General features: G+C 39.0%; 4 protein-coding genes and 1 long non-coding RNA gene across 14 annotated transcripts; 2 read left to right on the top strand and 3 right to left on the bottom strand.

Moving 5' to 3' along the window:
• Window positions 1-48170: 48170 nt before the first annotated feature.
• LIPI (lipase I) lies at window positions 48171-69862 on the bottom strand. Its single transcript, XM_068690883.1, has 10 exons — window positions 69629-69862; window positions 66219-66595; window positions 64925-65033; window positions 61126-61227; window positions 59601-59690; window positions 58380-58547; window positions 56626-56718; window positions 53702-53813; window positions 53157-53330; window positions 48171-49078 (listed from the first exon to the last, which is right to left on the bottom strand). Exons 1-10 carry the CDS (start codon window positions 69705-69707, stop codon window positions 48991-48993), a joined length of 1392 nt encoding a protein of 463 aa, XP_068546984.1. The 5' UTR covers window positions 69708-69862; the 3' UTR covers window positions 48171-48990.
• Window positions 69863-74400: 4538 nt separating this feature from the next.
• On the top strand, window positions 74401-83235 carry RBM11 (RNA binding motif protein 11). Its single transcript, XM_068690891.1, has 5 exons — window positions 74401-74569; window positions 78222-78384; window positions 79236-79314; window positions 80006-80099; window positions 82012-83235. The coding sequence occupies exons 1-5, from the start codon at window positions 74450-74452 to the stop codon at window positions 82342-82344; spliced, it is 789 nt and encodes a 262-aa protein (XP_068546992.1). The 5' UTR covers window positions 74401-74449; the 3' UTR covers window positions 82345-83235.
• A 1539-nt stretch (window positions 83236-84774) lies between these two features.
• On the bottom strand, window positions 84775-86098 carry LOC137860553 (uncharacterized). The gene is made up of 2 exons (XR_011098993.1): window positions 85844-86098; window positions 84775-85418 (listed from the first exon to the last, which is right to left on the bottom strand). It is a non-coding gene; the product is annotated as an uncharacterized lncRNA (long non-coding RNA).
• A 12352-nt stretch (window positions 86099-98450) lies between these two features.
• Window positions 98451-131449, top strand: LOC137860497 (multidrug resistance-associated protein 1-like). 8 transcript variants are annotated; one of them, XM_068690797.1, is made up of 29 exons: window positions 98452-98569; window positions 99851-99912; window positions 101439-101725; window positions 102512-102653; window positions 103033-103196; window positions 104233-104410; window positions 106128-106382; window positions 107870-107935; window positions 108548-108685; window positions 110042-110188; window positions 111341-111425; window positions 111539-111605; window positions 112753-112879; window positions 113472-113648; window positions 113955-114122; window positions 115173-115359; window positions 117621-117690; window positions 118610-118670; window positions 119970-120189; window positions 120659-120813; window positions 121931-122086; window positions 123049-123248; window positions 124083-124209; window positions 125634-125735; window positions 126862-127005; window positions 128102-128260; window positions 129289-129455; window positions 130365-130559; window positions 131060-131449. In XM_068690797.1, exons 3-29 carry the CDS (start codon window positions 101628-101630, stop codon window positions 131169-131171), a joined length of 3867 nt encoding a protein of 1288 aa, XP_068546898.1. In that variant the 5' UTR covers window positions 98452-98569; window positions 99851-99912; window positions 101439-101627; the 3' UTR covers window positions 131172-131449. The 8 variants fall into 8 exon arrangements, with proteins under 8 accessions (XP_068546906.1, XP_068546912.1, XP_068546898.1 ...); XM_068690803.1 differs by lacking the exon at window positions 98452-98569 and adding an exon at window positions 99238-99383; XM_068690788.1 differs by lacking the exon at window positions 101439-101725.
• Window positions 131450-133955: 2506 nt separating this feature from the next.
• On the bottom strand, window positions 133956-141604 carry HSPA13 (heat shock protein family A (Hsp70) member 13). 3 transcript variants are annotated; one of them, XM_068690857.1, is made up of 5 exons: window positions 141449-141604; window positions 140934-141274; window positions 139865-140078; window positions 139164-139331; window positions 133956-137438 (listed from the first exon to the last, which is right to left on the bottom strand). In XM_068690857.1, the coding sequence occupies exons 1-5, from the start codon at window positions 141471-141473 to the stop codon at window positions 136771-136773; spliced, it is 1416 nt and encodes a 471-aa protein (XP_068546958.1). In that variant the 5' UTR covers window positions 141474-141604; the 3' UTR covers window positions 133956-136770. The 3 variants fall into 3 exon arrangements, with proteins under 3 accessions (XP_068546958.1, XP_068546967.1, XP_068546976.1); XM_068690866.1 differs by having other exon boundaries at window positions 139865-140011; window positions 140951-141274; XM_068690875.1 differs by lacking the exon at window positions 141449-141604 and having other exon boundaries at window positions 140951-141268.
• Window positions 141605-144179: the final 2575 nt, after the last annotated feature.

Below are 144179 nucleotides of genomic sequence, written 5' to 3'. Positions count from 1 at the left end.
CCAGTGCTTTCTCTCAGGCATGGCAGGGAGTGACTCCACCAGTAAAAATAAAGATGTTCATGGACTGTTGTGGGGTGCAGCTCAAACCCATAACCTCAGCCCACAGTGAGGGGCACAACTACTAAGCTACAGGTGGCCTCTCCTCAATTATCTCCCTCATCCCACACGGGAGGGGAGTGAGGGTGAGTGAACAGCTGTGCGGTGCTAAGCTGCTGTGTGGGTTAAACCACTACACTAAGTAACTATTGATTCCTCTATACTCTCTGATTAAAATTTAAAGTGAAAAATGTCAGTATTTTTTAAATCTGTTTGTTTGTTTTTCCATCAGATTAATGCTATGAAGAAAACAATACATGTATAGTGCTAAGAGAAATAAAAATGGCCAACAGGCATACTGTAACTATGAATTAATGATACCTGAATGAAGGCCAATATGTTATAAGGTATTTAGCCTTAAGAAATCAAATTTAGCTTCAAATATTTTGTGTATGGGAAATTCTCAGTTTCATTTTTGTGACACACTGGATTCTCATGGCAACTACATTAAGATTGAAAAGTTTGGGATTTGTTTTTCTTCATCCTAAACAATAAAAAAAAAAAAAAAGCAATAAAAAGTTTAATTCTTGGATGGCTTTAGCTTTTAAGATTTTTCTTGATGTTGTTCAAATTATAGTAACTGATAGAGGATTTTATTGTATCACCATAGAGAGAAGCTAGTTGTTGGAACTATAAGAAGAGGTTCTGTTGCCACCAACCATTCAAAAAAATTATTTCACAAATGACCAAATAAAAATCTTTGTTGTTGCTGTTTATCTTCTGGTGTTGCTGCCTCCAGGGTTCATATTTTCAAGCCTTTCTGAAAACTGCAGCAAAATTCAGTCTAAGACGCCAAGAATGGCAGGGCAATGTATTTAAAGTTTGGGGAAAAAAATCAAAGAAACAAAACGAGAAGCCTCTTAGATCAGATATGTACTTTCTTGAAAGAAAATAAAATGCTGCATGGTAAAGTGTGAACATCTGGCTTACCTCTTTTTTTTTTTTTTTTCCAAGATCAAAAACCTTTCAAGCATAAATGTATAATGTTACACAATATCAACAGGATTTGGTTAAGTTTGAAATAGTCAGCTCTACTAAACTTGCAGAAGTCTTGCTTGCAAGCCTATTTATAAACCTTAATTTTCACATTCAAAACATCCCTGCATACAGTCTCCTACAGGTTATGGTTAGAATATATCACATGAATAGCTTTGGCACAGGAGAGAAGGCCTCTAAAGTCATTTAGTCCTCTACATTCTGCCCTGGACTGTATCCAGCCCTGCTTTCCCCCTGCTGAAATAGGAACATAGCTATCATTACCTATTACCAGTCAGTAGCATCTACCACCAGAAAACACCATTTATCAGCATGTCCTTGCCATGCTATAAGTTTACACATGAGCATACATACTTTGTGTGGCTGTATAGATATTTTTCACCAACTGTAAGATGTTTACCACCACCACACAAAGTCTGACCCAGTGTATTCCAAGCGACGTAAGCTTTGCTGAACAAGGACAGTGCATCAGCTTTGTATCAATCCTAAAAGAAGAATATCCACTTTCAGTTATCACTGTTATTTTGGTCTTTAAGTGTTTCTGATTCATGAAAGAGAACAAAAGAAAGGAGTAAATAAAACCGTGACCAATAAGCATAAGTTGCCTAATTACAATCATTCATGCAATCTACTTTTTCATTAACATAACAAAATCAATATAATTGACTTTTGTTGCCTAAAACCATTTGTTTTGTTTTTCTTTGCAGTCTCATACACTAAGAAATTAACTTACAATGCATTAAGAAATTCCAGATAACTGGCTCTGTCAATACAGAATGAAGGATGAGGAAAAACTGAGTAGAAGAGTAATATATTTTTCACAAAATATTGGATCCCATGAACAAGTTAATGATGTTTGCAAGGGAAAAAATGTTAGAACCAAAAGTTTTCAAGTTGCTGAGTGATAATAATGGTGCCATCTATTGTGCATCCATCACACTGAAGTACTTGACACATATTTTGGACTGTTTTCATGCATTTTCTTTATGATGACTAATAGTGGCATTGCACCATCTGAAATAGCAGCCCATCACACAGAGAAAGGTATATTAAATTAAATTTACCTGATAACAACTTTGATCTCAGAAGCACATGGAGAAAATACCCAAGGGTTGGAACTAAATATTGTGAGAAATAGCCATTTCTAAGATGAAGGTCCATAACAAACAGAGAACAAGAAGTAAGGACAAAATGCACTGCCTGAACACAAGTGCCCCTCTTGAGGAACCATTATTCTGATATCTTTGTCCCTTATCATAGAAAGAAAGCAAAATCAGCATAGAGACACTTCACTAGTGGCTTTTTATTTGGTGAGACTGAAAGTTAGACTTCCAAGACTCTCAAGGTGACTCAAGCAATGCAAAGATGTTTCAGAACAAGTATGTGTACGTGGACAAATTTTACTTTGCTGCTTAGGAGGATGTACGATTACTGTGGCTCAGATAATAAGCTCTAATTTCATCTCTTTGGAGGTGGAATTTTACCAGGGAAATCAAGAATTTTGGGGGTACACTTTCATCTCGCTCAGCCAGAGCACATAAGGAAAAAAATCCCTACCCCCATCAGATCAATGGGCATAGTGACGATGTACACGAGTGCCATAAAGTCTATTTAATGACTAGAAACAACTCTCAGATATTGGGATATATGTCATGCACAAATAGAAATGGTAAATTGTTGCTAGAACTTGCTTGGGAAACCTTGCAGCCCTGCTCATTCCTGGGAGCACAGAAACAGAGCCACACTACAGCTTCCCAACATGGGAACAGGGCTGCAGAAATGAATTGTTCGGTCTCCTGCAGCAGTCAGACTTGCAGGTTGTAATAGAGTGTACCTAAGGAATTGGAGATGGCAATCTGATTTGTGGATCAGCTCAGCTACATAAAAGTCGTGTGGTAAAGTCTGACAAGGTTCATCAAAGTCTGCCACCTTTCACAACAGCAAAAATATGAATAATTAAGCCTCAGTTGTACTGTTTGATATGTTGTTATTACCAAATCTGCCTGAGAGCAAGTTTAGTCCCTACTGGTTTTTCCTTCTCCTTTTTTTTTTTTTTTTTCTTACAGTTATAAATGGACATAATAATGTTGCACAACTGTTTAGAAAAATTGTAAGCTGAACTGCTGAATACATTCCAGTGAAGAGATTTGATCATGACTTAATAACTTACTATATGTTTTTTACATTATTATCAATTAATGTTGGCATAATAACACTTGTCTATCCCCCTGCCTAAAATCATCTTGACAGACTTGAAAAAAATTCCAGGACAGAGTAAAATTGAAGAATGGGAATAGTCAAAAATTCATGTAATTTTTTGAATGGAAGCACGAACAGAGATAGGAACAATTGGTTAGTTTTTTCCTGTTACATTTGTATGTAAAATCCAAGTAGCTCTAAACCCCAGCGGAATAAGATAGTTAATGTTCCACCCATACCAGTAATATCATACCTTCATGTATTCACAAAGTGCATAATTTACCAAAAAGTGTTTTGAGAGCAGTTCAGCAGTTTTCAATATTTCTTGGAATTTCACATCTTTCTAAAGGATAAAACTCCAAAGTTTAGCTGTCTGGGCTTGTTAAGGGTAAAAAGCATGGTGGCTAATAAATTTTAAAACCCTCTAGAAATTCTTTGAATGACTTTCCCATGCATAAAAATGTTAAAACTAATGATTTAAAAGACTTGAAACTTCAGAACTAAGAACATCTATCTCTAAGGCCAGAAGCTTTTTTTTTTTTTTTTTTTTTTTCCCTGAACAGGATTCCATAGAATTTGGCATATTAGATCTATCTCTCATCCAGTATTTTATAATTTTATATATCTAATTCTAGTCTCTAGCTATTGTATTTCTGTGACAGAAACATCTTGTTTATGGAGTGGACAGGGAAGGAAATGTTTCTGCAGCCATTGTTTTAGATCTGTTTCTGGGGGACATTTGCCTTATGTTTAAAATAAAAACTTAAGCATTCTTGGAGGCCTAGGGTTTTAGAAGCTGTCCACATCATTGTTTAAATTGGTAAGAATGGGAGAAAACATTACACTGAAAATCAACGTAATCTACTTTGAATTTAATACCACGGTTTCCCCATAGCATCCTAAATTCTAGAGGCCCAGCCATGATCTGAATCAAACCCCATGAAACTGTGAGGTGCCAGGTAGAGCTGATTAAGAAATTCAGCTGATTGAGAGAAGGACAGCAGACAAAAGAGGAAAAAATGAAATGAAAAAAAAAAAAAAAGAAATCAATGCTTGAGCATCAGTACAGTGTAATAAAAGCAATAGCTCATTTTGACACCTTCACTGAATTTATTTTGGGCTAATATCAGCATTATTTTTCCCCATGCACCTAAATTTAACCACCTAGTGTTCAGTTGCACTTTTCCATGTTGTCCAGTATAGGTGACTTCCGCCTTGGCTCCAGTTACAGACACATTTCTTGTCTCTCTTTCACAAAGACTGCTACTCTTCTTTGTAAAGTACTTTTCTCTAAAGGTAAAGTAAGTTAAATACGCAAATATGCATTAGTAGGATATTAGAGATTAATTAAATACTGCAACTATGATATTCAGATAAGTAGGTGCGCAGGCTCCAGTTATTTCCAAAGGTGCAGACCTTTCTCCTCACAAAATATTTCATCAGTAGAGGCTTCATAAGTGGTCATTTGTTGTTCTTCATAATTTCTAGCTGACCCTGGAACAGGGTTTAGACCCTCCAACTACTCCAGCTACACAATTAAATGACTAAGCCCCTGATCTGTAGGTATTCCTAAGCATTTTCAATGAGCTAAACCATTAATCTATTTCCCACATTCATTAAGATCAGTTCTTCCACAGAAAAACCCAAATATTCCAAGGGGATTGATGTCAGATAAACCTTTTCTCCACTACTCAACTAGACAAAGGAGAACACCAGCTCAAAACATTCTTTAAACAGATGACTTGGCTTCCAGTTTTATAGGTACATTAGGCAATTTCAATTGTTGCTTGAAAAAGAGCCTGATGACCTCTCAGTCCTGAAACTGTGTTGATTTTAGCATATATAAGAAGTAGTCAATGAAGGACAAAAGAAAGTAATAGCACCCACCTAGTACTTGAACTTGCAAAAATATTTATATCAGAAACGTAAACTTAATCCTAGTCTAGTTTAGTAAAACCTTATCAAGAAATAGAGTAATCCATCAATTTATTTCTTTTCCTTATGATTTCTACATGTGATTAGATAAAGGATTGTTGTTGTTGTTGTTGTTGCTGCTGTCGTTTTCCACAATTATTCTGAAATTTCTTTATAACCTGTTTAATTTAGGAATTATAGAATAAAGGAATCATCAGTATAGACATTTTTCTCTGTGTTAATTTGGAGAGTTCTACTGACTTCAGTGCAGATACATCTCATTCACTCTGAAGTCAAAGAAAGTTGTGCAACTGAAATTCATCAATTCTCAGAGAACAGTACACTAAATAGTATGGCAGGAGTTTGAGCAACATGTAGATCAGGTGGCAGTCCTCTACAAACATGTAAAGGTTATTTAAGAGAAGAAAAACACACATGTACATCTAATTTCTGCATGTTAATTAAAAAGAAACCTGTAAGCCTGTTGTTTTGTGCTTTCTTTAATAGTAAGAGACTTCAGCTGCACATAGGTTTTTAATGCTAAGGAAGACATTCAACATACATTGTAACTGTTAGTTATATCGATGTCCTTATGAAAATACTGTGTCTCTATGAATCATTCTTATTTCTCTGATATGTTTTATATGGAGTCTTGGATGGGCAAACACCTTCTACTTGCATTGAGCTTGATCTGCAGTAGAGTACGCCTACTTCTCACTGCCCAGAATGAGACATGAGACAAGTGAATCAATCCCTTTCATAAATTTGTCTTTGTACTTCTGGGTTATACTGTGTGTAGTGACCAAAAGCAACCACCTGTACACTTGCTATCTCCAGCTGCATCAAAATGCCTGAGAAAAAGAGTGTAACACATACCAGTCATACACGAGTGCCTGGAATGTAATATGTGACATGTAGCTCAACAATTAACTTCCATTAATCTCCATAAAGTTAGGAATAAAATACAGTTGATTTTTACACGAGTATTTTAATTCATTAACTATACGTATTGTAGGTCAAATCTGAAATAAATGACCCAGTATCAACAACTTTAAGTAATGAGCCATATCTTTGTCTTGCAGGATAGTTATTTCCCTGGATTTACAGCTGGTACCCTGGCTATTCTTGACCCAAGATTTTACCATTAAATTAAGAGATTATTTCTGCAATCCTAAAGGCCTACGTAAGTTTCCATCTTAAGTATTAATGTTCCTTCTTGACCATAAATTCTTTAACTATAAAGGTATGTTTGCAATGGATACCTTTCCTCTTATCCATAGGAAGCATTATCCAAAGTTATGGAGACTGAAAACGAAAGGTTCCTGCCATGTTGTTTGCAGAGAGCCTGAATTTACAAGGTTAGGTTTTCTGTGGTGAAACATGCCTATGCTGAAGTACCATCAAGGTCATTTGCATTTGTATTACTTTCCCCAAAGCTAATTACAACTATTTTTATTGCCTAACTTTTTCTTACTATTAACATCAACATAATTGAATATACCATACTAGTCCCAGACTAATAAAGGAAGTCAGCAATTTCCAATTTACATACTGCACTCTAATACCTTTTATGAGCTAATCTGTTTTGTATATTGTAATCCGTAATTTAAAATAAAAGGCGTTTTTACGCACTAAACCGTCCTTAAAACGAGACGAACGACCAAAACTCCTACTGCCCCTCTTCAGACGAGCACTTGACCAATTCCTCCCCGAGCTTTACCACGAAGGGAAGCGCAGAGCAGCCCAACGGGATGCACAAGGCGCCAGATGCCACCCCCCCTGTCCCGGCAGCTGTTTCACCCTCATCGCTCCCCGCCCTGCCCTGTCTCTTCCGCGGGAAATGAGCCTCCTGAGCTACTTTCCTGGCAGCACCTTCCCCCTCTTCCTCCTCCTCCTGCCGCCCCTTCCCCTCCTCGCGCCGTGGGGCAGCCCCGGCTCTTACCTGGGCATCCCCGCAGGCAGCCGGGAGCCCACCAGCCCCAAAACGCGGTGCCGGGGGGCGCCGGCCCAAGTTTATCCGGGAAGGGCGGCGGGCAGGTCCTGCCAAAATTAAAGCACCCGCCCCAAGCCCACGGGGTCCGCGGTGGGCAGCTGCCGCCGCGCAGGCAGAGCAAGCCCGCTCGCTCTGTCGAAACGGGAGAAAGGAGAAGGAGGGGGGCGGCGAGAGGATGGCTTGTGGCGGTGCAGCCCTTGCATCCGAAGGGAGGAGTTAGCGGCACGGCCGGCCGTGCTCCCGGGGAAGGGGATCCTGCCCTCCCGCAGGAGTCACCGCGGGCGGCGGCTGCAGCACCACGGAGAGCGGCCGAGGAGTCCCCCGAGACCCCGGGACTCCTCCCGGGCATCCCTCCCGGGAACCGGCCGGGGGGCTCCCGACAGACACCCCCGGCTGCCCGAAGAGCTGGCCAGAGCCCAACAAGAGCGGCGCTCACCAATTGTATCTCGTTGCGCAGAGGTCGAATGCACCAGCGCCGGCTGGTAAATTTCATTAAGCTGATCCTGCGGCTGAAGACACTGAGATAGGGAGGTTATGAAATGGTTGATGTCACGTACATACAACCAGATCCATAGCAAACCCCACATCGGGGTACACCTGACCCATGGGATCACCTTCCGTCTCATTTCTTTCCCCCCTCCTTGTTCCGAGAGTGAAAGTGCAGTGCCTCAGTGGCACCTTATTTAGCTTGGTTGACAACTCTGGAAGCTTTCATGGGCCTCATCCAAACAGTGAAGTATGATTTGAGGTCCTCTAGATTTAGAAAATTGCTATAGTGAATGTAATACCTCAAAACAGAGAAGTATGGTTTAGTGAGAAGCAGTCAATACGGACTGTGAGTGTAGAACTAGTCCTTTTGTATAAGCAGAGATGAGTGTTAAATAAATGGGATAGCCATTGACATCTTCGGATCTCCAGGTGGAAGGGAGAGACTACACCTTTTGTAAATCTCAGAGGAAAAAAAAAAAAAAATCCAGAAATGAAATACTTATTATTGCCTCCGGTGTTCATACAATATTAAACAAGCATTTCAGGTGTTGTGGAATATGTGTTACTACAGGAGCAGAGCTAAGTTATTCTGGAAAATAAAAATTGATATATGAAATTGGGAAAGGAAATTTCCATTACTAATTATTCATACAAACAGTAAACAAACAGAAACCACATCTTGCTGCTTTAGAGATTGGAAAAAAAATTAAAGGAAGGCTTGGGGAAAGATCATCAATGATCAAGACAGACAGGAGGAAGGTAAGGTGAATCTTAAAAACAGTACTGCATGACTTCAGTTCATCAAAATGTATATGATCTATTTATGTTCGTGCTTTCTCTAAATGTGTGTACGACATGAGAATACAAACTACAGCTGTGGAAATGGAAAGGAGTATGAAAGGTTGATTGGATGGAAAACCTGTGAAAAAATACTCAAATTTCTAAAAAATTACTAAATTCTTTGTGACAGCTCATACATTTTCTACCTAAAGTAAAGGGGCTGTGAGAACTGAAAGGCTGAGCTGATTTTTTTAATTATTATTATAATTATTAGCATAAAATAGATTAAAGGAATCATTTAATATATACCAATATCTACACACAAATAGTTAAAAATTTGCTCAAAAACATTTTTAGCCCAGCTTAGCAAGAAATAAAATACAAAATGGAAAATATCCCAGAATGGAATAGTCCCTCAGCCTTCCCAAGATTTTTACTGCTTAAAGTATATTCTGAAATTCCCTCTTGTTCCACTGAGCTTTCTATTCAGTAGATAATATATATATATATACACATATATATACATATATTTGTATACATACATGTCAAAACCAGTAAGCCAGTAATTTATGACACTTTGTAAAATGGAGCAAAAGTAAAGGAAAGATCAATCTTGAAAACACAGGATTCGAGATGTAGACAGTAATATAAGGTTATAAAAAGGTTTACAGAGCAGTAACACACTTAAAATCTCCTCATGCAAGCTTTCCCAACAACAGCCTGAAAGCAGGTGTGCCAATTAGTCTGGTCACAGATTGTGCAGTGAAGACAGAGGCCTCTTTAGTGAAAGTGTCTTGGAGCATATCCAGTACCAGTACATGACAGTGGATATGACACTGTCAAAATCAAGGCTGCTATGGCTTCAGATTCATAAGTCACCTTGCTATGCAGATGGTCTGAGAGATGAAGCATGGTGGAAGAACACTAAAATGCTAGTGGCAGAAGTCATGAACTGATTGTGGCCAACTGCACGAAGCAACATATGACATAGCCTGCTGTGGCAGAGAAGAGTTCCTTTGCATCCCTGTGCTTACCACAAATTCCCAGTCAGACGGCTTGTTTAGGGCAGTGAACTGTTTGGTATGCTTAGTTTTCAGGATAATCAAATCCTTATGGTTAACATTTGACAGTGCAGGTAAGATTGTTCTAATGTGGACTGAGCTCTTGGCATTTGTGGTCTCAATGCAGTTTGTATGGGAAAAAAATTTTGCTCAGGCAGTACAGATTAAAGTTAAGTAATGGTCAAACAGTTATACACAGAAATTATTAGAGACTGAGTAATGATCATCTTAGGTCAGAATTAAAATTACTACATGAGCTACACATTATCTTCAGACTTCATGCAAGGGACCTTCCTTGGTTCTCTGCACTTGTACTATAGAACAGGCAGGTGTCTATTACGTTAGACAAGAGATAAATATGGAACAGCAACAACAAAAGGTTTCCTTCACTGAAGAGTTTATAGTCTAGTAAGGTAAAAAACTTGATAAGAATAATGCGCTCACTGTGTGGGCAGCATAAGTTTTATGTGTTCTTAATTATTTATTTCTTTGCTTCCAAGTGCTTTGGTTTATAAATGATATGATGTGTACATGCAGTGTTGATAGTCAGATAACGTAATTGTTTCGGTAGTATAAAAAGGCATATGATGTAATGTCAATAGACTGCACCTTGTGTGCATTACAGAGCTTTTCCATGTTGATGCTTATCCTCTAGCGACAAAGCTAATGATTCCTAATATGTATACAGGATAAGAGAGAGACTGCTGTGATAGACACTTAATAAATGGTTAAACAGATTGGTGGGAGAGCCAAGAATAAAACCCAAAATCAAATCTTGGCTTTGAACTGTTTTTGGAATGATATAAACAGATGCAAAAGGTTTGAATGCAAATAAAACAAGAACAGAAAAAAGCCTGAGGGCAAAATTACCAAAGTAATGCAGCTATTTGCCCATATATACAAACTTAGCTTCCTTTCTTCACACAGACCATCCTAAAAATATGCTCCAAACAATGCCAAATTTAGGGGATGTTTCCAGTAGTAATCCAGGCTCAAAAATATTAGTTAATTAGTAAGGCATGATGAATTTCCTTTTGTAGGTGTTTCAGTAACATAGTATGTAGCTAATTAAAAAATAAACATCCAAGTGGGTATTCACACCTTCTAGCTAATGTCATCTGAATTATGCCCTAGGAAAAGCTTCTTTCCACTGACTCACAGAAAATCTACATTTCTGATCATTTCACCTGAACGGTTTAAAGTAGATGGTTTGCATCCTCTACTATCATCCATTTGTGCTGAAGCAAAATAGAACAGGAAATACATGAAACAGAAAAGAGAAGAGAAGAGAAGAGAAGAGAAGAGAAGAGAAGAGAAGAGAAGAGAAGAGAAGAGAAGAGAAGAGAAGAGAAGAGAAGAGAAGAGAAGAGAAGAGAAGAGAAGAGAAGAGAAGAGAAGAGAAGAGAAGAGAAGAGAAGAGAAGAGAAGAGAAGAGAAGAGAAGAGAAGAGAAGAGAAGAGAAGAGAAGAGAAGAGAAGAGAAGAGAAGAGAAGAGAAGAGAAGAGAAGAGAAGAGAAGAGAAGAGAAGAGAAGAGAAGAGAAGAGAAGAGAAGAGAAGAGAAGAGAAGAGAGGAAGAAAAAAGAGAGGAAGAAAAAAGAGAGAAGAAAAGAAAAGAAAAGAAAAGAAAAGAAAAGAAAAGAAAAGAAAAGAAAAGAAAAGAAAAGAAAAGAAAAGAAAAGAAAAGAAAAGAAAAGAAAAGAAAAGAAAAGAAAAGAAAAGAAAAGAAAAGAAAAGAAAAGAAAAAAAGAAAGAAAGAGAAAGAGAGAGAAAAAGAAAGAAAGAGAAAGAGAGAAAGAGAGAGAGAGAGAGAGAGAGAGAGAGAGAGAGAGAGAGAGAGAGAGAGAAAGAAAGAAAGAAAGAAAGAAAGAAAGAAAGAAAGAAAGAAAGAAAGAAAGAAAGAAAGAAAGAAACTTGGACAGCTATTCTAATTGTGGTCCAGCCACCCAGGATTGGGAGCGTTAATAGCTCGGGTGCTCATAGAAGATTACTGTTAGGTAGCAAGAGGAGCAGGAAATTACCTCCTGTAGTCAAAACAGGAAAAGTGGCTAGACCAACTGTCTTTCCTCTCAATAAGATGATACATATCTATCTGCATAAATCTCAAAAAGCCTGAGCTTCATGTACGAACATTTGGCATGCTGAAATGAATTTGGATTTTGGCAGTGATTTTAGCAGGATCAGAATTTTATTAAACAGTTTTTAGTAGACATGACATAGGAATCTGTCAACAGAATGGGAAGAAGATGTAGAATAGGTTGTATATGTAACAAAGTCTCTAATTAAGCCTCTAAAGAAAGAAATCTACGCAAGTCACTACCATCGTTGCTGTGATTCACATTTTCTTTTTAGTTGCATGTCTACTAACCCCTTCCTTTCCCTCCAGTTAGCCAGATTTATGTTTGCAAGCCCAAAGTAGGGCATCTGACACTTGTGATAGTAAACTGATGGGGTGAATAAGAACAAAACCATTATTTGTGATATCACAGACACATCAGTATAAAATAAAGTATTTGATTACCAGGAGGAACTAAGAGGTCATTTACCTTTTTTTCCAATTACTTAGCTTAACAATTGAGACTTTGAATGATAATTTGATTTGAGTTGTGTCAAAAGCAGTTACACTACTAATAATAGTACTGCCTAATTACCAATATCATCATGCTTTTGGGTGAAAATTAACCTCATAAAACCCTTATGGTGTAGAAGGTTAAGTACTTAGATTACTTTGTACCTTGAATCTGACCCAGAATCTCAGTTTCATAATGCCAAACCAATTTGTAATTGATTTTATATCACCATTGATTATTACAACAATGTAAGACTTCATCCAATTGAGTTATAGAGGGGAAAAAAATCTATCACAAAGATACAGAAGCATCCATCAAAGATACATTTAGAGCAAATGGACAATACACTTTTTTTAAAAGTTGTAATTGTATTCAAGGGAATGACATTTAGCAGCCATTGACTGTAGGTTATTGAAATATTCTCTGACCTTGGCTCCACTTTCAAATGGAAAGCAAAACCACAAATAAAACTGCAGGGAATAAAGAAATTGAATTTTGGTCTCAATTACTTGTTTTGCAAATGTTCAATAGTAAGATAATGATCTTAATTACTCTCACAACTACCAATTTTGGAATCAGTGCTTAACCAAAAACCACATGCTGAATAACCCTATAATCCGTAAGTGGACAGAGTTCATTGCAGATGGAACCTATCTACATATACACAAGTGCTTACTAGAGCACACCATTTATTTTGGTAAGAGCATGGTTTTCTTGCCAAAACAAATAGACCAGTATACTCCTTGGAGTGGATAAGCCTAAGGAGTGTACATGCAACATATTATAGTTTATTTCATCGTAACTACATAAGATGATAAAACTAATAATTATTTAAAATTATTATGTATATATTTAAAATTATTATGTATATATTTAAAATTATAAACTATGATGATAAAGTTGCAGCCACATTGGGTAGGCATTTTCCACCCTACTACATCCTGGTACTTAAAGCCATAAGCTTTTTATTCAAGTTACTACTTCCTTTAATGCAAAATCAGAATGCAAAATAAAATATTTTTTTCTTTCATTTCAGAAAGGACAGAAAAGTGTAGAAGTTGAAAGTCAGGCCCCAAAGTTCTAGTTTATTGAAGAGTTATTTATTTACAGCGTGTAATGTCTGTACAATGAATTTAGCTGTTAAGTAAAAGAGTAGGAAGAGGAGAGAGAGAGAACAGAAGCTCTTTGCCTGACAGCAGTTGTTAAAGCAGCACTCGTGATTATCGTAATGGGTTCACTTGTCAAATGCCTTTCATACCAAAAAGCTGTTAAATGTGAAGTTGAGGCTGTGGATTTTTTTTCCAAAGAACCAGCACTCCTTTTCCCCACCCCCACCTCCCCTAATGAACATTAAAAACATTTTAGTGCTTGAAGGAATCTTATTTCCAGGGGGATATCACAGCATCTACCTGTCTTCTGTTGGTTCTGAACACTTTGTTCATAACTTCAAACAATGAGTCAGCATGTAAGATTTCTTTTAGGATTTACTAGTAACAAAGATATAATTTTATCTCTTTTGACCAGTAGCATTCATAAATAAGCTCTATTTCTCACTTCGCATTCCCTAAAGAGAATGAACATTCTACCAACTGAATTGATAGCCTTTGCTCATCTTTTCAGCTTTTTAGTGGCAAAGTTTCTTTAAAAAATCAAAGATTAGTACTGTTCCCGTATCAGTCAGTAACCTGACCCTAAGACTACACAGTGACTACACAAATGTATGGACTCACCCCCACTGTAAATAAATAAATAACCCTTCCTCTACTGCCTCAGAGGCAAAAGCTTTGAAGAGCAGAAAAGAAAATAAGCCTTTGGTCCCTTACAAAGGACACTTCTCCTATGCCTTCTGCAGGGTATGGCTGTCACAAGCATGGCTGCTGCAGGTTGAATAGCAGAGCACATTACTGTAGCAAATGCAAGTAGCTACTGCACAAGCGAAGGAATCTCGGGGCTTCCCCCTGTCTTCTGGTGCTGTAAATATATACATAAATAAATAAATAAATAAATAAACAAACAAACAACACTAGAAACAGATGGGCAAACAGTGAAAATTATAACAACTGAAAAGACTGATGATTGCTCTTAATAAACGAGTTGTTTAGGCAACTACTCCACCCTTACAGTGGTGGAAGTGGAACAGTTTTAGCCATTTAGCCATCAAAGTAGAGCTGAAATTATGAAGATGCATCAAGAGGAGAAAGGAAGGAAGATATGTTACTTCTGATGTTTTCCAGTAAGCTCAGTGAAGTTATTCACTGGGTATGCAGTAGCCCAATTGTCAGTGGATCAGGAAACATATCATTCCAAAACATGATTGGGAGCATGATTGCATCTGTTTTTCCTCACCTCTTTTTTTTTTTTTTTTTTTAAGGGGTATTTTGAAACCACAACAATGTTGCTAGGACAAGATTTAGACACATAAAATCTATAAACAAGATTCAAAGGAGGGTTGAAATTGCCTTTTTTTTAAAAAAAAGTAATATTATTTAAGACTCCTACTAGATGCACCGCTTACACTTCCAGATATGCTAAAATAAATTCTAGAAGATGGAGGGTTGTTTGCTTTTGGTGTTAGGTTGGGGAAGCTGACTTATTTCCTTTGCCCTTTGGTGTAGGCAAGTCATTTCACACATGTATATGATAGCTATCTTGTTTAAGGACAGGAAAGAATAATGTTTGTGTGCCTCATAGATTTGAAATAAATGTATTTTGCTTTTCTGTGTATAAAGAGAACAAACTTCCAATTACATTTTGGAGCAGAGATGAGTATAGGGTTCTGTATCTCAGCATTGCTTGAGCTTTATTGGAAAATACTCATGGAATCATAGAATGGTTTGAGTTGGAGGGGACCTTAAAGGTCAGCCCGTTCCAACCCCTGTGCCATGGGCATGAACACTTTCCACAAGACCAGGTTGCTCAAAGCCCCATCTAATGTTGTTGTAAAAACCTCCAGGGATGGGGCATCCACAGCTTCTCTGGGCAACCTATTCCAGTGCCTCACCACCCTCACAGTAAAGAATTTCTTCCATGTCTAAATCTACCCCCTTTTAGTTTAAAACCATTACCCCGTGTACTATCACTACACTCCCTGACAAAGAGTCCTTCCCCATCTTTCCTGTAGACCCCTTTTAGGTATTGGAAGCCTATAAGGTCTTCCCAGAGCCTTCTCTTCTGCAAGCTGAACAAACTCATCTTCACAGGAGAGGTGCTCTAGCCCTTTGATCATCCTTGTAGTCCCCCTCTGGGCTTGCTCTAATAGATCTGTGTCCTTCTTGTGCTGGGGACCCCAGAGCTGAACACAGTACTGCCGTGCAGTCTCGTGAGAGCACAATAGAGAGGGAGAATCGCCTCCCTCGCCCTGCTGGCCACACTCCTTTTGAAGCAGCCCAGGATATGGTTGACTTTCTGGGCTGCAAGCACACATTGCCAGTTCTTGTTGAGCTTCTCATCAACCAACACCCCCAGCTCCTTCTCATCAGAGCTGTTTCTCAATCTGTTCTCCACCCAGCCTGCGTTTTTTCTTGGGATTGCCCCAGTCCAGATGTAGGACCTTGTGCATGAGGTTTGCAAAAGCCCACCACCTCCTGAGTTTGTCCAGGTCCCTCTGGATGACATCCCTTCCCTTCAGCACATCAACTTCACCCCACAGATTGGTGTTATTCGCAAACTTGCTGAAAGTGCATTCAATCCCACTGCCCATGTTGCTGACAAAGATGTTAAACAGTGCTGGTCACAATACTGACCCCTGAGGAACACCACTGATCACTGATCTCCACTTGGACACTGAGACATTGACTGCAATTCTTTGAGTGTGACCATCCAGCCAATTCCCTATCCACTGGGTGGTCCATCCATCAAATTCATGTCTGTCCAATTTAGAGACAAGGATATCATGGGGAACAGTGTCAAATGCTATAATAATTATAATTATTGTTCCCAGCTTAGCTAAGTTAATAAAGATCAAATTTATGAGGTATTTCTGAGATATTTCTTTTGGCTTTTAAACCATCAAAGCACCTGCAACTCACTTGAATCCTTAGAGACATGCAATTGTCTGCTAGCACACTATAGACAAATTCTAATTGGGGTATTCCATTACAGATACTGCAGTCTACCAGCCTGCTTTCAGAATTAAAAAGGACAATAAATAAACAATTTAAAGGATAATGAAGAGGAGGAAGAGAATATAATGGGGAAAAAAATCCCCTCAAAAATGAAGCTAGATTTTCAATGATTTTTATAAACCATTTTCAGGTCAAGGGAACAAAAAGAATGAGCTAGTATATTTGGAAAGAAAAAAAACAAACAAACAAAAAACCAACCTCAGTTCTTTGCTACTGTTCCCCAAGAGATGTACTCAAATATAATTAATATCTTTCTGATAGACAGTGAGTTGGAAATATGGCATCACAGTTATTGGTTATGTCCTTTATTAGAAAGACAAGTGATTACTCCAGGTTTCCTATTATACATATTGAAGAAAGAAAAGTTGCAAAAGGATTAATTCTGCAAAATAGCACAAAAAAGTAGGGAAAAATCAATAGCATCAGGAATCTGGGGAATAGAATTTAAAAAAAAAAAATCACAAGTGCTGGAATAGTTACTTGTGAATGACAGATGAAAAGCATAAATCGATAAAAAGCTTTGAAGAAGGTACCATAGGAATAGATGAATATACACTCCAAAAAGATTAGTGTTTTGTGTAGTGCAGACAAAACCAATGGAACACAGTCATCACAAAATGGAAAATAATATTGCAGCCCATAATACTTGGTAACGATCTCGATAGGAAGAAGCCAACTGCAAATAAATTCCATCTCACTTAATTAGGTAGGATTTTGTTCAGCTTTGGAAGTATTTTCTTGATCCTGTATATTAAATATAGCTCATTACCTATAAACTGCTCAGAACTTAAAAACATGCCTTCTTTTGAACCAAACGGAAGCAGTAGTTAATATTTTTTGTATTTGTTAACTGTTTTTACCAATTGAAATGCATCATCGAGAAAAAAAAAAAAAAAAAGCATTAAGAAAGAACTAGTTAGAAAGTTACCCACACACACTTTCTAACGTGAAAATGGTGATTCAAAATGGTTCCTCTTATGCATCTTCCTGGAAATTTTTATGGATAAAACTTTTTAAAACTTTTTCAAATTCTGAAGAAAATTTCTACTACTAAGCATGAATATAGCAGTGAGGGTAAAGGAGATTAGAAAAAGGAGAGGACCAATTCATTTGCTCTGCTTAGATTTGACCAAGCAATGTACCTTCCATTCTGTATGTCAGGAGAAAGATCCCTAAGAACAAGTGGTCATTACTTTATGAAAAGTTTTCCTATCATTTTATTCCTGTTCTTGATTGCAGTTGTTTTGTAGGACTGTCATTTCCCAAACTAATACAGAACAGGCAGTACCATGTGTCTGTTGGTAATGAAGTTTTAAATAGATATAAATTCCAGGTAATGGATTCAGCCAATGAAATTCCATGAAATAGCTTCTTTTTTTTTTTTTGGTAACTGACATCTGTGTAGTGTGTACTTCACATCCTGTTATATATACTTGTACTCATAATGTTAAAAGCCGACAAGCACATATGTAACAGCTCTTTCTTTCTGACAGTATCTTCTGATGCACATCAAAGGACATTAAAATATATGTAGAAAATACATAAATGACTGATTTCTGTGCTGTGGTGTCTTGAGCCTTGCCTTGATATTAACAGAAACACAGGCAGCGTGCTATTCTCATATTGAACTAGCCCAGCTGGGACAGGTGTCACTAGATTAACAGGCAGGCTACCTGAACAAAATGTCCTGAGAAGGATTTTGTTCCATAGCTCCTATGCTCTGTTTCTGTCTTGGGACAGATGAGTTGGACAGCCATGAATATAAACAAGCAGATGAAGGAAACAGAACTGGGAGTTCACATTTTGCTCTCAGCAAAGGATAGAGCATAACTGAGCATATCTTGGAGATTGAACCAGAAAACAAGTGTTCATCCTTTATTGTACCTCTTTGGTACTTAAATACATACATATATATATATATATATATATATATATATATATAAAGGTTATTACATCTTCAGCCCTACTCAGCAGACACTTAGCTTTGGATGATCTGGTACCTCACAATCTACCTATTGTATTTTTGAGAAATTTGACTTTATTCCATTCCCTTTTCTTAGCTAAGCAAAAACAAAAAACAAGGATATTTAGACTTCACTCTTTCTTCTTGTGAGCATATACCTATAAAAGTTTAAAGTTGGAATAATCTTTATGGAAACTTTGTGAAAATAGCCACAGATTTCCAGACTGAACAGGGAAAATGTGAATATTATTTCCCCATTTTTCTAATCCACAAGAAGCTATTCTCACAGCTGGTTTTCATCTTCTAACTTTGGTTTATACCTATACTAATAGCACTATCTATAGCTGTTCTTCAGCTATGTTGTAAAAGTCTACTTCCCTTGTGTCAAAAATAATTCTATGCTGCCTCAGGCATTTTTTCTACACTTTCCTTTCACAGAGCAGTGTTTAAGAAGTCATTTAACTCCCCTTTTCCTGATAAGTTCTCAGTTGTACTTTTGATATATTTTACTCAGGGTTTTTCTCTGACCAAAGGATGGACACCTCTCTCTTCCAATTAGTTGATGGTTTTCTACTTTCTGCTGCTGTAGTTTCCCTCTCACTCGTCATCCTCCTTGACCTCAGAGCAGCTGGAACTCCACAATTAGATTAGACAGGCTCATGCAACTCAGCTACAGAGAAGCTGCTGTAGTTCTTCTGCTATTTGTATCCAAAAACATGCCTGGATTCTTATTTTGTTGTATAAATTGTAGTAATGACAGGTTTTTATGGATGGACATGACCATTTCCAGTACATATGAAAGTATGAAAGTAATGCAAAGCAGAACAAGTGGGAGACAGGCACACTTGTTTTTGTAGCACAAACACAGAGACTACATATTAGCCCTCCTAAAGGCTGTATTCAAAACAATGTTCATTACCCTAGGAACAGTGCCACAAAAGGAGAGCTAACACAGACAGAATGGTAATATAGTCCAGTGATTAGGAGCAGCTTATTATTAAGGATTCTGTAATTGAGATTATGTCTGGTAAGGAACTAATCCTTCCATTTCAAATATGCTATAATTTTAATGCAAGGGCAAGGCTACTAGTAATGCTAGTATGCTAGTGTGGGAAAAAAAGGCTTTTACACAGATTGACAGACCTCTATTTTACCTTCTGTCTTCAGTGAAGCAATATTAAATGAGATTGACCCAAATATGCTCTCTTATCCTCACTGCTTATATTTTACAAATATTTTAAAGAGATGCGAGTTTTGGCAGCAACTACTCATAAAGAATCATTTTCTCCATTTCATTAGCCCAGTGTTGAAAAAGTAGAGTGAAGGCCATGTACTGAAAAAGTCTCCTGAAATGATAGGTAGTAAAAGAAACAGAACTTAAAAGCATCAGCTGAAAATGCAACTGAATGAGATGATACAAATGAACTGCTATTCAGCAAGTACCCATCACCTACATGAGGGTATGCCAATGTCTATACGGCTTAAAAATAAATAAATACATGCATACATACATAAATACAGCAGTAGTAGAGGACGTAATTGTTACTTCTATTATATGCATCTATCTTCTTAATACATGATGAGAAAGGAAAACCTATCACTATTTTTTATAGAAGACATATTATGTTATGTTAGTTTTTTTTCTTTTTCTTAAAGAGTTGTGGAGTTAAGTCTTGCACTCTTAGCATGGTTCATCTTCCACCTCAGTGACCCTCTGCTATTAAAATAAGGGCAAGATCACTGAGATGTTTGTGCTCTAGCACTTTTTATTCAAGTTTCAGCTCCTGTGACTGTGACATTGCAGTTTCATATACATGAAGGTCAAATATAGGCTGCTTGAGCTCTTTCCAAACATTCAGGAACCCATGCACCATCCATACCTCCTCTTAATCTCTTGCATTTATTCAAACAATGAAGAATCCACATCTTAAATCTGCAAACTGAACTCTGAAGAGTTGATGTGGATGAATATAGAAAAATATTTAGGTCAGATTTTTCAACTCAGAAGGTCTAACTGATGTACTCTGAATACCAATGCATAATGAAGCTTTCATTTCTATGATGTCATTACTTTCATTATTATACTAATGTAAAATAATTTCCATGATTTTGCTGATATAACACAATGCTTTGTGAATGTTAAGGATTTCAGCTCTGACAGATATGTGTCATTAAGCAAGAAAGTGAAACAGAGTCACTAAGTTACACTGAAAGGTAACAATAAATAAATAAATAATAGCCAAAGCTGTCAGGGAACACAGAACTTCTCACAGATAATCTGTCATTTAAAAACACCAACTAATCTGAACAAAAATGAAGAAAATAAAGAAGGATATTCTCCAGTTGTCAGCCATACTGTCAATGATATTCACTCAAAAGACCAAATTCTCGAATTCTGTAGGTGAGTTTGATAAAAAACTCACCACAGACGCCCATCTTTTTTTTTTCCCTTCCCTTCCCTTCCCTTCCCTTCCCTTCCCTTCCCTTCCCTTCCCTTCCCTTCCCTTCCCTTCCCTTCCCTTCCCTTCCCTTCCCTTCCCTTCCCTTCCCTTCCCTTCCCTTCCCTTCCCTTCCCTTCCCTTCCCTTCCCTTCCCTTCCCTTCCCTTCCCTTCCCTTCCCTTCCCTTCCCATTAAATTACTGGAGGAATTATTCAGATATTTGGAGAAAGAATAGGATCATTGCAGATATTCCAGACAAGATTGTCTGTAACCACTTATTGGCACAAATATCTTCCAAAAGGTCATTGATTATTACCAACCGTGTCTATTAAAATTCAATTTTGTATGACATTTTAAGAAGTATATTGGACAATAAATTGCTAGATTTAAAGTGTTTTTCCAAAGAAGAGAAGGTAGCCACAAGGGCGGATATGCATTGCAGACCAGTAAGATTGCAATAAACTAGAGTACACTATCAATCTGGTGAATTGTTGCAGGGGTTTTCATCCATTGCATTTGCTGTAATAGAGACTGCAGTTGTCACAGGAAAAGTATAGCATTACCAGACTTAATAACTATCAGAGTGATAGATACTAATGGATAAGACAATTCTTGAGATGCACACAGCAGAGTTGATATCTAATTTATTGCAGCTGGGCCTGAAAAGTATCTTCCTTTTGACCTTTTCTCCAATGGACCCTGTCATTAATGACCACTGACATAAACATGGGCCTGAAGAAGGGATTTAGGGAAGTCTCTTATGATTCTTTCCTCACCACCCTGTCCTGCAACAGACCCCAGCAGTGGGGAAGCCTAATGCTTGTGCTTATTATGAAAACAGGGAGAATCATTTTGCAAGAATGGGTTATCTAAACAGTCCTTCTATGATTCTCAGTGATCAACAGCTTCTCTGATATGCTTGTGTTTTCCCCAGATACACCAAAACCAAAACGAAACAAACAAACAAAAAACAGTAGTAACTCATCAGAGAAGCTATTTTTTATTTATTTATTTTTTTAACCAATCTGTTGATTTACAAGTAGCTCCAGGAACAACAAAGACTGTGAAAGCAAGTATCATATAATGTTCCATATTTGAACTCTCTGGTGTGTAACAACATCTGAACTCTGGAATAACCCTTCCTGTGAATGCATCAGTAATATCTTTGTCCCTTGTGAGTTCTCTGGTACTTAATAAGGATTGAGCTCACCCCACATCCTTTCTTTCCTTTGAGGTGAGCTAGTACTATCTGTCTCTCCTGCAGCATCTATTGCCACAAAATGCATAAGCTACTATCTCTGAGGATGTAGTGTCTCTGTACCAGAAGAGTTAAATATCAAACCGAATGGTCAGAAAGAGAAATAGCCCAACATCATAACCTCCACCCTTATAGAAAACAAGGTTGCTTACCACCTATAGGAAGGTAGCCCTCAAAATAACAAAAGGATATATGGGTAAGTTTTACATCTTTGCTATTTAATTGTAAGAATGTTACTAATATACATTTTACTGGTGTAGAAACTTCAGCAATGATGGAGTAAAAAAGCAAACATTTCCTGAACATCACTTCTCACTAATGGCAGCATAAATCTGCAGTTACTCAGTTGACTTCAATGAATCTACTTTACATTTACACTACTGTAGCCAAGCATGAAATTTGTCCCAGTGATTTATTCCACAGATGAGATAGATCTAGGCTGGACTCAGTTCTGCACTTAGAAAATGTTCCATAATTGAAAAATTCCTAGTAATTGGAGATAAAATTCATGCTTAAGGAGTGTTTCCAGAGCTAAAATTTTCAAATATTTCAGGGATTGCATTATTATGAAGAGCCAGAGATATGCAGCCACCTAAGACTTAGTCTGTGTGTTGCAGATATGAAAGGGCTTTTAGGTCTTGACTGTAGAGTATTTCTATAAAGCTGATTGCTCCTCACATTTCAGCAAAGGATTCACCTTCATGTTGCATAATTCCTATATCTGTAATACAACTTCATACAGCAAAACAAAAGTTATAACCTAAGGGACAGAGTTGGTGAAGAAAATTAAATAAATCCAGAACAGAAATCAATTAATCACTGTACTCTAATCTTGAGATACAAATACTTAAACCACTTGCATCATAATTACATAGACATTATGGATATAAAGAAAACAGTGACTCTTCACAGTCATATCCATGGCATGACAAGAGGCAATGGGCAGCAGAAATTGAAATTCAGAATATTCCACCTAAATATAAATAGAATCCTCTAACTGAGGACAGTTTAAGATTTCTGTTATATTACTGCAAATTACTCAGTTATATGAAGCAGCATTTGAACTTATACAGAAATCACATCATATACCAAAATCTATCTACATCATAGTTCATCAGGTTTTTATGTGTGTGTGTCATTGTTGTTGTTTTATTATGATTTATCTGTCTTTAGAAAATTAACTCTTGCTCCATAGCTCTTATCCTTCCTCTACAGAGAAAGCAGATGAACTATCATTGGCTGCTAATGATGGCAATTGATATCACAGGATCAAGGTCATTTGTATGGAACCCTTTGCCTCTGCCCCAAGAACTGCATTTTAATTTATTGAATGTGGTTTATTATTTAAAGAAAATTGAACTGGGAAGAGGGAAAAAGTCTTGAACATCATCTCCTCTCACTAAAGTCAAAGGAGATTTTCTGCGTTGTCCAGCATTGGACTGATCTGAAACTTATTATTATTATTTAAGTGTTTGACTGCAATCACAGCTTTGGATAAGGCTCCCATGTTCAAAACCATGAAAAAAAAAAACAGGAAAACAAAAAACAAAAACAAACACACACACAAGATAAATTAGATGTTTTCCCCCTCAACTGACTACAGTCTCCACCCTTTTCAGTAGTTGTGCAATAGATGCTCTGTAACAAAGTTCAGAATAAATTTACATATCCATCTGGGTAAAATATAAAATTCATTAACACCTTACCTTGTAGATGAAAATTGCAAATTTAAAACCTTTCTTCTTGTGAAAAACTGGAGACTTTTTTTTTTCTCAGTAGTGTGAATTGATGTTTCCCATCTTTTACTTCAAGTGTTTGGTGGGAAATGTACAATTTGCACTTCAAAGACTCACTCCAGCTTAGTTGTGTGCTTTGCTGCTGCAAGAAAGTCTTATAATTGTATCATTAAAGTCGATAGATTTCCATATATTTAAAGCGACAGGCTTCCATTTGTTTAATTCTGTAGGAAGCATTAGATTGCATATTGTTCAGTGTGGCATTTCAACATATTTCAATCTCTGATCTAGTTATTTAGTCACAGAAATGATGAACTGAGTATCTGTTACAGTACGAAGTCTCATGTGTGTGTGAAATAATTTAACAAAAAATCTTAAAACAGGACACAAAAATAAGCCACGGTCAATGGTCCAAAACAATCCACTCAAAATAGTTCCTCCTGCTTCAAGCCATTACCCAATTATACAGTTTAGCTTTTAAATCCATGTGGTACCAGACCAAACCCTGACAACTTTACTCATCCAATATTCCTGATGGAGAATATCCTATCATGAAGATTTCAGATGAGAAGCTGTCAGACCAGCCATCAAGTCCCTGTTGCCATCAAAGATGAGTTCTGCTCTGTTTACAATGAAACTCTGCAATAGTGCAGAGGCCCTGAAACCCTCTTTCTTCTGATTCATATCATATGTAGAGAACATACCTTCACGAAAGGATTTGGAAAGCTAATGTGCTTTCACTTTAGCTTAAGCTAAAGTACTATTGCAGCAAGTAGCTTACATGGCCTTGCTCTCAGCTGCTAAATCTCTGCCAGAGCTCAAAGCCAGATCATTCACACTGTGCTGTGTGCCATTCCCAACACTGCTGCACTGATGTATGTGGCAGGAACTAAACACCACCTGTATGGCTCCAGGTGCCTGGGCAGAGAACTCTTCACCATTTTGGTAGCGGCCATCTTCCCTCCACATGGAAATACATGTATATGTTAAATAAATGAATAAACATGACACACTGCTACCTAGGAAGAAGGGGCAAGCTGATTATATCCATCTGAAATTATCAAACCCTTGGGGGCATTATTTGCAAGAAACTCTGTGCCATTATGGTTCAAGGGCACAATGAGTATCGCACTATGCCAGGTACCATGAGGCTGAGCACAGCTGGGGCCCATGGGCCCTCCTTCCCCAGCCAGCCTGTCCCAAAACCCCATTGAGGTCAGCAGGGACAGTAATGGTGCCTGGGGTGGGCCACAGCCTGGCCATCCCCAGGTACTGACACAGACCCCGGGGCCTGGGTGGCAAGGAGCAGCCTCAGGGTGGTGCCCAGATCAGTGGGGCCCAGGGCCAGGCCCAAAACAAGGCCAGGACTGGTGGCAGCCCCAAAGGAGGCCTCTCCCTGCCTGCCCACCATCCCCAAAGCTGTTCCTGCTGCCACAGCGCGGCCTCTCCTGGGCATTGGGACGCTGATCTGTCACCCAAGTGGAACGAGCCGATGTACAATTAGGCTTTTTTTTAGCTTTGATTCTGTGTTGTCCGTGACTGCTTAATGCTACTGTCCTCCCCAACACAGCATTTAGTTAACCGTAGTAGTGAGGAATTAGAGCTCTCCCAGTTCAGTATTGCTAATTTAAATGCATTCACTCCCTTTTCTGAGGTGGGAAAGGCCACAATATCCTATTGTGCCCATGAATTTCCTTCTAATAAAAACTGCAAACAAAGAAGTTACACAAGCAGAAGAGGACCAACCCCATGTTTTTATTTCCATTGCTTGATAATCCCAGTATAACAAAAAGTGAACTACCTGCTTCAGCGATTCCAGGTTACCAAGCACTTCATCTATGGGGAGAGCAGTCAGGGCCGAGAGGTCAGACCCCAAGGCCCAGGTGTGGCGGCACCCCTCAGGTGAGAGGCAGGATGTTCTGACTCATCCTCTGCTAGGGCTGGTGAGGCTGTGGCATGTGAACATAGAGTACCAGGTCCTGACTCTTACTGATTCTGCACTGGGCATCTCTAGGCAGACCCAGATTGCTCAAAAAGAGGTTGTGCGTTCCCCTCAAATTATCCACAGGGCCTCTGCTCTTTATCTGAAAAAATCAAGTGTTTTGATTCCAGCAGTGTCCTTGATCAACAGATGGTCCATGAAAATATTTCCCCTGGGTGATATGAATGATAAAGTAACAAGAAAGCTGGAAAGCGTGTGGGAGGAAGAGGAAGACAAGCTCTCTTCACAGGCCTTGTTTTGGGATAAGTGATGTATGTTAATACCATGTCTAGACACATTATAAGTTTGAAAAGTATAGAAAGTAGCAAATGCAGAGGTCTTGTGCAAGGTAAAGGTTTTAATTTGACATCAAGTCTAGCACAGCTTGGCCTGACCTGGAAATCTTGCTAGTACTTCTAATTATAAAACAAACAAACAAAATAAACACAAACAGAAATCTCTGAGAAATCTAGTACTTAACCACTGTTAGCTAATCTGATTGTTAAGGGTAAAATAAATGTTGTGGAGAATAATTTAAAGGCAAAAAAAGCTTTTTTCTTTTTCTTTTTCTTTTTTTTTTTTTTTTTTTTCCCCACTAAGAACTCTATCTTCTATACTTTTGCATTCCAAATCTCTAAATAGCACGTGCTTTACAAGTTTTAATACTTTTATAGCATTTCTGAGAGACAGAGGAATGCCATTGTTTTCCATTTTACAGATGAAGAATGGAGACAGAGGATGTGGAACGCTTTATTGATGGCCATGAGTTGGAATTGTCATTTCTGGGTTGTTAGGCCACTGCACTGTATCAGACAATACTTTCTACTAGATTTTTTTCCCCTGATTATGGATAATTCTAGATAGAAACATCAATAACATTTAATCAAAAAAAAGTAGGGTGCCCTTCTCCCCTTCCTTGGGAGTCCAATAGTGAGATCCCCCCTTATTCTTTAAAAAGGCTAGGATATAAAGCAGAAGTAATCATAGACATCTGAACTGCTTTCAGGAGATTCTGCTTCTTATCAACCTTAGCCCAGGGGGAAAAAAAAAAAAAAAAAAAAAAAAAAAAGCTGTTCTGAGAATTTTGGTCTCTGATGGGCCTCCTAAGCCAAAAAATATCAGCAATTATATAGAGCAATATGTCTTGCTCTATATCTCCAACATGGTTTTAATCTAGTCTCTTCACTCAGCTAGGCAGAGAAACTTTTGGACATGGGGATACAGGACCCATGGGACTGGTAGAGTGAAAATCCTTTCCCAGTGCTGAGCAAACAGGATGATGTCCCAGGTATAAGTACTACTAAAATCAGATTAAAGATTACCAACACCTTGCTATAGCTTAGGTTAGCAGAGGCTTATGCTTTAAGATAGATTAATCACTCACACTCTCCCATGTGCCATATCATTTATTTTTTTTCCTCAGTAACTGCAGCTCTGCAGACCCTTTTGCTGATATATAGGATTTCTAGGTATATTCCTAGCTGGTTGAAATAAAGCTATGTTTGATATGAAAATTAGTGAAACTAGTATGAGGGCCTGAAACAAATGATGATCTTCATATGGCCTGTTATGCACTAGTGTAGAAGCCATCAGGAGACAGCATGTAGGTAGCCAGGTACTAATGTTGTACAAAATAATAGCCCCTTTGCAAGAGAGACAGAAAACATCCATCAAAATTGTACATTCTTCCTTGAAGACACAACACCTGGCCTGTTTTTTGACTCAGTCAAATCAGAGAGCAGATATATTCATTCACAAAAGAAGGCAAACAGCTTACAGCTTATAACATTTAGGTATTCACTTATACAGTATATGCTCATTCATAAACACTGTTAGTATCCTTGCCTCTATTGACTGCCCCTGCAGTCATCCTGATCCCATAAGAAAAACAACTCTTGTAAAAAGAATCTCAGCAGCTCTAAATCACATGGTGTTTTGGCTGCCAACAAGGGTCACAATGAGGAAGGACAAAATCAGTGGAGGTTCCTTCTGTAGGTTTTTTTACCACAGAACTGTCTTGGGGAACAGCCTGAAGAAGGTGCTATAAACCCTTTGTTACTTACGATTTCCATGGCCCAACTGTTTCAAGCCATCACTAGCAAAGGAAATGTAGTGCTATCAGCAGCTGTGGAGAGAATCAGAATATCTCCCCAGAATGCTGCAGGTTTTTCTCCCAGCCTTCTATAAATGAGCCTGAGTCTTTCCCTCCCTCCAAACACTTGCTTCTTTCCAGAATATAACAGATTTTATTTTTTCTATAGAATAAAACAATATAAGATTATACAAATGAAACATTGCTGACTTTTCCACTGCCTTTTGCTGCAGCATTTTCTGTTGAATGGTATTCTCCACAAACACATATACCTGCATATTTATAGCTTATCTGCATAGATCATGTTTCTCCTGTGCACCTAAATTCTGAACTTTTCTCCTACTCTACTGAAGTCTTTATAATCTTTTCTCCCCCTCTGTAGGTTAAAATACATTTGTTTGTTTGTTTTTTAAAGTTTGTCTTTCTACTAGATAAAACAAAACCATATAAATTTAAGGCATCAGTTGCATTATTTCTGACTTGAACTTATGAGGTTAAACTCTTTGTGTTCATAAACCTGTACTGCTTATGAATTCTTGATATATGTGGATGTAATCAGAGTTAGTCATTGCTTACATTGATAATTTTAGCACTTCAACTTCAAAAAATAAATTTATAATGATCAGTCTCTTGGAATTTGTTTTATACTTTCCAATCCTTTTGTTTTTACACGCTGTATGGCTCTAATAAGATAAAAGGAATGCATAATGCAAAAATGTTTTCTGCTTCCATCCTCTTTCAGGAATTAAAACGCCTCCAATGTATTATAGATAATTGAAAATTTAAAATTATGGGCTCATTTTTAACCTAAAAAAGAAAACTCTTGCAGTGCAATTCAATCTGGGAAGTCTGAAAGATAAGAAGAGCTGTTATGCACCATTCAGATAAGGTCCTTTGCAGTGCTTTGCAATCAGGCCAGATTCCTATTCATTTTAATACAAATTTGTGGAAGGGTACAGGGCTTTGATATTGAAAACTTTCATATATGGAAAGCATGGAAATAGGAAAGGAGGTTTTTTATTAAACAAGCAAAATATAAAATAAAGAATCTGACTGGAAAGAATGAAATACAGGGAGAAGTAGATCTACTGTCATCTCCACTGGCTGCATTGCCCTGCATTTGGAAAACTATATAAAACAATAATTTATACAATTAAACAAGATTACTGCAATGGATAATGGACAAATGATAGAAATCTGCGCAATGAAGTACATTGAACTGGAAAATTCCAAGATCACTGTTGAATATTCTTATTTATGTACACATAGCTATATCATGACTTTTTTTTGATAAAAACCTTCTTAAACATCCATACATAAATCATACATATAATATATAAATAAATGTAAGTATATTTATATTGGCTTCAATAAGAATTCTTATAGTTTTGAAATTAGAATTTGCTCTTGATAACTTTTTTAATTTGTCCCAGCTGAAATATCATGACAGACTGAAATTCAAATCTTTTGTTTTGTTTTGTCTGGTTTCTTTTCCCATTATTAAATGACATCTGAGTAGCAATTACTCCTACTGATATGTAATAATTACTGAAATATTCTGTTATTCATATTTTCTTCCTAAAATCAACATGAACAACTGAATGGTATCTTGATATGGAAAATATAATAATCTGTTGAAAAAAAAAAATCAGCATAGGAACCTCAGAAGACAAGAAAATCTATTATAATCTTTGGAAATATGCCTCCTGTGTCTGCTGTAATGAAAACACTGTGAGAGGCACATATCCAGGCATCTTTGTATTGATTCACAAAACTCCTACTGTTTACCATCTAGTTGTAATGATTTCAAAGAAAACCTGAAATATGGACTAAACGTGTGCTTTCAGAGATGTTTCTTTCTTGCAGTAAAACTAGACCATTCCCATCCTCTGCTTCATTTCATCTTCCCTGAGCTATCCCATACAACTGTTTGGAAATCAGTGTGATATGATTGATTTCTTCAATTTTCTGAGCTAAAAATGTTTCAGAAATGTATTTTATCTTACTTATACCACAAAGGGGTTTGTTTGTTTGCTTGTTTTTCCATTGATCTCATTTTTTTCCTCTTTAATGGTATGCTAGTAGAAATGAGAGAGCAATAAATTATGATGAAGGAAGGGGAGATGGGATGTTTCAGGTCAGCTTGTCAGTTTAGGAAAAAGCAGCCAGATTAGAAAGTTTAAGGGCTGAAGAGACGGATCTGCAGAAAGCTGACATAACTGGTAAGACTGCAAACTGCTCCGGTCACAACAGAGATTCCCTAACTCAAGTCAGGCTTACAGTCTATTCAACAGCTGTGGTAGCATGACCTTGTACTAGTAGCTATATTTGGGACAGTTAACTGTAGCCACAGCAGCTAGGGGGTCCACTAAACTAGAATGACTGTGAGCATCTTCTATGAACTACATCTGGAAATAAACACAGATCTGAAAAAGCTCTTTCCTTTTTTGCTTTAGTTGCTATTAATTTCAAGCTGGTCTATTTCCTGACCTAGTTCATCCATATTGTGGATAAGATTTCCAGCTCCCTTCATTTTTAATTACTCAAAAATCACAAACTATTTATTGAGAAAAATAAAAAATAAAAATAAAAAGTGACTGTACATACTTCTAAATAAGCACACATCCACAAATCTTCAAAATGCCCAGGTTGGAATACTTCACAACATAAGGATACCATACCAAGTAGATAATTACTGGCTTTCTTACTCTTCTTGCCATTCTGCAATTTGCATTTCATTTTGCCAAACTGCTAAGCAAGAAAATATGGAAAAAGAGTGACAAAGAAAGCAAACTTGAAGTGCCACCCTGAAGTTAAAAGACAGTAAAGATAGTTTTAATGATATTCTCTGGAATGACTGCAGTGTCAAAGCATATTGAAAAAAAATATGAAGTGCTTCAGAACAGGCACATAATAGACATTTAAAGCCCTAAACTTTGCAATATGCAAGCATATAATTAGGAGAGTGCTATATAATAAACACCAATTAAGCCAGAACAATCACAAGGGGAATAAAAAAATGAACACTAAAGCAGGAATACTAAAACCATCTGCACACTGAAAAATACCATGAATTCAAAACAGTCTATGCATAACTGAATACCTGAAAACATATTTATTACCAAACTGGGCAGAGAGGGAAAAGGATGCCATAACAAAAAAAAAATTATTCTCACATAACTCTCCAACTGAGAATAAATTAATATATCTGCAATACATAAGAATTTGCTTCACAAGAGACACTGCAAAAGAAAAAAAGTGAGAGTAAGAGAACCTACAATCAACTGGTTACAATGAGAAGTTTAGGTCTGCTCACTGTCAGATTGAGCTTTCCACATTAGCAAGAACAATATGGTTTTACTTGTCTATGGAGATTTATTCAGGATCTTCGTTTAGTGGCTCACCTCATCATAGGCACACAAAACATATAAAGCAACAACCTGTACCTGTAACAGTTATATTACCCTCTTTCTAACTAGTATTAATCCATCTCCGTCACATTCCTTTTTGATAACGTATTGTATTCCTAATTATCACATCTAAAACACAGAGGTGTCTTTCATTTTCTCTTATATGGACTTCTTGCTTCCTTTGTCTATTAAATAAAGATTTAATTCTCACAATGACATAAATCTAACTTTATGAGGAACTACATCAGTGGTAAAATTCACATCAACTGGTATCTGCACTGAAGAAGTACCCATAAAAGCCATACTATAACCCATATAAACCATATATACCCATATAACCCACTAGCTGTCACAGGAAACAAAACCCTAACCATGAAGGAAAAAATGTGTGAATAAACTGATGGCTTTTCACAGATGAGGTATTTGAGGAACAGTATTTCTGTTTCATCTGGCATCAGAATTGCAACTTGACATACAACCTTTGGGTGCCTGTGGATGCAGGCAAAAAACAAGCGAATTCCCTCCCAGAGCTCTGCAAAGTGATGGCATCAACAATAATGACAAGAAGGAAGAAAATACAGAAAAGGTAAGAAGGACAAGATGCAAAGGATGTATTTTAATTAGGATGCGGTTTCACTAAATCTGGGAATCTTTCTCAGCCATGAACTCCTCCTCCTTTGATCACTCCATCCTGTTTGGGAGGGTGCTCATCAGCCCCCTGACATGGTGGCAACACAGTAATGGTTTCTTGGCTACAAATGAAAGAAGAGCTGATGACTGTTATTTGTTACCTCCCAGTCTCAAGGAGAATTGGTACTCTGATGCCCTTCTCCTGTTCTTGCCAACCCATTTCCAGCCTGGTTTTTCAGATAACCAAACCCTTGTAATTCCCATTTCATTGCAGATACAGCTGGAGAAAAAAAGCAAAGCAAAGCAAAACAAATTAACTTACTTCACCTGCCCATACGTGCATGAAGGGAAAATTTCACTCTTGCTCCCTTTCAGTCTGCCCCAAAGTACAACAGTCAGTGCAGATCTTGAAACACAATCTCCTTCTGATCCAACAGGTGGAGAGACAGGACTGAAACCAGCATTTGGCACTGAATGAATGTCAGGGCCAAAAGGAAAGGGGTGTAGTTATAATTTTGTCCTCGCCATGCATATGATGCAACTTTCTCCAGTTCCTGAGTAATATTCTCAGCTGATGATCCTCACTTTCCAGGTACAACAACAGATTCAGGATTGATCTCTGCAGAAACACCCAGACTTTTCAAAACCTCAATTTTTGTGCTATAGTATTAAAAGACATCTACGTGAGATGCTGGACATAGTATGGGAAATAGGAGATCTTGCCTCGAAAGCAAATTGGTTTTAATTCTTTACATTCATGTCCCTTCTGGAACCTTCTAATTTTTTGCCTCTGTGTTGGTTAACACTAAATGATAAATTAAATATTATAGTTCTGTATTTTTGACAATACATTGTTTCTATAAAATTAAAAGCCATCAGAGAAAATAAAATATTATACTCAACAATATTGATCAGTGTAAATTATGCATGACTCATTTTGAATTACTTCTATAACCCAATATTCTCCTCTTGCTAGTGGGAATAAATTAATTATAACATTAGGAGCCATCATACAAAGGTTAAAAACAGGCATGCATGCATTCAATCTACAGAAAACTAAAAAGTTTAGGTTAATGAAATGTCTAAGGAAAAGAGTCTCATTAATTAGCAGGTTCACAGCATTCTTCACAGCTATATTTTAGAGATGCCAAACTGTAATATATTAATGCTGTAGGCAAAAGCTGCATCTCCATCTAGAGAATCATTTCAAGCTTATTTTATTCAATCTTGGATTTTTTTTTCAACTGATTTGTATGCTATAAAGCACCGACTCTTCTTCGAAGTATTTCATGAGACAAAAATGAAGTGGAATGTTTATGGCCCTGTACATAATGAGATAAAGCTACTAAAGAACCCTAGTTATATTTATTTTTTTTAATGAATATAATATTCAAAGTTTCATTAACACGGTACCTGAAGTATGTAAGTGCTTGTCAATTTTTTCCCTTTATTTGCTTTAGATTTGATTTGATGTCAGTATCTCTCTCTCTCTCTTTTTTTTTTTTGGTGAGGAGGAGGAAGGAAGAGGAGGAGGAGGAGGAGGGTTCATCCAAACCCACTGGATCAGCAGGGTTATTTCCATTGATTCTGGTGAATACTTCAAGACCTATTTAGCAGAAAAAAGTACAGTACTTTGCAACCTAAAAGACTTGGAGCCTTCAGTATAATATGCAGACAAGGCACAGATTGAGAAGTATTGGAGCTAGCTTATGACAACGTCCAACCTTCAGTTGTGACCTGAAAGCCATTTGTGAATAGATTTTGTAATGATTCATTTTTTTCTCCCTTCAGTCTGCCTTTTGGAGAATGTCGATAGTGTTACTGTTCATTGGGACTGTTTTTGTGAGATGGGCACTTGTATTTTTTAAGCAGGAAATTTATTCTGTCACTGTGCACCACCCCTAAGAACCAAGCAGTTAAGTAGCATATGCGGTCCTGTGAGTTGTTTTTGTAAGGAAGAAAAATTGCTCCTGGAGGGAGGAGTAGGAATGGGTGAGCTGCCAGGCTCACAACCAGTTCCAGGGATGGGGACTTCTTGTTCTGTGCTTGAGTGGGCAGGAGGAGGAGCTGGCCACTAAGCCAAGTTTTGGGTGGCATGGCTCCCAGTAAAGAGTGTACCACGGTAGAAAGCAGAGCTTACTGGAGGCAGCATTTCTTCAACTGACAGACAGTTCAGAATCAAGCTCTAACTTTAAAACCCAATCATCTGAACTGGAGCTGAGCCCATCTGGCTCATGGCTCATCTCATCACTGGATGCAGCTATGTCTATGAACAAAGCCCCACCTTGGTGCTTTCTTAACAATTCAAAGTTCTTCTAGATAACACTGCCCCCTAAAATCTCTCCCATTGTTACTCAGCTTGTTCCATAACTTTTTTTTTTTTTTTTTGTCATTATTCTAGCTTTCTCTCCTTCTGAATTTTTATTTTATTTTAATTGTCACTTCACATTGCTGATCAGGCTGAATATTTACATTCCTTTTTTCTGGCTCCATTCTTTGAGACTGTTCACCACTCTTGCTGAATATTACACTGCCCTCAAATCTACAGGCTTCCTAACCTATCCCATTAAAGATGACACACACAGTTTAGCTGGAGCAATTTAAACAGTATGTCTTCACTAAGAAAGTACACTGAGGTAGACTGGGTAGCAGTTATATTTTTAGGAAAGGCAAAAGGCTGAAGAGTTACCAGCAGATATCTGCCATCTTTCTCAGTGACTGTATGTGCATTGTCCACATTTTTCTCCATTTCGTCTATCAGTCCTCAGGGAAATACTTCAGTAGGTCCGCTTCTCTTCAAGTCTTAACACCTACTTGAGCAGATTGGGTAAAGCCTTTGTTATTTCCAGTAAAGAGGTTTAGCTCCCACTGAACTCTCCAAGAATAGCCACCACTCACAAAAATAAAAAAGAAAACCGACAACCCACAATTGTTTTGTGTGGACTGCTAAAGAGCTGGTGGAAATACTTGATCAGCAGTAACTTGGGCTTCATTTCATCCAGTGATACTCCTTTTCTTTCCTCAGTTCATAACACAGATAGTAAGAACAAGGAAAAAATAAGTTAGATTCAGAATATATATATATATATATATAATCTACTCTGATGGCAGAAGACAGGGCAGATGGACGAGATACTGCATAAGTCAGCACAAGCGCTTCACTTGATAGAGCTAAACACTATACCATCTGACAACCTGACCTGTTATTACGTTTGTTTAAAAATTGGTTCTAGTTTAGTCACATGCCGAGGCGATCAGCTCCTGGGCAGACGCGTTCTGCAGCGGAGCAGGGGATTGGGCAGGCAGGGATGATTTTTCCAGCACCGAGCCCACTCGAGGGAGCCGCCAGGACCCGGCAGCCATCGCGAGGGAGGTGAACGAGGCGAGAACGAGGCGTAGCGGAGCCAGCAGCGCCCCCTCCCCAGCCGTCAAAAGCTGCCCCTAGGGAGCGCGGCGACCAGGACGGGCACACAGCGCGTGGCGCCTCAGGAGGGAGAGGCGCGGCAGTTGGCGCGGGCAGGGCAGAGCGTTCCCCCCGCCCATACCAACACCTCCTCTAACGGCGGCCTGCCCTAGCTAGGCTGCTATGGTGTACACCAGGCACAGTGCTCTCCTGGAAGTCTGTACGCACCCAGACCGACTGCCCGCTCAAAACTGTGCCTGTTGCTACCTCCTGCGGGGGGCAGAGACTGTGTGCGTGAGGTGCAAGCAGGTGGACGACCGGGTCCGCCTGGTGGCAGAACTCAAGGAGGAGGTGGAGAGGTTGAGGGATATCAGGGAGTGTGAGCAGGAGATAGACTTCTGGAGCTACTCCCTGTGCGACCTGAAGGTGCCAGGGAGAGACCCCCCAAATGGGGGTGGAGCCCCTGCCCTGTTGCTGTCAGGCAGAGGGAGGGGACCTAGGAGTTGAGGAGGAATGGAGACAGGTCCCTGCTCGACATCGCAGGTGATGCCCCTCCCCACTGGCCCCACCTTCCCAGGTGCCCTTACGCAACAGGTTTGAGGCCTTGGAGCTTGAGGAAGAGGTAGAAAGTCTGCCCAGGAGGATGCCTAGGGTGAGGAAGTCAACTCCACGCCTCAGGAATGCCTCCACCAGGACAGAAAGAAGGGTGATGGTTGTGGGCGACTCCCTTCTCAGGGGAACAGAGGGACCTGTTTGCCAGCCTGACCCTACCCGTAGGGAAGTCTGCTGCCTCCCTGGGGCCAGGGTCAGGGACATTGCCAAGAAGCTTCCCAACCTGGTTCGCCCCTCTGACTATTATCCTCTTTTAATAGTCCAGGCTGGCAGTGATGATGTTGAAGAGAGAAGCCTGAAGACCATCAAACGGGACTTTAGGGGACTGGGAGGGTTAGTGGATGGAGCGGGAGTACAGGTGGTGTTTTCATCCATCCCTACGGTGGCACGGAGGGGTGCAGAGAGGACACGGAAAGCCCACCTGATAAACACGTGGCTCAGAGGCTGGTGCCAACACAGAAATTTTGTTTTTTTTTGACCATGAGGCGCTTTACTTGGCACCCAGCCTGATGGCCGCAGACAGATCCCTATCTCTAAGGGGAAAATGGATCCTGGGCCAGGAGCAGGCAGGGCTCATTGAGAGGGCTTTAAACTTGGTGAGAAGGGGGACAGGGCTGAAACAAGGCTTGTTAGAGCTGTGCTTTGGGAACAATGGCAAGGCTGGGAGAGAAGGCAATGGCCCAGCTGGAGTGCATCTACACTAATGCACGCAGCATGGTCAACAAACAGGAGGAGCTGGAAGCCATCATGCGGCAGGCAGGCTACGACTTGGTTGCCATCATGGAAACGTGGTGGGACCGGTCTCATGACTGGAGTGCTGCAATGTCTGGCTATAGGCTCTTCAGGAGGGAGTGGCAGCATGGAAGGGGTGGTGGTGTGTCTCTCTATATCAGAGAGGGTTTTGATGTCGCGGATCTTGAGGCTGGGAATGATAAGGTAGAGTCCCTTATCATTAGGTTAGGATCAGCGGGAAGGCCAACAAGGCAAGCATCCTGGTGGGGGTCTGTTATAGACCGCCGAGCCAGGATGAGAAGGCTGATGAGGAGTTCTACAGGCAGCTGACAGAAGTTGCGAAATCGTCAGCGCTTGTTCTCATGGGGGCCTGCAACTTCCCAGGTATATCCTGGAAGCACAACACAGCCCAGAGAAGCAGGCCAGGAGGTTTCTGGAGAGCGCGGAAGATAGCTTCCTGACACAGCTGGTTAGTGAGCCTACCAGGGGAGGTGCCCCGCCAGACCTTCTCTTTACGAACAGAGAAGGACTGGTGGGAGATGTGGTGGTTGGAAACTGTCTTGGGCAGAGTGACCATGAAATAGTGGAGTTCTCCGTTCTCGGAGAAGCCAGGAAGGGGACCAGTAAAACTGCTGTATTGGACTTCTGGAGGGCCGACTTTGAACTGTTCAGGACACTGGTTGGTAGAGTCCCTTGGGAGGCGGTTCTGAAGGGCAGAGGAGTCCAGGAAGGCTGTGTGCTCTTCAAGAGGGAAATCTTAATGGCGCAGGAATGGTCTGTCCCCATGTGCCCAAAGACGAGCTGGCGTGGAAGAAGACCAGCCTGGCTAAACAGAAAATTGTGGCTTGAGCTTAGGAGGAAAAAGAGAGTTTACAATCTTTGGAAAAGAGGGCAGGCCACTGAGGAGGACTATAAGGATGTTGCGAGGCTGTGCAGGGACAAAATTAGAAAGGCCAAAGCTCATCTGGAGCTCAATCTGGCTACTGCAGTCAAAGACAACAAAAAACGTTTTTACAAATACATCAATGCAAAACGGAGGACTAAGGAGAATCTCCAACCATTACTAGATGCAGGGGGGGAACTTAGTTACAAAAGATGAGGAAAAGGTGGAGGTGCTTAATGCCTTCTTTGCCTCAGTCTTTGGTGGCAATACCGGTTGTTCTCTGGATACCCAGTACCCTGAACTGGTAGAAGGGGATGGGGAGCAGAATGTGGCCCTCACTATCCATGAAGAAATGGTTGGCGACCTGCTAAGGCACTTGGATGTGCGCAAGTTGATGGGGCCAGATGGGATCCACCCGAGGATACTGAGAGAACTGGCAGAGGAGCTGGCCAAGCTGCTTTCCATCATTTATCAGCAGTCCTGGCTATCGGGGGAGGTCCCGGTCGACTGGCGGCTAGCAAACGTGACGCCCATCTACAAGAAGGGCTGGAGGTTAGACCTGGGGAACTATAGGCCTGTCAGTTTGACCTCAGTGCCAGGGAAACTCATGGAGCAGATTATCTTGAGAGTCATCACGCAGCATTTGCAGGACACGCAGGCGATCAGGCCCAGTCAGCATGGGTTTATGAAAGGCAGGTCCTGCTTGACGAACCTGATCTCCTTCTATGACAAAGTGACGTGCTTGGTGGATGAGGGAAAGGCTGTGGATGTGGTCTACCTTGACTTCAGCAAGGCATTTGACACCGTCTCCCACAGCATTCTCCTCAAGAAGCTGTCTGCTCGTGGCTTGGACTGGCGCACGCTTTGTTGGGTTAGAAACTGGCTGGATAGCCGGGCCCAAAGAGTCGTGGTGAATGGAGTCAAATCCAGTTGGAGGCCGGTCACTAGTGGCGTTCCCCAGGGCTAGGTACTGGGACCAGTCCTCCTTAATATCTTAATATCAGTGATCTGGATAAGGACATCGAGTGCACCCTCAGTAAGTTCGCAGATGACACCAAGTTAGGTGCGTGTGTCAATCTGCTCGAGGGTAGGAAGGCTCTGCAGGAGGATCTGGATAGGCTGGACCAATGGGCTGAGGCCAACTGTATGAAGTTCAAGGCCAAGTGCCGGGTCCTGCACCTGGGGCGCAAGAACCCCAAGCAGAGCTACAGGCTGGGAGATGAGTGGTTGGAAAGCTGCCAGGCGGAGAAGGAAAGGACCTGGGAGTATTGGTGAATAGTCAGCTGAATATGAGCCAGCAGTGAGCTCAGGTGGCCAAGAAGGCCAACAGCATCCTGGCTTGTATCAGAAACAGTGTGACCAGCAGGGCTAGGGAGGTGATCGTCCCCCTGTACTCGGCTCTGGTGAGGCCACACCTCGAGTACTGTGTTCAGTTTTGGGCCCCACGCCTCAAGAAGGACATGGAGGTGCTTGAAAGAGTTCAGAGAAGGGTGTCGAAGCTGGTGAGGGGTCTGGAGAACAAGTCCTACGAGGAGCGGCTGAGGTTGCTGGGGTTGTTCAACCTGTAGAAAAGGAGGCTCATGGGTGACCTTATTGCTCTTTATAAGTACATTAAAGGAGGCTGTAGTGAGGTGGGGGTTGGTCTATTCTCCCACGTGTCTGGTAATAGGAGGAGGGGGAATGGGCTTAAGTTGCGCCAGGGATGTTTTCAATTGGATATTAAGAAAAACTTCTTTACTGAAAGGGTTGTAAGGCATTTGGATGGGCTGCCCAGGGAAGTGGTGGAGTCACCCTCCCTGGAGATCTTTAAAAGACATTTAGATGTAGAGCTTAGTGATATGGTTTAGTGGAGGACTTGTTAGTGTTAGGTCAGAGGTTGGACACAATGATCTTGAGGTCTCTTCCAACCTAGACAATTCTGTGATTCTGTGATTAAGACATTTTGTAGAAGTATTTTTTTCCTCACTACTTCCTCAAAGTAAATCTGACAATTTTGCTGACCAGAACAGTTTTTCTCCTTTTTATTTCAGGAAAAATGGAACAACAACAAAATAGAGAAAATGGGAAAAAATATGTGGGTTTATATTAGATCTTTATTAGATCAAGGTATCAAGTATCGTGACTGTTCTAGGGATCCTATGGGTAAGTTAACAATAACCTATATAAAGGTTGAAGATTTTATTGCATATGTATATGTAAAGTACACAAGTCTAATACCTCTAATTAAACCAGACTCAGGAGGAGACAGATCTTGACAGACAAGTAGAGTCATACCATTTCTGGAAAATTTCCAGTTTATATGTGTCTCTTCAATAATGTGGACCTACCAGGATTCCATGTGTTTTGCTAGTCAAAACATTGGGGAATATCCAAAATTTAGCTATCTTAAAATACCATAATATGCATCATATATACCACAACACCTTCAAAACCATAAGCACAGAGCCTGACGCGTTTCATACAGCCCTCTGTTCCTTTAAGGAAAATCAACTGAAAATGAAATGCTTTAAATTGAAAGTATTTCTATGAATAAGAACTCAAAAGCCAAAGCCCCATCTGCTCTGCATCCACAGTGAAGGCATCTTGCTATATCTTATAGGGATAGGGGTGTGTCTTGGCATTCAATACATGACAATGCATGCACCTCATGTTGAGCAGTATGCCATGCTATGCTTAACTCCCTGCCTTCCCCTGAGGTTTTCCTGAAGGGTGGAAACTACAGATTAATAACATCCACAAGCATGGAGTAGATGGTTGAGACAGAGAAGACTGGTAAAGCCTTTAGACACCCTTTGCTTCTTCCTTCTGTTGTGTTTTTCTTAATGGTAACAAAAGCATATCTTTGCATAGTATGCAGAAAGTAAATCTTTTATGATACTTTTGAGCCCTACAGAAATCTTTGGTCTTTGAGCAAAAAGTACTTAGTTGCTTAGGGTCCTTTTTATGTGCTTGCTTAATTCTCATCTTAACCAGTCACTCAAATCACCTGGAGTTTAAGTGTTTTACTGACCCAAGCTCTAAAAATATCTTCAACTAAAGTTGAGTACTCACTCAGCCAAGTACCTAGCCTCAGATTTCCAATATTAGCAATGATCTTCTTAAAAGCTTCCCTGGGGAGTTCAAAAGTTTCTGTTCCATTGCCCTGAACTTCTTGAAGCTAAATTAGTCACAAAGACACAGCTACAAGGCTACTCTTTTCAATCAGGAATCAGAAGTTAAAACAAACACATCTTCATAATATTTTGCATCAGATCACAAATTATGTTCATTGAAATTTTAGGGTTTCTCTTTTTCCCCTGCAGTGATATATTCACTGGAATAGTTATGGACTAGTTATAGCTGGAGTTTACTGACTGCCACAAGATTTGTATAAAATCAGCTTAGTCTGCCAATTGTTTATGATATAAATTTCACTATGTGAAAGTCTTCTTGACTAAATATTGTATTTGCATAAATACTCAGACAGATTGATATGCTTAAGAACACATTAATAAATTGCAATCCATTTAATTTACTTGTGCTTTTTTGTTTCTTAATCTAAATAATGAGTTTCCTCTCTGCAACAATATTTAGAGCAAGTGCACTTTGCCCTTAATACCCGAAGTATTCAAAGGCAAAGTTTGGTTGCCTTTTACCAAAATAAATAAATAAATCAGATTTCCCTTTGCTGACTCATCTTAAAAACATTTCAAACTCCATTGTCTGAACATAACAGAAAAACAAAACAAAACAAAATAAAAAAATCCGCTACCACTACAAAGCTAACCCTCTGTCCTTTGAAGATTAGGTAGCACAAAAGAGAAGCATTCTTGAAGTGATCAAGTTCTGTGCACGTTGCAGTTTCCTCAACAAGGTTACCCCCACATTGGCATGCTTAGCTATAGTGAAAGGAATAATTTGTTTTCTGTATTGTTGCTAGCTTACAGTTTATGTGAAAAGGCTGCCCTCTTCTGACAACATTTTTGTTTCTTCTAAAATCTTCGTATCCTTTTCTCATCTCCAGTTATACTTTATCATTTGTTTACCTGTACAATGTATTGGTGGGATGATTATCCCATTCCTTACAATTGTATTCAGAAAAATGTAAGAAATGTAGAAACAAGAAGAGTAAATATACTATGCAATTAACGTGTAAACAGTATGCAATTGATAAACATGATAAAAATCACTGCCCCCTCCCTCCACCCCCCATTACTCAAGCAGGTGGGCAGGAAGCATGTGAATGTCTGGTGTTCCAAGGCATGGAAGAAATACTAACAGATGTCACACTTTCACTTTTTAAACGTGTCATCTTCTCATTTTTAGATGCATACACAGTATGGATACAGTGTTTGGTCACTATCTGCCTATGCCTTTGAGTTTGAACAAGGACTGTGCTTTTGACACAACCTTCCCTACTTACCACAGTCTCATTTGCATCACAGAGCCATATCTCAGTACAGAGTGAGTTGCTTTCAAAAGAAACTGAACTGAAAGATGCCTTCCAGGAGTACACCTAAAGCACTCTGATTAGTACTGGCAAGTCAGTGAGTGGAACCAGAAGAGAGTTTGAGGACTAGCTTGAGCATACAGCAAAGGTACGGTGAGCAATCAAGTCTCACATCAGCTGCTACCCATCCCCTCCTTATTGACCATGGTAGTTAATGGCCACAGTCACTCTCTCCAGCTGCACTGAGGTTGCAGCAAGTGAGGGACCTGAAGGGTGAGCATATTTAAAAGCTACCATTACTTTTTTTAGGGCATAAAGCTCTTTATTAATGTTTCTCTCCTGCAGTACACAGAAGGATGTAGAGGTTGAAATTAAAAAGAGAATTTGATGTCACAGTACAGAGCCTCTTTGGCAGTGGCAGTGAATCCAGAGCTCTGTAGCAGTAGATATATAGACTTCTTTCTTGTGAGAAAGGACAAACAATTCATTTGGAATTCAGAACAACTAAACACAGACTTCTAACTGTAAGTCTGCTTACCCCATCAATAAGTTAATGTAAAAAAAATAGGTATTAACAGCCCCTAAAATAAGGACAGACCCAAGAGTCCTTCTTCCACTGAATACATGTACTCCCCTTGATGGGCGTACTTTGCTTTTCTCTAGCCCAGTTAATCATGGTCCCTACCTGTATACCAATGAAACATCAAGAGGAGAGGGTAAGTGCTCCCAGCCCAGGACAGCTTACAGCATGAGGGCAAAAGCACTCCCCTAGGAATCCAGAGATGTAGGCCTAAATCTCCTGAATGCCATGGTTAACTAACTTGTAGTCCAAATGTTCTTTTAACCCTGAACTGTACATGCTAGGGAGCAGCAGCATATCATTTTCCTTTTTAAACAGAAGGCAGAGTCTGTCTCAAATTTTGTGTGGACTTCATTTCAAAGCATTAGATGTGCACCAGGTATGCCCACCAGACCAAAGGGAGAGGTGTATGAATGTCTGGACTTCAGATATTGATTAGCTAGGAGGCAGTGTCAAGCTGTTCAGCACTAAGACTGATGCACAAATCTGGATATGCTCAGAATAAATATTGCAAATGTCAACGTGAAAAAAGATAGGAATCCTGATAGCCGACAAATGCAGAGGGTAACTCTGGATTTAGCATAAATCCTGATTAAGTACCTCTTTAGGTCCCTATGTCTGATTCCTTCTTTTCTCACTCACATCGTTTGCCATCCAGACAGTAATGGCTTGTGTGATTGTTAATTACCCTGAAATGCGCCTTTAGAAGTAACTCGTAACTCTAGTTACAACATTCACATAAAAAGAACAGATGTTTTTACAGACCTTTCTTCTTCCTAAATAGTTACCTGCACTCCCTTCAGCCTCTCCTTACTAAATTGCTTTCCACTTTGCTGTATATAAACCTAGCCTGTAATTCCACCAACATACATCTGCACTTTACCTTGTACAAATAAGGAATCTCAATGTGAAATCTGCCTTAAGTTACCAGAAGCAGAGACCATAAAAAAACAGCCTTAACTGTGTATAGCATCACTGAAATCAATACAAGCTTTCCAAATTGAACTGGCAAATGGTCTTGTTCTACATATCTTGAATCTAGACCATTTCAACCTATTGTGAATTACATAAGCGATGTAGTAAACATCTGCATTATATGTTGTTTTTCCTCTAAGTAAGCTACTGCTTACTCCAGTGCCTACCAGTACTTAATGAATTTCTTGATATATCCTTACTGTCATGACACTCAGAATAGCATGGTTAAAAGAAAGGATGGTTTTATCAAATACAAATCAAGTTTTAGACAAACACAGGAAAAAATATGCTTATATTAGCTTTATAAACCTGTCACTCAACAATTTTATCTTCCTGTGAATTAGCATTAAATAAAAATACTACATTAAAAGTTCCAAACTTGTTGCATTTGAATGAAATAATTTACAATTTATTACTCCAAGTATATACTAGTGAGATCCCTTTGATATTACTACAATGATCTTGTTAATTACAGAACCTATGTTTACTCATGGGATACATCATTCTTCATGTGTATAGAGACTGTTCTTTATGGTTAAAAACACTAGTTACAAATAGACTACTAAGATAAAGTTAACAATTTATCTTATGAATTGGAAAGTTTTGTTGTTGTTGTTTGTTTGTTTGTAATGGAAATAAACATCCCCCAAGGGTCAATACAGCATCCAGTATTGTTTAACTTATTCATTAATGGCTTGGACAAAGGGATAGAAAGCCTTCTCAGCAAGTTTGCTGATGATACAAAACTGGGAGAGAAGTTCGATACCCCAGAGTACTGTGCTGCCATTCAGAAGGATCTTGACAGGTAGAGAGATGGGCAGAGAGGAACCTCTTGAAATTCAACAAAGGCAAGTGCAGGGCCCTGCACTTGGAGAGGAATAACCTCAAGCACCAGCACAGGCTGGGGGCTGACCTGCCTGAGAATAGCTGTATGGAGAAGGACCTGGGAGTCCTGGCAGACAAAGGCTTGACCATGAGCCAGCAGTGTGCCCCTGTGGCCAAGAAGTCCATTGGTGTCCTGCAGTGCATTCAGAAGAGTGTTGCCAGCAGGTCAAGGGAGGTGATCCTCCCCCTCTACTCAGCCCTGGTGAGGCCTCACCTGGTGTACTTTGTACAGTTCTGGGCTCCCGGTACAAGAGGGACATGGAGCTACTGGAGCAAGTCCAATGCAGGGCTCCTAAGATGATTAAGGGGCTGGAGCATCTCTCATATGAGGAGAGGCTGAGGGAGCTTGGACTGTTCAGCCTGGAGAAGAGAAGGATGGGAGGGGATCTTGTCAATGTGCGTCGGTATCTGAAGGGAGGGTGTCAATAAAATGGGGCCAAGCTTTTCTTTGTGGTGCCCAGCAATAGCACAAAAGGCAATGGGCACAAACTGCAACACAGAAAATTCCACCTGAACTTGAGGAAAATCTTCTTTACTGTGGGGGTGACAGAGCACTGGAACAGATCGCCCAGAAACGTTGTGGAGTCCCCTTCTCTGGAGATATTTGAAAACTGTCTGGACACAATCCTGGGTGATATGCTCTAGGGGACCCTGCCTGAGCAGAGAATTTGGACTAGATAATCTCCAGAGCTCCCTTCCAACCTCAATCGTTCCATTATTCTGTGAAAACATATGTCCACTTTTTTTTTCTTTTTTTCTTTTTTCATATTAACGTGGAAAGTGTTGGTAGGTGTTTTGTGATCTGACAGAGAATTCAAACAGTACTGTAATCAATCCAACTGCTCTTTTGCTCTGATGCGGAACTGTTATCATTACCACTTGCTTCAGAACAGGAAACCTCGGAAGATTTTCATTTTCTGCCTGACTGTGACATCCTCTGCTGAGCTTAAGAGAGCTGACAGAATTAGTACAAAGTAGCATGTGGCAGTGGGCCATAAACAGCAATGCATTTCCGAACAATTACAGCACATTTTTGCTGGTGCTGGGAGACACAAGGATGGAGTCCAAGTGCTTAGCCACTTGAGAAGGGCAATTATGCACTGGAAATGCTCTGCCTGGAACAAAATGGAAATTAAAAACTAAACTGGAAAGATAAAAGAAAAAACAAAAGTGTTTCTTTGTTTTATGTGGATTACTGGAACCTCCTGATCAACCCCACTGCTCCTTTCCCCTTCACCCAAAGCTTGTCCCAAACAAGGCAGCAAATCACTGTTTCTTTCTTACCAAAACTTACATGGGTATGTATCCTCACTATACCTTATATAGGTATGTTTAAAATGTGTGAAAATTGCCTTTATAATGTATCACTCTTTAACACCAGTAGTCATACTTGTATGTCTCCTTGCATCTTTAGCAGCACCTTTATTCCATATATTCCATATATTCATAATGGGAAAATTCTAGAAAAGTATCTCAGTCTTCAATTCTTCATATTTTCCTGCTCATGTCTTATGCGCTACCTCACAATTCAATATATCATGACTGCTTGTGTAGGCACCATTTTGCCAGTATGTTTATATGATGGATAAAGGATGCATGGGGCTAGTAGCCCTGCTCTATATATGAGTTATGACTACTGACTAAAAGCAACTTCTCCTTTCCAAGGGCTGCAACACCAGAGTTCCACCCTACTTTGGGGAGCAAGTTAAAAGCAAAGGATATGATTTATAGTGAAAATGCCAACCCCAGCAAATACTGAAAAGGCAGATCTTTATGTATCTTTGTCTTATAGAGTAAGCTGTTGAAAATTAAGCTCATGTGGTTAAACAATGTAAAAAATAGAGTGGAAAAATCCTCAACTATTTGACAACTATGTCAATAATAGCTGTAGTAGTAAACAAGTACTCAGTGTCATTACTGGAAAGGGCAGTACATCTACCCTTCATGCTACCAATAGAGACAATACAATTTCATTAATTTTTCCAGGTAGTAACTTGCAAATGACTATCTCAAGCAAAATAGAGGTTTATAGTCAAAATTATATTCATACTCAGTACTTCAGTTCTTATCAGCAGGACATAAAACCAAAGCAAAAAATAATAATTAAAAAAAAAAAAGGCAAGAATATAAAATGCTACATAAATAGTTGAAATGCCTTATGTCAGAGTAACTGTAGAAAAGCAACGTTAAAAGGAAACTTAAGAGACCATCTGATACATTTCTCTGCCAGAACATCTATGTTACCTATTGAAAGATTATTTTCTGAGACATTTGAAATTTACTCTCAGGTCTCTATGCTTCCTTTTAAGTGACATAAGGAACAGGTATTTGAAGGTAAGGCAATAAAGGAAGCTCAGAGACTTGTAAAGGGAAACCTAGGGGTGGTGAGAGCACTGCTTGGCAAAAGCCTACAGAATGAAAACAAGCAGAATAGACAGTCTGCTTGTTTAAAAAAAAAAAAAAAGGAGAATGAGATGAGATGATGAAATACAGAAAAACACACACACACAAACCCCACACTTCCCTCCATACACATGTACATAAGCATACTAATGTGGAATATACAATATATATGTTTTATCTTTTTTTTTTTTTAAAAAAAAAAAGTCCCTAAGCATGTCTGTCCACAGCTAAACTCAGTTGTTTCTTCTGTTCAACTTCCGAACTACTCTGGCTTGTGAGCATCCCATATTTTCTTTGGTTAACCCATTATTATTAAAAACAACAACAACAACAACAACAAAAAAAAACTAAAACACTTGAATAACAGACCATCTTCTTTATTTGGCTGAAAAAGTCCAAAATTATTTAAAAAATAATAAAAAGCAAAAATTTGATGGTAGCTCTACAGAGCATTTTTTTTTCCATCATTTTCTCTTGTATATAAATATCCTATGATCTAAATACAGTGTTTGGCTTACAACAATAGTAAAACAGTAACAACAAGAACCTACCCAACCAAAAAACAAAACAAAACAAAACAAAACCAAATTGCTATCACTATTTCTAATTTTAAATCTAAACAAAATGCCATGATGATATATCATGTAAGAACAGAAAAATAAAAATAAAATAAAAAAATACAGAACAACAACTTAGAATATCCTAACACAGCTTCAATTCCAGACAGCCAAAACAAATGGTTTGCTTATCTGTTTAGGTTCATATTTTGTGTGAATCACTATGGTATCTGAATGATGTTTTTAACCCATCAGCCATTTCCTTCACAGTAATAGACCTGATGAAGCAAGATGCTTTCATTAAAAGGGGTCCGTTCATAGACTCAAGGCATTTAAAGTGCTGGATAGTTCAGAATTCAAATGTGTTCTGTGTGATTGTATGTACATGTAAAGTGAAAATGTGGTTACTACTGAAATCTGAAATTAAAAGATTTAGATGTCCTTTATGTATCATGGCTCAAATACCATAAAACTTAATTTGAATACCCCTGCAATGAAAAAAAAAAAAAAAAAAAAAAAAAAGTTGTTTTCCCTTCCTTCTGTGAATGAATGTTGGGCAGATTGATCCAGTTTGGTTTTACATGCATGAACCCACAGTCCTTCATGAAGTCAGGGGGAGTGTGTGCAAAGACAGATACATCTGGCTGCACTGTCTCCCATATTCCTTCTAACCCAGCTGTTGACTTTCAATACAACTTAGAGTTCATAGGTTTTGGACATCCCACACCATTGACATTCACATGAAGTTTGCCACTAGGTTCAACCACCTGTTGCTATCAAGAGGAAGGACAGTGTAGGCATGGGAAAGGAAGGACAAGGATAATGTGCATAGGACTCATTCACACAAGAAAACAGTTAAATACATAGTAAAAGAATTAGAAAGAAAAAAGCTTAAAGAAAAATAAAGCACATATCTTTTCTTCAATCAGTACCATCAGGAAGGCAATCTGGCATTGGAAAACTTTTCTGAACTGGTGGAAGAAATTTTCATGTAGGATTTATTCCTGTTCACATTCCACTAAGTGAAAAGCTGTCATCAAGTACAACATGAGCAGCAGTTCCAATTGCAAGAGGCCCAAACTGAAACACAATATAAATGCATATATTTCATCTTCAAATTATTCTCTTCAGAACAGTCTTTAGAATTACTTCATATCTGAAACATCACTGCCCTGTCCATAGCTTTAACTGAAAAAATTTGAGTGGGTGCAATAGTATTCATCTCAGATGAGACTACAGATAATTTAAACAGCAGTTACATACATGTTCACAAAACTTATTGTTCCAGTTCTTAGAGACTGAGACACTGCATAATGAGAAAACATTAATTCATTTATCCAATGAACATAGCACAGCAAAACTGCTATATATTAGAACTGTAGATCACATGTACAGTATATTAAATTCACTTGGTAGACAGGTAATTATATTTCAATGTAAAAACCATTATAAATAATAAATAATTAAATATATGTATGACTTGATTAATAATGTGCTGAGATTACGCAGATAATTCATCTTTAATTCAGTAGTTGCCTCACTGTTAACAAATAATAACTAATAGATCATTGTACGTTCTCTATGATGCATTGATTTTATTCAAATTTCCTAAATACATACGTACCAGAACTTTTCTATGAATTTCACCCTAAGGCACTCAGAGGAAGTAATGGATATTACCATACACACTCTTGAAAATAAATCTAGGTTATCTCATTTCCCTTCTCATTGCAGTCTTTATCCTGAGGAAGAATCAAATGTCACTGCCATAAGAGAAATTAAGTTAGCAGAAGCTCTCTCTTCATGTACTGTTCTCTGGACAGGGGATGGGTTTGAAGGTCAGTTCAGTGTTCTCCATCAGTACAAAATCATATCTGCACAGCTGTACCCTATGAAAGTAGAAACAAAATAAAAATATATACATATATGTGCAAAACAGAAAATGTAAAATCAATAGAAAAATGTTTTAGTATCTGAATTATTAAACCTTCAGTATTTACTACCTCTCAGAGACAGTACTCAGGACAACAACAGATGTCTTCTCGTCTGTTTACACCCTACTTTATGCATCACTAGAGTAGTTTTGCCAGACTGCAAACAACCAGGTCATCAGATGGATGGCATACAGTGACATGAGAAAGAAGAGTACCACATTAGTCTGAACTATGAAGATGCTATAATGCAGCCACTAAAGCTGAATCTGCATTAAAATTAGTTCTTTAGAATAATGTTCCAAGCACAGCCCAATTCCTGTTAACAATTTATTTTTAAATTCCTAGGTAGGAAAGTTCCTCTTCTTTCATTCCAAAGACAAGCAAAATACTGCATCTTAATAATTTCTCTCTATTTATTTATTCTGCAACAAGAGCATGTATAAGTTCCATGCAGGAGTGTAATTTATCATCTAAATGGCTTGAAAACTCAGAACAGCACAGTATCACAGGAATGTATACAGATGTCACAAAAGGAGCCTCTCACACACAAAATTTTACTTTTTGACATCAACAAATAAACTAGCTGTGTGCTTTTAGTGCCGAGACAGGTCACAGCTCTGCCCTTTATGTGCTATAGAAGATGGTGAGAGCTGGATGGGACAAACAAGTGACTGACACAGCCTTTCCTCCGATGGCACTTCTAAGGGCATACAAACTATGTTACTTATCTTCTACATTGCTCTGAACTGTCTAAACAACACAATTCACCTGAGACTGGGAATTAGGTACAGTGAAACACCTAAGGGAAAATAAAGGGCTGAGAAGGAACATCCCACAAGGCACCTTTGTTGTCATAAGTGCGAGATTTCCAAACAGTTACGAATCCACCTACCTATATGTGAAAGAACTGACAGATTCCTATATAAGAATTTGAGGTTCTTCAAAGGCCCCACAAAAGCTAAAACAGTAGATTTTACCACTAGGATCAGGAGAAATTCTGTATATTTTGTATAATGAAAAATGTAGAATTTAACACAGTCCTTCATCCACAATTTGTTTTGATTTGAATGTAATGGTTTACTCTTCCATTATTTTTGTAGAGGGAGAGAAAACCATGGAAACTGACAACATTGTAAAAATCCTCACAAAAGACTGAAAGAATTCACAGGACAAATTTGCAAAAAGAACAATATAAGATTATTATATGTATATATTTGTTGAATTTACTTTCAGTTTACAGTGCTGTATTTCTGCACATTTGCAAAAGTAATCGCAATGCAACAGCAGCGTATGTTAGCACACCCTGTTCTCCAACAGAAGAAATCACCTGGGAAGGATTCTGTCTAATCACAGGGGATAGAACAGTTAGACATGATGATAAATACTAGAAATAAAAACACTTTTTCAAACATTTGTCTCTCATTTGAAGTGAAATCCATCTAAGTTTGTGATTATTAAGAACCAGGCATGTCTCCTGGGAGTGTAGACCTGAGAGAGGAGAGGGTTCTCCAGTTCACTGGGAAGTAGCAAAAGGCAAATGATTTTTTTTTTGTGAAGTGAGGCAATCATAAACTTTCATCCCATGTGGCTTCTCTTCCATCTACTAAAAACCAAGGGCATGCCATGCTTTCTTGTTCAACAGAGATATTAATAAGGTCTTCTTTTTTTTACTCTTACTGTTCTTGCTTTGGTTAAAAATAAATAAAATAAGTTGGCTGGACTAAGTATCTCTGAAACATTTACCTTCCTCATCAATTGAGTCTGAGCTGAGTGACAGATTCAAAAGCTTTCTGGGAGAAGTGGCACCTGGATGAACACAAGTTATGAAAGCTTTCTGTTTTTATGCATGAGCCGGAGTGATTTATCTTAGAGATCAGAAGAGTCTGAAAATTATATGTACCCTTTAGTACTCCTACACTCCCACACCAGCTGTGTGAATAATGGGTCAGTAAACAACTTTCAGTGATATTCCCCAGACTCCCACCGTCCACTATTAACCCAAATCTGGGGAGAGTGAGACTCTCTTTTATCTCTGCACCTGTCTCCTGTTTTTTACCTATTATTTTGTTATATGAATAATTTAAATATTTAAAAGTAGTTTCTAGTTAATTATCCTGTATTCAAGTAATTGGTGTAATTACATGTAACTAAATAAGGTAAATATAGGTAGTCATAATTACAATGAGCAATTATGTAATTATAACAACCAATGGTGCTGTAACATCTGCATTTAAATTACCTTCACATGCTGATTCAACACACTTTTTTACATCACTATCTTAAAGTAGCTAATGTGCCTGTATGACTACCATCTGATGAGATTCCGTAACAAGGACTTTAGGGGATCCTATATTAAAACAAATCAAGTGCATCTTACTTTAAAACTAACAACCATCAGAGTAACAGGCATGAAAACTCAAAAACAATAAAGATTGTTCACTGAAAGCAGCCACCATTTGCTGGATTATTAATCTGAAAAAGTTCTGAATAACGATAGGCTTGCATGAAATGCATCTTTTGATTTATCACCATTGAGTTGGGAAAAAAATTGCAACATGATTTAGAGCTTTGACTATCTCTCATCACCAAATGCTTTTAAATAAAATCATTCCAGTTCACCTGAGAGCTAGAAATTTATGGCCTTCAACAAGTTAACAAAGTTTAATGCATACATATTTGGAGGTATTATTTTGATTGCCACAATTCTGTTTCTTTCTAAGTCTCTCCCACCTGTCTTCTCCTCTTTCTCAGTAAATGTGAAATAACAGATTAATTTAACAAGATTTCTTAATTGTTACAAATTATCATACCTGATTCCTTCTGGACTATTATCATATACCAAATGTTGCATTTTAAGTTAACAAAATATACAGACTTAAGACTTACTCATGTTGTATCATTATTCCCTCTCATCGGTTATTTGATTACCATTATAAGAAATAGAATAGAATAGAATAGAACAGAACAGAACAGAACAGAACAGAACAGAACAGTTGGAAGGGACCCACAAAGATAATCAAGTTAAACTGCCTGACCACTTCAGGGCTAACCAGAAGTTAAAGCATGTAAATTAGGGCAGTGTCCAAATGTCTCTCAAACACTGACAGACAAGGGGCATAAACAGCCTTGCTAGGAAGCCTGTCCCAGTACTTAACCACCTGCATGGTAAAGATTTTTTTCCTAATATCCAGTATGAACCTTCCCCGGTGCAGACTTTATTTTAAAATCCTGCTTTGTTGAATCTGCTATGAATGTGAAGCAAATATATGTAATAACTCTAAAATAAAGTATTGTTGCTACTCCAGGGTATTTCTTAATTTTTCTATGTAAAATGTTATTTTCACAAGATGAAAACATATAATTTAATTGCTAATGCTATAGTAGAGGTAACTTTGGAGATGTAAAAAATGAACTTATGGCAGCACTGCTGAAGTATTTCAATAAATAAATAAATAAATAAATAATAAATAATGATGTGTAATAACAGCACTTGGTATAATAAATGTAGATTATTTCATTTTAAGTGTAGGAAAGCACAGACTGCACGTTTTGCTCTTGGAGGGTCTTCACCATCAGCAACAAGACTAATAGCCTATTTCAGTCATAGAAGTACTCCATTCCATGTCTAAGAAAAGCTGTGTACAGACACATAATTAAAAGCAGAAAAGTACTTCATAATATTCATCTTCAGGAAGAGAACTTCTCCCTGCAATCACTGCAGGTGTAAGTCAGGCTGACCTACATAAGTGGTCCTTGAGAGCTCCTTCAGAGCAGACCGTAGCAGCAGCCTGCTGTAATAAGGAGCGTGTATGACTTTTACATGCACAAGAGTACATTTCAGGGTGCTGTGCACTAAGTGTTAATGTACAAAACAGCTCTTCCACAAGATGAATTTTATCCTAGATAGGATTAGAAGAATATTCCTGCATTTATGAATATGTGATAAAAAAGTAATAGAGGCAAGTACAAATTTCTGAGGAAACATCCTGAGCAGTTTAGTTGACACACAACTTGACACACAACAAACACTTACCTTTCTGGGTTATTAAGAGATTTCAGCCTCATCTGAAGAATCCTAAGCTTGTACTTTGGACCTATTAAAGTCTTCGTAGAAAAGGTCAAGGAAATTTTCGATATTTTGTCAAAATCCCGGTAAAATCCAGTCAATATTTTGACTCTCTTATATTGCTGAAATGTTGAAACTTCACTAGAGAAAAATATGATTTATAGTCAGGGTTTTTTATCTGAGAAATATTCATGATTTCAAAGAGTTATTACTGAGAACAGAAATCTTGCAAGATGGATCAGCTGAGAACGTTCAGAACAAGGACACTGAGAACTGAATTCAAGCGAGTGCCAGACAAAATCATGGGCTAGTTTGGAAAGGAAGGGAAAATCATTTCAGGTTGAGAAGCATTGTCTCTGACACAGAGCCATATCAAATCCAGGAAAAGGAGCTGTGGCCAAGACTTAACAACCTCTCGACTTAGTTGACAAGTCTGAATCAAGGCTTAGGAAACTCAGGAAATTAGTTCTACACAGAGATAAAAAAAGATTTACAGACAAAGCATGACCTACCTATTCACCTCTGATTCTATTGTGTTTCCAGCATAATCAGTTATCTTAACTTTAATGAAACCTCTCCTAATGCTTTTATTCCAGGTAGTAATATACAGTAAGTAGTTATACACTGCAAAAACAAATAGGAAATAGTAAGATTTAAGGAATTAACCTCAACAGGATACAGTTATTATCAGCACCCTTTTAAAAGTATTCACTTGGTGATGGTAATAATAGCAACCCTTTACTTCTGAGTAACCAGCTAAAGCCAGAACAAAATGGCTATTGTCAAAAAGTAGCTTTCACAAAATGGCTGTTTGGAGGTCTCTGTACTTAACGTATAATTTTTTCCGGTTCTTACATGGAAACAATTTGCATCAGAAAACTGCCATCAGAGTTAATATGAGGAGTTTGACCCTACTAAGGAAACAATGCAAAATTAACTCCTAACTGGCACCTTCAGTTCTTGGCAAGCTCTGCAAAGTGGGGATATTTGAGCTACTATTGTGGTGAAACAAACTATCACGCTATCCACAAAAGTAACGCATCCAGAAATAGGTGCAGTACGTTGGCAGGAAGAGGGAGGAACAGCATTCATGCAAGTTTTCTGGATAGGCAAGCCAGGCAGTTAGCTAGGTGAGCAGATGAGTCGGGAGCTAACAGCTGAAGAGAGACATTATTCTGGTTCTTGATTGCCCAGCCTGTGTAATCGCAGCAGTACATGTCCACAGAGCACCCTTCTCTCAGAGGAAGCCAACATGCCCAAACATGGTTTTAAGGGGATAGGCCACATGGGTACTAGAAAAACTGTGTGGGGGTGACTGAGGAGAGGAGGCTGACTGCTTTTCCATGCTCCAGTCTCTTCTGACCTTCCCTGGGAGGGCTCACTGCCTCAGTAAAACACGCTACTGCTGGGGACTAGTGCCCTCAGAGCACCAGCCCGCTTGTGGAGGGAGGACAGCATGCAGTGGGCCTAATCTGCCATGCCCTGTGAAGCACTGACCTGGCCTTCCGCTGCACTTCTGCAACCACCACACATACTGTGACTGTGCCATGGCTTTCCAGAGGAAATACAGCATTACTACTCTGAAAATTGGGAAGCCAATTCAAACCCATTTGTCTTTTTTTCTGGCATGTTATTCTTTAACAGTCTCTCCTAAAAGGCAAACCCTCACCTTGAATTAAAAACTGGTCCTACTCAGGTTTATAGTTTTATTTAGTTCAAGGCTTTTTTTTTTTTTTTTTTTTCCTCTATTTCCTCATGTTTTCAAACATCTGTGAATTAAAATAAGGCTTAGTTAATAAATACCCTCTTTTTCAGACTGCTTTATTAGACTTATTTTTCTTCTTGACTTTGCGTATTTTCCATCCTGTCATTACAGATCTTCTTACTCCTTTCCATGTATCTCCTCCTATGTTTGGTAATAATCCCTCTGTTTTCTCTCTTCTACCACCCCTGTCCCAGACTACTCTATATAATCTTTTATTCTTCTACATACTTCTTCCACCAGGAAAGAATAAGGATTCTGCCTGAAAAAATCAGCATTTTTGATAGACTTTAATATGTGTGAGAGTGAAAGCAAAGCCATATTTTTCTCCAAGAGGAATGAAATGAGGAAACCTAGTAGCCTGTGCAGCCTTGAAAGCATGAAAGAGCAAAGTCCAAGCAGACCTGACAGGGAGAGGAGCAGCAGTAGTAGGTGTTGAGTGGAAATAACACCAGGAAGAGACGAATCTATTTTTTTTCTCTGGGTCAGGAAGGATGAGGGGAAGAAGATTTGACTTGGCAGTTAGAGAAAAAGGGTTGGGAAAACTCTGGAGTGTGTAAAGGGCACTCAGATAGGCACTGTAACATTAAAATCAATATACTTGAAATGCAGTTAGCTACCCATATGCTCATTCTCCTTCATCTGCCACTATGGAATACATATATGTAAGCAAATTTAAATTTGTGCCTTAGGCTTTGCTCCACAAGTCTTTTTCTCTGCACACCAAGACCACTTCATTTTGTTAGTCAGCTGCACCGATAAGCTTAGCACTAGGTTATATAAAATCTGTAACACCTTTGTTAACCTCTTCTGGGCCCTTTGGAAGAAACAGTGATTTAAGCAAGAACAATTACCACAGTAACAAAAAATAACTCAGTCCCTGGTCACAAAGCTTGCTGAGAAAATGGAAAACGCCAATGGGAAAACTTGATTTCACTTGAATTCCATATAAGCCTATCCCTATACCCCAAACCAAAGATTTTGTAACATCACTAATTAGAAGAGTCTCTTGATAAAAACAGACAAAATCAGAAATAGGATAAGAATCTAAGCTAGACCTCCAAATGGAGAGGTAAGTTGTTGTAGCTAAAGTCCACACCAAAAGAGTTCATCCCTATATAGCATAACCCCAATAAAGTCAGTTTTTCCTTCTCTGTTTTCCTCGTGGATCTTTAAAAGCTGGAATAGCTTTAGTTCAATGTAGGTCACTAACCACCCTGGGGGTACAACATGCAAGTGTTTCCTTTCCTTCCTCCACCCAAGGAACTCTTGCCAATTTTTACTCTCTGAAAATGGCAAGAACAATCCCATCTAAGCAGATTCTCTCAGCATTTTCCCTGTCACTTGATTCTCATTTTTTGTCTTTCTTATTACTCTGGCACTCAGTCCACAGAATCACAGAATTTCTAGGTTGGAAGAGATTTCATTACTTTTAAAGTCATATTTCTTTATCAGTTAACATATTGCTTACTCTTTTGCCATATTAACTCTTCTCCTTCCACCCAGTCTGCAAACTGGCACTTCACTCATGGTTTGTTCGTTTTCTATTGCAGCTGACAATAACTTTCTACTTTTAACACGTGTTCCTTTCAAGTCAGCAAAAAATTAAGAACCGTAACATTTCATAAAGGGTCTGTTATGTATATGTGTGTGTGTGTGTGTTCATTCACTTACTGCAGAATGGGTCGTTGTCTGAAGTATCAAAATAAGCTTTCGTTGGTGAAGTCTTCATTATTAAATGTTTTTTCCAGCCATCAGCATAATAACCTGAAATTCAAAGATTAAACATTTTATTTCAGTCATATAGCAGTATCACAATACACATACAGTTACCCAAAAGCAAGTTACTCAAAGTGACAGACTTGAGTTTAATTTTCTTAAACATTCACTTAGAAAGTAAGTGACTTGGAAAATGCAGGAATACCATAAACAGAACAGAAGAGCATAACATATGTATGTATTCCATTTTTCTAATGTATTACTGTCAAACAATTGACACAATTAATATAAAAAATAATTGATATAAAGAATGTGTTTAGTGCCAACAAAATCCTGCAGAGGTAATAAAAACAAAACCAAAAAAGTAGCTAACATATTTGCAGAGAACAATTGCGGAACAGCTTCACATTTAGTAAAGTGTCTTCCTTTCTTGCTTGAGTCATTACAGTAAGCATTTTTAAATCCTGTATTCTATAATTGTGGATATGATTCAATAAAACATTTGATGCTCTTTAAATCTCCCAAGTTCTTGGGTGCAATGTATTATTATTATTATTATTAATGTAATTATGCTTTTTGTCTTTGGGTCTTGATAAAAGTCTTTGTTTCTAAAGTGGCTGATGCTATTCAGTCCCTCTTGACTTCTTTATCTAGAATAGACAGTGAGGGCTAGTTCCAGGCTGCAGAGCTGGCACTGCAAGACAGCAGGTGGGAAAGCTTGCAGCAGAAGGATGCTGTTTCTCCTCCAAGTTCCCAGTTTCAGCTGCCTCCCATTTCTTTATACGTATTAAAAATAAAATTAAAAAACCCTTTCCTTGTGGGTATTAAAATAAAAATTAACAATGAGGGCAGCTGATTGATCATATATTTCTCCACATCTAGCTCAGGCATTCTGCTTAAGTGCATCAGGCATGACTAATAACCATTCTAGTCCCTGAGTCTTCCTGCCCTATACTAAGGTCCTGTTATAGTTGGTTCTTATTATAAAATAATATACAGACACACCTATCTATGTTTTTTCTTCAATCTAGACCTAACTAATATAACTGTTCAAGGACATACGTCAGAAGACAAGGTATGAATTGAAAGTTAACTTCTATTTAAATATTCTAAATATTTCCTTTTTATGAAAACCCTGCTTTGCCAACTGGGAAATGCTCACGTTATTTAAGCTGCTTTCAGACTGTCCCTAGATCTTCTCTAAAAGTAATAAAGGCCCAAACAACTAACAATCTCTACAAATATGAGCTTGATTCCAAAAGAAGTGACAGAGACTCCATGAAGTTGCTATAAACATTATTACTCTTAATCAAAAACCACAGGTACTCCAGGAATTATAACACACTACGAAAGCCTAAAGAGATGTATCCCAACACACGTACAATTACATAAAAGCAAGTTACCCAAAGTGGCAGACTTGACAGACACACTTAAGCAGAAGCAATTTCTCTATATAGAGGAAATGCATTCAGAATCTGTTTCAGACTAGAAAGCCTAATAATCAAATATTGGGAACATTCAGCACCCTATCTTAGAGAGCTAACTATAAAGCAGACAAAGCCTTAAGCTTTGAACTGTTTAAAACAGTGTGCAGCTCTACCCTCAGTCTATCTAATCAGATCCCTTAGCAAGATCCCTGGAGCAGGCCCAGAAGGAGCAAGTCTGAATTTCTGAAAAACCCATCCCAGACCAGATATGGTAACTCTTACCCATTACTGGACATGACATTGGTTGGAAAGCTTCACAATCAACACATTTTCCTCTCTTATAATCTGAGTAAGAGTCACAAGGATATGCTATTATGTTGCACTTCCTTTTCAAAGATGATAAGAAGAGGAAGACAGATCTCTGATGGTCACATTTAAAATACTGCAATCCTTCAGGAAAGAAAAAATGAAATATACAAAGAATATGTCATAATTTTTCTTCAGGAAAGAAAAGATGTTACTCAAATAATCTCATTTAACTAAATCATTCTTTGTTAACCATGTCTTTATGCCCTGTTTAGATGATCACTGAATGTGGACCACCTGTTTAGTTGACCACTAAAATCGATGCACACACAAGAAGAAGAAAATAAAGACTGTTTTGAGTATTACAGGTATAGAGAAAAACATTCAGGTTTTTATACGCAAGAAATAGTCTGTCTACTATGTCCTATCAAATTTAGACAATTTTTGTTATCAGGCATGAGCCTGTATTGCAATTGGCTTTGTTGCCACAAATGACACAATTGATCATGTGTAATATTTAAGTAGAAACACTATTGTGAGCACTACTTCATATATACATATATATATATAATCCATATGTATATATAATGTATAAAGAATAATACAATATACCAAAAAACATATATTAAAAATTATTTAAAAAACAAACAAACAATCAAACAATGGGTAGCAACTTTGCCTAAAATTTATGGAGGCTGAAATAATCAAAATTCTGCAGCAAAAGATCATGCAATAAAACTGTTTTCTTTCTGAAGAAAACAGGTCTAAAAGACCTGTTCAAACCCTAGTACATCACTGCCAATCAGGTAGAAACCTAAGATATATAGTGGAGACTTGAAACCCTTGCCTTGTCATTTGCTAGTGGTGATGTCCAAATCACTTACATCTTCCCCTACAACATCTTTTCCCATACCTGACCATATATAAACACAGGAAAATAATGATCACTACATGCATGTTATATAGACAGTAATAATGGTACAATGGACTATGTATGCATATGGGAAGATTTTTATTAAAATCAAAATGCCCAGTGTCTTTGGTTTTCCTTTTTGGTGAATGAGAAGGGAAAAGAAAGAATACAGTGCCCTCAGACCCAATAGTACTGTGAATGGGAAGTGCCCACTGAATTCAGGTTAGTCATTTTTGATTTGATCTCAGACTCTTTTCTCATTAACTGAACACATTTTTATTTACCACTGAATACTGTTTGTGGGCAACCAGGCTGATCCATTCCTCCATTTGGATAGAAATCAATGGTTCCTAAAGGTTTCTTGAAACCTAGTACTAAAGACATCACAAATTAAAAAACAATAACAACAAAGACATAAGCAGAATTATCCAGTGAATAATTTATCATTAGATTGCACTACAAAATAACATGGATCTTTAAAAAAAAATATTTGCAAATATATTGTTCTTTTGTTCTTTAAGTGGAATTCATGTTGAGTTAAAATTCACATTTTTTTTCTTTCTAAGAAAAGTTGTTAAAATGTAAATTGCAATCTACAAATGTGTGCATGACTCTTATTTCTACAAAAGAAAAAGGATAGGACAGAAGCAACTCTTTAGTACTGCAGCTGCAACATTATTTGCATGAAGAAATTTATGAAATTCATGTTTTCTCTATGAATGACAATTATTTGCCAATGTTTAACTAGAGTAAGATTTTCCTTTTTTTTTTTTTTTTTTTTGCATATGACATTGGATTCTGAACTACACTAAAAAAATAAATCTTTTTTTCTCATGTTCCATAAAAGAAACATGACTGATTTCACTAAGATTTAACTCAATCTGACCTACTTTCCTTTCTACCTTCCTTACCTTTATTCACATAATGGGAATGTTGCAAACATTGGTATTTTACAACTTCACATGTAAAATTGTATAATAAAATAATAAGTTTTAATACCATTAAAGGAACTGATATGAAACTACACAAATAATGGGCCACGTGTGGTAGATTTAAAAGGTTTTCTTATATTTTGAGAAGAAAATTAAACCAGATTATAGTATGAAGAAATCAGACTACAATGTCCTTCAACCTTACAGTAATGTGTTTCCATACATAATTTTAGGCAGTGGATCTGAACAGCGTACTAATGTGTTACAGCCGAGACTGGTTATCTGAGAACAGGCTTTAATTCAGTGATATTCACATGCTTACAACCTCTGTGTTCATACACACTAGCACAGTAAAAGAATGTTTACGTGATACTATTTTGCAAAGAATAGTATCAGAAATAAATGCAATAGACACGTTTTATCCAATGTGCAGAATTCTTGGTTTGTATTCAGAAAGAATATACGATAACAAACAAAGCATAAATTATTACATTTGCATGGCATTAAGTGGACTCATCTTTATGTTTATCTACATATGCCTTCAGTTAGCTGTTGGATATGAAAGTTGCTTCAGTATTTTCAGGTTCAGTTATGAAGCTAACTCATTCAATAACAGGACTACTCATGTCAGAACAGAAAAAAACAGGTCATCATTGCTGAAATCATCATCAAAGTTGAGTTTCAATTTATTGATGAACAAGCTTACATAAAACATGCTTTCAAAAGTATGCACACTATTAGGAAGCAACAGCACAGCAATCCACCCATTAAAACTACTGCAACACCACATGCATGTTCCTGAAACAGCTTATCCCATCTCTTTCCCTTTTCTGCCTTTCCTTTAGCTGAAATAGGGAAGTTAGAGCTATGTCATTACCATCAGTATCTGTATGAATTACGTCAACGAATTTTGCATCAGTACGATCCAATCTGCCCTCTGGCGGTTCTCTAGTGAATGAAGGGCCTGCTGGATCAAGACCTGAACGAAAAAGACATTAGCATTACAAATCCTGGGGTCTGTATCTACAGTTATATACAAGATTGACACGTGAGCATTATTCATCAATGACTTACCCCTTTTCGTGAGGTAATAAGAATAAAAACAAAACAATTATTCACAAGTTTCTATTCTTCAACTTGCTAAGTAAAGCAAGGTTTCCTAGTACAAGACCAAGCCACATGTTTGAATTTCTCTCTCTCCTATTAAGTTTATCTCTCTCCTGTTAAGTTGTGCTCATCTCCACATTCTCCAGAACAACTATAAGCCAACTATATTAGGAATAAAATCAAGTTAATTCATTTTCTTTTTTTCCCCCAGAAAATATGATTCCTATTATTTACTTCATAAAAATAAAATATGAAATGTAGCTGCTCTCAACACCAGAACCCAGGATAGGGTCATCTTGGATGGGAGATGATTTCAAACAAGCCTTGATCATTTTACCAGTTGGTGTTGGAATTAATTATAGAAAAAAGTTTTTAAAGGAAAATAAATGACATCTTTTTACATAATTTCACTGGAAGCAGGTCTGGAAGTATTATACTCAAATCGCAACTGAGCTATGACAAAAGAATTTTCAGCTGACATCCACAAAAAGCACTTGATACCTAAGAGGAGAGAATTTGGGTGGTAAAGTATTTGAAGCATAAGCATTTCTTATTCTCCTTCCTTTTAGCAATAGAGAATTATTGTTGTGCAACCACGAAGCTTAACAGTTTTCAAGATAGTAATTACTGTCCTTCGCAGGAAAGAAAAGTCGTTAGTTGAGGTTTGCTCTGTTCCTAGTTTCTTGACAACAAAAGCAGAGACAAAGGGAAGAGGGTGGCAAAAAAGCAGCAAGGATGGAAAATATAACTAATTGTCAAGACAAAACGTATCTTTGCACTTGACTCCTAATTTCATTCTCACTAATTGTGAGATGGGTCTAGCATATGACCTTAGTTTATTGAAGACCCAACAGATTTGTATTATGATTTAACTGGCAGATGTGCTTTAAGAACTGGTCTAGAAAGGTTTTCTCACGATCAAGATAACCAACATCCAAACTACCACAGAGGCTCATGGAATGCCAAGATTAAACATTCATAGTATGCCAGGTGACAAAGTTTATTGTTTCCATCCATTAATCAGTTTTATGTTCCAAAAGCCTCGATTTATTTATTTATTTATTTTTAATCTAGTTTTTCCAACACCAGTTTGGGCCACTTTCTTATAGTTTTACACCCAACTTGTTGGAAAGAAACAGCATCAAAACAGTCAAGTGATTATGAGCCTTGTGAGTTTGTACTATCTAGTCTTTGCCTTCATCTGTATTTGAAATGACAGGAAGGTGATTGGAATGTTTCATACGATTCCATTTACCCTTAAGCATCTGAATTCAGAAATGACATAGATCTACTAGCTCACAGTTAATAATAAGAAGTCAGAAAAGCGGCAGACTTGTTGGCCTGGTATTGCCATCAAGATTGTCCCCAACCTATGAAGCAAAAAAAAAAAACCCTAAGGAATTGTGTAAAGTGGAAATGAATACTTCTAACCAAGGGAATATAGCTTATCAAACTTTTAGAAAAGGCCATGGCTTTCAGATTACTGTAGTAAAAGGGGAGGAGTATCTAATTCCCTTTCATAAAACTGGCTACTGGCTTCTGTTACATTTGGAAAAACAAAACAAAACAACAAATCACTTTAGTACCCCAAAGAGATGGTTAGGAGCTCTGCTTCCTCAAGGTGCTTCCTTTCAGCCTGAAAATAGCTGCTCACTTAAATCTTAGAAAGTAACAGGGCCTTCTTACAATCTTTTCTAGTAGTTAGTTAAATCAGCTTCCTCCTCAGTATGCCAGCTGCAGTGAATTTAGCTCTTGCACAAGAATTATCAGGAGCCTGTGTGCCCAAATTAGCACTGTGGATTCTGCCCTAGGAACTAGCATTGAAAAGTGATTCTTAAAACTCATGTGCCTGAAGGATGTACCCAAATGCAGGTATTCAAATTTTCACTGTATACACCACTCCTATGGATGACGATGATTTGCAACAGATATTAGGTAAAATCTGCAGTATCCATACACAGGCTTCACACCTGATTTAAGCTTCCTGTAGCAGGTTGCCCAATATAGTAAAGCCCGCACCATGCTCAGATAATTCAAAGTGAAATTAAATGCTTGTGCCTAATTCCTGTGTTCTGACCAAAAGCTTCTGAACTTCCCTTAAGAGGGACCTCATTTTCTTCACCACCAGACTGAAACTGAGATAGTACATCACCTAACTCAAGTGGCATCTGGATGCAGCATTTAGTTTTCATTTGAGAGACTAGAGGTAAGCAGTGGAAAAATAGGAAATTTCACCAGTAACTTAAGTCATAGAATCATAGAATCATAGAATATCCTGAGTTGGAAGGGACCCTTAAGGATCATCAAGTCCAACTCTTGACACCGCACAGGTCTACCCAAGTTCAGACCATGTGACTAAGTGCACAGTCCAATCTCTTCTTAAATTCAGTCAGGCTCGGTGCAGTGACCACTTCCCTGGGGAGCCTGTTCCAGTGTGCAACCACCCTCTCTGTGAAGAACCCCCTCCTGATGTCAAGCCTAAACTTCCCCTGCCTCAGCTTAACTCCGTTCCCGCGGGTCCTGTCGCTGGTGTTAATGGAGAAAAGGTCTCCTGCCTCTCGACACCCCCTTACGAGGAAGTTGTAGACTGCGATGAGGTCTCCCCTCAGCCTCCTCTTCTCCAGGCTGAACAGGCCCAGTGACCTCAGCCGTTCCTCGTACGTCTTCCCCTCCAGGCCTTTTACCATCTTCGTAGCCCTCCTCTGGACACTCTCCAACAGTTTCATGTCCTTTTTATACTGTGGTGCCCAGAACTGCACACAGTACTCGAGGTGAGGCCGCACCAGCGCAGAGTAGAGCGGGACAATCACCTCCCTCGACCTACTAGCAATGCCGTGCTTGATGCACCCCAGGACACGGTTGGCCCTCCTGGCTGCCAGGGCACACTGCCGGCTCATATTCAACTTGCTGTCTACCACAACCCCCAGATCCCTCTCTTCTAGGCTGCTCTCCAGCGTCTCATCGCCCAGTCTGTACGTGCAGCCAGGGTTTCCCCGTCCCAGGTGCAGGACCCGGCACTTGCTCTTATTGAACTTCATGCGGTTGGCGATCGCCCAGCTCTCCAACCTATCCAGATCCCTCTGCAAGGCCTTTCCACCTTCATTCGAGTCCACAACTCCTCCAAGTTTGGTGTCATCAGCAAACTTGCTCAAAATACCTTCTATTCCCACATCCAGATCGTTTATAAAAATATTGAAAAGTACCGGCCCTAAAATGGAGCCTTGAGGGACCCCACTGGTGACCGCCCGCCAGCCTGACGCAGCGCCATTCACCATAACCCTTTGGGCCCTGCCCGTTAGCCAATTGCTCACCCATCGTATGATGTTTTTATTTAGCTGTATGGTGGACATTTTGTCCAGTAGGATCCTATGGGAAACTGTCCCATAAGTCCTCAAAGAATAATTTTGCAATTTTCTAAACTTATATCAATGATTAATTTTGCCTCTTGTATGCTTCTAAATAATCAGTTCTTATTTGTTGATATTTCAATACCAGCATCTATGTGATCTGTAGCATTATCAACAAAGCAGGGTACACTAGAATACAAGTATCAGGATTAAAAGCCTTACCTGTAATTCTGCCAAGTTTGCCATCATACTTATGGCCAACAAAACCAGCAATATGAGCCCCAAGACTGACTCCAATCATGTGCATAGAGTCAAGAGAAGCTCCATCTGCCTATCAGAAAAAATACAAAACAAAACACACAGAGTTAACTAAGCAGACATCAGCAGATTGTTTAGTTGTAGGTTAATACTCCAGGCTATATATTGTAATTCTGTAACTTTAAAAACAAATGGAAATTCTAAACTTATTTTCAGTTTGACTTTCTGTAATAGTTATCTGTTGTAGTAATTATGAAATTATTTGACTATAAAAATGTAAAAAGGAAACCTGAGTCACACTTCTTCCAAAATATCACACCAGTTTATTTGAAAAAGGAGAGTATAGAGGTGGAAGAGGAAGACATTTACCAGATACAAAAAAGACAAAACAAAACTATGAACAAGGAGGGCAGGGGAAATCTCTTCATGCCTTATTTTTCCAGTATAGTAAATTAAAACCATAATACCATTAACAAACCACAGAATAATGAATAATAGTGAATAATGGTGCCAGATGCAGACCTGCAGGAAAGTCTTAACAGGCCTATTCTACAAGGCTAATAGTATTTAAAAAAAAAAAAAAAAAAAGCTCAAAATCCACAAAAACATTTTATTACTACAAAGCATTAGGAATGCTGGGAACATGAGAAAATCTGGAAAAAGAAATAGTGAGCAGAAAAGAAAACTCAGGTGATAAAAACTCAGGTAATAATGAGAAAAAAAAAAAAAAAAAAGATACAATTACATTTTTTGTTGATTTGATTAAGGATATAAATCTACAGTCCAGTGAAGAATACTGGCATCAGCAACTCTTTTAGCAGCTACCTGTAGAATCAGGAAATTTATATAAATTTGTGACAAATATTTATGTATGTCGGTGATTTCTTTTTTATTCAAGATCCGTAACTATAGTAATTTAATATTGGAAAGAGTAGTGTGATATTTTAATTTATTGCTGAATACTATTTGAATAACTCTTACTTCTCTTCCCCACTGGTGCATTCACTCTTTCCAGAAGACTTAAAATTTCCATCTGGCTAAAGAAATGAGATGCAGTCTTATACATATTTCAGTGAAAGGGAAATGAGAATTCAGGTGAGGTTTACTGCATGCAAAATTAGGAAATACTTTGTTAAAGAAATATCACTTGATATTCTCATGGGGCTCCTCTTTAGACATAACTATATTTTAAATATTCATTCCTACCCGAACTATGCTATTTAAGCTTGTTCAGAACAGATACAACTCTCTGCCTTACCAGCATCTGGTCAACATAGTTCTTCAGTTTGTCTGCAACTTTTCTGCAGTTTTCAACAGCAGTTGTATAAATCACAGTTGTTGCACCACGATTCCAGTCAACTATAATGAGATTAATATCCCCAGAAGACAGTAAGAGCTCCTTTATATCACCTAGCCATGCTGGTGGAGACCCTGTTGGTCTGAAGCCATGAATAACAAAGACGGTTTTCTTGGAGGTATTAAGGTACTCAGATGCAGTAACATTATGTTCATTGAGTTTCTCAGAACAATTTGGATTTTCCCTTGTGTATAGCAGTAGCTGGACTTCAAGTTCTGTTCCAGATAAAGCATTGCCTATATTAAGGTCTGTAAATTCAGGACATTTTTTCTCCTCATCTGAAAAAGATGGAAATGTTATTAGACAGTAATTTGATGAGTCAGACCAAACAAAATATCACCTCTTCACTTTTCTTTCCACATTTATCCATGGAAAGTGAAGAACCTGACTTTTATTTACTCCAGACCTTTGGAATGAGGTGCCAGAAGGTGTGCTGACTGAGTAGGAGCCACAGTTAAATTAATGACTTTGTAGATATTATTGTGATCCCTTGAATAATTCAAATATGAAACTAACCTTTCTAATTATTTCTGAACCATATATTTTCTCCATAATAAATAAAAATTAGCAACCAATGCTGATAAAATCTTTCGCTTAACCATCGAACTTAGGTTCTCAGAATTTTTTCACAACCAGTGTGTGTTGTATAAACAGGAAGACCATTGTGGTTGGTTCTTCCTCTTTTCAGCCAGGGTGTCAAAGTTGCTAATCCTTATGTCTTATTGTTCGATCTAGCAATAAGAAACAGTTATCTGACACTAGGGGATGATCCAGAATCCATACCCAATTTTGGATCACCATAAGGACAGCATTATCAAGAAACAAAGAAACAAGGAAAAAAAGGATACTGTCCTGAGTTTCAAAAACTTAGCTGTATATAGAGGACACAAGAAAACCTGCAATATTTAGCATTTCTGTAGTTGGACTAAACAAAGTTAAGCTTTAGATCACTCAGGATAAATAGGAGGATGGCAATTTCCAAGAGTCTACAAAGACTTAGTTTTTTCCCAAACATCAAAAGGTAAGTAATTAAAAAGTAACCTTTGGCTACTGACATCATAATGTGTAGAATGTGGTTTCAGGATTCTAGGCATAACTCTTTTGCCTGTCATAGTTTTTCTGTATGACCTGTTCACCTTCTCTATTGGTCAGAGGTTAAACTTGATGATCTTGAGGTCTCTTCCAACCTAGACAGTTCTGTGATTCTATGGTGTAGGTGTTTCATGAGCAAAGATATTTGGGCCAATCTGTTGACTTCTAGTGGTTCTAGTGGGCTACTTTACATGAATCTTTTTTTTTAATTTTATTTTTTTTTTTTTTTAGTATTTGATAGCACTTGTGTCAACTTTCCTGCCATTACAATAACAATTTTGTAAAACAAAAGTCAATCAACTTCTAGAAAGCAAAATTAGGAAGAGGAATAATGCCTACTCAGTTCCCTTTTTTTTTTTTTTTTTTTAAAAAAAAAAAAAAAGTGACCTGAAATTTCTCAGTACTTTTGAGTTATAGAAGAGGCAGTTCTAGCTCTTTTCCTTTTCCCAGCATCTGGTTAGCAAGCAGAACCAAATTCACCACATTTGCAAATCTGAGGAAGACGAAGAACCCTCTACAGTTTGTAAAAGCTTGCATAGCAAGCATGGGGTTAAAAGGTATCTGAAAAATGTGTTTGATATCATAGCAGAGGTCTAAATGAAGCCAAACAAAGTGAACTGCAAAATTTAAGATGCAATAAAGATGAAGTAAAAACACTAATTAGCTTAGGGAACTAGACCAATAATCTCTTGGTCAAACCATGTATCTACAATGATTAGAGCAGTCAGCACTGGACTGGATATCAGGAAAAATAATGGATATTTGCAACCCAGAGTAAAGTTGAAGTTACAGCATGTTAGAAATTGTCTAAAACTTCCTGTCAACTGAAAAAAAGAAAAAAAATTCATGCCTATCATTACCTTATCATAAATTACAATAACTTCAAGTATTGTGTCTGGGAAAAGTTAAAATTACTTGTATTTCAAAATAAATATCACAGTTCTCATAATTTAGATATTGAACAATTTAAGTAACTTTTATTGTGATTACTGGATAGGTTATTAACTAATGACTGATACAGGAAGGCAACTCAGTTTCATTGCTGAGACTTATAGAAGAAGTTCAGAAATCAAGAATTTTTCAGCTGCAGTTTTCTTGAATTTAGTGGAAACAGCCACTTGATTAGTTTTGCTGTTCAGATTCTATATTCAGAGCTATAACATAGCTCTTTTATTTTTGCCTAAAAGTGTTCTTATGTTTTGATTCCTTACCATATCATTTGACTGGGAGAAATAACAATTCATTTTTGTAAAGGAATGACACTGACATAAAACAGAGTCTGATCCACTGAAGGGAGAAAACTATCACAAGGAATATATTTTAACTGATGAAGCCTATTTACTTGCTACAAAACATCAAACAGAAAAAATAATTTATTAAAGGCTATGAAAATAATTTACTAAAGGCTATGAAATTAGAGCGGAATTGTTCTCTGAAAAGTAAATAGAAAAAAAAGTCTTTGTCAAATTAGATCAGTCCTAGAAATAAATATGTAGATTTAATAGTTTAAGTTGTTGAACAATGAATCATTAAGGAGAATTTCTTCATACTCCTCTTTCTCTTTGACACCTGGAAGGAAGGAATGTCCAGGTGCCCTTTGTGCGCACTTGTGAGAGTACTCAAGTACACTGTTCCATACAGTCAGAAAATACAAACAGGGGTTGGGCAGTTATATATGCAGTTTAATTCAGTTAATATACAATCTCAACTTTCCTGTGTATGTCTCTAAGCATCATAAGTGTCTTCTGTGGTCAAAAAGAGGAAAATCTTAAGTGTACACTGCCTTTTCATAACTAAATTATACTACTTAAAATATAACACATAACTTGAAATGCTGTCAAACTATCAAATCAGCAAGATATAATTACAAACTTATAAAATTAAGTGCTTAATACACTAAAACTATCTTATAATTTCCTCTTTACTTTGTACAAAGTGCACATACCTGAGTGTGTCTCTGTCCAAAGTACAGCAAAAGATAAAGTATCAGGCTTTGTTCTATTTACTTTAAAATGGGAACCTTTGGCTCAGTTTCAAAGCAATCAAATTCTCTTTACTAACCGTCTGCTTCATTATGCACAGTTCTCACAAGATTTAATCTTTTGGCCAAATTACATAAAGAAATATTTGTTTTTGTTTTTTTTTATATATACTTTAATAAAGCCATGAGACTATATCACATAAGGAACAAAAAAAAAAAAAAAAAAAATAGTTCTTACCTGTTTTCACCCCATATACCAAACAGATGAAGAAACACAATTTCAACATACAGAGAAGGAGAAAAGTAATACGAAACATCCACACACGAGTAGCAAATTAAGTGCTTCCTTATAGCATACCAGAATTCTAAGTTAACTGAATGCCCCTGATGAAGTAGGTGACATGTAGAGTAGGAAGCAGAAAGCAAAACTCTATTCAAGCTTCTGCAATTCATGACTCCTCCTATTGAATGACTTCAGTAGGTAGGGTGATTTCTGGGTCTTCAGGGTTGGGACTGTTTTTTAATCTATTTCCCTCTCTCTTCGGTTATCACCAAGTTTACACGTAAGCAGTTGACATTATGTTTTACAGAGAACTCCATTAGGAAGCAAAGTAGCTAGGTGTACATCATATTCAGAGATCCACCCTGTCTGTGGTTGTGTGTTTTTTTTTTTAAAGTGTGTCATTTAATTGTAATTAGAGGCACTGAAATGGGCAAAAGAAACTTGCAACAAAAAGTCACTTGGGTGACAGAAGTTGTTTTATGTAAGAACTTGAAAATAATCATAGCATCATAGAACAGTACACATACTGAGTTGCAAGAGACCCACAGGGATCATTGAGTCCAACTCCTGGCTCCACACAGAACCACCCAAAATCAGACCATGTGTCTGAGAGCGTAGTCCAAACACTTCTTGAAATCTGGTGGGCTTGGTGCCATGACCAAGGGGAACTTGTTCCAGTGCACAACCACCCTTTCAGAGAAGTGTCTTTCCCTAAACCCCAGCCTGACCCTCCCCTGTCCCAGCTCCATGCCATTCCCTCGGGTCCTGTCGCTGTCCCCAGAGAGCAGAGCTCAGCGCTTGCCCCTCCGCTCACCTTGTGAGGGAGCTGCAGGCTGCCAGGGCATGCTGCTGACTCACATTCAGGTTGGTGTTTACCAAAACACCCAGATCCCTTTCTGTGGGGCTGCTCTCCAGCTTCTCTTCCCCACATCTGTATGTACGTCCAAGGTTGCCCTTTCCCAGGTGCATAATCCAGCAGGATCCAGTTGGGTGGTGCGGTTGGGGTGCCCGTTGTGAGGGTGGCCCTGGGCCACCATGTCACTGCCAGGGAGCCCCTCATGGGTGGTGGAAAGGGTTCTGGGCACACCCTGGCAGGTGACCCATGAGGAAAAGGTGAACAAATGGGGAGAGCTGCCCATCCAGCCACTGGCTGTGGGGCAGCTGCTCCCTCAGCCTGTCTTAATTGGGGTTAATTCTTCATCATGTCCCAGAGCTGCCTTTTCCAGAGTCCCTTGGGTCATAACCTTCATTATATATACACACATTCTGATATATATATACATATATATAAATTTCAAGTACTAAATATATATACATGTATATAATTAATATACATACAGAATCACAGAATTATTAGGTTTGGAAAAGACCTCCAAGATCATCTGGTCCAACCGTCCCCCTACCACCAATGTCACCCACTAAACCATGACACTAAGCACCACGTCCAACCTTGCCTTGAACACCCCCAGGGATGGTGACTCCACCACCTCTATGGGTGTTCCAATGCCTGACTACTCTTTCTGAGAAGAAATGGCTCTCCCTTGTCATCTTGGAGGTCTCTTCCAACCTAGATGATTCTGTGATTCTGTGTTGAACTTCATGCAGTCAATGACTCATCTTTTTTTTTTTTTCTCTAATTCAGCATTTCTATAGGAGAGAGATGGAGCATACAGCCCCGGGCTTAGGAATCTCACACAGACAATGAGTTGCTGTGTATTTGGGGTATGTCACTGAACATCATTCTCTCTGTGTCCCCTGCTCTAAAACAAATGAAGGAACATCTACCACTGTGAAGCTCATTTATTTACAAACCATTTCACTGGGTAGGTGTAAGAAGACAAACTTTACTTTCTTGGACTTCACAGTAAGGCAAAGAGGCAGATAGACTCTGAATTACTGGAATGAGAAGTCTGGATGCTCAGTTTGTCTATATGTAGCTCCCAATTATTTCCACTGTAGGAAATAGAAAGATGTCAGAACCACCCAAATATGAGTGAGACATGTCCCAGAAATGTTTGCTGTGTAGTATATCTTTCACAGTGCTTCTAAACATATGTTCTAGGTATAATTATTTTTCTTCAAGAACAGTTAGCAGGGGGAATTCAGTATTAGCTTTCAAGCAGTAAGTCTCTTCAGGTGGTTTTACAACCATGAACAGCTCTACAAAGCTGTGCTACAAAAGCTAACAGCTTCTTTCTGCAGCTGATAGCCTTTAAGAAGACTCTTCAAAGTCTTTACCCCTTTGAATTCAGCTACAAGGAGAAGACAATGCAGTACATCTGCTCATTTGAAATTCAACCCAGCTTAAGCAGTGTCTTTTGATTATTTTTGTTCCCGTTTCTCAATTTTGTCAGTCTATTTTGAGCAATGTTCAATAAGGTAACTCGTTATTTCTTTGCCTTCCTCTTCATCGCAAATTTTTAACACTTTGTCCAACTATTATTATAAAAGCACAGACCTACTGGTATTAAATATTATTTATAAGAAGTAATGCTGTAGTGTAAATTTGGTTCCTTTCCCCGACTTTTTAATACAGATCAATGTTACAACAAAAACTTCATGATTATTCATATACAAGTTAAAGCACAGAGAGCTCAACACCACTGAAAATGCCTAGTACTGGAACCAGTAATGAACTCTAGTAAAACATCTCTTGTATTTATCTAAGAACCTGTCACTTATCTTAGAAGAAAATCTTACATATGCACCTATACATATACCTAATACCACTAGCTGTAAACAAATTGCTCACACTTGCTATTTTACATATGACCAACGAAAAGAAAGGAAATTTTTAGTTCCTTCTAAAGTGAAAACTAATAATCCCAACTAACGCGTAAGTACTGTGCCCATGTTGATATAGTCTATGATATATCACCTGTGTTGATATAATAACATGTGTAAAAAAAAATGAAAGAAAAAAAAAATTTAAGCCCTCTGAAATCAGGATTAGAAAAGGTTTCCAGCATCAACTGAACACCCAGAAAATTTTGTGATATTAATCAGCTTGTTGAACGAGTGCTCATGGGACTCACCACTGTCACATAAGGGAATTATTCACAAACAGTGTCATGCCACTTAGAAATTCATAAATCTTAACTACAGTTCCTGTTTACAGTGTAGTTTCCACTGACATCTCAGTGTCAGGTAAATCCATCACAGGGATTGTGACTTTCAGATACATGCTCACAAACAGATGTGAGAGCCTCAAACTTCAGGTATTACCTGTCCCTCTTCTCTGCATATTATGTCCCATGGTTTTCTCAGAAGGATACACTTTTCTTGCATTGAAATTCAGTTACCTGCTGCTGAAGTGGCTTGTGCAACCACTGGAGGATCACTGCAGTACCTCTCAAGTACCCTGTGACTTGCAGTGCTCAGAAATGTAAGGGTAGCACCTCTTGAACGAACCACAATGCATTTGGGAGAGCCCTCAGTCTGTCAGCTGTTATAAAAACCCAAAAGACTGGCCAAGTGTTCAAGTTAAAAAATATATAAAACCTTAATTTTATTGCAGTGCAAGATTATTATGATTTCCAGATATCAGAACGGCAGTCTTACACTTCATTTTATGCCCAAAAGTTTCTGGTAGAATAACAGTTAAAAATGCTACAGAACCCTTGCATGCTTTTCAAAATTAAGATCAAGTTCTTATGCAAGTCTTGATATCCTGATCTGTGGTCACACGTATTTCCCCTTCTAATCTTCTCTCTACCCCAAAGATTTCTTAATCTTGGAAAATCCCATTCTTATAAGAATTCTCATTTCTCTTTTGAATCAAGCCACTTCTCCAGAACAATTACTGATTCCCCTCTAGCTGCTAGCTTTTGAACTCTACTTCCCTCCAGGCAAGACAAAATCAAATCTCTGTTCTGCAATGCACTGTGTTTAAGTATGGAAAAAAAAAAATAAATAAAAAAATAAAAAATCTGAAGATTACAAAGTGAAACACCCTGACTGTGTCTGGAAAACTATTACATTTCGTTGTTAGTTGTACATTGACACTTGTAATTCCTGTAAACTGATTTTTAAATAGGTGCAAGAAAAACAGAAAGTTATTTACTCATTTGTAGCAGAGACTTGACAGGTCTGCAACTAAGCCTCCATGAGAAAATAATGGGCAGAGGGAAAACACATTATCTATGCTTGGGGGAAAAAAAATAAAAAAAAAAAAAATTGAAAAGATTCCTTACATTTCTGTCATTGACTTCTAGAAATGTGCCTCTTTGTAAAATAACACTTTAAAACATATACACTCAATGTTACGCGTATGTATGTGCTTGAAACCTGAACATAGTAAGCACGTAACAGTGGACTGGCATGCAGGTGTAACTACAGCTTTAAAGACAACAGTCATTTTCCACTTCTTTTCACTTCTTGAGAAAAGTACAACCTTTGACTCTTCACATGTAAATTTTATTAGTAACCATTACAATACTTGAGGGTTTTAAAGGGGAGGGTGTCAAGAGGACGGAGTCAGTCACTTTTCGGGTGCCTAGCGGCAGGAGGAGAGGCAAGGGGCACACTGGAGCAGAGGAGGTTCTGGCTCAATGTGAGGGGCACTTCTGCACTGAGGGTGACAGTGCTGGGACAGGCTGCCCAGGCAGGTCGCGGAACCTCCTTCCCTGGAGATACCCAAAACCCGGCTGGTGCCACCCTGCGCAGTGCGCTGTGCCTGGCGGGGGGGTTGGACCAGAGGCGCCTCCTCCCGCAGCCGCCGCGTTGCCGGGGCACCGGGCCCGCCCCGACGCCGCCGTGTCCGCGGCCGGGGCCGCCATGTCGGGGCCGGGGCCGTGTGCGGGGCCGGGGCGGGCCGGGGAGGCGGACAGGACGCTGTTCGTGGGCAACCTGGAGAGCCGAGTGCGGGAGGAGATCCTCTACGAGCTCTTCCTGCAGGTGGCGGCGGGCCCCGGGCGGTGGGGAGCGGGGGGGCGGCGGCCCCGCGGGTGGCTCCGTGTCTGCTGCTGGCGGGCGGGGGGCGCCGGGGGCTGCGGCCGGGCCGAGCTGCGCCCCGCTCCCTGCCCCCTTTTCCAGCTTTTCTCCAGGGTTTTCCTCGCCTCTGCCCTGCTTGTGCAAGCTTTCGCTCCGGAAAGGGGCCCCGAGATAGTGAGGAAGTTAAACAGGTTAAAAAAAAAAATAAAATAATCTTTTATAGTTTTTCTATATCGATTAAGATTTTTTTTTATTTTTTGTTTTTTGATCAAGAATTTTATTAAGAAAAATCAGTGCAAAAGCTGACAATGTGTCCAGCACGGCTGCAGCAGTTAACGTGGTGGGACAGGCAGTAGGAGCGGTGGGTTGTGGGTCTCCCACCTACATAACCTTTATAACCTTTATAACGCAATGTTTCGTGTTTTAAGGCTCGAGGAGATGCTGATTCTGTCAGTGGGGTCACCACCCCCTGCCTCCATTTCTTGCCATTTTCCCCAGGACGTGGAGGGCTTGCTGAAAGACAGCAAATGTGGCTGAGCCAGGCTTATTAACCTGACAGGAGTAAGGAAAAGGCAGGGAGCATCATATCAGTAATGCAAGCATCTAATTGCAAGGTGGATTGACAGCAGTCGGTGACAATGGGGCATTTCTCCGGGCCTGATACAATCAGCATGTGTGAAGCTCAGCCTGGACAGTTCAGCCACTAGCACCGTGATATATGTGCGTCTGCCAGTCTACTGATTACACCTGGTCTCGGAAGGAACCTTGCTTCCTTCAGGGGTTTTCGCACAACAGTACAAAAATAGAGGTGGGCAGAATAATCTGTTCTTCTGCTATGCCATTTGCTAATTAGAACTACTTCTGCTCACTGTTTTTATTCCACTGATTAATCTGATATTCATCTTGTTCATCTAAGCAAGGTATCAGCACACTACTCTGTGTGCATTGAAAGGCATTTTTGTTTGGTTTGTTCTAGCTTTGTGGTAGTTTAGGTGATTCCAATTCTTCCTACCTTCTCGCTAAAATTATCTAAGAAACAGTTGTTTCTTTATTTCTTATTTTCTACACAGTATTCCTACCTGTTTCCAATAGCATTCTGTTGTGTAACTTTAAAAGTTAAGTTACGAGGCTTGTCTTACCAGAGGGTATGAGTAACGCCACACAATTCCCAGCATAAAAGTGATGAAAAAAAGTGGTTGTTCTCAGAATACAGTTTTGTATGAATCTTCTGCATAATCTGCTTCAGTCATGCAACTGCTGACTTCTGTCTGGGTTTTCACATCATCTGAATTAATACCTGCTTAACTTTTTCCTTCTGTTCATCGTATTCTCATTCAAGTTTCTCTCTTTGCTGCAACAGCACATGCTTCCTGTTGCAGTATTATCCTTTCTTAGGCAGCATATAGTTCAACCTGCCTGCAGTGGTACAGCCCTAAAAATGCACTCCTGAGCTGCAGCTTTTCCCCATCAAATTACGAGAAAATATCTATAATTATTTCTAAACTATTAATATTTTTTTATTTATGAACAGGAAAACTACAGAATTAAGACTGATCTGCAAAGCATTTGAGCATGTTACTTCTAGTTCTTGAAGAACCAGATTCTCCTCATTAGGCAAACAATCAGAAGACTGGATATATGCTGTTTTTAGAAAAACTGCAGTGTAGTGCAGACAGCAACAAAAAAATGCCTTAAAAAGCCAACTCAAGCAAAAATGAGCATGTTCAGAATCTCACTGAAATCCCCTTTAAACAAAAAATAATTAAATAAAGCCACCATACTTGAAGATACTTGGAAAGACAAAATCAACATATTGAAGATTGCCTGCGCAGGACAATCTAGGTAGTATCCATTGCTGTATAGCCCGATCATCATTCTGCACCAATAATAAAAACTGGTACATTATTTTTGATCCTTAATATTTATTGTCTGTATGATTCTTCTGCTTTCACGAGGGCTGGGGAGGGAAGAGGGAGAATAATACTCATGTTTCATCAAGAGCATCTTACTTAAGCGAGTAGTTTATAGACAGCTTGCAAAAGCATACAGCAATCAGACATTATTATCACAGATGACAGTCCTTAATATTCTCAGTCTGACATAAGAAAGGGTATAATAAGGAAGATGGCTCCAAATCATCACTCTGAATGCTCACAGCAGACAAATTGCAGATTTGTTGTTTGACAATAATCATTGAAAGTGCAGAATAATAAAGTAGATCACTTTCTATGGCTTATTTTCTTCATCTGAGCATATGCCGTGTGTTTATTATGAATGTTGAACTGTTTATGCACACTTAATTGCTGTGAAGCTGTTATAACGAATTAACTTGTGCTTGCCTAAAGCTGCAGATGACTTCTGAGTGACTTTTACTGGAAAGTACGCATCATATCACTAGTAGGAGTGTAAGCCAGTTCTGCTGTTTTTATTCAGAACAATATAAATTATCCATCTACTACAGTAACATAGACAATGTTTGGTAATTTTTGTAACTGTATCTGATGGGATTTTTTTTGTCACTTAAAGTGACACCTCATTTCATACCTGGATAGTATATCCTCTTAAAGATAAGTTGTTGCCATCCTTAACATTCCAGATCTGTGGCAGAAGACTTGTTGGCCATTTGTTTCCACTCTGCTAAATCAGCCTTACAGTTTGTTTTAATAAAAATTGATAATTCCGTGACTGATATGCTCATTCAGCCTTGCATAGGGAAGATTTAATATCTACTATGAAAATGACAGTTTCTTTGCAAGTGGAACCAGTCTTCATGCAACATCACTGCCATAGTTTGGTTCCTCTAGAAGGACTATGCAAGGATTACAGTGTAGGCAGAGATGTAACTTCTTTTCAGTGAAGATACAGAATATCCTGAGTTGGAAGGGACCCAGTAGGATCATCCAAGTTCAACTCCTAACAGGAGGCACCTAAGGGTGTGGTTTGGGGTTTGTTTCTTTTTTGGTCAGGAACAGTATGCTATCTCCGATGAGATGGTAGAGTCTCTTGATTCCTTGCCATGCATTTGTGATGAAAGTTACACAGTACAGAAAACTGTGTTTCGTGGTGGTTCCAGAAACACTAGTCTCTATTAAGGTGTGCTTTCCTACAGTTTTGGTGCTGCCTGTTTTAGGAATTTAAGGAAAATAGAAATATATTACCGGATTTCATAGCTGTTATGTAACTGATATTATCAATTTGTTCAGTTGTGTTAGTTGTGCAAAAAAAGCTCTGTAATAATTGTACTAGGAGCTGTACGTGCATAAGGTAACCTTTGCTATGAATACAGTAACTTAGTAGTTACTAAGTTCCTTGCGTCTGTCATTGCTGCTTTTTAAAAATAATTTTTAAAATGGATTATTAAAGACTAAACATCATCAATGGAGTGATGGTTTGTTCTCCTTCTAATATTTTTAGAGATGATTTTTTGTTTTATAGGGAAAGCTTAGAGTTTGAGCATGGGGAATGCGGAGAGATTTTTAAAATTAAGTAGAGAATCTTATACTGAGAAACTTGCACTGTTTCTGACTATGACAAAATGTACATTATTATGACATAAGTATTAAACAAACAAACAAACAAACAAGTTCTGTGAGAACATAATGTAAATTTCTTTCAGGCTGGACCGTTAACCAAAGTGACAATTTGTAAAGACAAAGAAGGAAAGCCGAAGTCTTTTGGATTTGTCTGCTTTAAGCACAAAGAATCTGTGCCTTACGCGATTGCTTTGCTGAATGGAATCCGTTTATATGGAAGACCAATTAAAGTACGGTATCGTTTTGGTAGGTTTACTGGTCATGATGATTACATAAGTCTTTGTAAAAATTGAATTGTTTTCCTAAATGACTTTTTTAATCCTACAGTTTTTCAGAAAGATGACAATTTATAGTTGAATCTATTGCAGTCTTTTCTGTATTTTTAAGGAACAAAATCTTTTTGTGGTTTTTGCATGGCAAAGTGTTCACCATTTTTTGTTTACTAAGAAAAGACAATGGGTTGGTTCACAACAACACAACTTGCAAGCCAGCAAAGACCACACTGTATGGAATACAGAAACAACTCTGGTGTGGCCACAGTTGTCATGACACATTACATTTAGTAAGAGCAGCAACACTCAAGCTGTTTGACTTCTATACACAGAGTTGTTAGTTTTAAGTGGAAGAGATTGTAGGTAGAAAAACACAGTCAAATCAAAGTCTTAGTCTTCATTTTATGTTTATGAAAGTAAAGCTTCTAGAATGTTAATGATTAGGCAGTATTTGCAACCCAGACATTAAGGACTTGCGTTCACTATGCACTGTGTTGCTCTTAGAAGGCTGTACAGAGTAGTTTCTGGTTGTATGTAAAGTGACTGAGGTTCCTAAAATCAGAAGCAATGGGAACAATTTTATTTGTGATTACTTCAACAATCCTGATTGACTTCTGTAAGTGACTGAGTATTAAATGATAAACAAATATTTTCAAGCAGTAAATTGATGCTGTACGTTGTCAGCCATAAATTGACACCTCACCATTATATGCTAACTTTGATATACTGGTGCACTACAGATAACACAGAACACTTTCTGTGTCTTTAATTTGTAAATCAAATAGTCATAACTGAATAGTCATTACAGTATTGTCTTGTTTACAGGGAGTTCGCACTCATCAGAACTAAACAGCCCGACACATGGTTTCGAGAACTATGTTGACTTATATTCACCTTCATATAGGTAACAAAGATCTATACATTAATTGTATGATTATGATTAAAAGAAATCCTGTTAAGAAAGTGACTTGATGTGGTAGAACAATCAGCAGTTACACACTTAATTGCATCCTTACTCACAGTGGGTTTTAGTTAATGTTTGGTTGTTCAGCTTGCCAGACATTCAGTTAGTTGAATTTCCAATCCTGTTTGGTTTTGCAAGATACAGGCACATGAAAAAAATTATTTAAGTATGGTGTTTGTACTAGCAGTGTTTGCAGTTCTTAGGGAAAAAAAAATCTGGTAATGGAAATAATCCTTTCAAACCCCATTGAGTTTATATCTGTAGTTTTCTGTGTGCGTGTATATTTAAGCAACTGTCACACACATGACTGCACAGGTAGAAATCTGTTATAATGGAACTCTGGACACCCAAGTTTCAATGTCTTTAACATTTAAAATTCATCATTTTTCAACAAGTGTGACAGAATTCCCATGGTAAAATCCAGGACTCTGTCTACACTTCAGTATGTCAGGATTACTTGTTGATTACTTTTGTTTTCCTTGTTTTACTAGTCTTTCATGTAAGCCCAGATGTTAATATCTGCATTCTCCTCTTGGATATACTCATTATAGCCTAAGAATTACATCTCAGCAGTCTACTAGGCAGTATTTGGTGGAAGTCTGGTCTCTGTGTGTTTGCTTGTTTTTCCTAGGTATCAAGAACCTTATGGAAATGCTCCATTTCCTGTTACTCCCTTTCCAATGAACAGTAGTTTACCTCAGGAATACTCAGTCTTTCAAAAGATGGTGAGTTTGTGTTAAAAGTTATAAATATGTTAACTTTTTTTGAACTTGAAGGTTTACTGCATTCTGTCAAACAAGTGTGCTTATTTAATGACTCAAAATTTGGCTTAGGCTGCTAACTTTGACTATTAGGTCTGTGTATCACTTAAGGGATCTACTTAACCAAACTGTTTTCTTACTGCAGGAATGTCTTAAAGGTATAGCTTAGGGAGGCTAAGAAGTCAGTCTATAGAAGGAGCTCATTGCTGTACTGCGTTTCAAATCAAATCCCCTTGGTGAGACAAGATAAAAATGTAAATGTAAAAATATGTATATGTAAAAATACAAACATGAAAGCAATAGGTTCTTCATATATGGCTAATTCAGTCAGTGATCACTTAACTCTTCTACTTACTTCAGATATGCCCAGCAGAAGTTTGAAATGTAGTTCTGTTCTAAAATTGAACTAAAACTCCTCCCACAACCACCACTGCCATTATGAGAAATGTTTAAGTTAAGGCAACAGCAATTTAAGGGTTTCTGGCCTGAACCTTCTCATACCTCTACAGTTCTCACATTGAATTCTCCTTTATTGCAGTAGACAGTGAGAATCATATTCCTTTTCTCTTTGTCAAACTCAGGTGCACTGGTCTAGTGTCCTAATCTCTGAGATATTCTCTGAATCAAGTGAACTGGTATCTTCAAATGGTAACCTATGGGCCATGCCCTACTTACTCATTAAGCACATCATGGAAATTCTGAATCTGATGAGTTGGTAGGACTGAAGAAACCCAGCATTTAACTTGAGGTGCAGACTGTGGACAGTCCAAGTGTCACCCAGTCTGACCCGGGAATGGCCCTGCCTGTTGTAACCATAGAAGGGGTGAACTCTGGATAAATTCTACCTGATAGCTGCAATCTAAGCAGGAAGGTGGAGAGGGTCTGTTCGCTGTCACACAGATCTTTCTGGTGGTGGCCTGCCTCCCCACTTCCCAGGCTCAGTCCTCAGAAGATCTGATGCCTGCACAAACTTTTCCATCCTCTCTGTTGTGGTTGGATGCTTTGGAGGGTACCATTGCCCCCACTGTGCTCACTGTCAAGCCCATTTCTCAGTAACAATGCAGTACACAAAGATTGAAAGAGCAAACGCTCAGCAGACCTGCACACACCAACAACTTAATTCCATTTTCTACTTGCTAGAAGAGATAGACAGTATCACAGCATGTCTCCAGTGATTGCAGCTTCAACAGAATGTATGCCTTAATGCATCTACCTCACCTTTATATGGGTGTGTCAGACTTACTTGGAAGTCTCTTTTGCACACAAGGAGATACTCAGACATGCTTCCCATACTTTTTCAGGTTACTGACAGTCAGTAGAAAGATGCTTGCTCCTCTGACCTTTGTAATTCTATTTCTGTATTTGGACTGTGTATTTTTTATGAGAGATACTCTTGGGATACTTCAGAGAATGTATCAAGAAGCTGTGCACTTACTGTGGTGTTCTGAGTGCTTTAATCTATGGGTTCACTATACCTAACTTCAAAATTATTTGAATCAAACCAGATTAAAAGAAAAAAAAAACAGATCTGTATGTCTTTATATTTACAAGTGGTATTGTAGTTACAAATATTTATAAAATGCATAGGTGAAGAAAAGAACAGAATGTTATGTTTGATCACCTTACAAAAAGACTTAATGGGCAGTTTAATCTTAAATCAGATTGTGTGTTCCACCTCAACCATGAAAGATTGTATGTTTTCCAACTACACTAGTTGATCTAATAAAATAAATGTTTTGCCTTTAAATTTCATGTTTATTTACTATATATAATTTGCTGTCAATATTTTCATTGTAGAAACTGTAATGTATGTGAAATTAAGCTCTTCAGAACTTCCCCTTAACAGTATTAACAATTCAGGTTCTTATTTCCCCAGATGAACCACTTTTTAGCACAGCAGTATACAGTTCACAGCCCAGTGGGTCAACAATTTCCTTACTATCAGATGACTCCGCCACTGCCTTCAAATTTATCCGTTCCTCCTTATCAGAATCAAGCTGCAAATTTTAAGTCTGGACAGAGTTCCTTTGAATTGGCCTTGCCACATTCAAGTGATTGTGAAGTGTACCAGGTGAATGAAAGTACTTCTAAAAGAAAGAGAGAACAGCAAAGCTGTGACAGTGACACTAGTACTGAAGATGACCAAATGAAACAAAGAGAGTGTGACCAAAAATACAAGAAGTGCAAAGCCACGAAAAAGAGGCATTAATACTGTGTAACTAGGTTAATTTTTTAACTATATTTGCTATTTTTACTTAAGAGAAATTCTCTCATTGTTGCACTTTATTAAAAAAGGAATGCTCAAGATTCATATTAATTTTGAAATGTATTGTGCGTAAATTATGCTGATATACTTTAACCTCAACCAAATTACTTTCTTTAAAGTATGGAAAACATTTAAAAAGTTAAAATTTTCCTTTTGAAGGAAAAAGTAGCTAGTTTTGTTTTCTATGAATTGTGAAAGACAATTATTTCACTACTGTAGAAACTTTATGAAAATATGTAATTTCAGCCACTTATAAAGCATATGTATCATTTCTGTGATTTATGGAGTTTATTTTTAGGACTGATGTAAGAACTTTCTGGAGCAATTGAACTGAGCAGGCTAGAAATTCTAGGCATCAGACTAGAGATGTGCTTGTCACATCAACACCTATAACTTCTACTCTTTTCTGATTTAGCTCTGCTGTTATGTTCTAGTAGGATCACTGTGTATACTTACTGGAACTGTGGTGTGTTTTTTTCCCCCCACAGTATTAAATGTGAGGTAAAATTCGGGCATTTGCACTAACCACAAGACTTATATAATGTGTCAATACTTGAATGTATGTACTTTATGGCCACAATGTGTACTGACTAGAACTATATACACATTTATATATGTGTATTTCTATGAACTTACTCTCTAGTTATTTATTTATTTGAGACTCTTGTTACAATTCATTAATTGTAACAAATAGATAAAAAAACATAACAGAGTATCTCCATTATACCTAATTTGTACTATAAAAGTCAACTGAGTTAATAGTGCCTCTTAAGAAGAAAAGTTCCTACCTTGTTTGTGGAGGAAGAATAAATCTCATACAATGGTGAATCAAAATACTGACCTATTTTCTATCTTTCACAACTTTAATTATTTACAGCTGCCATCAACAACCTACAGACAGATACGGAGGTATTTTTCTTTATTAGATCAAGTACAGGTGAAACATTTTCATGATCCTTTTATGAGAAAGCAAAACACTTCATTTTCAGCTATTAATTGCTTAAAGTCTTCTGTGGAGACTGGATGTAGGCTCTAAACAGTAAACTGAGTTTAATAAAACCAAAATCCTTTTTCCTTAGATAATAATGTTGGGTTGCTCAAAAGGAATGCTTTTCATACAACAGTATTGAGAAAGAATACCCAAGTTTACTGGTTTAAAGTTGATAAGTTTTACAAGTCCAAATGAGTTTAAGAGATGGAAGAAAATATGGCTTGCAACAATTCCTAGTTTTTCTGATACTCTGAATCACAGCTAATGAATTAAATTTCTCAAGGATGCCGCTTCTAGCTTCCTAAAGGGATTACTTCTTGAGCCAAGGAGACTATTATTATAATACATATGTATGGCACCCTTGAAATGTCATTAGCAGCAATTCAACAGTCTCTAGAAGGAACTTACATAACAAAGGTTTGTGCCTTAAATAAGATTGATGCCTTATGAAGCCTGCCCAACCACCTTTGCTTTTCCCTTCCACATTGCCATAAAAACACGTGCCTCTCTATCTTTTATGTCACACCAGTAGCTTTAGGGCTGAGGTATGTGAATGTAATCTAACTTCTGTTGAAATATATTGCTGACGTTATACCAGTAAACCAGTGATCACAAAACTTGCCACTGGATTTCTTTCAGTCCATGTTAAAGAAACGTAAATATAATCACTTAGAGGAAGAAGATGTTGACATCAGCTTAATTTAGAAGTAGAATTCATCCAAAAAAAAAAAAAAAACAGAAGAAAACAGAGATGTCCTGGCCAGAGTTGGACAAGATAAAAGAGAAACTTAGTCTATGCTGATATGTCCTTACCAGACTTATCGTTGGATAGGTATCCAAGGGCTCAAAAGGTTGTGGTAAATGGGGTTACATCAGACCAATCACCAGTGGGGTCCCCCAGGTCTCCGTTTTAGGGCCAGTTCTTTTCAATGTTTTCATAAATGATTTGGATGTAGGACTAGAAGGTGTTTTGAGCAAATTTGCTGATGATACTAAACTGGGAGGAGTTGTTGACTCTGTTGAGGGTGGAAAGGCCTTGCCTTTCTGGCAAGATCTGGACAGACTGGAGAACCAGGCAATCACCAACCGTATGAACTTTGACAAGAGCAAGTGCTGGGTCCTGCACCTGGGAAGGGGCAACCCTGGCTATATGTACAGATGGGGAGACTAGAGGCTGGAGAGCAGCCACACAGAGAGAGGTCTGGGGGTTGTGGGTAACAGCAAGCTGAATATAAGCCAGCAATGTACCCTGGCAGCCAGGAAGGCTAACCGTATCCTGGGGTTCATCAAGCACAGCATTGCTAGTCGGTCAAGAGGGGTGATTTTCCCGCTCTACTCTGCACTGGTGCGGCCTCACCTCGAGCGCTGAGCACAGTTCGGGCACCACAGCACAAAAAGGGTATGGAACTGCTAGAGTGTCCAGAGAAAGGCTACAAAGATGGTGAAGGGACTAGAGGGGAGGAGCGGCTGAGGTCACTGTGCCTGTTAAGCCTGGAAAAGAGGAGGCTGAGGGGAGACCCCACTGCAGTGTACAGCTTCCACACGAGGGGAGTGGAGGAGCAGGCGCCAAACTACTCTGTTTAGTGACAAGTGATAGGACCTGTGGGAATGGTGTCAAGCTGCAACATAAGTTACATGATAAAATCACACCATTGCAGAGCCTCAGTCACAGTTTAAATTGGCACTGCCTGATCTGGGGACCAGATCTCGGTCTTTTGGAGCAGCAGGTTTCTCAAAGAACCCCTTCCCACCCTCCCCCATTGTTTTTATTCACAACTCAAGTACCTATGCCTTTAACATCAGCATCCATTTTCCTTCTTTTTCTTTCACGTCCTCTGCATGGTCACGTTGGTAGAACCACTGGGTTACTTGGGCCTTGTTCTTGCTCTGTCATCTTCCTTTCACAGAGGGACGCTTTCCCCAATACCTCAGACTCCTGTTTGAACAGGTGAGGAGGCGGGAGGCAGATAGGTTCTCTCAGTTGACAGACCTCTTCCAAAACTTTCTCCACAGCCGAGACGCAGGCCTGAAGGGAAGAGGAGAGGCTTTCTTCATACTGCTTTTGACTTACATGTTGTGAAAATGGCATTTCTGTTATGAACAGCACAGTCTGGCTATTTCCACTCAGTGAAAGTTACAGTAATGCCACCGGTACCTATCCCAACCTGTTTCTACTTACCACAGGGCTTAATTTCAGTTCACATTAAGGCACCTTTCTCACACTGCCTGTTGTTCAAGCTTAAAAAGCAGTTAGGAACATTCTGCAAAGTAAGGCTTACCTGTAAGCACTTGAGCTTCTGAGTTGGTGGCGGTTTATTTTTATTATTATTTGTGTAAGGCCTGGAAAGGGAGCTTAGAATCCACGGAAGTAATTCCACTGAAAACAGAGAAGGTGAAGGAAGTACTCAAACTCCTCAACATTAAAGAACTGTAGAACCCAGGAACATTTACCTGCCAGCTCCTGAACTTCAGTCACTTCCACACAGCTTCACAGTGAAGTCACACCACCAGGCTCTCACTGTACTGAGGAGGCACCAACAACACAGCTAGCTCATAGAGTCACTCAAACTATTTCACAGAGATAGGAGGAAACGCAAAGAAAAAGCAGCCCACCAGGGTACACTCAGTCCACTTCACCACAACAACAGAAAAGCACCCTAGAGCCTCAAACTCCCCCCAGGGAGGCACTTCCCCACAAGTCCTCAGGCTTCCTATATAGCAAAAGTCAAATGATCCACACCTGTCAGGTTTCACTTCACAAGGGTGGAGCCAAGACACCTTGTGGAATAGGCTCATCTACCTGGCTTCAGTCTTTTAAGCTTAATTGCTCCTTATCACTCATAGAAATAACCTGACAAGGGGCTGAGTGGTTAGGGTTGACCTAATGAATGAACTGCAAAAGTTGCACAAGGGTCATATTTCTGTCAGTCATTCTGTGAGGAAAAGTAGTACACAGCCTGGTAAAATAAATAAACAAATGAAAGAAAAGAAATAAAAGAAAAAAGAAAATGACCTTAAAGGCAAAATTGCTGTCAGAGTTTTATCTGTCTAGTCATGACAGATAAAGAATATAGCAATCAGAATGACTTTTCTTGGCATTAACATTATTTAAATCTGCTTTTCTGAGATGTCTTCTTGATGCAGGACTTTCCAAAATCTAGCCCCGTGACCTCTGACTACACTATTTACTTCCGCTGTGTATAAGCCATCACGTACAAAGGCCAGGATCTGGATCCTCACTCACTATTCAGGTCAAGGACTGGGCTGAAGGTTTGGGCTTTGATTTGGGTACATGCCTACATTGCTGCTTCCTGGCAGGTCATGGGAAGAAGATCGGCTGGCCTGGGGGAGCTCCTGTACACGTGGCTTTTAGGCTGTAGCCAAAGTGTTCCCCTCTGGAAGTCTGAAGAGCATTGCAGTCCCCAAGCTCAGATACAACCGCATGTTAGTCTGGTGCAACCGATTTGTGTTCCTTGCACTGGCTGTTCTTTCACCTCCTCTCCATAAGTGAGGACATGCGTCTCTTTCGTGCTCCTTTGTTAGTAAACAAAGCAGGAGAGATTAAAGCCTCTTTCTTCAAGTCAGTAAGATACTGGGCTACAAAGATGGCAAAGGGCCTAGAGAGGAAGACGTATGAGGAGCGGCTGAGGTCACTGGGCCTGTTCAGCCTGGAAAAGAGGCGGCTGAGGGGAGACCTCGTCGCAGTCTACAGCTTTGTCACGAGGGGGAGTGGAGGGGCAGGTACCAATCTATTCTCTCCAGTCACCAGTGATAGGACCCACCGGAATGGTGTCAGCCTGAGGCAGGGGAGGTTTAGGCTAGACTGGCAATCGGGGTGCTAGGAGGAGCTGCGCTTCAGTACCGACCACCTCCGAAGCAGATCGAACTCCTTCATATGCTGCCAATATCTCCATTTCAGTTGGAGTATAGCGGGCCTCGGATCCTCTGTATCCCCGACTCCAAAACCCCAGAGGCCGACCTCGAGTTTCCCCAGGTTCTTTCTGCCAGAGGCTCCAGGTGGGGCCGTTCTCCCCGGCTGCAGTGTAGAGCACATTCTTTACATCTGGTCCTGTTCAAACTGGCCCAAGGGCTACTGCATGGACTATTTCCTGCTTGATTTGTTCAAAGGCTTGTCGCTGTTCAGGGCCCCATTCAAACTCATTCTTCTTACGGGTTACTTGGTAGAGCGGGTTTACAATCAGACTGTAATTTGGGATGTGCATTCTCCAAAACCCCACAACACCTAGGAAAGTCTGTGTTTCTTTTTTGTTAGTTGGTGGAGACATAGCTGTTATTTTGTTGATCACATCCATTGGGATTTGACGACATCCATCTTGCCATTTTATTCCTAAAAACTGGATCTCTCGTGCAGGTCCTTTGACTTTATTTTGTTTTATGGCAAAACCGGCTTTCAGAAGGATTTGGACTATTTTCTTCCCTTTCTCGAAAACTTCCTCTGCTGTGTCACCCCACACAATAATGTCATCGATGTACTGCAGGTGTTCAGGAGCTTCCCCCTGCTCTAGCGCAGACTGGATCAGCCCATGGCAAATGGTAGGGCTGTGTTACCACCCCTGGGGCAGCCGATTCCAAGTATATTGGATTCCCCTCCAAGTGAAGGCAAATTGTGGCCTGCACTCTGCTGCTAGAGGGATGGAGAAAAATGCATTAGCGATATCAATTGTGGCGTACCACTTGGCTGCCTTTGACTCAAGTTCATACTGAAGTTCCAGCATGTCTGGCACTGCAGCACTCAGTGGTGGCGTCACTTTGTTCAGGCCACAATAGTCCACGGTTAGTCTCCACTCGCCATTAGACTTTCGCACTGGCCATATGGGACTATTGAAAGGTGAATGAGTCTTGCTGATCACTCCTTGGCTCTCCAATTGACGAATTAGCTTATGGATGGGAATCAGGGAGTCTCGGTTAGTGCGATATTGCCGCCGGTGCACAGTTGTGGTAGTGATTGGCACTTGCTGTTCTTCGACCCTCAGCAACCCCACAACAGAGGGGTCCTCTGAGAGACCAGGCAAGGCAGATAATTGTTTAATGCCCTCTGTCTCTAAGGCAGCTATACCAAAAGCCCACCGGAACCCTTTTGGGTCCTTGCAATATCCTCTTCTAAGATAGTCTATGCCAAGGATACATGGAGCATCCGGGCCAGTCACAATGCGGTGCTTTTCCCACTCATTCCCAGTCAGACTCACTTCAGCCTCCAATACAGTCAACTGCTTAGATCCCCCTGTCACTCCACAAATATAGATGGGCTCTGGTCCTTTATAGCTCGATGGCATTATAGTACATTGTGCACCAGTGTCTACTAAAGCCTTATACTTCTGTGCGTCTGACATGCCAGGCCATCGAATCCACACAGTCCAATAAACTGAACTGTCCCTTTCCTCCCCCTGGCTGGAGGCAGGGCCCCCCTAATCCTGGTCAGAATCTTCTTCATTTCTGTGTTTGAAGGACTGTCTGCTGGAAGTTGGAGCAGCAAACTTTTCAGAGAATCCTTTTTTCCTGATTTTCTTTTGCAACTCACGTACCTGTGCCTCTAGGGTTGCGGTAGATTTTCCATCCCATTTTCTCATGTCCTCTCCATGGTCTCGTAAGTAAAACCACAGGGTGGCACGGGGTGAGTACCCACCATATCGTCTTCCTTGTGTGGATGAATGCCTACCCCTGATAGCTGAGACACTGCTCTGTACAGGTACAGAGGAGAATAACCTCTCTTCAAGTTGGTGGACCTTTTCAGAAAGTTTCTCCCAGGTGTTCTCTTTCGGTCGGTGGACACTGGTTGGTTCAGGTGGGGAGGAAGATAGATTCTCTTTAAGTTGGTGGAACTCTTCAGAAAGTTTCTCCACAGCTGAGACGCAGGCCTGTAAGGAAGAGGAAAGACTTTCTTCGTACTGTAGGAGTTGTTTAGCCACTTCATCCACTGTGGGTTCCTCATCCTCTTTCCAGGCCATTATTGCCAATGAGCTGGCATATGATGATGGTGCACTCCGTACAAACTTCCGCCACGTGGGTCGTGTACACCTGACTTCATCTGGATCTTTGGATGTTTGTCTGAGGTCTGGATCCTCATAAATCACTTCCCGTACGGCTAATTCCCTCAGGTACTGGATTCTCTTCTCCATAGTGGTCCACTTGCCTGGTAGACATAAAAGTTCTTCCTTGAAGGGATACCTTTCCCTCACAGCTGAGAGGAGACATCTCCAGAGGCTGTTAGATTGTGCTCCATCTGCAATTGCTTTGTCAATGCCGGCATCTCGAGCAAGGGATCCCAGCCGCTTGGCTTCCCTGCCGTCTAATTCCACACAATTGGCTCCAGAGTCCCAGCACCGGAGCAGCCAGGTGACAAGCTGCTCACCTATACAACGACCAAAATCTTTTCGCACATCTCGTAGCTCGCGCTCGTTTAGACTTCAGGTAGTTACTTTGGAACTGCCAGAATCATGACACCTTTTTTTCAAACATTCTGCCAGTTTTTGAGGATTTTGCAGTTGTTCAGGGGTGAATTTCCAAAACACTGGGGGTGCCAACTGCTCTAGATGCCTGCCCATATCCTCCCATACTCCCTGCCACCCACAACTATACTGCCTCCGGGCAGATCTCCGGATGAGCTTCCTAAGTAGTTATTTAACTTTAAGCAGAATCTGAAGTGCATTCAGGAGGCAGAACAACAGGACTATGGTAGTCTGAGTATCCCAAGAATATTCAATATCTGGGAGAGCTATTGTAACAAGCTCGGAGGATAAGAGGGTGGTGAAGGAGGAAGGCAGAGTGATCCAGGAGGATACAGGGGTGGTGAAGGAGAGAGGAAGAGTAATCAAGTAAGAAAAATATCTTCCCCTTTCCCCTCCACAGATTGACTCCCTAATGGAGAAAAACAATAGATATAATTGCTAATAGTTCCCAAGATACTGTTTCCAAAGTACAGAGTCGACGATGTTACTGAGTATAAATACCAAGTTAGAGTCATGACCAGATATCTTATTGTCTCATAAGCCATTGCTACAACACTCAGTACCATAATGATCTGAAACCAGGGCCCAGAGAGGATAAACAACATGACAGAGAGCAAATACGGAAAATAACGTACTATAATACTCAATTTGGAAAACAGGCGCAGCAGAGTTGAGATTAAAGCAATCAGCATCATGACAAGTAACTATTAAGCAGGTCTAATCCTTACACCAATTTTAGTTTAACACACTCTGGTCACATCTGCCGTTATCTCAACCTTTCGAGACCCATGTTGGGCGCCAAAGAGACTGTCGTGGTTTAACCCAGCCGGCAGCTAAACATCACGCAGCCGTTCGCTCACCCTCCCCCCTCCCTCTCTGGGACAGGGGAGAGAAATGGAAAGTGAAGCCTGTAAGTTGAGATAAAGACAGTTTAATAAGACAGGAAAATAATAACAAAAATAATAATAACAGTAATAATAATAATAATACAATGGTGATAATAGGAAAGTAATAATAATATGTACAAACAAGTGATGCACAATGCAATTGCTCACCACCCGCTGACCGATGCCCAGCCTAACCCCGAGCAGTCCGGCCCCCTCTCCCCGGCTAGCCACCCCTATATATTGTTTAGCATGACATCAGATGGTATGGAATACCCCTTTGGCTAGTTTGGGTCACCTGTCCTGGGTCTGTCCCCTCCCAGCTCTTACTGCACCCCCAGCCTGCCCATTGGCAGGACAGAGCAAAAGGCTGAGATGTCCTTGGCTTGGTGTAAGCACTGCTCTGCAACAATTAAAGCATCGGGGTGTTATCAGCACTCTTCTCATCCTAAGCCAAAACACAGCATTCCACCAGCTACTAGGAAGAAAATTAATTCTGTTCTAACTGAAACCAGGACATCTATCCAAAAGGAGGAACGTTGCACCCCCATGCTGCGTCTCAAACCCGTGACCTCAGATCTCTCTCCATGTCGCGAGGTCAGGGTTATGCGAGCGCCTCAAGCCAGTGAGCCACCACCGCCTCCTCACCTATATATTGAGGGGAGGCCTCGTCGCAGTCTACAGCTTCCTTGCAAGGGGGACTGGAGGGGCAGGTACCGATCTATTCTCTTCAGTCACCACTGATAGGAACCCATGGCAATGGTGTCAGCCTGAGGCAGGGGAGGTTTAGGCTGGACATCAGGAAGAGGTTCTTCACGGAGAGGGTGGTCACACACTGGAACAGGCTCCTCAGGGAAGTAGTTGCTGCACTAAGCCTGTCAGCGTTTAAGAAGCATTTGGACTGCGCACTTGGTCACGCGGTCTGAATTTTTGGGTACACCTGTGTGGTGCCAGGAGTTGGACTCGATGATCCTTGTGGGGCCCTTCCAACTTGGGATAATCTGTGATTCTATACCCGCCTTTGGTTTCAGTGAGAATTCAGGCCGTGAAAACAACTAAAGTTTCTTCTGGGTGGTGTTTTTTTTTTCCTCAATAGGGTAACTTCATTTCCCTTTTGAAGACTTACGAGGATGTAGTAACAAAAGTTACAAGGGCAGAAAACAGCACCTGGGGCATAGGCTACTTTGCAGCCGACAGCAGACTATAGGTATGGTATTATCATTGCAGACAAATATAATCTATGTAATGTGAAGCGTTCCAGCGTGCTTACGCTCTGCCAAAGGCCAGAAAAGGGCACCTTCATTTTAAGACTGGATCGAAAAGGAAACAGAAACAACAACAATAGAGAAAGAAGATTTCCTTCACCTAAAGTTTCTTATAATTTTGCAACTCCTGCAGGTGTCCACAAGAAATTTTGCCCCTCCCCCCAAACTCCCCCAAAGAAAGTAAAAAAATTAAAAAAAACACACAACAAAACGCGACTCTGCGCCCCTGATAATCCATCATTGTCTGTTTCTTCTGACCACAAGGCAAATTCTGCATTCACATTAATGTACCTTTTTCACACAGCCCGTTTTTCTATCTTCCAAATACTTAAGAACATTCTTCTAAGTCAGGCTTACCTGTGTGCACTTGGGTTTAGGCGGCTTTCCCCCCCCCCCCCCCAGTGCTTTGAATGGAGCCTAGAACCCACGTAAGTAATTTCACAGAAAACAGACAAGGTGAAGGAACTATTCAAACTCCTCAACAGTAACAACCACTGAACTTAGGAACACTTACCTGTAGTCTTCTGAACTCGAGTCACTTCCAAAGCGCTTCGCTGTGAAATGGTGCCATCAGGGTTTTACTGAAGAAGGCACCACCAATGTAACTGGCTCATAGAGTCTCTAAAACTCTTTCACAGAGAGGGCTGAAAACGTGAAGGAAAAGCAGCCTGCTGGGGAATGCTGAGCTGATTTCACCACAGTAGAAAAACACGCTAGGCAACCCAAGCCACAGTTTCTCCTGGGGAGGCAATTCCCCCCGCGCATCCTCAGGCTTCCTATATAGAAAAGGTAAAATGACGTACACCTGGCCAGTTTCACTTAACAAGGGTGGAGCCAAGAGACCTTGTGGAATAAGCTCGTCTACCTGGCTTCAAAGTTTTACGGTCAATTGCTCCTTATCACTAGTAGAAATAAGCTGACAAGGGGCTTAGTGGTTAGAGTTGACCTAATGAATTAACTACAAAATTTGCACGAAGCTCATATTTCTGTTAGTCATTCTGTGAGGAACATTAGTACAGAGCCTGTTAAAAAAATAAATACAAATAAATAAAAGATATGAATAAAAAAGAAAATGACCTTGAAGGCAAACTTGCCATCATAGATTTTCATCTGTCTAGTCATGACAGATAAAGAATTTAGCAATCAGAAATCCTTTTCTTGATATTAATGTTATTTACATTTTCTTTCCTGAGATCCCTTCTTTATGCAGGACTTTTCTAAATCTAGCCCCATGACCTCTGACTGCACTATTTATAGAATCATAGAATATCCCGAGTTGGAAGGGACCCATAAGGATCATCAAGTCCAACTCCTGGCACCGCACAGGTCTACCCAAAAGTTTAGACCACGTGACTAAGTGCACAGTCCAATCGCTCCTTAAATTCAGACAGGCTTGATGCAGTGACTAGTTCCCTGGGGAGCCTGTTCCAGCGTGCAACCACCCTCCTCTTGGTGAAGAACCTCTTCCTGACGTCCAGCCTAAACCTTCCCTGCCTCAGCTTAACACCATTCCCGTGGGTCCTATCACTGGCGATTACAGAGAATAGGTCAGCACCTGCCTCTGCACTCCCCCTCACGAGGAAGTTGTACGCTGCAATGAGGTCCCCCCTCAGCCTCCCCTTCTCCAGGCTGAACAGGCCCAGTGCCCTCAGCCGCTCCTCATACATCTTCCCCTCTAGGCCCTTCACCATCTTCGTCGCCCTCCTCTGGACGCTCTCCAGCAGTTTACTGTCCTTTTTGTACTGTGTTGCCCAGAACTGCACGCAGTACTCGAAGTGAGGCCGCACCAGCGCAGAGCAGAGCGGGACAATCACTTCCCTTGATTGACTAGCAATGCTGTGCTTGATGCACCCCAGGATACGCTTGGCCCTCCTGGCTGCCAGGGCACACTGCTGGCTCATGTTCAACTTGCTGTCAACCACCGCCCCCGGATCCCTCTCTGCGGGGCTGCTCTCCAGCATCTTGTCACCCAGTCGGTACGTGTAGCCAGGGTGGCCCCGTCCCAGGTGCAGGACCCAGCACTTGCTCTTGTTAATCTTCATGAGGTTGGTGATCTCCCAGCTCTCCAATCTGCCCAGATCTCTCTGCAAGGCCTTTCCACCCTCAGCCCCTCATCTGAGTCTACAACTCCTCCAAGTTTGGTGCCATCAGCAAACTCACTCAAAACACCTTCTAGTCCTACATCTAAATCGTTTATAAAAACATTGAAGAGGACTGGCCCTAAAATGGAGCCTTGAAGGTCCCCACTAGTGACCATGTGCCAGCCTGATGTGGCCCCATTTACCACAAGCCCTTGAGCCCTGCCTGTCAGCCAATTGCTCACCCATCGCATGATGTTTTTGTTAGGTTGTATGCTGGACATTTTGTCCAGTAGGATCCCATGGGAAACCATGTCAAAAGCTTTGCTCAAGTCCAAAAAGATCACGTCAGCTGGTTTCCCTTGATCAACCAGATGTGTGATCTTATCATAAAAGGAATTCAGATTTGTTAGGCAGGACCTACCTCATGAACCCATGTTGGCTGGGACCAATGACTGCATTGTCCCCCAGGTGCTCTTCAAGATCTTCAAGGATCATCTTCTCCATAATTTTACCAGGCCGCAGTCAAAGCGTTCCTCTAGATCTGGAAGTTTGAAGATGGTTGGAAAAGCCATCTGAGTGGTTAGAAAGCTGCCTGGCAAAGAAGGACCTGGGAGTACTGGTGGCTAGTCGACTGAATATGAGCCAGCAGTGTCCTCAGGTGGCCAAGAAGGCCAACAGCATCCTGACTCGTATAAGAAACAGCGTGGCCAGCAGGACTAAGGAAGCGATTGTCCCCCTGTACTTGGCTCTGGTGAGGCCGCAGCCCAAGTACTGTGTTGAGGTCAACTGCATGAAGTTCAACAAGGCCAAGTGCTGGGTCCTACACCTGGGATGCAATAACCCCAAGCAGAGCTACAGGCTGGGAGATGAGTGGTTAGAAAGCTGCCTGGCAGAGAAGGACCTGGGAGTGATGGTGGACAGTCGGCTGAATATGAGCCAGCAGGGTGCTCAGGTGGCCAAGAAGGCCAAAGGCATCCTGGCTTGTATCAGAAACAGTGTGACCAGCAGGGCTAGGGAGGTGATCGTCCCCCTGTACTCGGCTCTGGTGAGGCCGCACCTCGAGTACTGTGTTCAGTTTTGGGCCCCTCGCTGCAAGAAGGACATCGAGGTGCTTGAGCGGGTCCAGAGAAGGGCGACGAAGCTGGTGAGGGGTCTGGAGAACAAGTCCTACGAGGAGCGGCTGAGGGAGCTGGGATTGTTCAGCCTGGAGAAAAGGAGGCTCAGGGGCGACCTTATCACTCTCTACAGGTACCTTAAAGGAGGTTGTAGTGAGGTGGGGGTTGGTCTATTCTCCCACGTGCCTGGTGACAGGACGAGGGGGAATGGGCTTAAGTTGCGCCAGGGGAGGTTTAGGCTGGATGTTAGGAAAAACTTCTTTACTGAAAGGGTTGTTAGGCACTGGAACAGGTTGCCCAGGGAAGTGGTGGAGTCACCATCCCTGGAAGTCTTCAAAAGACGTTTAGATGTAGAGCTTAGGGATATGGTTTAGTGGGGACTGTTAGTGTTAGGTCAGAGGTTGGACTCGATGATCTTGAGGTCTCTTCCAACCTAGAAATTCTGTGATTCTGTGACTCTGTGAATTGTGGCGCAGAATTGTGGCGCTTCTCTGGGTCTGGCTGGAATGTTAACTTTCCCGGCAGCAGCCCATACAGTGCCGTACTCTGCACTTGTAGCTGGAACAGCAGTGGTATCACATCAGTGTCGTGTCTACTGCTGAGCAGCAGTGGCACAGCATCGGGACTTTCTCTAACCCTCCTAGGGGGTGGGCAAAAAGTGAGGAGAGAAACATCACTAGGGCAGCTGACCTAAACCAATCAAAGGGATATTCCATACCATGTGATGTCACACTCAGCAATAAAAGGTGGAAACAGGAAGAAGAGGGGAGGGGTGGGCTCTCGTTGGGAAAATGTTGGTCCTCCTCTTGAACACCGGCTGCCTGCGTTGAGGCCCTGCTTCAAGGACGTGGTCAATCATCGCTCATTTGTGGGAAGCAGAGAGCCATTTCTTTCCTCTGCACTTCCATATAGCCTTCATTTATTTTATTTGTTTTCCTCCCTTTTTATTTTTTCCCTTTCCCCCTCCCTTTTCTCCTTTCCCTTTTTATTTCCCTTTAGTTAAATAGTTTAGTTCATAATAATCTTTATTTAATTGTTATTATTATTTCCCTTTAATTAAATTATCCTTATCTCAACCCGTGAGTTGTTCTTTGCTTTACTTCTCCCCCTCCTCATCTAAAGGAGGGGGAGTGAAAGAGCGGTTGTGGGGTTTAGCTGCCCAGCACGGTAAAATCACCACACAGAAGTTGTCTTGCCCTTTTATACATCTGTAACCTCTTTCCTGCATCCAGAGGAGAAGCTGTGAAGCTTGATGTTACAAATGTCTTATGCAGAATATCAACCCCACAAAGTTAAGGTAGTTGTTCATCTTGGAGGGGGTACATTTGAATCCAAAACTCATCTTTAGGACGGAAGCAAGTGTGAGATATGTTCACCTGACTTGTCTCAGTATGGAACAATGCTAGGGCCGCATTGTACGATGAATGTGACCTTCTGCCTTACATACCCTTGCATAACCACAAGTCGTAGAAAAACAGAGTGGTTAATGTATATAGTTCTTGTATCTTGCAAAGGAATGTTTTAGCAATTTGTGTCAATAGAGAGCTTGAAGGGAAATGTATTTGTAGACTTTTCCTTGAAGTCTCTGGTATCTGGGGGGGTTTCAGAATAACTGCTAACTATGACGACTATTGCGTGGGACACTATGCAAGTCTCTGATATCTGGGCAGGAGATTAAGGAGACGGGGAGAGCTGAAGAACAACTAAAAGACAAAGCTTGCAGGGGGCGTTGCACAAGTCTCTGACATACAGCCAAGTTGGACAAGAGGGAGGAAGACTAGGAGCCTTCAGCACGAGAGACCCCCAGAGGGACCACCGGAGACTGATACGCATGCTCCAGTAGGAGGGTTTGGATTCTGGAATCTAATTATAATAACCCTGTTTTTTTTAGAAGTAGTAATGAATATGTATTAGCCTAGGAGCATAAAAATCAGCTGCTTGATGTAACTGGTGTGCGTCTTGGTGGAGCAGAGACTCCCGCTGCACCCAGTGCTGTTTGCTTACCTCTATTCCTTTAATAAATTGTAAACTTTGATTATAGTCCTATTTTGAAGACTGAGCTATTTATTACACAAGGTATTAAGCTCTTTATGTTAATAGGAACGTGAGTCTTTCTGCCTGGAACACAATTCAACAGAGCAGTCAACCATTTCTTTAGCTTTGAAGATGCTGAAATGGACCCTGGGTTAACAAGAACCGGTTCCCAGCCTGTCTCTACAGATAGTTGCTTAGTGCTAAAATGTGAGTTTCCTTTCTGGTACGTGAACATCGTAGTCTTAAGATTTCCAGTACTCAGTCGTGTACCCCAGACTCTTGTGTTTTGAGAAGGATTGTACTCCCCTTACCTTATATGGGAATCCCGTTTTTGTGCCTCAAGGGTCAATGGTGTAAGGCACTTAGAAATCATTGCGGATTGTGGTTGTTGTCAATTGCCATGTAAATTAAGGCCATGCAAGTACCTTCTACTCTTTCATCTTCCCTTTCATTTGTTGTCAGTTTTCTACTCAATATTACACCTTTGGCGAGAAGTCCTTAGAAAAAAAAAAACAAAAAACAAAAAACAAAAAACAAAAAACATTACATCTTAATGTTAACAACTCTTGTTTTTTCTTTCTCTAGGTCTGCCAGTAGCTGACAAAGTAGAAAGATGACCTTTTCTCTTTCATTCTTGTGAAGTTAGAGGCAGTGCCCATTTAAACTGTGACTGAGGCTCTGCGATGGTGCAAGTCTATCTTACTCCTTCAAATTCAGTGATGCAGCCAGAGTTTTCAGGAATGAACTTTCAAGGATTCAACCACTTTAAAGCTTTTGGACAGTGGCAATTATCTGAAAACATTCCTACAGGTTTATCTTCTTCATTTACGTTTGCTTGCTCTCTCCATCTCATTCAAAGCAGTCGGGACCGGTTTGCTTCCCTCTTCTCTGGAAGTTTGCACTAGGAACCATTGTTAGAATCAGAATCCTGATCTGAGAGCACGATGAAAAATGTTGCACACCAACTTGAACATTGGAGAGGAAACTGTTCATGTATATGTCAGTATTGTACTCAAACAGCTGCTTACACCTTTTAACTTTTAAATCTGAGAATCAACAGGTAGTTTCTACGTTGCCCTGGGGGATAGTGTACTCTTCTGTACTTTGCTTCTATACAAACAGCTCAAAATTTTAAAGTCATGTTGTCAGTCATACCACCAAACAGCCTTGCACTGCATTCCATGGTCCCCGCCCCGCCTTCCGATCGGCCAAGCCCTGAAGCCCCGAGCAGGGGCGGAGGTGGCAGCTCCCACCCTGTCCCCGCCCAATGTGCGCGGGGCGGCCCGGCCATGGCGGGCGGTTACGAGCGGCTGAGCCCGAGCGGCGACAAGGTGGGGGGCGGCCGGGCGGGACGTGGAGGCAAGGCCGGGCCGGGCCGGTACAGCCCAGCCGCGGGGGAGCTGCCGCCGTGGGGCAAGGGGGAGGCAGCGAGAGGGAGTCGTGAGGGGGGCGGCGGAGGGGCGTAGTCGGGGTTTGGTGCAGGTCTCCCCGCAGTGCCGTGCTGACACGCAGCTAACAAGCACTGCGTTGCACCACAGGCGTCCTGGGGCGTATCCTGTGAATTCATACCAGGTCTCTAGGCCGGGGATTTGCTCACCATTTTTTATTTTTTTTTGAGTCTTTCTTAAGGAAGTAGGAGGTTGGCCTTGGATAGAAATAGGAGCAGGATTTGACCAGAAAATGTTCGTGCCCAAGGCTTCTTTAATAGTCAAAGACGGCATTTCAGGCAAGCAGTGCTGCATGAATATAAAATCATTCAGTCCTTTTTCACTGGAAGTGCGAGAACAACTATTTTCCACATTTTTTCAATATAGGATCTCAGAGCACCGGCAGCGTTGTTCATAGGTGGTTTCTTCACACCACCTGCCGAAAAGAACCGTAACTGCATCTGCTGTTAGAGATCAGCTCAAGGTGTTGCTGAATTGCTGAGGGACGGAAGTTACGCCCTGGGGGTGCCAAAGGCTTCTTGGGCGTGGATACACATTCCTCGGGCAGTGCGGGGCAGTGCACGCTTGTTTTGCTGTATTGCCTTTATCTCCAGTAGGACACGAACAGGCAGCAGTACATGATCCTAATACTCTTCTCTCTTCCTTCACCTGTACAGCACACGTTAGAAGTACTTCATCTCTTAACGTCTGAACGGAGGTTGCTTTTCTTTAGATACTAGCAGTTGATCACTTCCAGTAGCCAGGTTTTCAAATAGGGGAAGAGTAAAACAAGATTTTAACCCTCAACATTTAAGGAACGCTTGCTTATATTGGGCATGGTTTACTGTTAGTGTAATACCCTAGACTGTGTATAAACAGTGCAATATCAAGCTTAAGGGATGGTTAATTATCCTCTCACTGGAAGTTGAGTTGTGAAATTTATTAAGTCATGAAACTGAAGATTTCTCATTCTCCATACCTTGTGTTAGAATTTATTAGTGGGAGCAGGAACCAAAACAAACAAACAACAACAACAACAAAAAAAAACAACCTTAAGTACAGGCAGTGTTGTAGATCAGAATTAAATAGCTCCTAAGAACTATACAGGAATACTAAGAGGGAAAAAGTTCTTTAGTCTTTCAAGTAACATGCCTTTTTTTTTCCCCCTTTTTTTTTTTTAAACAGAAATGCAGCCCTGAGGAAAATGTTTTTTGCCTCAGTAAATTAACATATGCCTGGTTTAGCAGGTAAGAATTTAATAAGTAGCTTGTTAAAGTTCATTGATAAATTCTGAATTACAGAGCTTGCACATTCCACGCTGTCATTCAGGCTTTATCCATAGCTTGCGACTGGGATTGCTGTTAAATTTTTATACAAAAAACAAAGTTTACCATTTCTAGAGATCATACTATTTTTTGATAGCTTCAATGAAGCACAGCATTCTTTTTGTGATAGAAACTACTTTTAGCCACAGGATTTAAGTGCCCCAAATAGGCTATTTTTTATTTCTCCTTTGTAAAGTTTGGCAATAGACAAAAAATAAAGTAAGGTTTTCTTTGTGCTTGTTATAGTGACATAACAATTTGCTATATCTCCAGGAACAAATACTCAGTGGTACATTTAAGGTGTTTTTAAAATAGCTGACTTCATATTTGTCCTCCTCCCTTGTTTACATCAGGCCGTACATCATTACAGTAGATCACGTGTTTAAGAAGACCAGGAGAGTCCCTCTGCTTCTTAAGAATTTTTCCACTCAAAAATAGGAACTAAAAGTTCAGCTGTATGAAGTCATGCGTCTTCCAGTCACTTAATATTTTGGATGGTATTTCAAACTCATGTGTTATGAATGAGTAATAGTCAGAAGATGTAACAGTTTTCTTTTTTTTTTTTCCAAATCATTTAAACCAGACCTATATGAACATTTTAAGTGAGAAAAAGTATTTTAGGAGTATGATAACTATGGCTTGCTTTATTCAACATTATTATTTTTAAGCAAAAACTGAAAATGGTATCTGCACTTAAGCTGAGACAAAACAATCAGATTGTTTAAAGCACTGGGAGTATTTGGTTACTTTCAACAGGGCTGGAGTTCAAGAGTACAACATCATTTTCAGAGTAGCTGTGGTTGTTACCAGTCTTTCTATACCATACCAAAGTATGCAGTCTACTGAGTACCGTACATTCATATAATATTTATTTGTTCGTTATGTCAGAATGTTAACCCAACATGGTTATAATAATAACCATAATGTCCAACATGGGACACTTGTGGTTTTTGGTTTTGTTTTTTAACCAGTTCCACAATGTTTAACGAAAAGAAGGGAGTGGGCTGGGGTGTTAAGATTTCAGTTCTGCTCAGTTAGAGCGTGGTTTACAATGAAATAGGTTACTGGATGCAATTAAATTAATACTGTAAATATTATAAATGGTCCCTCTTCCCAAGCAGAAGCAAACAAGAGTAATAAATGAAAAAGTCTCAAATTAATATGGCATTATGTGTTTATTATATAACAATTATGTTTCCTCAGCATTCATGCAATGCAGAGATTGCACTCTGAAGGGCATTTGGTAAATCAGTTTACCAAATAGCTGGAGGCAGCAGTGGTTTTTAGCACTGAGATGAATAGGCAATGTCATTCCGCATAACTTAAGTATTAATTGGTCTGCTTTCCTCATCTTCTCAAAAGCTGGTGCTCATAGTACAAAAGGCTGTGTTGTTTTTGCCTTAATTTATCAAGTGTAGGACAAATACGCTTTGTCTTTGATGTTACAGTTTCAGTAGAAAGGAGGCCCATATGGATAGTGAGGTCCACCCCCACTAGAATTTTGTTACTTCCAACAAAAAGTTTCTGAATCTTACTCTGCATACTGTGCTAAGCACAATGGCACACACGTTAACACGAAGCCCAGCACTGGCACTGACTGGCACAGAAGTCTGCACTGGAAGCACGCTCTAGAGAAGATGGACACTGCATCTGCATTTCAGCCCTCAGGGAGGAAAATAACCACCAGCCTAAAAGCATTACAGCTGTCACTGACAAGAAACGCTCTTGTGTCCGTGTATGTGTCTCTTGCTGCTTCCCAGATGTATGGGGCTTTCTTTAAGGTGCATAAGATTGTCCACATTAGTCCTGCTGCATTTTTTCCATCTCAGGAATGGGATGGCAAGTTCTCTGAAATCTGTCCTGCCTGTCAAAAAATACAGGTCAGCAGTTATTCTTTGAAATGGAATTCTTGTAGCTTGTTCATCAGCCCTATTTTGCCACTTTTAAGACTGATTTCACATCTTTTTAACAATAAAGTGAGTAACAGCACTTTGCTGAAACAAAATTTTAATACATGAAGATCTGCAGTAAGGAAACTTCCATCATACTTGTGCTGAACCCCAGTAGTTTAAGGTTGTTACCTTGGTTAGAAGTGAGTCACAACATAATGCAATCTGAGAATTAAAAAATAAATAAGATTTAATTCCCAATTATAGTAGTAACTGTGTAATGGTGCTACACAGGTTTGTTTGTGAAATACTGTATTTTCTTGTAGAGAAATGTGGGATCAGAAATGTAGACAGACTTTGACATACAAAGTTTACTCAGTCTGTTTGGGACCTTCTTACTTCAGGTAAATTTCAGTATATTTAAGGTGACTGTAAGTATGTTCCAGTGTTAGGCTGTAGCCTTTATAAGATTACATATATTATTTTGAATATGGAGTTTATTTATATACCCAAAATGATATCCTTAACTTTTTGAGTTTGTATTTCTGTTTGTGTGTTTTGGTTTGGTTTTTGCTGTATTTCATGCTGTCTAAATTCATTGTTTGCTTTTTTGTTTGTTTGTTTGTTTTCAGACTAATATCTATTGGCTATAAAAAACCATTGGAGAGGGATGACCTGTTTGAGCTGAATGAAAGTGATTCACCATACAGCGTGTGTCCTAACTTCGAAAAGCAGTGGAGGAAAGAAATCCAAAAGTCTACTGCAGGATTGAAGGTGGTGATAATTAAGAACAGCTAACATTTTTTTTCAACCTTAGACATAAAGTTCTTAAAAGTCTTCCAAGTTTTTTGACCTGTGACAGTCATTTGAGGATTAAATTACTTTCTGATTTTGTAGGGCTTCTAGACAACCCTAGAAACAATATTTATCCTTTCCTAAAAGATTTCTAGCCAGACTACATAAAACCACAGTTCATTTCTTACCGCAAAGTTTTTCTTCAGTCCTGACTATAGGAAATGTGCTTCTTCAGAACATATGTACAAACATGACTTGAAATGGACACTTTATGTTACATACGTTATATTTGTAGGTGGGGTAGAGGGACGAAATCATTTCATTTGTTAATTATCTACATATTTTTGTAATCTTGCAGGCTTCTTACATCAAAAGAATGCTATGCAAAAGCAAGACAACAAGTTTCCATAAACAATCTTTGATTTTGCCACTATGGCAAACATTTAAATTTTTATTGATTAAAGTTGCTTTTCTAAAAGTTGCAGCTGACATTCTGCCTTTCATAAGTTCACAAATAATGAAGTAAGTTGTTATTGTGTTTTACCTTATGTTTAAAGATGATTAGTAATAATAAAGGGTTACCAGTATTAAAACCAAACTAAGCAACAGCTTAGATGTTTAAAGATGGGGTGGGGTTTTTTGTGTGTGTTTTTATTTTTTTTCCTTCAGTGATTATCTGTAAATGATCTAATGAGGGAAAGCTCAAAGTGATCAGGAGTTTCTTGACTGACAGACTGAGATAAATATTGTGGAAATGAGTTTATATTGCTTTTAAGTGTTAAATATAGTTAAATATAAAATCAAATGTTAAAAAAAAAGAAAAAAAAGTGAAGTGCTGAGATGTTTAACTTTCCTGCTTTTTGTTAATATTTTTGTGTCTCTACTTTTACAAAAAAAAAAATTAAACATACAACAATGTCTATAGTTCCATCATTTCTGGGAAAACTGTGGTAACTCTCTTCTAATGTTATTAATATCATAAGGTGGATGGATATTGTGCTTAACAGAAAAGTATAAAGAATTTATCTTGTGCTTTTATAAAGAAAAGTAAAATGAACACAGTTATTGTTAACTTCCATACCCTGTGTCAGGGAAATTCTGTTGTATCCTGGGATGCTGAACAAACCTGTTGACCTGTTTCAAGATCTGTTTGAAGATATCACAGTTGCTGGTTATTTAAGATAAACTTTTGCTAACACCAACATGAGAATTAATTTTCCTTCAGATTTATTTTCTCACTTTTGTAGTTGGTAGTTGCAGCCTTTGTGACTTCACAATTAAAATGCTCTGTTTTTTTCTTTCGTGCTGTTCTTTATTTGTACTGCATTGCCAGCGAAGTCAGCACTAGCCAATTAATTTTTAGAATAGTGTTTGATAATTTTTTCTAGGCTAACAAATAGTAGAACACTATTTTTAATGTGGTTTGTCTTCATGACATGCTTGGATGCAAAATGGATTTAATTAAACAAGTTGCCAGTATGTCGGTTTAGTGAACTTTCTATTGTCGGTTGTTGACTATGTGCACAGAGTCTAAAATTTTATTTTGCTTCATTTACAGATCAATGATAACTCTAGGTGAAAATCACCCTAGTTCATATGGAAGTGGATATGGCTACGCTATTGCCCTTTTTTTTGTAGCTTTCTCACAAACTCTCCTACATCAGCTATACCAGCGTAACAATATGCTTACTGCAGTCAAAATCAAGACTGCCGTTGTTGGCCTGCTATACAAAAAGGTAATCATGCATTCTGTTTTATTTCAAAACAAACAAACAAAAAAATTAAAATAGGCTTCTCAGCATGATCAAAACCAAAGATACTATAAACTGGTGACAGGCTTACAGATTGACTTTATATTGTGATGATTTTTATGCATAAGAATTTGTAATTTCAACAGCATTTCTCTTCATATGCTTCAATCTTGCAGTTAAATTCTTTTTTCAGCAACCTGTTACAAGCTGAGCTCTTCCTATTGTTATTAGATTTAGTTTGGAAATAAGGAAGAAACCTTTCACAAAGAGGGTGGTGTGACACTGGAATAGGTTGTCCAGGGAAGTTGTGTAACCCATCACTGGAAGTATTCAGCGTTGGGTTGTATGGGGCTTTGAGCAACTGGATCTAGAGAAAGATGTCCCTGCCATGGGCAGGTTGAACTTGATAATTCTTATGGGTCCTTTTCAACCCAAATGGTTCTATGATTATGGGATAATTTCCCCAAATTTACTGAATGACATAGGAAAATATTTCAGGCTAGAATTACAGAGAGAGAACAAGGATGTATGTGATCACAGCTTTTGCTGTACAGTTGAAGTGAATATAACAAACTGAAGTTTGCCACTTTGTCTCCTCTGGAGGTTGAATTTTTTCTCCTTGATTTAAGTGAAGCTGATTTTCAGATGATTTGAATGTGCAGTAGGTTAACTGCTGTGTAAATCTATGTGTAACTTACATTACCTGCAGTATTTCTTACTAAAGTTGAGATTATTACTAACTGTGAGAGAGGAAGGTGCTCATAACATAGTATTGAAAGTATCTGTGTGTGACCTACAAAACATTTAAAATGTTTAGAATACTGTTACTGTATAGCATATGAGGTGAAGCTGGTTTCTCAGTGCTGCACCTTTAATTCACTCTGTTACAAACACAACACGTTGGTATTTTTACTGCAGTATTTGACAACGAAGCAAATGTTAAGGAAGACAAGACGTAATCCCAATCTGAAGTAAATTAGCCAATTTAAAATGCAATCGTTTTTTCCTCAACATATTCAAATAAACCTTTTGGCATAGCCTTTTCAGGTATTTTCTGAACCACTACGCAGCATTTCACTTGTCAGCTGCAACTCAGGAAAATGGAGGAATTCTTTTTCTCATGTCATCTATGAGGATGTGTCAGTACATCAAGTCATGAACAGGGCAATATAGTATGAGGCTGCAACTAGAGTGGGCATGTCATCTGGCAAGTTTCCACAGCTACAGGTCAGAGAGATAGCTTGGTCCTCTCTCTGAATAGCGTCAGTGAATATCAGATCAGGTTGAGCTTTGCATGTGGAATGGATGGTGGAGTGAGTTGCTGCAGCACTGTCTAGTTTTGTGCAAGAATTCCAGTTGATAAAGTGGAAGAATGTGAGTCACAGCAAGAGAGTGTGATCTGTCTGGGTATCAGTCCTCAGACACCTGGACATGTGGTGTCAGCCTGCTGCACTTGTGCTTGCTGTGAAGCCTGTTGCTTCCTGCACTTGGAAGTTCCAAGCTAGCCCAAAGCTGAGCTTTTCTGAGCTCTCTTTGTGCTATGGTGTCCTCTTTATTTACCGTAAGGAGTTGCAAGTTTGTTTCACAGAGTTCAGCTTTGCTTTACTATTTATCATCCCTTCTTTTAGCTTTTCCTGGGAAGTTAAACCCATCAAAATTGTTGATTTTTGCAACTTTTACCCTCTCTATTTTCTGGTTGCAGGCCTTAACTTTAGCAAATTCTTCACGACAAAACTATACAACTGGGGAAATTGTGAACCTGATGTCGGCAGATGCTCAGCAACTCATGGAGCTAACTGTAAACATCAACCTGTTATGGTCAGCACCTTTTCAGATCATCGTGGCTGTTGTCTTTCTCTGGAAAGAACTTGGCTCCTCTGCTCTAGCAGGTGTAGCAGTGCTTCTTTTGGTTATACCTATAAACGCGCTTATTGCTGCCAAAGTAAAAAGTCTGAAGGTGAGACATTTAAATAGGCATGGTAAGGAGAGGTTTAATTGTCGTAATGCAGAAATGAAAGGGGGGGGGTTAAAATTATGCAGGCATAGGAATTATAATTGCACATCAAAATTAAAACCAAAACAATAAACAACCCAATATTGTAGCTGTTTTCCACTAGAGGGGAAAGTGGGGGAGCATAACTTCAGTAAGAAAGCAATATGTTTCATAGCTAAACTACTAGTTAGATTGCATACCTAAATTTTCATTATACTGAAACAATACATTTGTATTAGTAAAAATTGCTATATGACTCAGTTTAGAAGCAGTTATGTTTTTGCATATTACATGAATTAATTCTGTTAAATAAGGGATTTTGTAGGATTATGGCCCTCTTTCACTTCTATTATTTAGGCTAAGCAGCTCTCTCAACCTCAGGAGAATATGTTATGTTTATGAGAATTCCCACAGAGGGACTGTATGTGTTCCTGCTTCGTTCCTGCTTCTCTTATGCTGCGGTTCTCTTGCATGCATTGCATATTACTTTAACTGACAATTTCACAAGGTCCACTGGAACAAATGCTACAGCCCTAAGCTTTGCATTACTATCAAGGCAAATACCTGTCTGACTTATTCTGCCTTTGATACTGCAGCATGCAGTGAAGACTCTTCTACAGATCCATAGATTTTTTTGTAAGGCTGTGATAGTATAGAGACATCACAGCAAGGAAAGCCCTCGCCTCTTTTGAAGATGCAGCTGGTACACATATATTTAGATTCCTACTAAGATGTGAGAGAGAAAAGAAGTACTGAAGTGTTTTCCTGAACACTCTGGGAACTGGAAGCGTGATAGGTCCTTCCAGTACCTAAAGGGGGCCTACAGGAAAGATGGGGAGTGTCTTTATAAGGGAGTATACTGATAGGACAAGGAGTAATGGCTTTAAACAAAAAGAGGGTAAATTTAGATTAGATATTAGGAAAAAATTATTTATAATTAAGGTGGTGAGGTACTGGAACAGGCTGCCCAGATAAGCTGTGGATGCCCCATCCCTGGAAGTGTTCAAGGCCAGGCTGGTTGGGTCTTTGGGCAACCTGGTCTGGTGGGAGGTGACCCCGCTGATAGCAAGGGGTGGCATAGAACTAGGTGATCTTTAAGGTCTCTTCCAACCCAAACCATGGCTCTATAGTTTTTATTCAATATGAAGGAAATAATGATAGCAGAGAAGAGATTAAAAATTAAAAAAAAAAAAAAAAAAAAAGAATTGAAATGCACTCCTTAATATATATTTTAGGGGGAAAATGTTGTTGTAATGTATTAAATAATCCTTTATTTTATGTAATGGATAATATAACTTATATATATGTCTGAAAATGATATAATTGCAGTGCTAGTGTGTTTTTCAGCAAGGCAAAAGTAGTGTAAAAGATAATTATTTCCTAAACATACTGCATATTTTCTTTCCTTTTTTTGTCACTGAAAAATGAAAATATTGCTGTCTTTTAACCAGAAAAATCAAATGAGATACTCAGATCAACGAGTCAAGCTACTAAGTGAAATGTTACATGGAATAAAGGTAATGCCACAACTAATGAGGTGTGGTTTTTGGTTTGGTTTGGTTTTGTTAACTTGTGAAGACTGAAAACAAGTTATTTAAAAAAAATAGGGTTCTGTGAATAATCTTTCAGTCAATATTGATAGAAGCTTATAAAGAGGACACTTTAACATAATGTGCTTAAAGTTTTTTTAAAAGATATTTAATGGTTTAATATTATTTGAAAAACTTTATCTGTGATGCCTTAATTTTAGTACATTTTTATTAGTGTAAAATGTGTTAGTAGATGTCTGAAAACCTTTAGCAGACTAAAATTTTGGTATGTAAAGAAAACACTTTTAAAAGTTGCCTAGTTTTAATCGTTATTTATACAATTCTGAAATAAAACAACTCATCATTTATGATGCATAGGAATATGTTGAAATGTGTAGAATTAAGGGGAACTAGAGCATTCTTTCCATAAGAATAACCGAAGTTTCAGATACCTGAGCTCATACTTCTATTTGTAAAACATTAAAGTTTTTATAGTTTGGTGTTGCTGTAGATTTGAAAATGACATTTGGAGCTTAAGCTTATTTTGTGAAGCACGATCACTATTTTATTCAAATGCTTCTTTTTGTTTGATTTGTCTAGATCCTCAAACTTTATGCATGGGAACCTTCATATCAAAGGAAAGTCATGAACATTAGAGAATGTGAAGTGGATGTTTTGAAGTCATCTGGGTATCTGGCGACTTACTCCATGCTAACATTGACATGTATTCCTTTCATGGTTTGTTTCATTAAAATATTCATTCGTGCAAGACTGTCTGTTTCCAGTTGCTTTAGTAGCTCACAATGTTTGCTCACAAACATTGCCTCACAGTATCTTAAAAAGATTATTAACACAATATATCTGAAGTCACAGGTTCTAATATTAATTATACGACTGGAGAGCAACAAGACAAAGAGATTATGGATTGAGTAACCTTTTAAAGACTTCTGCTAGAAACTGAGAAATCAAATTTGTCTTCTGAATCTCATTTCACTGTTTTAATTGCACTTTATCTGTTGTGTAGAAATAACTATTTTCTTTATACTTCTGATTTAAGGGAGTGTATTTTCAATCTGAAAATTTTAGTAAACCCTTCTCAAACACTAAACCTCTAAATAAATGGAAAAGAAAAACAAAAACAAAACACACAACAACAAAAAGACAACCATGAGCTGAATTCATCCTAGCTTTGTTTCAGTGAAATTGTATCAGGAAGCCATTCATGCCTTTGGATCTTTAAATATCTCTGTTAAACGTCATTGGAAAGTAAATGGATCAAACTGGAATTTTCATTAGGGATAAATGACCACGCTTAACTTTAGTTACACAGACTGGAATATTCTCATGCTTAACTCACAATATGTGAGTTAAGTGAGGATGAATATTCCTTAGGTATGGTGAGATGGCATTAAGGCCATCCGGTTTGTAACCTTGATAACTGAAATACTTGAAGCAGTGAGTAAGAAAAAAATCACAAAATTAAGTGCAGTGAAATAATCAAATTATCATTTAGGACTTTCTTATGACTCCTAGTTTAGTACTCCTGTTTTAGTTCAAAACTCCTCCTAAACTCAAGAAATGGCACATGAGACCCCATAGGACAGGTTCTTAACTTTAAGCGTTCCTGGGTAGTTCTGAAGGCTCAAGTATCTGCTGCGTAGTAGCCCATCTTATTCTCTGATGACTATACATTTTTTTTGGAAAAAAAATCCAGGTGGTAAAAATATAGATATTTGCAGTAAATAATTTTACTTTATGACCAATATCATAGAGACAGCAAAAAGAAAAAAATGTGAATTTGCTGAAATGTCAGCATGAAACGTAATGTCTAAGTGTTTTTGAAATGAAGAAATCAATTCCTGATATAGGAAAATTATTTCATAGTTTCATGCATGTCCAGTTGGGTCAACCCCAGTAACCACGTATTTCAGCACTCAACATTGCAGCCATGAAATAATTTCCAAGTGCAGCAAATGCAGAGAAGTCCCTGTTTATATGTGAAGTAGAAATGGAATTCCACATCTTTCAAATGCAAACAAAATAGATTTTATTTATAATGTGATTTTTCTTCTTTTCATGTTTTGATTTTAAAAGGTCTCATTGGCTACATTTGGAGTCTTCTTTTATCTGGACAAAGAGAATGTTTTAACAGCAACTAAAGTTTTTACATCTATTACTTTATTTAACATATTGCGACTGCCTTTGTTTGATTTGCCATCTGTGATCTCTGCTGTGGCCCAGGTAAGCGTATTATGACTAAGGGCAGCAAAAGGCTGATGTTTATTCTGTCTTCTTGTTCTTCTCTGGTGTTTCATCTATATCTAGGAATGATTAAGTCATTCAGTTATTTTAAGTTACACTTTACTAAGATGAAACTGCACAGTATTTTTACAGAAGGGGAAGCATGAAGGCTGTTTAAAGGATGACTCACAGTTTTTTAATTGGAATGATAATGGGGTGGAACAGTTGATGGCGACTGAGCTTTCAACTTCTGGCTTTTCTTCCTTGATTGCGTTAAAGTCATTTTCTGCTTTTACTCAACTTCTCATCTTCGCAGTTCCAGTGAAAAGTGGGACCAGTTTGGGCCACATCTTTTTAAATAACTCAAACGTTGTTGTATGTTAGAGCCCTTGGTACCAAGTAGGGGAGGCCCAACGTGGCCTCTGCATTACTGTTTTTCACTAGTCACTGCTGAAAGAATTAGAGAAAAAAGAAATAGAGCTGCTGAGGGCATTCCATCAGCAACCTTCAGCCCTAATGGTGTACTAGTAGGGATATTATATGGATTGGGAACTGTTAGCTTTTAAGGCTTTATTAGGGGTATATTATATGAGCTGCCCATGAATGTACTCTGTCACAGCTTTTTTACAATCCAGCTTTTTGTAAGGATGGGTAGCACTGTGAACAGATACTCATCCTGATGTGACTTCATTTATGGTCAGCGTACTGTAAGATCAAAAACTTGTCTTTTCCTAAGGTTGAGTTCTATTAGCTTAAAAATTAGCAAAAGTGTAAATTCAGCTCATTTTATGTCACAGTACATTTGCACTCACAGTAAAATACTGTGTTTGAAAACAATCTAATCAGAAGAACTAGCCATTCAAGGATTAACTGTATATTTTAACATTGGATAGGTCAAGCATGCTCTGTTATTTTATAGTTACCTGGCAGTGTAGATCCTGGGGGAGAGGGAGGTGAACACTTGCTTATGGATTCATTTACCCTGAACACCAATTTTTGTCTACCTTTAATTAGGACAAGGAATATGTCTTTTCATACTGCCCAGAGTTTTTTTTGTTGGTTTATTTTTTGTTTGACTATTTTTTGTTTTTGTTTTTAAGTATTATTTAAGAATTTAGGTAGCACAGGTTGTGCTGTATGTTCATCTTGCAGACCAAGGTTTCTCTGAGACGTTTAGAGGATTTTCTGTGTGCTGAGGATCTTAACCCTGAGGATGTTAATACAAGCTACAGTGGAAGTAAGCCGCAGTTACTCATTTTTAATTGCTCATTAGTTTAAATGGGTGATCATTAAGAACCTCAACTGAGGGGATGGATTAGCAACTGTGTTCTTTTTCCTTTACTACAACAGATCATGCTGTTGGGTTTATTGGTGCTTCTTTCCGCTGGGAGAAAAATGGCCTGCCAATCTTAAAAAAGTAAGATATTTATTCATTACTTTTTATGAGCTCTTTCAGTAGAGTGTGACATTTATAAAGATTTTCAGGGTTAGGACTAGTTCATGATGAAGACACCAGAAAGAACATACACTGTTATTTGCAGAGTATCCCATGTGATCAGTGTGCTCTGGAAAGTCAAATCTGACCTGGACTCCCTCATGCTCTAAGAGGAACCACATAGCATATGGTTCTGCAACGTAGCACTCCTATTGTTTCACACTTCAGTTTGCACAAGGAAGGTTTAAATTTCTTTGGAAAGAACAAAGTTTGCTTTTCTTACGGTGGTCTCTCTTGCCTGAAAACGCTCCTTTTTTGTTTGTCATTTCTTAATGAGGTATTTTTTAGGTATAAATTCAGATATTTTTAAGCTGCTACACAATGAATTCATTGCAGTGTTAGTAAGAAAACGGAATAATCACGCCCTGGAGTAGAATGAAGAACCTACTTGATAAGCTCTGTTCAATTTTACTAGGGCAGCTGAAGTGGTTACCACCCACCCAATCTAACCCTCTCACCATGCTGTCTCCTCTGTTCATCTCAGGGATAGAGGGGATCCCTTGCCATAGCCTGCAGTATAATTTCCAGGCATAAGCTGGTTTCAGCAGACGTCATTTGGTTTAGAACATGCTTAGATCCAGATAGCTGGAGTACAGGTAGAGGAAGTGGCTCTCTATGTATGCAAAAGTTTATGAGATCAGGTTGTACATGTTTTGACAGCAAAATTTGTGGAGGATGAAGAGCAGCCTTTTTTACTCAGATATTTTTCACACGTTGTGTACAGTAGGTTCTGCATGAGAAGTCTAGCTGTTGGTTGTCAGAACAAGGTAAAAAGCAAACTACAGGCCTGAGACAAGTAAATGTGTGTACTGGTTAGACATTCTCCCATTTGATTATATTGTGACCAGATGAAAACACAACCTCTCAATCTGCAGATCAACGAATTTATTCTTAAAGTCGTTATTGCATGTTGCTGAAGGGTATATATTTAAAAGGCATGCAAACTGAAATACTGATTTCTCATTGTCCTGAGGGTAAAATAGAGTATTTATTTCTTACAATGACTACAACCCATACATGATGCAGTGTTTACAAAGAGGATAACTAATTTCTTCCTCAATATTTCCAGCTTGAGTGTCAGCATTCCTGAAGGCTCTTTAGTTGCTGTTGTGGGACAGGTTGGATCTGGAAAATCATCTTTTCTCTCTGCTATTCTCGGAGAAATGGAGAAACTTGAAGGAACAGTTCAGAGAAGAGTAAGATTGTCTGTCTGTCCCTCCATACTCCACCCCGACCTACTCACCAGAAAATAAGTTAAGGAAAGCTGCTTTTGGAAGTGCCATTTTATCTTTTCATCCATTTTTACAGGACATACAGCTTATGTAAGAAAAGATGTAGGAGCATTTCTGGTGATCATTGCTATCCTGTAATCTTAATTTTTAGGGGTTTATATATTCCACAGAAAGTTAGGTAAAAATACAGTCAAACCGTACATCGATACATGCAGCAAAATGGCTCTACATTAGGTATGTAAATATTACCTTTAAAAGATGTCACTGTTTGTCACTGAGATCTTTCACTGAACGACTTCACTCAATGTATGTCCCAGCTCTGTCAGTTTTATTTGAAGTATGTGCTGTTATAGTAATTATCAGCAAGCTGTTGTACAGGAATATTAAACCAATTGTTTTTTATTAGTCAAAATTTTACCACTTTAATAATGCTCAAATTATGGAAGTAATGTCCTGTTATTTTGAGATGAAGCTAGAATAGCAAGATTATATTAAAATGCAATTTTTGGTGCTCAGAAAGACCAAGTAAAAAATGTTTCCAATTCTTTTAATTTAGGGTTCAGTGGCATACGTTGCTCAGCAAGCTTGGATTCAAAATGACAGTTTACAGGAAAATATTCTCTTCGGCGCAAATCTAAATAGGTCATACTACGAGCTTGTTTTAGAGTCTTGTGCTTTACTGCCAGATTTGGAACAGTTACCGAAGGGAGATCAAACAGAGATTGGAGAAAGGGTGAGAATTTGAAGTATAATTAATACTAATATTAGTATTGCCTGTATGCCTGTAAGTAATAGTTAATTTTCCACAGTGCATTGTAATTGCCCATTTTGAAATGAGAAGTTAATCAACAAGGGGCAAACTTTGCTCTAATTACTTAAAAATCCAACTTGTAACTTTTCTATTTTTATAAATATTAGAAAATTTACTTTGGTTACCTGGAAAATACAATGATGAAATTGACTATGATATGCTGGTCTTGTGTAGTATTTTGTATTAAAATGTGTTTTTTTTTTTTTGTTTTTTTTTTTTTTTCCTTAGGGCGTCAATATAAGTGGAGGGCAGAAACAGAGAGTGAGTCTTGCTAGAGCTGTGTACAGCAATGCTGACTTGTATCTTCTGGACGACCCCCTATCTGCTGTAGATGTACATGTTGGGAAACATCTTTTTGAGAAGCTAATTGGGCCTTCAGGCCTCTTAAAAAACAAGGTAAAGTAGGGAGACCGCTTTTCAATTTGGGGGTGAACTGCTTTGTACAATGCAACAGACACAATGTCTCAGTCATACTGCAAAAGTTCATCTTTTTCCTAATGTGTTGTTGAAAAATATTCTGAATAAAGAGGCTAAATAAAAAGCACAGCTGAATCTACCAGTTTAAAGCCTATCAGATGGCCATAGTGCAGGCAGAAAACAAGACTGAGAGCTGGCCTGACCTCGAAGTCTGAAAAAGTCGTATAATACGTGGTCATTTCTCCTTTGCTGGCAGCTATTGAGGAGTGCTGTGATGTGCATATACAAGGCAGGGTAGAGCCCTTTGTGGTCACTCTTGATGCTTCACTGCTATAAATAAGTTATAGCCAGTGTAAGTTGTAGAAAGAAGGGCTTCTTGTTGACTGAGGAAATTCCCAAAGGGAAAGTGGAATCAGAGGGAATAAGTCCTCCCATGTAAGATCTGTTAATGTGGGAAGGTAAGATGGACATAAAATATTCTCTCTTCAGTGCTATGAGTTAGTGCAGGTTAATCCTGCTGATGCCTGCAAAACACATGTATTATTATGAACTTACTTATTAATAGTTTACTTACTATGAAGTAAATGTCTTTCACTTCAATCTCTCCCTTCTTCCTTTTCCTAATTTACGTGCTCTGTAGGTGATAGGTATCTGGCAGAAGAAAGAACTCTAGTAATGGTAGACTTCTAGGCAGATTTAATGGTAAGACTGTTAAACTACTGTACTGTAATATACAACTACCTCTTCTCTTTATGATCTAATCTAAACCACCCCTGAACAGAAGACAAACATTAAGAAACAGTTAAGTACAAGTAATATCAAATAGCTGTAAGCATAAACAGTTTGACGTTGCAGTTGGCAATTTAAGGAGAAATGTAGTAAAGCAGGCAATAAACAACTGTAATAGTAATAAAGTAGACAAATAAGCAAAATCCCAGAAAATTTCCAACTGATCATTCCAACATAAAATGCTTACTTTTAATACATGCTTTGTTTTTATATGCTGAAATAGAAAATCCTGTGTTTCAGACTCGTGTATTGGTGACACACAACCTAAGGCTCCTGCCTCATGCTGATCTTATAATAGTGATGGAAGAGGGCAAAATAAGCGAAATGGGGACCTACTGGGAACTCATATCAAAGAAGGCTAATTTTGTTGAGCTTATTCAAGTCTTTGGTGCAGAGAATAGAAGTGAAGCGACAACCCCAAAGGAAGGTGAGAAAACTTGTGTACTGTGTTTATTTAGTATTTTTCCTTTTCATTCCCAAAATATTCCTCCTCTCCTTCCTTACAATTTCTGGAAGATGTAGAGCATTCCCACCTACATTTTGATTATAAACTAAAATAATAGTGCACTGACATCGAATGTTTTACTCTTTCAGCTAAAGTATGTACGATCAAGCTGCCTTATGCAGCTGTTTTCTAATCTACATACTCATGGACAAGTAACTTAGAAAGTTACTTGATTCTGTTAAGGTTTTATTATTCAATAAATAATGAATGGACATTTCAAATTCCTCAAGTATATCCTTTATATTGGATGCTTCACATTTCCTTCACCTTAGATTGCTGTAATCATGGCAGAAGGCATAGGAGAATACTGTCCATTTGTAGGATAAAAAATAAACGAAGCTGTTTGTACTCTTAAAAGATACTTCCAGCAAACTAAACAGAAATGGCATAGTACCTTGAAAAAGCATACCTACAAACTATCTGCTTGGATTGGGACTCATTTCTTTACCTGAGCTGTTTCATGTGTGCTCTTCATTAAGCTATGGAAAAGAAGTAAGTACATACTCAATGCAGACTGTTTGACTTGATTTCGTCACGTACTTTAGAAGGAGATGAGTTGTGAGTATTTAATTTTGAGAGAATTCATCTCCACATAACAAAGAAGACTCTTAACAGATAAGTGCCTGCAGATGGTTGTAGTGCTGCTTTCCATTTAATGTAGTGACTCTAATTTGAGTTTGTAGCACACAGCACGGTTAGGTGAGCTTATTAATTCAGGCCCTACACTGAAGCAAGCACTCTCAAATATTTGCTGGGGGTTGATGTGGAGGAGGGGAAAAACAACCACAAATTTGCAAAAGGACAGTCTTGGGTTAGCTGTAGGGCTGATGGTGTGAGGGAACATGCATTATTCATACAGGATGAGTAATGACTCAAGGGAAGGGGAGCTGAGGTAACAAGGAGGAGAAACAATATACAGTGTGTTGTGATACAAAATTATACAACAGAGGTACATGCAGCAGGATAGATGGATGTAGAAATCATAACTGTCTTAAAAGGTCTGTTGGCTTAAATTACATTAAGTATGAAAAAGAAGAAAAAAAAAATCCATTTCTGAAAAAGTGTTGTTTCATGTAATTAACACACAAAGAACAGAGAGTTCAGTTTTCCAGCTAAGATGCCAGACTATTTTGAGACAAACACTAGTATTAATATTGTAGGGAGTTATAAAATTGTATTTTTAGTAAGTACAGAACTCCAAAGGGACTCTGCAAAATTTGTCTCCTAGTATAGTTACTTCTGCTTCAGTGAAGATACCACAGCAGAAAATACAGAATAGTGCTTCCTTTATGAAGGTTTAGACAGTATTTCTTAAATACTGTTATTTCTGAGTTCCTCCTTTCATACAGTCAAGCAAACTATAGTGTGTGGTGGTTTTACCCTGCTACGCAGCTGAACTCCACCACAACTGCTCTCTCACTTCGCCTCCTCAAATGAAAAGAGCAGGAGGCCGCAGCCTCCTGCAGGCCACGTCCACCTGCTCCACTGGGGGCTCCTCCACCCATGGGGGGGCTGCAGCGTGGAGATCTGCTCCATGTGGGACCCATGGGCTGCAGGGGGACAGCCTGCTCCACCAGGGACCTCTGCACAGACCGCAGGGGAACTTCTGTTCCATGCCTGGAGCACCTCCTGCCCTCCTGCTGCAGTGACCCCGGGTGCTGCAGGGCTGGTTCTCCTCTCTCACCCAGCTGCCTTTGGGCAGCAGTTTATTTTCCCCTTCCTTAAATCTGCTGTCCCAGAGATTACCCAGCATTACCCCTCAGCTCAGCTCTCGCCACTGATGGGTCCCTGTAGGAGCTGGCTGGAACTGGCCCTGGTCTGACATGGGGCAGCTGCTGGGCTCTGCTCACAGAGGCCACCTCTTCAGCTCCACTGTTACCGAAACCTTGCCATGTACACTCAATACATAATATTACAAAATATATATATATATATTAAATATGCTTTCCAACTTCTTCCACATTGGGAAGAAGATTTACTTTATGTTGCTGTTCTAGTATTTGGTCATAAATGTCTCTGTCCAGTGTAGTAGCTGTATCAAGATTAAAGTGACTTATACAATTCATAATTTAAAATACGCCTGTTCATCACTTTGTCCACTTTTTATTTCTAAGTTCTTTCACTGTACCCATCCACTCATGGTATAATGACTGAAAATATTTTTCTATTTTTTGCTGTTATAGTGATTTCTTCAAAAGAAGAATGCCAACTAGAGAGAAGTCTGAAACAAAGAGAATTGAGGAAACTCAAACAGTAAGTATAAAAAAGCAGTAGCCATTGCCTATTTGATGCAATGTCAGAGCAACCCTAAGTGCTTATGCTGAAGGCTGTGGTGATATTCCACTGTGTAAACATGGGTTAAGACTGAATGCCCTTAGCAGTTGACTACATAGTATGTATCTGGAGCTCATCTTCTGGTTTAGTTGTATGCAAAAGAAGTATAGTTAATGTACTAGATTATTTTATTATTACACGTACTGATGTACCTGAGTTCAAGGGATCTGGTTCGTGGGCTGCTTCTCTCTGTAAATCAAAGCGTATTAATTGGGAGCAAAGGGGAGTTTCAGAAGTTTCTGTTGTGGTTGCACCCACAATTCCCTCACAGCAGCTTGATTTCCTGATGTATTAACAAGCTGCTTATGTTCTTTGTTTTTCCCCTGTAGCATTAATTTTTCTTTTTCCACCTTTAAGAAAACTTCTGATCCCGCAAGTAAGGGGATGAACTCCTTGATTAATTTGTAATGCACTATAGTGGCACATCTCCACCTAAAAATTCAGACAATGCAGGTCACCTAAGCCTAACCACCTTGGTCCAGAAGTAGTAGAAATGGATAAGGCAAATAGCAAGACCTTTTCCTTGGCCTAGACAAGGACTGAGACCCAAGTTGCATGCTTCAGAAAAGGACAATCTTAAATTTCTAGCTGCAGAGTCAGTCAGGGCAAGCTGAGTTTTACCTACATGTAACGATACAAGAAATGAAAAGGCCATACCTGGTACTGTCTTCTGACCATAAAGTTATTCTAACAGAAAAATAGAACATCAGAGGGCAGTTCCATATCTCCATAAGAAAAAAAAAAAAAAAGATTTCATAGTATATATTTCTGCTTAGACATAAATGGATGTACTCTTTGTATGATTCACAAGACTTGACATTGTTCTTCTTGTTTGCAGTTCTTCTTTTGATCAGTGGAAAATTCTCACAAACAATAAAGAAAAAGTTGCTACTGGTGGTGTAAGTATCAATAATAGAAAAAACTTTAGTATTTTTTTGTTTGTTTGTGAGGGTTTTTTTTATGCATAAAAATATGTATTGTTTTTCAGTTCCACTTTTCTGTTTCTTGTTAAGCTTGCCTGACCTCTAATTGCTAATTTTAAAATGTATCTTACATTTTTTACCAGATTTTAAGTGTTTAGCTTGATATTTCCTATTTTTATTATCTGCTATAGGCTGCATTTTCATTTTACATCTTGGTTCAGTCTGATTTATGTATTTCAGAAAGAAGAATGTTTTAAAAAGTTTATATCCCCATTAGGAAAATAATCTGTCTCAACTTTAGGAAGTTTAAATATCTGTGTGCTGGAGCAGAAACTAGAAGTTTTGCATGGTAATACTGCTGCAGTATTGTTTTATTTTAGAACTGCACTTTCTGCATTCCCCATTAAAAAAAAAATTCCAGTTGCTAGGGAGAGGCAAAAGAACAAGTGAAATAGAATGTGGGGAAGATCAAAAGTTCCAGGGAACCAAGAGGTAAATTAAAATAAGAATGAAAATGTGGAGGAAGACTGAGTTTCCAGGAAGAGTTAGAGATAAGCACCTGGGGAAACAAACAAACAGAACAAGAACAAAAAGGAGTTTGCAGAAGGAAGACAGAGTTTGTGCTAAACAGAGCTCATTTCCCTCTGGATCTTGTAAGAAAATCAAAGAATTTACTATTTTTCTGCTGTTATCAGTTCAACCTTTCAAGTGGCCTAACTGAATTTCTCCCCATTAATCCTCATCTATACTAAGGATGGGAACTTTATCCTGCTGTCACTAATTCACAGAGTAATTTAAGAGTAATTCCTTTGGCTACAATAGCCCATGGTGTCAGTTCTAAAGTTTCTTGCTCCAACAATGGAGTAATATTTGCTTTAAACAAGCTGCAGAGGGTATTGCATACTCAGTTTTTTGTTTGTTTATTTCCTGTTTTCATTGTTAGTGGTGGTTGTGATTTTTAATTTGTTTATTTGTTTGATAGTATCTGCATATCAAAGATTTTCTTGTGACACTGGTAAGTGTCACAACAAGGTTGCCTAGGATATGTACGATTAAAAATCAGAATGCAAAATCAGAAAAAACCTTTTTACAGTATGCTTTTATATACCTTAGTTATCAGATTTAATTAAAAACTTCTGTAGACTTAATCTGAATTTAATGTATTCAGTTCCCATTGTATAATGTGTATTTGACTTCAACAATGGTTTTGATTTTAAGAGTAACTCCTTGTATTCTTCCTACCATTAATTCCTTTTTTTTTTTATTATTATTTAGATGAAGCTGTCAGTTGTTTTAAAATATCTCCAAGCCTTCAGCTGGCAATGGATGTGGCTGACCATAGCTGCTTATGTAGGACAAAATGCACTAGCCATTGGACAAAATCTGTGGCTTAGCACCTGGACTGCGGAGACAGCAAAAGCTAGTGATTTCACAGAATGGAAACAGTCACAAAACTACAAACTCGGTATTTATGGGCTTTTGGGATTCTTACAAGGTAAGCACGAACATTTATGACTGTTTTCCCACCATTTCCTGACAATGATCTACCTACGTGTTTATTACTAAAGAAATAATGCTGGCTGTTTCATAAACAGAATTATGTGCAACAGTCTAATTGTTTAACCCAGGAGAGGAATAGTAGAAGAGAGATACAGCAATGTAGAAGAAAATGCTATTTAATTTTATGATACTTGTGTGAGCTCAGTAGCATCCAGGTGTAACCTAATGAAGTTATGCTAGTGTCTCAGTGAGAGAGGCATGTTTGTTTGAGACTTAATTGCAGGAAGGACATACATTTTAACACTTTGTAAGAAGTATCAACAAAATGCAAATACATCAAATTGTAAACATTAAGATATGAAGTGTGGATTGGTCACCATGGTAGAAAACAGGGATGGAAATAATCTCCATTTCCTCTCCCTCGCATACCATTCATATTGTCTTTTAATTTATCCATTCCCAAGGTCTTCTTGTTTGCTGTGGTGCTTATGTGCTCACCAGGGGCTCCCTTTGTGCTTCTCAGGAGTTACATCACCAGCTGTTAGACAGCGTATTGCACCTTCCTCTTCAGCATTTTGAAACTAATCCTGTAGGTCAGATCATCAATAGATTCACAAAGGTAAAGGGAAAACTGATGTATTTTCTGTTTTAAGAAAATGAAGCTTGAGTGACTACACATTTAATCCCAGTTAGTGTTGTTGAAAAATGAAAGATATCAAAATAAATGAATACATTGCCTAGCAGTTGAAAGCTGCTTCAGTGCATAAGAATGGTGGAACTGTCTCTGGCTATATTCTTAAAAAAATTATCAAAACTTATTATTAGCAAAAGTTGCATGGACCTTATCCACAATCATTAGGAGGCCATTCATCAAACACTATTCTTGCAGAGTAACAAGTTTTTCAGACCTAAACATGATCTGTTGTTTTTTGTTTTTTTTTTTACTTACTATTATTTATAATATAAGCTGTTTGATATTTTATTGCAAATCAGAATCAAATGATATTGCCAAAAACAATTAATAAATCAAATTCACATTCTCTGGGGTATATAGACTTACAGTAAATGTGTTTTCCATTTTTGTAGAGCTTTGACTTGAGTTGAAACCTCTAATACACAAACAGATGTTATTTACTATGACTTTAATACTTCCGAGTCTTGTCATAACTAGATTGTTGCAACACATTGCAGATTACTTCAAGCGCAGTAGCTGTCAAAGGCTGTATTTTTTAGACAAGACTAAGGCTGGTTGTGTAATACACTAAAATATCAATTGATGTAGATTTCAATCAAGCCCCTAGTCTTTTGTAGCATTTTGTTATGAACTGGATTTGAAAAAGCTTTAATGTATACAGTAAGAGATTAATGATATTTCAGTACGCATCAGAATTATTAACAGGAGTAGATAGAAGAGTTAGGATTTGAACTCATGGCCTGATTTCCAGTCTGAAATGCTTTACATAAGCTAAATAGTAGCAAGTAGCAAAATAGCAAAAGCGGTCACTTCTTGACTTCATGCACCCTGTGTCTGTTCTCTGACACGAGTACTCTATCTACTTCACTTTTAGGCAAAAAATAATGATATATGAATAAATTTCATTAGGATGTAATCGGGTGGGGGGCAATCCTACCAACTTTTATTGAGTATATTTTAGTTTGATCCTGGTTTTAAAGGATGGTTTCTTGAAGTCTGCTGTGTACTCAGAAAATCTTGATTCTTCTATGCATTGTTCCAGGACTTATTTATAGTAGACGTACGTTTCCATTACTACTTACGAACTTGGCTGAACTGTACACTGGATGTTATTGGAACCATTCTAGTTATCACATTCGCCTCACCACTATTCATAGTGGCAGTTATTCCCCTGGGATACTTGTATTTTACTATCCAAGTAAGTTCATTAAGTTTCATAAGGATTTCTAAATGTATGTGCGTAAAATGTTAAAAGCAATCAAGGATACTGACTTAGATTATTACTTTAAGTGGAAAAAAAAATCTATAGAATAAATCTGAACTTGCTTTCAGAAAAAAAAATCTTCGTGCTTCTTAGAAGGAAATGAGTACACTTCTTGAATATATCCTGTAATACTTGTGAACTTTTAACAATTTATATTTTTCTTATGTTTTGCCTTTCTTAGCATACAGTATTAGATACAGTATTAGATTTCTTAGATACAGTATTGATGTAGCTCCCAGTAAGAAATTGATGAAATTACCTGAAAAAATGAGAAAAGAGAAAGCTGAAAGCTGAAGAATAACCCTGGGCAGTATACGTAAAAATAGAATGATGCCTAAACTACATGTGATATTTTTTGTCAGAATGCTACTAAGAAGCCAAAAGATAAAGCTTCAGAAAGACTGATGTTTATATTCCTGCTTCTTGATGTTTAAAGTACAGTATATAATTAAGACCTTAAAGATTTTTAAAATAACAATGTAGATGAATGAAAAGAGTGCCTGGATTCAGTCTCTGATAAGAAATTTAAATACAGACATTATTACATTAAAGAAATAATATAAAATATAAATTTTAGTTGGTTGCTACATACCTCTTGTAGTATAGCACATTTTCTATAGAATTTGGAAATGTTCTTTTACATCTGTCCGCCCAGTAATATAGATTGCAGTTATGTTGGCATTACAATGTTGGTGTGTCTGAAGACACAGATTCTTTTCCTATGTAGAGATTTTCAACTTCTTCATATTCAAAATTTACAGGAACTATTTAACAGATTTAAAAGAACTGGAACTAAATATGGCAAATAATTCAAATACTGTAAGATAATGCAAAATTATGTAAAAGAAACGGTAGCAACTGAAGATCTTTTTTTTTTTTCTGTACTATTTTGTTAGCGATATTACATAGCAAGTTCACGACAAATTCGACGTCTAGCAGGAGCGTCACATTCTCCAGTCATCTCCCACTTCAGTGCGACTGTCCTAGGAAGATCGACAATTAGAGCATTTGGCCACCAGGAGAGATTCATTAGAAAAAACTATGATGTTGTGTATGAGAATTTAGTTTACTTCTACAACAATGTCATCTCAAACAGGTACTTTACAGCAGTTATGCATCTCTGACTGAGACCTTTGCATGCGGAATTCCACAGCTATGTGGTACCTTTAGTCAGAGTAAACTCACTTGAAAAAAGACAACAAAAGATATTCTGTGGGATAAGAGCAATTTATCCAGCACTCTTTGTAACGAATGCAGATATTTTGTTCAAGTGCTAGGACGATTTCTTTTTTATGTCCCAGAAACTAGCAGGTTTATAAAAAAAAAAAAATGTATGTTTTGTCTAGGATGAGAATGTTTCCAAAACCACCACCACAACAAAAAGTTTACTGATAGGTCATGGGCATGGACTGTGTACTAACTACATTGCAACTGTAACAGTTGCTATGTACAACAAGCCTACAAGCATCTTACAAGAATATGAACAAATCTAATTTATATTTCAGTAGTTCACGTGGTAGAAAGCTGGTCTATACCTAGAGCGCAAGTTGATTCTGAGAGTGGAATCCTTGTTTTTAAGGAAATAAGTGCAGTTCACCTCCCTCTTTTGTGATTCAGTTCCAGGTAGAGATCAGCAAGGAGATTCACTTTTCTAGTTTTCACTCATATACCTGAATCTATTCCAGATAAGAAGAGTAGGAAAGTCATGTGAGTAGTGAAGAGAACACTAGCTATTAGTGGAGAGACTGCATCTTTTCTTAGCTGTGTTACTCAATGTAGACATCATATTCCCTTCCCAGTCCATCTGTAAAATGGGAATGGTGGTACTTACCTGTTCTGCAAAGCAGGTTGAGAGACTGAGTATGTTCACTACACTGCTAAAAGAAATCTATAGGTAATTCATTTTTTTCCTTTGCCTTGATTACTGCAGGTGGCTGTCTGTCAGGCTTGAATTTCTAGGCAATTTAATGGTGTTCTTTGCTGCACTGTTTGTAGTACTGGCTGGAAATACAGTGAGTTCTTCTACAGTGGGTTTATCAATATCATATGCTCTAAATGTAAGTGTTTTGTTTTGTTTTGTTTTTTTTCCTGCTGTCACATCGCATATGAAAAGGAAATAACACTTACAATGAAGTTGAGTAGATGAATATATACAGTGGCAACAGGAAAACTAAAGCCATGAGCAGACCAGAGCTTTCCTTTACATCCCATTAATTCTGGGAAGCTTCACATTAATTATTTTTCCATTTCTGAATGTAGATTAAATCATATTTATTAAAGAATATTTTAAAATCAAATCAACTATATATGGCTTACTTTTAAGTGTTGTTAAACCACCAAGAATAAGAAGCCTAGTGATTTTCAAATATATTTCATATTTGATTTCTTGTTTTTGCTCACTTACTGAATATTGTGTGGGAATGCTTACTTCAAAGCTTGTTAAAATCATTTACTTTTTGCACTGTGCTTGTGAAAATAATACATGAGAGCTACATTAGGAATTTGTCCTGTAGTAAGGTAAACTGATAAGTTGCTAGTTAAAATAAACCTTAAGAATTATATATATTCAAACTAAGCATCTTTAATCTTATGATGCTTGGGACCCTACTGGAGTCCAGATTCTCACTGTTTTAAGTGCTTCAGACACACAGCTTACAGATATTAAATGAGAGAGAGAGAGGGAGAGAGAACAAATTACCCATCATCCACATCATGCCCGATTCACAAGAGTTCCGTTGTCTGTTGTTCTGTCTCTATCACCACTGAGTATATGATGACATAAAGAAGATCATTCAGTGACAGGTACTGCACAGTGTTTCACTTTCATCTGATGCCAAATTGATACCATTCTCTATTTAGTTACGTAAGGCATGTCAAAACAGTTAAATCTAAAATAAATAAATACATCTTTTGGCTTACTTTTTTTCCCTATAGAATTGGGAGTATCTGGTGACAGAATTGTTACCTACTCTATTATATAGAATTGGTACCAATTTGGTCTGCAGAAGCATTCCTCGTGTTTGAAGACAACAAATTTGGCATGCACAATAGACCAGATATGTATCTCCACTATAGATTCTTCGCTCCATGTTGCTGGCTTACTTTATCTAGGAAATTGTGCAATAATGTACCCACCATATGAGCCATATATATTTTTCTTTCAACATATTATGCAATTACTGTGCGTTTTGTGTTTATCTTGAAATAGTTTCAGATCTCTGGAGCTGTTATGTTAGTGAAAATTACCGTAGCCATTGGGCAGTCTGACAGCAGACAGGAAGTGCTCATAGGAATGTTCAGATCAGTGATTTTCGAAGTGATAATTCCTTTGGCATGCCACTGTTTTCTGTATACTTCCTGGCTTCGGTGGTTGGGCATCCAGCCTAGGAAATTATTCAATTGGGATTAAATTTTGAAATCACTACATTGTATTATAGTATAGTTATTTTTTTACATTCTACAATGCAATTTTGTTCCCCAGATAATTCAGAGTCTCAATTTTTGGGTGCGTAAAGCATGTGAAATCGAGACCAATGCGGTTTCAATTGAAAGAGTTTGTGAATATGCAAACATGGACAAAGAGGTGAGCACTCTCATTGCAATGGTAAATAAATATTTAACTTGTGTGCATACAAAATACCTTACATTGAATTTAATATTGGTGAATGGTAATATCAGATTATAATTTGTCATTACATACTTTGTAATTTTTTTTACATTAATACACATATTTTTATTACACTAATAATGTAAAAACACATAATAAATATATATATTTAATATATATTTATGTATTATATATTAATATATATTAATATAATATATAGTATATAATATATAATATATTACATATAATATATTATATATATTATAATACATTAATATATACATAATATATATATTTTATATATTTAAAATATATATTAATATATATAATATGTAATAAAAATATGTGTATTAATAAATACGCATATTTTTATTACATTATAGTCACAGCAGCTTTATTATTTTTATTTTGACCAGTAAATTTCTTGGCATCCTTATTAGTAGTAGATTTTATAGTAAGACTAATGGAATTGCATCTCAGGTCACTGTTTTATGCTATGTACAACCACAAGGAGCATTATAAGAGGGACAGACAAGGAAGAGACATTCCAGATCTCTCACTGTTATATTCACCTCATGACTGGAGAGGCTTTTGTTTTTCAAAGCATTTGGCCTTGGTTATTGTACTTTTCTGAAAGTGGCACCCATATTGGAGAAATTAGAGCCTTGGTCTGTCTTAGAAACAAGTCTGTCTTCTAGGTCTTGATTTTCTTTTACCCTTCCCTGTTTCTGCTTCTTCACCTTTGTTCACATCTCTGTTCTCTCTTACTCCTTAAAAGAAAATGTTTCTCATTAAATATATGTTTGAAATATCTGGGAAATTAGGCATCAGATTAAATTCCTGTCAAATGATGGAACAGATCATAGACTATTAGCAACTATGCAGTTAAACTTTAAAATGACTGCATATGATTAAAAAAAAAAAGTTGGAATCTTGTTGCTGCCTAGCATTTGTTAAAGAAATTTTTCCTTCCCTTATATCACATTGGAACTATCATAAAGCTATTGGGATTTCTAGAGATGTATATAATTTTTCTACTGTTTTCATTGACTTGTGACACATTTACTGTCAAAAACTGAAATTACAGTGGTTTTAATTCCAGGAACCATGGATAACATCAAAAAGGCCACCAGTAGGGTGGCCTGATAGAGGAATAATACAGTTTGTTAACTACAAAGCTCAGTACAGGAAGGATCTTGATTTAGCCCTGGATGACATCTCTTTTCAGACACGGACTAATGAGAAGGTATTGTATACAATAAGAAAAAAATCCAAAGTACAAATGTCTGTTTCTGAACTTCCTACTTCAAAAATATTTCATATGAAGAGACTCCAATACTACATATAGCAAGATTATGTTGAACAGGGGAAATGTTAAGTAGACAAGACACTAAAGAAATAATGCATGAAAAAGGGAAAAGTACTCTTCTCCTACTCCTTATCTCTGTAGGAAACTGAAATGATGTTTTATTCTCTGTCCCTCCCTCCATACTTTGGGAAAAAATGGTTTAAATCTGAGATAAATGTTTATTTAACTTTTATTCACTTGGGAAAAAAATGCATAGTGGAAAAATACTACAGTTAAAACACTTCTAGAGCTTATGCTATTTTATTATATGCTGATCTGTTGCTTGTTTTTAAGATTAGCCTGGAACAGTTCTAGATCTTTTTCCAAGCCTTAGTGGCTGCAGAGGTGGTGAAGACAGTGAAATCATCATGGGCAACTGATGCTATTCATGGGAGTGGCAGCCCAACAGTGCTACATAGTATTAGAATAAGGCAGTTTAGTTGAGTTAGATAAAGGAAGATCAACTCATTTGGTTCCATGCTGTTTCAGTGCTTGTATGAAAAGGTGCTTTCTTGAGTAGGTGATCCTGACGTGAACCTTCTGAGGAGAGCCTTACTCTAAGAAAAATGAATAATCACATTCACAATTAGATTTTCCAATTGAATTTGGCAGTTTTAAGGAAGATCCAAATTTGAAATTAAAACTCTTGCCCACTGTGCTGAATATTTATGTAGAAAAATATGCTGTCAGATTGGTGCTCATCAGCTCTGGTTTGGGAATGAGGTAGTTTTGAGTCATTGGTTTGAGCTGAGGAATGCTAAACAGAAGGTGAGGGATAAGGAAACACTTCCCACTGAACCAGGCATAGGCTGGATTGTGAGTCAGGTGTTCCGGAAGTGAGTTTTAAACAGTTTTATCCACTTAGAATATTGCTTGTTGGTAAAAGAAACTGAAGTTTTGTACTGGAAGTTAAAACTGAATTTGCTAGTCACTTTTCATATACAATGCACAGCATAGAAAGTTATAATCTTTATCAGAAATCTTTCCATTTCAGATTGGAATTGTTGGAAGAACAGGAGCTGGTAAATCAACTCTCACAAATTCCTTATTTAGAATTCTAGAGGGATCTGGAGGCAAAATAATTATAGATGGAATTGATATCTCAACTATTGGACTCCATGACCTACGCAGAAATCTTAACATTATTCCACAGGTAGGACATGTTTTAGAGATGACTGTGGCTTTTATTATTATTATTAATAATAATAATAATTACTATTTTTTTACTAACAAGATATTTCAGGTTGTATTTTGTTTGCTTGTTTGAAGAATATGCACAAGATCTCATACCACTGTAACAGTTCTTTTTGGCCACTTAGCTCTCAAAGGTATCGCTGTTCTGCTTGCGTGTAACTTGCTAGTGAATGTTGTTGGCCTTTTGCAATCTACCTACTGGGTTACAATGCACCGACTGCACTTAACTCGAGATGTCTGTTTGCTGCCTCTAAAAACACCAGTTCTGTTTATAAATCTGTGCAGCTATTCGCATGTACTTATATATATATGTGTATATATATAGTACTTATCTTTGCCTTTTAAGAAAAAGGCTTTTGTGTGCACCCAGAAAAGTTTCAGACTTGATTAAGACTGTAGAGATAAGCATTCAGTAATTATGGAGTACTGGAGGTAACTCATACCCTCAGTTGTGCTTTCCTGGCATCTTCTAGTCTACATTTATGTTTCCAGACATCCCCTGACATATTCAGTGCACAGAAACTAGTGAATGTACATTCATGCAATAATTGCTTTTGTTCTCATTGCTAAATACTTGACCTTTTCTACAGGGAAACTAAGAAAATTTCACTTAAAAACATGGCCTTCACATTTTTCTTAATTGTGTTCCTGAATGTAGTATCCAGTGCTTAACAAACCCAACAATGCTAATATTTTCATACGTTGTTTCAGTTGCCAGATGCTGAGCAGGTCCTCAGTTAGCCATTGAATGAGTAACACAGAGTATGCATATGAAATCTGTTGCTCTTTATATTAATATAGAGCTTAGCATGCTGAGACCCAACATGATTTTGTATTTCCATCCATCAACTTTAAAACATTACAGTTTCCCTCACAAAGCTTCTTTTCCGAAGTTATTTGTGCCAGTTTCCAATGTTAATGTCAGGATGCAGCACGCTCTTTTAGGTTTTTGTTGGAACAGTGCACTCAAATTTTGCTATTATTTAGGACCCCATCTTGTTTTCTGGGACACTGCAGTCAAACTTGGATCCACTTGGAAAACACTCTGATATTGAACTGTGGGAGGCACTGGAACTGTGTCACTTAAAGGGTTTTGTTGAGTCGCTCCCAAAGAAGCTCCTTCATGAGATTTCAGAAGGTGGTGAAAACCTCAGGTACATAAATAAGCAAGTGCTGTTGTAGTTATTTACTGATCTTGTAAAACTCTGTTTTCCTTATGGACAATTTACTACAGAAGTTATCAGTTCAAAAATTACAATTTAGTAATTTTAGTGTAGAATTGTTCAAGTAGTAAGGGTTTTCTTGAGGCGACCAGCTGGTCACAACTGTATGAAGTCTTAGGGCCTGCGCTGAAGGGAAGCAGAGGAGGTAGACTTCAGCTCAGTTATATGAATGGGTGCAAAGGGACAGGGGCTTCGTACACCACCAAGTTAGATTTAGATAGAAAAGAATCCATTCATTAAAAAAAAGGCAAAACTGCAGAGAGCTTGACCATTTGCTTTATTTGCTTAGGCAAAGCAACTATTTTTTTCGTTGTAGATCCCACCACAGATATCTACAAGAAGTGATACTAGAAATAGAAGGACTCTGAGACAAATAGTGAAACTTCCAGCAGCAAAGGGGCAGGCCATAATTTAAATGGAACGTATTGACAATTAACTTGATTTTTTAGGATGGGTCTCTTTTTTTTGCATATCTAGAAGTATCTAGAAGGCACACACCAGCAGTAACATACAGCAAAATCCAGACTTCTACTTTGAACATTAAGTGGTTCAGCATTCAATCCAGCCTATTCAAAGTACCCATTATGATATGAGTATCAAAGTTTAGGGCAAGACTAGCTTTAAAAGTTGCACCTGAGCTACTACTTCCCAAAACTTCTAAAAGAAGGAGAAAATGTTTCTCCAGTGTTGTTGAGGACGATAGAACAGATAGGCTCCATGCTAGTTCCAGCTTTATGTCAGCGGTATCTGCCCCAATGTCTGGGGCTAAGTAGTGAGGAAACATCCATCTCCCCTTCCTCAAAATGCCTGACCTGACCTTCTCAACTGTATTTTTAACAGTATTGGCCAGAGACAGCTGGTCTGTCTGGCTCGTGTTTTGCTACGAAAGGCAAAGATCCTGGTCCTCGATGAAGCAACAGCTTCTGTTGACATGGAAACAGATAACTTGGTGCAGTCCACTATCAAAAGAGAATTTTATAACTGCACAATATTAACTATAGCACACAGGTTACACACAGTCATGGATTCAGAGAGGTAAGTTTTGATATGCCATTTTAAAAAGAGATGTCTTTTTTTAATTACATGTCTTCAGACCTACAAAATTTTACTCTAGCACTTTTTACCTTGGATTGTACTGATACTAAGGTATCACAAAAGACTTGCTGTCAATATTAATTAAATATTGATTGTGTTCTGCTTCCCCACTGTAATTACAGAATGATTTTTTTCCTAATTAAATGCATGTATAAGCTACTGTTGTGACCACTTCTCTAGGAAAAAAAAGGGAGTACACTGTAGAATTTTTACCAACTTGTATTTTCTTTTCTTTAAACCAAACAAGCAAACATTCTCTTTTCAAAAGGATTTCTTAATATAGGCATTCCTAGCTTGAGAAACCAATGAGTTACCTAGTGCAGTGATATTTCTTGCAAATGAGAGTTTCAGTTAATATGTATTTGTTGTAGGGCTGGAAAATATGGTTGAATAGCACTTGTTTTTTTTTCTCCTGTAATCTTCATGCTTTCATATTGTAGAGTGCTTGTTCTGGATGCAGGAAGGATTCTAGAATACGATACACCAAATAATTTGTTACAACGGAAAGGTGCCTTTTCTGAAATGGTTGCAGAGGCTGGAGTAACAAGATAAAGAAAACTAATGAAGATAGGAATTCCTTATACTGGTAAACACTCAAAAGATATGTGGCATTCCTAATGTTATGAAATAATTAACTTCCTTGTAAGCTCTTAACAACATTGCTTTTTACTACAACTACAATCTGTATATATTGATCAGGTTTCTGAAATTAATTTTGTTTTTATACAAATCACATTTTTCATCATCTTGGCACTGGACCAACATAATGCAGCAGTAATTTTCATAGTGTATTTTAAATACTGTACTAGTAAAGGTGGATTTAAAATAAATCTTTCTGTTCAGTGTTTTAATAAAGAATTAGTGCTTAATTAAATTGCTTGAATGTTATCCCCATTTAGTTAATACATCTTTATATGATTGTGAATATATAAAAACCCAGGTTTGCTTATTGTATGAACAGAGAGGCAAATCTCCCTTGTTGCTGGGTTTTAGGACATACATATTTATTTGCTTCGGTAATAGCAAATAATTTTGCTATAATTTTGGTAATAATTTCATCTGCTTATACTTTGGTAATTCTTGAGGCAACAAACTTGCCATTTCAAGTTGATTTTTATGTTGACTGTGATTTTGAATAAAATGAAAAACCATTTCAAACAGCTGAAAAACAGGTAAACATAATTGAGCATTACAAAACCAGGTTGTGAAAGAATCCCATGAAAATGGGGTCAGGCACAGCTATTTGCTAGTAGATCTTAATGCAAACCTCAATACTACTTAAAGCTGCACAAAAGGTTATGCATACTTAAAGTGTTGGTTAACCATGCCTGTGCTTCCATAGGCCATGTGAGTAGTGCCTTTTTTACTACACATCCTAAGACTCTTCAAATTGAATAGCAACAGTGGGGAGGAATGGGTTAAAAGCAGAAGAGGATGGGATGAGACCTGCAAGCTGGTGAGGAGGATTGAAAACATGCTCAAGTGAACCTTGCAGCTGTGATGACAAAGCCTGGAGAGTAGGAGAACATGTGTCATATCTACTGCTGTTAATCCTGTGTGTTTGACAAGCAGCGCATCCACGTACAGATAACACGGGTGTTTGGGAGACTCAGAGGCACCCTGTCGGACATGCTGGAGCTCCCTGCCTTGGGACAGAGATCAAAGCACAGTGGTAAACTATGCCTGTGTGAACCCTTGATACATAAATAGACGTCAATAGTAGGCCTGTGATCCTCTAGCATGGACTGAGTTTAGCGGTGCCTTCATCCCTGGGTGTGCACCTCTGCCCAGGTGCTGCTTTGGGGGGCCCCTGTGGCTGCCCAGGTAACATAAACGTACTCTTTGCATTTCAGCCCTGGGTCTGTGGGCATCCCTGGTGTCGGCTGGTGCTGACTCACACCACCAACTGCAAACTTGGGTTTGCTTCCTTCAAAAGGGGAGGAGAAAGGAGGGAGACTTTCTGAAGAGATTTCCTCAAAGATGTGGTTCTACTACAGTGAAGGTAAAAAAAAAACAAAAAAAACTTCTCTATGCTTTCCTGACAGCAAAGTAAAACCAAGTCTTCTTATATTTAAGACAGTACTACTTAGTTTAATTGGTTACAAAACACAACTAAATATACTACAGCTTGCAGAAAGCTATTAGGAGAATATAATGATTTTAGAACCCATTAGGAACAACCCAAACCAGGTAATTACAGTTTTCTGACAGTTCTAGAGAGACAGAGTTTCTCAGGAGAGAGAACAGCTGTTTGCTTTTCATCTTCTTTTCCTCTTTTCTCCACCTGAGGCCAGCAGTGGCTTTCCCATAGAGCAGAACCCTCCATCCAAATATTTAATTTCTTTCACCACAACATTTAAAGTGCCCTGGGCAGGCTCTTCTTGGGTCCTCATCTCTTATCCACCTTCATACCTCCCACCAAACCCATCCTTTCCTAGAAGAATCAGAGGAGGAACTGGAAATGACGAAAGTGGGTGCTATTTGTTAATAGGTGAGCATATTTTAGGCTTTATGCTAGCATAGGTAAAAACTTCAGCACTCAGAGACCAACTCCTTTTACAAGGTGCACAGAAAATAGTCTGAGGGCTTGCATCAGTGTGTGGTAATTTTACTTAGGTGGGGAGATTTCTATACTTACTGGTGGACTGGTATTTGGAGAAAGCTGCAGAAAGAATAATTGTTAAGTCTGAGAGAAAACAGCTTTAGGGTAGACAGGAAAAGTTGATTTGCAACAGGAGCATCACCCAGGGTCTGCAATCTCTTCTGTCACTGCAAGTCGGATGTCAAAGACAGAGATTAACAAATGAAGAAGGAGCACGTGGCCCTGGTGGACGTTCCCTGGGTCCAGCCTGCAGCTGCTGACCAACACAGGGAAGGTCTGTTCCTGCCCGGTGTCCTGTGATCAGGGAGGCAAGATACAAGGAGCATGAGAGTAAGAGTGGTGGGAGCTGCTGCCACTCCCACAGGAGCAAGGTCATCATCACTGCTTGGCCCCCTCTTTACCTTCGATTAGGGTTTTGTGACTTAGTAGCATTTCTGCATCCCTCCCAGTCAGTCACTCCTTGCTTTTCCTTGTACCAACATGCAATGTTTTTTTTCTCAGTTCTGTTCATCCACCCAAAATTGTAGCTTCAGGAACCAGAGATTTTTCCTTCCCACCCCAGTTCCTAATATTTACTGCATCTCATCCTAGAAATGATCTGTCACTCCAGGCTGTAGAAACCCCTTGACAAAGGGGAAGATTATAATCTTATCCTCTAAGCTCCAAAGGAATTCAAGGAAGAAATAAAGAAATAGTGCTGTTAAAGTACTTCCCCGATAAATTGAGACAACAGATTGAAAGGACAGAAAATGCTTTTAATAAAAACATTTTAAAAGGTTACTTATAAAATGCATTTCATCATCTGCACGTAGAAACAGGAAGATACAATTAGTGAGGCATCTTGCACTTTCAGAATTTCAACTCACAACACAAGCTTCTAGCTATATAGATTTGTTACACGTCTAACACCACAGGCAACCATATTCAGACTTCAAGGACAGTTTGTAGAAAAATTTCAGCCTTCAAATACCAAGTTGTTTAAACAGAGACTTTTGCTAAGCAATATGTGTACATACCTGGAAGTGTCCGTTTAGTACAGTGTTCTACTTATCTAAAATGTGATGGTTTGTGCCAGAATACAGTACTAAGATCAAATAAATAACTTGACCACAGAATTCAGAAGACAGTTATCTAATAAATAAAGGCGCATTGTGAGATATCCAATGTACAGTAACTTATTTACTAAAAAAAAGTCTATTGAAATCTGAACAAATAAATACCCTTGTGTGAAATTTTCACAAGTAAACAACATCCCCTTCCCAGATTAACACCAAAGGTTGCTTTTAATTATTAAACTCCTCCATACTAAAGGATTATGCTAAAGAAAAAAATTACTTAATTTATTTGCATGTAAGAGCTTAACAGTTTGAAGTTACTCCCACACTTTTCCATAACTTGTCCAGAAATTGCAAAAATCTTTTAATTTTAGCTCAATTGCAACGTTTCAATGCACTGTATAAAATGAACAGCTGCATAAAGAACAACAAAATTACTGAACACCTACTAGAACTCCAGTACACTTTGACATGATTTTTTAGCAGGATAGAAAAAAGGCCACAATGACTCCAAATATTTTGGAATATATGCTGAATTATGTATATACACATGTATGGCTGCAACGCGAAGGCCCCAAACAGCAACTGCATGTAAGAACTGTACTGTATATTGGCATTCATCCATGATTTCACTGAAGAGACTTCAACTCAGGAGTTTTAGTTATGCTCACCATCCCTTAGCACCCACTTTCTTTAATAACTGTATGAATTTTCTTTTGAATACATTATGACATTACTGTGATGTCCCATACAGATGTAAAAGGCAGGGTCATTCTCAAATAGATAGAATGAAAGAAAAAAATCCTCAAGAATTCACTTTGGTTTTCAACTCAGTGAAGTTAAACAGATGTCAGCAATATTGTGAGAGTCTTCTGTGAATTTAAATAATACTGAAGGAATTGTTGCATGCAACTAAGATTCAATTTAAGAGGTTTTTAATAGTATTACTTCAAACATATGTTTAGAGTACAGCTATTCAAACAGTTGCATCCGCATAATTGAGAAGGCAGTGCTGTAGATCAGGTCTACTGCCAGGAGAACAATAAACCTATTTTTAAATGGTTATAGTTAAGCTGTAGATCCATAAGCCCCACAGTTTATATCTTGGCACACTTAACACAATTATTTTTGAAGCGTTAAAAAATGCTTAGATCACCTGTTACTAGACCTTACCTGATTAAGGCTGTGTTGATGGATGAAGAGACAAGTCTTATCTGAATGAAGCGTTTTCACTGCAGAATTCTAAACATAAATTCATCTGGCCCTTTCAGTATTAACTCTCCATAAAAAGCAGAACTGTCACCAAGTTTCTGTATCAACTTTGTTTTCTTCCACGAGTTTGCTAGATAGGTGGGTGGCAAAGTATTTGCTGCTACCTAAAATCCTGAGTTATAGGCTCTGCTTCCTTCCCAAAAGAACAGCTACAATCTCTAATCTACCTTCAGTTTAGAGTGGGGATATGACAAAACTTAAATCAGAGATACAATCTATCCAAAGTATAAAATTGGATGAATTTACACTTAAAGGAACTAGACTTCATCCACACCATCCCTTCTGCCCCACACTTTCTCTCTGACAACAGCACAGCTGGGAGGTACTCAAGGGGAAAGACGTCACATATCAGGAAGTGTGCAACAATAAAATTCATGTTGGTCAAATTTAAGGGAATATATACAGATGTAACTTTAAGATGACTAAAAATAAAATTCCATGATTTTCAAATAAGATGGGGAGAGGTATAAAGAGTTGATGATATGCACTTGTTCCCTGTTGAGAACGTAAGTGGTACGACAGCAGCACCTATTTGTTAACCATCACGAACAGATCACAAAGTTAGCCCTTGGATACACACTAAGTAACTGTACATTAGCAAGAGCTAAATTTCTTAGCATGGCGTGACAAACATCAGGCAATAACTTGCCCCTTGATTTCAGTAATACCATTATGCTGTTATAAACAGCAGAAGAATCAACTGAATGCCTAAGTCTCATTCAAGCTGCAACATGCCTTTTAGAAAGGTTCCTAAATGCTCAAATGACTCAATTTAATAAATAGATTTAAGCTCAAGACTACTAGTGCTATGTGCATTAACACTGCTTCACATTCTTCCAAGGTAAATATATTTGATGTGGGAACACCTACAGCATAATGCCATGTTACTTCTAAGCTTTGGTCACATTCTCTTTATATTTTTCAACAAACACCTGTTCAGGATTTGCTAATAAAATTTAGCAAGAAGATGTGGGTGTGTCACCATTAGCATTTTCATCCTATATCCAGTGCACAAGTGAACACAGGACACTTCAGAATTTTGAAAACCACACGTACCTCTAAAGTAACATCTAGTTTTAATCCAGCAGCATGAACTGGAAGTGATTAAAAAAAAAAAAAAGAGTATTATATGGCTAAGATTAGGCTCCGCTGCCAGTCAGACAAGTACGCACCATCAGGGTATGCTTTTGGAGAGATGGAATGCAACGAGAAGGAATTTATCTTAATTAAAATTAGTCTTCCGTAAATGCTTATTAGGAATTTCTATAGCACTGACTTGGAGAGGCCAGGACCCACCAACAATTCCTGCTTGGATAGCTACACCCATTACAACTGCTAGATCAGGGTCTACAGAGGTGTTAGGTTCCTTCCCAAAGAAATCCCGAATAACTTTGCGTATTTTAGGAATCCGGGTGGAGCCCCCAACTAACACAATTTCATCCACTTCGGCTTTGTGTAGGTGGCCTTCCTTCAACACTTGTTCAATGGGCACGAGAATCTTCTCAAAAAGGTCCTCATTCAGTACTTCAAATAATTTCCTAGAGATTTCTCTTTCAAACACAACTTTGACAAAGTTTTTTTCTCCATTTGAAGCATCTCCAAGATCTTCCAGGTCTTTTGTTTTCTGTGAAGGCTTGCCTTTAACAGCATTTTGTTTTACCTCACCTTCCGGAAGTTCTTTTGTAAGCTTCGTTTCTGGCATAGTCAACAACACCCTTAACGTAGATGCCTCATGAACTGTCAAATTTAATTTAACTGCTTCCACAGCTTGTCTGAGGCGATGTATTTCTTCTTTTCTTGATGGCAGAGAACCATATTTTTGATGGAGCTGATCATATAAATGCTGCATCAACCTCTGATTAAAATCCTGTCCTCCAAGTTTGTTGTTACCTAAAACATCAGAACAGAGAGCGGACACATCACCTTCTAAACTTCAGCAAGTAGCATGCGTCTTCTTGTACCGGGAGATGGTACTCAAGGGCTAAAACAATGATACTAAGACCATAAGCACTGAGCAAGAGCTCAGAGAACTGAGGAAATAGACATAATTAATGTTCTACTGAAGAATACATGATGGATAATCATTTCCAGATTTTTTATTTATCAGCTACTTTGGAATCTATCCCTGTCAACATTTTTCCCTGGAACTGCCCTGTTAAGCTGTAACAAGAAAAAAAAAAAAAAAGGTTATCTCAATGGGAGTGTTCTCTGCAGACATAAATACGTAACAAAAAAAGTCTGTAGCTAGTAGCCTGTCACTGAAGTGCAGCATCTCACAGCAAATTGTTTTCCCAGATAAAATTCCTAGAGTGTTTTAATTTCTCTGCTCCAAATTGTCTTTTCTATTAGCAGCTACCAGAGTGCAGTATTACAGGAGTTAGTTCGAACATTTTCAAGTTACTCAGTGGCTTTATGCATTCACATGAAAAACTAGGTACTATTAAAGTAGATGGATATACTCTGAAGAAAGCAGAAAAATGATGAAATGCAAACAGTGAGCTTCAAGCTCTATTTACAGGTATATCTTACATTAGCCTTCAGAGAGAGAGAACTACTCTGTATAGCCAGTTTCATTCTGAAAGTTTCACATAATAACTCACATAATTTCACATAATTGTTCATGCTTTCCATTAAACAGATTTTTAAAAATACCCTGCCAGTTTTCGTCTATGTTGAACAGTACTCTCGACGTTTCCACCTCCTTTTTATGATTGAAAAGAGGAATTCACTTAATGGACATCCATCCAAATGGATCAGAATGAAGTAGCTGAGTACTTTTTGTTGTTCCACTCTTACTGGACAGAGCTGCAGCTGACAATAAAACTTACTCAAGGCAACACTGAAAGTAGCACTGCATCTCAGACCTGTCTGAATCCAGGTCACCCACTAAGCAGTTGCCTAGTCACTCCAGTTTTACTAAATATTGCTTGTTTCCAGAACTCTTTGCCAAGTGACAAATCATTTTGGCATATATGTATTAAAAAACGCTTCTAGGTTAACAGAACACAGTTTCCAAAGCCTACACAACCATGCTGGAGCTAATTGCAAAACAAGGACATTCCAAAGTACCTATCAACAATTCAGTAAACACTCTCGGCTCAGACAAAGGTAACAGAAAGCTTTAGAACAGAGCAGTTGTAATATGCAGCAGCATTTGTACTAGTAGGCCCAAAAATCAACAGCTACAGATAAAACTAATCCACAATGATTAGTGGTGTCCTGGTTTCAGTTAGAACAGAATTAATTTTCTTCCTAGTAGCTGGTGGAATGCTGTGTTTTGGCTTAGGATGAGAAGAGTGCTGATAACACCCCGATGCTTTAATTGTTGCAGAGCAGTGCTTACACCAAGCCAAGGACATCTCAGCTTCTTGCTCTGTCCTGCCAACGGGCAGGCTGGGGGTGCAGTAAGAGCTGGGAGGGGACAGACCCAGGACAGTGGCCAGCTAAAAACTGAATCTCTCTTAACTGGCGAAAGCAGTTGCAAACCTAGTTTTATGTGAAGGGCAGTTGAGAACTCTTTGTGAGCGCTATGTTTTAAATAACTTCCCTATTGGTGACTTCAGGTGCAGCCTTCTCTTCCCACTACCCCCTGAGAAAGTAAAGCATTTTTCTCACCTGCCATGGCTCGCGTGAGGAACATCCCTCCCTGCTTGTTCAACAGAGACACATCCAAAGTTCCTCCACCCAAATCCACCACCAAAACATTAAACACATCAGCTTTGTGTAGTCCATAAGCCATAGCTGCAGCTGTGGGTTCATTGATTACTCTCAAGATTTCTAGCCCTAAAAAGAGCAAAGCAACGGTCACAGACTTAAAAAAAAAAAAAAAAGTAGTTTTCACATCGCAGCATTTGCCATTAGCTATTTTGAATTAAACTTAAGCAAAACATGAAGGTAAATAGTTCATATCAAGTATTATTGCTTAGAAAACTCTTTTCCTTATTTAAGCCTAACTACTTCAGTGTCATGATGAACGCATGAATCACGATCTGCCCAAACATGTTCTCTCCATTCTAAGTAGATTTATTTCAGAACCTTTTATTTGTATATAAGTTATGTCCAAGGGTGCTCTGTATGTTCTATTTATAGATTACCGAAAATACTATTTTCCTTAAGTAAAATTAGTTCTTCTAGCTACCTATATTTGCATTAGTCTACTGCATCTGTTGGTACTCAAGAGCTCTCTGCTATTCCTCACAATTGCTAGCAGTCATTAAAAAAACAGAACAAAAAAACATAGCCTTTACTGTTAGTGAAATAAATCTGAAGATAACCTTAAGGCTCCACAAAAGAAAGTGCTGTGATAGAGACATCACCTGCAAGGTTAGCTGCCTTAACAGTAGCGTTCCGTTGCCTTTCATCAAACTCTGCTGGCACAGAGATGACTGCCTTCGAAATGGGCATGCCAAGATGGTCTTCTGCCATTCTCTTCAATTTCAGTAGCAGCTGAGAGCCAATATGCTCTGGAGTGACATGAAAGGTTTCGTTAGTTGTCACAGAAAATTCAGCTGATCCACCATTGTTGAAAATCTAGGAGGAAAGAGCAACACAGCCCATTGGTAACGTTTATTCTTTGATTGTGAGTACTATGCAAAACCTGCAACATAAGGGGGTCGGAGTATATTCAGAATACTGACAACTCCTTTGACCAGGTAAGATGTACTAAAAAAAGTTAAGACCTAGCAACTACATCATCAACTTTAATGTTATGTGACACAACAACACCTTCAGTGGTGAAAGTAATGCCTTTTAATCATTAAATTTACTGATAAACCTGCCCACAAGTTCTTTGTTGCAAAAGGAAGCAAGCAGGCTGGTATTGGAACTGTTCTTACTTAACAAGAATACAGACTGTTTGCAGTAGCTGAAATTTAGTCTCTTTACAGAAAATACTTCACCATAGCACCATCCTAAATGGATACAATATTATTATTATTTTTTTTTTTTAGATAACAGCTCTCAAAATCTGTTGCTTGTCAATTTAGCACTTAGAAGTACTAGGGAAAAATGCACTGGGACAGAAAATATGTTGACTTTTAGACTTCTTTTTCCCCCTTTTTATCTCAGAGAAAAATGACGCTTCATTAAAGAACAGAACTTCATGCTGAAGTTTGCACTTTAAAACAAGGGGTTGGAATGCTACCCAGGAACACATTTTGTAGTAGAGGACAGGGTCCTCTGGAAAACCACTACCAGCTCTCATGCAGCACTACGCAACATACCCTGGGAAGGGAGGAGTAAACACTGGTGGAAGTCTTGCTGTTTCCAGGCCTGTCAGATTTCGCCGAATGGCTCAGGGTCAGAGAACCTGCTCACTCGTTGGTTACTGGCAGGAGCTCTGTACACACTGCTGCTTGCAGAGAAGCGATGAAGACGGCCACTTACCTTAAACGGATACCTACTGCTTTCGCCTTCCAGTTCTTCCGGAGTGAACACCTTCCCGATGAACCTCTTCGCGTCGTAGATGGTGTTCTGCGGGTCCGCGTCCGCCAGCTCCAGGCCCTCGTAACCCACGCGCACCCCGCCGCCGGTGAAGGACACGACGCTGGGGATGCTGTGGCGCCCGCTTCCATCCGCGATCACCTTCACCCGCCCCGTGCCGGGCAGAAAGACGCCGACGGCGCAGTAGGTCGTGCCCAGATCGACGCCGATCACCTTGGGCGCGGGCGCGGGCAGGTACTGCTGCGCCAGGTACCCGGCCAGCAGCAGCGCCAGCACGGCCGAGCCTGAGGGGGGGGGGGGGGAACAACACGCGGGGTGAGCGGCTGCACCGCACGGCCCCGCTTAATTACTCACTGCTTTATTTATTTATCGTTACCGGGTTTACCCGCAGCCCCCCGGGACACTCCCCAGCGCCCCGCACCCCCCCCGTGAGGCGCCAAACCTGGCCCGGCCCGTACCCAGCACCGCCATCTGCCCCGCCATCGCTGCCCGCCGCACCGCTCAGCGCCCACTGCTGACGGAGCCTTCCGGGCCGCGCTGCACGCCGGGACTTGTGGTCCGCGCGGCTCGCCCGCCCCGCCGATATGTACCTGCAGCCCCGAGCGGGAGAACTACAGCTCCCAGGAGGCATTGCGGCGCGCCTCCTTCCGGGCCGCTGGGAGCTGCCCCTGCTCGGCGGCGGAGGGGAGGAGCGGGGAGCTGGGGGGGGCTGGGGGGGCAGTCCCTTGGCTGCGACATTTGATCTTCAGCACCGGTGCTCAGACAAAGTCCCAAAGTGCCTCATTTTTCTCCTGCATCTTTCCCATGACATACCAGGGCCTGCTCATGGATATTCCTGCACCTACAGAAAGCTGCCTGACTTCTCATGCATCTGCAAAATAGGCAGAGACAGTCCTACAGGGCTTGTGTTTGTTTTCTGGGGCGTTACCACAGTGTCTTCTGGATCAAGCTCTCAGTATCAATTATATTAAAACCACCACCACCACCATCATTATTATTATTATTATTATTAGGCTAATTTAGTCAGAAGGGGAAGGCTGTGGGTATTCTCTGCCCCTCTGACTACCTAGCAAGGAACATAAGCATGGATGGGGGGGGGAACAAAGGCAGGCCTGTTTGTTTGATTGTTTCTAAAATGTTATATTTTAGCCATATCCCTGTAATGGAAGGAAAGTACTGCCTGTACCGCAGTTTTTGACATACTCACCTGAAAATGGGCAATACAAGCTCAGACCGCTACAACTCCTTTTAAAAAGCCTGTCACTGTGATAAAGCTAGCTTCCCTGCATGTGGCAGAATTAGGGCGGATGAGGCCCTATGGTGACTTGCACTACTACAGCTGAACACTTTCTGGTATATTTGCTGATTTGGTTGTCCGTGGGGGCTCTGCTGCTGCACAGATAAATTCTTGGTGACCACGCATCTGGCCCTCAACATTACCTGCCACTGATTTGAGCAGAAGGTAGACATGTAACTACGCACCTCAGGGCCAAGTGCCTGCTTATGCTTATTAGTACATCTATTCAGTCTGATAGTAAGCTTTCTAAAGCATTTCAAAAGGTTTGGGGGCATTAATTTCCTTCAAGGGGATAATGTTTTTCCCCAGTGCTTTGATAGGTGGAGGTAAACATGTTTAAATCTACAAGTAGCTTGAGGGAGAGAATTATTCTTACGATGTATGAGCAGAGGTTGGCTTGACAACAGTCTCCAGTCTCCCATCAGATAGGAACAGGTATCTGCAGGAGGAAAACAAACAAACAAACAAACAAACAAACAAACAAAAACTGTTACACTGGGGAGTACTGCTGAAAACATAGACCTGCGATGTGTTAAACACAGTTCAAGTATTCGTTGTGAGTGGAATCGAATAAAGCTTGTTTTCATTTCTTGAATGTTTTGCATCAGCTGTATTCCTGCACCTGGAGAAAAGGGAATTGAGTTTGCAAAGCATCCTCTTTTCTGCTGTTGCACAGAACAGGGCTTCCTCTTCCTAGGGTTGACTCAGCAAGTGCTTTCTTCACTGCCTAAAATCATTCTCAAGCCAGTGTCCAAAACCAAAACACGGGGTGCTGGGGTATGATCAAAACACGGTTTGATCCCAGGAGCACAGTATGATTAAGCTGTGTGTTCCCACTGTGAAGCAGGAAAGGGAAGAGGGATTTGGATCCACTTTACAGGTAGCCAGTGTTTCCTTGAGAAAGGAGGCAAGTTATTTAAATGCTAAAATCTGAAATAACTTTTTTTTTTTTTTTTTTTTTTACTTCAGTAAAAGTGGGTTCGTAGCCTTGGTGCAATCACATAAGTAAAATTACAGAAAAGCAAAGAACTTCACTGATGGCTCCTCTACCTAATTAAAACATCGATTTTCTCCTGCTGTATCTGGTTGGGAAAGGGAAGGCTTTCACCAATGTCCAGTCTCCCTGTGACAGATAGTTCAATGCCAGGCAGTTGGAAGAGAAGTATAACCTTCAATTGAGATGCAAAAGTTTCCATTTAAATTCCCGAGTATAGCTAAAAGATTTCTTGCTCCTGCTGCCCGGCTGTTGTGAAGGAGGTGTGCGGGGAATCCTTAATGAGTCAGGAACCAGCTCTCCAGCTGGAGGCACCACAAGTTGCTTAGGGCTACCCGGAGATCAATAGCCAAAAAGAGGAGTGAGACAATGGCGCCAAGCTTCCAGCAGATGTCCCTGCTATGCAATAATGCTTTTTATATTTGACAGTAACCCGCAGATTCATATAAAGCATATTAACCTTTTGCAATCGTTATCCAAATTCTTGTAAAGGCATAAGTCATGGAGATGGTGCCTCATTTTTCAGTGTAGTTTGTTTAATTCTCTTAACATCTCAATTTCACTGAACGCTTGTGAAATCATGTTGAGGTTAACAATGAAATTATGATTTCCCCTTTCATTAATACAGTTGCAGTGATAACAGTGTAATGTAACCCAGTAGCTGTCCAGTCTACAAGTGAGATGAGATTTTCACAGGTCTCTCTCCCACGTCTCTACTTGAATTTCAGTTGGTCTGCACACTGGTAATGGCTTGCTATGGCATGAAAAAATGCAGAGACCCCTTTTATTTAAGGGACAAGACAGGCTTGGCCTGATAACTGCGAGCTTCTCTTTTTGCTTCACCACAGTGCTGTTCAGGGCCAACATTGCAAGGCCACCAGCTGAATGACTGCCAAGA

This window comes from Anas acuta, chromosome 1 (genome assembly GCF_963932015.1).
Source record: "Anas acuta chromosome 1, bAnaAcu1.1, whole genome shotgun sequence".
NCBI lineage: Eukaryota > Metazoa > Chordata > Aves > Anseriformes > Anatidae > Anas > Anas acuta.
This window is presented reverse-complemented; position numbering and strand designations above follow the sequence as displayed.

Bases quoted from the DNA above. Each gene is read 5' to 3' on its own strand.
- RBM11 (XM_068690891.1), top strand. From the start codon at position 74,450: ATGTCGGGGCCGGGGCCGTGTGCGGGGCCGGGGCGGGCCGGGGAGGCG. The intron at 74,570-78,221 runs GTGGCGGCGGGC...AATTTCTTTCAG, and splicing joins TCTACGAGCTCTTCCTGCAG to GCTGGACCGTTAACCAAAGT. The intron at 79,315-80,005 runs GTAACAAAGATC...TGTTTTTCCTAG, and splicing joins TTATATTCACCTTCATATAG to GTATCAAGAACCTTATGGAA.
- LOC137860497 (XM_068690788.1), top strand. From the start codon at position 98,528: ATGGCGGGCGGTTACGAGCGGCTGAGCCCGAGCGGCGACAAG. The intron at 104,411-106,127 runs GTAATCATGCAT...TTCTGGTTGCAG, and splicing joins TTGGCCTGCTATACAAAAAG to GCCTTAACTTTAGCAAATTC. The intron at 130,560-131,059 runs GTAAGTTTTGAT...TTCATATTGTAG, and splicing joins ACAGTCATGGATTCAGAGAG to AGTGCTTGTTCTGGATGCAG.
- LIPI (XM_068690883.1), bottom strand. From the start codon at position 69,707: ATGTTTCGTATTACTTTTCTCCTTCTCTGTATGTTGAAATTGTGTTTC. The intron at 58,548-59,600 runs GTAAATAAAAAT...TCTTTCCTGAAG, and splicing joins CCCACAAACAGTATTCAGTG to GATTGCAGTATTTTAAATGT. The intron at 49,079-53,156 runs GTAAGTGTTTGT...CTACTTTCATAG, and splicing joins TCTCTTAATAACCCAGAAAG to GGTACAGCTGTGCAGATATG.
- HSPA13 (XM_068690857.1), bottom strand. From the start codon at position 141,473: ATGGCGGGGCAGATGGCGGTGCTGG. The intron at 141,275-141,448 runs GTACGGGCCGGG...CCCCCCCCTCAG, and splicing joins GGGGCAGATGGCGGTGCTGG to GCTCGGCCGTGCTGGCGCTG. The intron at 139,332-139,864 runs GTGATGTCTCTA...TGCTCTTTTTAG, and splicing joins TAAGGCAGCTAACCTTGCAG to GGCTAGAAATCTTGAGAGTA.